At 45.0% G+C, this 121896-nt stretch overlaps 3 protein-coding genes across 4 annotated transcripts; 2 read left to right on the forward strand and 1 right to left on the reverse strand.

Moving 5' to 3' along the window:
• Positions 1-24543: 24543 nt before the first annotated feature.
• On the forward strand, positions 24544-34289 carry Tmem254 (transmembrane protein 254). Of its 2 annotated transcripts, none has more exons than XM_046419915.2 (4): positions 24544-24702; positions 26792-26895; positions 27102-27161; positions 32700-34289. In XM_046419915.2, exons 1-4 carry the CDS (start codon positions 24613-24615, stop codon positions 32818-32820), a joined length of 375 nt encoding a protein of 124 aa, XP_046275871.1. In that variant the 5' UTR covers positions 24544-24612; the 3' UTR covers positions 32821-34289. The 2 variants fall into 2 exon arrangements, with proteins under 2 accessions (XP_046275871.1, XP_046275870.1); XM_046419914.2 differs by lacking the exon at positions 24544-24702 and adding an exon at positions 24728-25080.
• A 24712-nt stretch (positions 34290-59001) lies between these two features.
• Plac9 (placenta associated 9) lies at positions 59002-70319 on the forward strand. Its single transcript, XM_046419941.2, has 4 exons — positions 59002-59212; positions 68259-68356; positions 69554-69677; positions 70186-70319. The coding sequence occupies exons 1-4, from the start codon at positions 59149-59151 to the stop codon at positions 70194-70196; spliced, it is 297 nt and encodes a 98-aa protein (XP_046275897.1). The 5' UTR covers positions 59002-59148; the 3' UTR covers positions 70197-70319.
• A 6343-nt stretch (positions 70320-76662) lies between these two features.
• Positions 76663-120974, reverse strand: Anxa11 (annexin A11). The gene is made up of 15 exons (XM_046419723.2): positions 120818-120974; positions 93907-93969; positions 92320-92432; positions 90463-90849; positions 88850-88937; positions 88499-88593; positions 87676-87789; positions 85728-85818; positions 85280-85359; positions 85122-85178; positions 83366-83459; positions 80140-80235; positions 78854-78912; positions 78527-78649; positions 76663-77464 (listed from the first exon to the last, which is right to left on the reverse strand). Exons 2-15 carry the CDS (start codon positions 93959-93961, stop codon positions 77405-77407), a joined length of 1512 nt encoding a protein of 503 aa, XP_046275679.1. The 5' UTR covers positions 93962-93969; positions 120818-120974; the 3' UTR covers positions 76663-77404.
• Between the last annotated feature and the right edge of the window lie 922 nt (positions 120975-121896).

Consider the following 121896-nt stretch of genomic DNA (forward strand, 5'->3'; position numbering starts at 1 on the left):
AAAAGTGTCTGCTAAGAAGGATGGGAGAGGTGGGTTTTCTTTTGTGAGAGCTATTTTTTATATGAAATGGAGTCTCACTGTAAAATGGAGTTTGTCTGCTCAAGGCACATAGTTTAACCCATAACATGACGAAATCTTAACTCCATTCCCATCATAGAGAGCTTTCTCAATCATTCATTTTCCCTGCTTCCAACTTCACCTTCATGCAATATACACCATTTTCAATTCCATAATGGAAAACAAATGAAAAAACCTTCACTAACTTGCCTTGGCTGAAGGATCACAACAGATTGATACCCAATGTCCTTCAGGATCAGGACCTTCCCGTTTTCCAGCCTCACCTTCCTCCACTCACTTGCACAAACATTTATGCATGCCAAAATAAAAGTTAAAAAATAAATAAGTAAAAGCAACTGCTCCTGATTCTCTGGATGTACAATGCACGATGTATATTTTTTAAAATTTGATCATATTGCCCTTTCTCCATTATGGTCTTGAAAAATTGTGGAACATGGGGCTTACTCCATCTTGGCATATGCCCATTCTACTCTGTAGTCATCACACTGGAACACCCCTGTAGGTACTCATTATCTCTGTACTCTGTGATACAGCATTGAGAATTTCTGTTGAGGGATGGGAGCAAAGTTTAAAATTATTTTCTCCCAGAAGATTACTAGGTCAGCCATGGAGGGTGAATGCCTGTAATACCTGCAACTCAGGAAGCTGAGACAGAAGGATCACAAGTTCTAGGTCATCATAGGTAACTTAGTGACAACCAGTGTCAAGATATAAAGTATGGGTTAGAAATAGGTCAGCAACAGAGAGCTTGCCTACCAAGTACAATACCCTAAGTTTAATACTCAGAATCATTAGAAGAAGAAGAAGAACAAGAAGAAGAAGAAGAAGAAAAGAAAAAAATAATGCATTTAAAAAATGATAGGACTAAGATATAACTATGGGAGAGAGTATTTATCTAATGCTCACAAGGTCCTGGGTTGGATCATCAATAACACACACACACACACACACACGCACACACACACACACCTTAGGTAGAACCTAAGGTCCACACCACATCCAGGATCATGGAAAGGCATTTGCTCCGGTGCTTACATCATGTGCAGAAACTGATTTAGGTTTGTGAAATAAAACATGTGGGAAGCCATTTGTTTTTCCTAGGCTCCAAAATAGAATAAACAGACCAAATCAACATGGAGTTCCATCCCAGTAGCTGAGTGCTATGCATCACAAGTGGTTCTAAAGGCCATGTGCTGCAGGTTGGGTTGCCAGGCTGTGGTACCACTGGGAGGTGGTAGAAACTTTAGGAGGCAACTTCAGGTAGAAACACATTGGAAGGCATCAGGTTTTTGGGATCATGTACTTGAAGGGAATGTGGGGATACTGACCTTTCTTGTCTGGTCTCTTTTTGCTTCCTGACTACCATGATGTGAGAAGTTTTGTTCAACCACATGCTTCCCACCATGATGTTCAGCTTTACCACAGGGCCAAAGGGATGAGACCCAGGGATCATGGACTGAAACCTCTGAAACTCCTTTGAAGTTGCTTAACTCAGGTATTTTGTCACAGCAATGAGAAGCTAACATTGAGTTTTAGTACATGTGGAAACTTTTAAATCACTTCAGCTGTAACAACTAAATTGTCTCTATACATCACTTCTGTTTTCTATCAATGATGCATAATTATGTTATTGCCCACAGTTCTTCAAATCTGTTCTGATTCTGAAGGCTACCTGATTTACAAGTCATTTTTGTTAGTTTCTTAAATAAACTCATTTTGAATTAATCTCATCAAAGACATTCTTCCAGCTTATTCAGGCATCCATTTAGGGAAATGGCAAAGACACTTGGAATTTTACTTCATGAAGAAGAGGAGGCCAGGGACTCACAATCCACAAGTCAAAAATAATGAACTAGAGTGCTCCTGCACACACACCAAATCATTTTTCTGTCAAGTACCTTTTATTGAGAGCAGATGTGGTGACAGTCCATTTATTATGAATAAAACAACATTCCAAGAATGTCAGGTGTGGTCCTTTGGGAGCCCTAACTACCATGCATGTGGTCTTTGACAGATGAATAGATCAAGAAAATAGATGACAGATAGATTGATCTTGCATGTGCCTGAAGAAATGAATCAACTTTTGCTCAAACCACATTTGTTTGTACCCTCTGTTCTCTCATTCCATGAATCTGTCAAGATTTGTAAAACCCAGTTTGACTTTTTCACAACTTCATAATGAACCAGTAAATGAACAGACTCTCTCATGAGACACCTTGTTATGATATGCATTTGAAATGTGGAGCTGGCTTTTCCAATGACTGCATTTCAACCACTGTGTGGTAACCTACCTACCATGAACTGAAGGAACATTTAAAATTTGTATGAAGCTGGGCAAAATGGTGCACGAATGTAATACCAGCAACTCTGGAGAACTGCAGGTTCAAAGTCTGCTTCATCATATTAACAAGGCTCCCAGAAATATTGCAAGAATCTGTCTCAAAAAAATCAAACAACAACAAAAATAATTTTCTGGAATTGTGGCTCAGTCATTAGATAATTGAAAGATCTCTCAGATTCTAAGACAGGAAAAATTCATATCATCAAAATGGCCTTAATATTAAATAGAGGATGCCATCAGAAGCCTACCAACCAAGAAAAGACCAGGACCAAACTGATACAAAGCTGAGTTCTGTAGGACCTTTAAAGAAGGACTAACACTAATAATTTTCAAACTATTTCATGAAATAGACACAGGGAACACTCTGAACACATTCTATAAGGTCAATATCACCCTGATGTCAAAACCAGACAAAGACACATCAAAGAAAGAAAACTTCAGATGAATATCTCTAATAAACACAGATGCAAAAATTCTCAATAAAATTCTGGCAAATCAAATTCAAAAACATATCCAAAAGATAGTACATGATCAAGGAGGGTTCATCCCAGGGATGCAAGGTTGATTCAACATATGGAAAACAATAAATGTAATTCATCACATCAATAGACTCAGAGAGAAAAATCATATGATCATCTCAATAGATGTAGAGAAGGCATTTGACAAAATACAGCATTCTTTCATGTTCAAAACATTAGAAAAATAGGGATATCAGCAACATACCTCAAACTTGTAAACGCTATCTATGCTAAGCCCCAGGCCAACATCATTCTAAATGCTGAAAAATTGCAAGCATTCCCTCTAAAAACTGGAACAAGACAGGGATGCCCTGTTTCACCTCTTCAATTTAACATAGTTTTTCAAACTCTAGCCTCAGCAATCAGACAGACAAAAGAAATTAAAGGGATATGGATAAGAAAAGAAGAACCAAATTATCACTATTTGCAGAAAATATGACTCTATACCTAAAAGGCCCAAAACATTCCACCAGAAATCTTCTAGACCTAACAAACGAATTCAGTAAAGTAGCTGCATATAAAATGAACACCTATATCAAAGGCATTTCTCTACATGAGTGACAAATCCTCAGATAGAGAAACTAGGAAAACCACCCCATTTACAATAGCCTCCAAAAACAATAAAATACTTTGGAATAAACTTAATGAAAGAAGTGAAAGACCTATAATACAAACTAGAGCACACTAAAATAAATATATCAAAATAAAAAATTAAAGAAGACCTTAGAAGATGGTAAGATATACCTTGTTCTTGGATAGGCAGATTTAATATTGTCGAAATGACCATACTACAAAAAGCACTGTACAGATTCAATGCAATCCCAATCAAAATCCCAATGATATTTTTCATAGAAATAGAAAAAGCAATTGTGAAATTTATCTGGAAAAAAAAAGAGACCCAGGATGTCAAAGCAATTCTTAGCAAGAAGAGTGAAGCTTGTAGCTTTACTATTCAAGACATTAACACAGAGCAATAGTAACAAAAGAAGCATGTTATTGGCACCAAAACAGACCTGCAGACCTTGGTACAGAATACAGGAAGGAGAGACTAACCCAGGTAACTGCATTTATCTAGTATTAGACAAAGGTGCCAAAAACGTACATTAGAGAAAAGATAGCCTCTTCAACAAATGAGCTGGGAAAAGTGGAATTCCTCATATAATAAAATGAAATTAAAAGTCTATCTCTCACCATGCACAAAAATCAACTCAAAGTGGATCAATGACCTATGAATTAAGCCTGAGACCTTGTACCCAAATCTCCATCATGTCAGATTAGGCCCCTACTTCATTAATAAGACTCCTATAGTGCAAGAAATAAACTGAAGAATCGATAAATGGGATGGATTCAAACTAAAATATTCTCCCTGATAAGTGGAAGCTGATCCATAATGGGGGGGGGGATGAGAAGAATGGAAGAACTTTGATTAGGCAAAAGGGAGGGAGGGGAGGGAAAGGGTGTTGGGGGCAGGAAAGATGATGAAATGAGAAGCACAGCATTACCCTAGGTACATGTATGACTTCACATATGGTGCAAAGCTACATAGAGAATGACCAATAAATGAAAAATTGTGTTCCATTTCTATACAGTAAATCAAAATGCATTCTGCTGGCATATGTACCTAATGGGGATAAATAAATAAATAATTTTAAAAAATTTTACAAGAACCACACTGACCAAAAATAAATAAATAAAATAAACCAAAATGTTCATGGAGCAACTGCAAATTGATGGGAATACCTGTGAAATTTTATATGGGAATATGTTTTGAACACACCTTATAGGACCCAAACAATGACATACTTCAAAGACTGAAGCCTTTATTCACCTGAAAATTCTACATACACCCACCTGGGTTCCTCTTACACAGGGGAGATCTTAGAATGGTTGCTGCCACCTGGAGCACACAAAGACCTTTAAGGAGAGGTCTGGGGTGACCAGGAAATAGCAGAGTGCCCTTGTCAGGATCCTGATGTATCAGGTCTGCCTGGTCTTATGGCTTCCTTATCCCTGTGAACATTTGTCCCCTGGTAGAGCTGGATGGAGCCCCTCAGAGACACCAGGCAGTGTAAGCATCTTTAGTTTGTGACAAGACACAAACTCCTGACTCCTGTCCTGTGCAGAGTGTCAACTGCCCTGCTAGGGATTCAGTCCCCAGCTCCAGCCAGAAACCCTGCTTGGTCTTTGCTTGGCAGTGGGGGAATCCCACCTGAGAGCTGTCAAGAGATACCTCATTGCGCCTCGCTGGGCTGAAGCCTGATTTCTCCTCCAGAAGCAGAACAGTGCCAGCTTCTTCCAATTATGGCTTCCGTCCTGCTTTAGAGAAGATGACCAGGCAGTGCCTAGCATCCAAAAAAAAAAACGGGACTTGACAGGCAAGAAATGTGACCTAGCATTGGGCACTTCAGCATCTCAGTTTTTAGGCTCAAGAAGTGGCAGGGGGTCACCAAGCTAATCCCGATTGTAGGCGGATGACTTTGCAGAGGCCCTGAAACCCAACTTTCCACCACGGCCTCTCACCCAGTAACCTCTTCCAGCTTGGACACCAAAGGCTGAGTCCAGAGTGGGCGTCCTGAGAGCTTGCAGATGCCTTTTGATGAAACCCCACCTGGACCCACAGAGATCTGCTGATGGAAACCAGCCCTTAGCTTAGCACCGCCCCCAACACATGGACCCCCACCCTAGAGCCTGTCACAGACGCTGGCCTGCGAAAACAACCTGTGCAATAGAACATAGACGTTATAAACATATACAATGAATGTAACACACCGCTACACTTGCTCTAGCCTTGAAAGTTACCAGGCTACTTTGAACAACTCTATGTCAGTACATTTGATACCTTTCAAAAATATATTCTTGGAAAAATTCAACTTTCCAAAAATGACTCAAGGAGAACCACTGGGAATCATTGAAAAATACAGAATCAGTCATAAAAAATCTTCCTGTAAAGGAAAGGTCAGACTCAGTCATTAAAAAAAATCCAAACATTTCATAAAGTTATACAGGTAAATTAGCACAAGATTTTAGAGAATAACAAGAGAGATGACATATCTAATTCATACTAAAGCTACAAATCCTTCAAGATAGTGCTGGCAAAAACCTGAGTATCAGGAAATTCCTGAAAATAGGTGCAAAAATGTTAATTGAAGTACTAGGTACCTTAATGTAGAAACACATAAATAGGATACATGTATGATGATCTACTAGGCTTTCTCAAAGAAAAACATTTTTCTTTAAGAAAAATCTATGCAGATCACTATGACTGGGTTATAATCTTGCAATCAATGAAAACAGCATTTGAAAATTCAAAATCTACAGAAAGGGAAGACATAAATAAATTCAGGTAATGACTGGGGTTGAGGTTCAGTGGGATAGTGCTTGCCTAGCATGGAAGAGGCACTGTGTTTGATTCTCAGCACTGCATATAAATCACCAAAATAAAAGTCCATTGACAACCAAAAAACATTTAAAAATAAATAAATGAATTAGTTAGCTAGTTAGTTAAAAACAAATCCAGTTGAGTTTTCTTATAATATTGGTGAAAAAAATGTTTTTGCCCAAGTCCAAATGCAACTTTCAAAAGTTTAGGGCAGGGGCTGGTGTTGTGGCTCAGATAGAGCACCCATGTACCACATGGGAGGCACTGGTTTCTATCTTCAGCACCACATATAAATAAAAGAAAAATATTGCATCCAAGTATAACTAAAAAAATAAATATTTAAAAATTTAGGGCATATAAATCTAGTCCATGTGTTTTTACTGGGTGAATGCCTATGTCGAAATTCAAGAATAATCATTACACTTTCAGCTCTTCTTTCATTTTCAGAATTATCATATTATAAAGCTAATTTTGAAACTTGATATTTCACTGGTCATTATATCCTAGAATATTCTCAAAATAACTGCATTAGTCTGTTATTTTTAACTGTGCTGTGCTAATCTTAGATTTTAAACATCCCTTAAAGCTACAAGTGGTAAAGTTTAGTGATTCTACTGGGACATATTGGGACCTTTAAGAGGTGGGGCTTATGGGGAGAATTTTAGGTCATTGGAGGCAGATCTTCAAGGGGATTATGTGGCTCTGGTCCCTCCCTCTTTCTCCCTAAGTCTTCCTGGTGTTAGACAGTTTTACTCTACCCTGAAGCACTATCTCCCTTCAGGCCCAACTGACCATGAACTGAAACCTCCAAAACCATGAACCAAGCCTGGCCTGGTCAACCACACCCATAATCCCAGCAACTCAGGAGGCAGAGGCTCACAAGTTCAAGACCAGCCTGAGCAACTTAGTGAGAATAGGTCTCAAAGAATAAAAACATCCGGGAAAGTAGCTCAGTGTCAAAAAGCCCTGGATTTAATCCCCAGACAACTTAAAAAAAAAATGTCAAATAATCCTAGTCACAGATATGAATTATAGTGGTGGAGAGCTAACACAGCTAGCTGGATTACTTTATATGAAACTTCTTATCTGGGGATTCTGTGTTCTGTAAGAAAGGACCATCATTTTCCTATGGAAACATCTAGTAGCAGACTTGATAGACATCTGCAATTTCAATAAACATTCCAAGTGACTACCTAAAGGGATTGTGTAAATAACAGATTTCCCTGTTGGAGAGTTGCTATTTCCTCATCTTTTTTCAATCTCATTATAGGAAGGAAAATATTTTCAAAATGAAGGTTTTTATGTTACACAACTTGGAAATTCATACAAAATGTGCTTTATTGTGTAATTTAATATTTATAGTATTTTTTACTTGCACAATCTAATAAATATGAGACACATGACAAACATAGCATATCAGATTATTCACATTGGCTATGAGGAGGTGGGCAAAGTACAATAAACACAAGAGGAAAGTTTCTCTAAAAGTCCTAGTGTTACTAAATGATCATAACCAGTATACACCATTTTGTAATTAAATATTGTTAGAGTAAAATGGGAAGTGCTTGTTGAGAGCCACAGCCAAAGGGGCCCCAGCAAACTTCCAGCTGCCAGCAAACTTCCAGCTGCTGGCTGATGATTGGCTCACAGCGGCCCCAGCAACATCTAGCTGATTGGCTCCTCGGCCCCAGCAACATCTAGCTGATTGGCTCCTCTGCGGTGATGCTCATTGGGCTGTTTCCCTGCCCTTTCAGACCACAGAGCTGCTCATTGGGGGACTTTTTTGGCTCCACCCACGTGACCCAGCCAATCGGCCTCAAGAGCAGGAGGATTGTGGGAGGTGGAGAGAAGCTTGTGTGGGAGAGAGAGGCTTGTGGAAAGCCGGTGGTGGCAGTTGAGGCTCTGAGGGTTTTTCCTGAGAGGCTGTTTTGTTTGGCGTGTGTGGTTCTAAAAATAAAGTTAGTTTCTTTTGACAAGTGGCTCCTGATTGTGCCCAGCCAGACTGCGGCAAGTGCTACCAAACAGGGCTCAGGCCTTGGTCTACTTCTACACAAAACACCCCAGGAGTCAACTGGAAATTCAAAAGTTATTGTTCCTCTCTTCCACTGGCATTGTGTGAATGGTGCCCCCTAGTGGTTTGAGGGATGTAGCCTGCAGAGCTGTTTTTGCAGGAGCTGTGGAAGAAACAGGAAACTCTGGAATACTTCAAAGTGTTCTGAGTCCTAAAGACCAAAATTATGAAAATGGTTCCAAGTGGGAGGTTCCCAGGTACCCCCCCCCCCACTTTTAAGATTGTCTCAAAAACTCATATTGACAATATCTGAATGCTCACCTGGGCACCTCAGACCAGCATGCCAGGTGACTGTCAAAATACAATGGAATCCCATCAGGGACTCTTATCCCAGGGAAAGAGGCTCCAGGGGTTCTTGAGATTTCAGTAGTTGGAGCTTCTACTTCAATGGAAGCCATGTCTTTGGTGGGGAAAACTAAGGTAGTGCTGTGCCTTTTAGGTGGATGGAGGTGTCTATTTAAATAACAGAGAAAGATGCTTCCAAGAATGTAAATTGGAAATGGAATGACACTGTAATAGGCATATGCCTGCCACAGTATAGTAGGCATATACCTGCCACATATGCTTGAGTATATTCACTATGAGCACAGTGGGAGAGCTTAGGGCTGGGGAAGATTTTTAAAGTGAAATTAAAAAGAAGTACAAAAGAAATTTCAAAAAAACCAACAATTCTAGGGTACAATGTTAATCACAAGGATTATGTGAGTTCAAAGATAAATAGACAGTTGATGGACAGACCTCCTTGCAGAAGTCTGTTCCTAGAAGGCTGCATTCTGGAAGAATGTTGTGAACTTTTCTTGGGCAATCCTGGGTGAGATGCCTTCCTTCATAATGTCCTATCTTGTCTATTTGTAGGTCTTTGTTGTTGTGTTGTTGTTAGATTTGACACTGAAGGAAATCTATTTTTATATCAATGACGCTGACAGCTTTTTGAGAGTCCAGGCTGTCCTAGAAAGCTCTTCTGTGTCCTGAAGATACTGGGCTGGTCCACAGAGGACAGCAGCAGCCTGCAGAACCCTTCATACACTGGCACCTTAGAGGATGTTACCTCGAAGTGGAAGAAAATGTCTGAGGCAGGGCTGGGCAAGAAGTGTCTTGCACATGTTTGTTTAAATTTGGCAAGTGCTCTCTTTGTGTCTGTTGCTGTGGAGGGCCTGCATAAGTCCAACCTTCTCCAGGGCACTCTCTAATGCTTGGGAATACCCATTCACATGAGCTATCCTGTTCACTAGGACCTCCCTGTGTCTTCGTAGCAGAGTTGCCAGGTCTTTCCAGTGGAGCCTGCTGGGGGCGAGAGGGCTGTGCAGTGGTGCCCTTGTCAGATTGTCTCTGGGCATCTTGCTGGTGGAAAACCTGATAACCTTGGACAGGGGAATCCTGTTGTTTCCTGGCAGCAAATATTCTCTGTTTCTCTCTAGCTGGTAGTCTGGATCTTTTGTTTTGATACCAATTCTAAAAAGAAAGACAAATTATTTTCAATCAAATATTGTATAGGTAACCTTAGTTTCAGCATTACCACTGACTTGCTTCTTGACCTGGAGTAGACACAACAAAAGAAAATCCTTTCTGGGTTCTCCATATAATGGAGGTTGTGAATGGTGCCCAATTCCAAATTCCAAACTGTCCCCACAGTCTGTTGCAGCCCTTCTGTCCATGAGAACCCAGGCTTTTCAAAGTCTCCCAGCAACCTCTCTGCAACTTCTGAATTTAGAATGAACAGATCCCGAGCTGCCCTACACACATTCCCACAACTTCTTAAGTTTTCTCAACCTGCCCCATCAAGGTACAGTCATGACTCAGTGTATTGTAAGAATATTCTTAAATTTATTGCATTTAAAATACACATACAGAACAAGCAAGCTTTTGTCACAACTGGGCAGGGCATTGTACACGTGATTTGAATTACTGCACTGAACAACTCTAGTCTTCATGTTTTTCTTCTGCATCAATTGAGGATACCTGCAATGCCAGCCGTAGTCCCCAGAGTTTAGAGGTGAGAGTAAGGAGATGAGAAAATGCTTTTTTGACTATGCAACTCAATGACCTAGGGTTGTAGAGGGGCACAGCAAGAGTGTCTGTAAGCCTTTTGATATTTGATCAATCCTGGAACCCATTCCCAAGTTCAGAATAGCTTTAGGTTAAGAGCTGGAAATGATCTTCCATACATGCTTAAGATTTTTTAAATTGTCACTATACATAAAAACTGGGACATCTAAAAACACGTTCTCATTTTCTCTTTCCAACATAATTATAACAGAAAGATGAGGTGCAAGATTCCACAATTTGTCAGCGGTGACTGAGAAGTTAGCAAGTAGGGTACAAAAATTAAACCAAAAGGTGGATGCTCCTTTTCTCACATCTAGACCACCTGAAATGAAACTTTTTAAAAATTCTATTTTCTGTGTCATCTACAAAAAGATATGTTCATGTAATTTTTGGACTTTTGACTTACATTGATTTCACATATGTGGCAATGCATTTGCTTGGCCAGCTCCGCCCGGATCCTAAAATTTGGGTATGGATTTTGTTCAAATGATCGATTAAGAATCTCCACATCATGCTTTGTAAATTTGTGCCGTGGTTTTCCTTTTCCTCTTTCTTGATTTGTTTCTCCTGCTTCCTCATGACTATCTTCAACTGAAGATGCTGAAAAAGATGGTAACATAAAGAATAGAATTTAGGAATACTAGAGGCATCCAGAGAAAGAAAAGATTATTTGTTGACTAAGATTTTTTAAAGGTGGATCTCTGCCTCACACTTTATTCATAATAAAAAAAAAGGATTAAGGGCCTATCTTTAAAAATATGAGGATACCATGATATTATGATCTGCAGGGTGGGAAAGGATTTTGGTCTAACAAAAATTCAAAAATATAAAGAAAGTGACTAATGCAATGCTCAGCCATATTAGTAACTGAGAAAGTACAAATAAATCAGCTCACATCAATCTCACACACAACAGTTTAAGTGGTTGCAGGAGAGCAGGGAAGGAATAAGATTAAATAAACTAGGGAGTAGGCATTCAGATGATACAAGTATTGATGTTTTATGACCACCTTCATTTTTTTCTCTATAATATGAAGTTCAAAGTGAGCTTACTGTTCAACATAACAAACGAATAAAAGATACTGAAGTTTTTGCATACATGACCCTTTCTTAACCCCTCTGCAATGTGATGGCAGTCTTAAAACACTAGTGTCAAGGGCTCGCCAAGTGTTTTATGGGGGCTTTGTTTGTTTGGTGGTACTGAGAATTGAAGCCAGGGCCTCAGGCATGCTAGGCAAGGACTCTTCCACTGGATCACACTCAAAACAGAAAAAGCTAAAAGGCTGGGCATGTAGCTAAGTAGCAGAGCACCTGTGGTTTCAATCCCCAGCACAACAAACAAATGAAAGAAAGAAAGAAAGAAAGAAAGAAAGAAAGAAAGAAAGAAAGAAAGAAAGAAAGAGGGAAGAAGGAAGGAAGGAAGGAAGGAAGGAAGGAAGGAAGGGAGGGAGGGAGGAAGGAAAGAAGAAGATGAGAGCCTAAAGTGGGGGATTGAACTGTAAATGAATAGAGATTTATGAGACTGCAGTTATTAATAAGATGAAAATAAAATATTGTAACATAATTTTTTTTTTACTGTAAGAAAAATATATATAGAATTGACATGAGAGGAAATGAGGAGAGAGTCAAAACATGCCCCTATCAAAAGGAAAGAAAAAACCAAGTTAAAGCAGTAAGAACAAACTAGGGACACAGACACACACACACACACACACACGTAAGACATACCAAACAAACAAAAATAGCAGTAGTAGCCCTCATTTTTCTACCTTCCACTTCGCTCTCACTCCAGTGGCTTTGTTTTTCCAGCATTTTTCAGAAGGGTAATAGATAAACCCAGTAGCTGTTCCACTGGCTTTACAATAGAGCTTCATAGCAACCATTTCTTATTTTTCATTTTGAGACAGGGTTCAACTAAGTGGCCTCAAACTTGAGATCCTCCTGCTTCAGGCCCCAGGAGTCACTGAAATGACAGGCATAAACCTCATGCCCTGCTACTAGTGATTTGACAATTGTACAGAATAATGGGATTCTGGGTGACACTCTCAACACCCTCATAGACAACTCCCTCTTTCTGTCCTCTCCTTTTCTCTGGGTGACCTAATCCACTTGGAAGGCATCCATTCTTCCATAGAAAACAAATATGGAACATTTATTTATGAGTCCAAAGAAACACTAGGCAGGATTTAACAAATGCTGCTGGAAAAACTGGATATCCACATGCAAAGGATCAAGTTGGGCCTTTTACCCCACAGGGAAAAATTAACTCAATGGAAATAAATAAAGCTAGAAAAATGCATAAAACCTGCTGCAACAAAACTTGAGGATAAAGTTTCATGACACTGAATTTGGCAATGATTTCTTAGCTACATCACCAAAAGCACACACACAAGAACATTAGACTACATCTAAATAAAGAACTAAAGGATACAATGAAGTAAAGAAAAGGACAGTCTACAGATTAGGACAATCCCTTTGCAAATCATATCTGACAAAGTGTTGATATCAAGACAAAGAACCACAACTTACACAGAACTGTAAATTAAAATGGGAAAAGGATTTGAATAGACATTTATCCAAAGAAGAAAAACCCATTGTCATTAAGCATGTGAAAACATGGTCAACATCACAAATCATTAGGGAAGCCAAACTCAAATCTGCAGGGAGATAACACCTCACTCTCATTAGGGTGGCTACAATCCACAAACTAAGTAACCACAGTAAAGAATCTGCAGAACAGGAGCATAGAAACTGGAACCCTTGATGCACTGTTGCTGGGAAGGCAAAATGGTGTAGCTATTGTGGAAAACAATATGGCAGTTTCTCAAAAAAATAATTAAAAATGACTCTATTATCCAGGAAATTCACTTGTATGAGGTACCTAGAGAGTCAAAATCATAGAAACCAAAAGTACTATATGATAGTATCCAGGGGCTAAGGAGCAGGGTAGGGAATGAAGAATTATGGTTTAATGATTACAAAGTATCAGGTTTTCTTTTTTTTTTTTTTACTTGTAAATGGCAGTAGTAGCTCTCCTTTTTCCTCCTCCCACTTTTTAAAATATTTTTTTTACCTGTGAAAGGTCTTTTATTTAATTTATTTATTTATATGAAGTGCTGAGGATCAAACCCAGAGTCTCACACATGCTAGGCAAGTGCTCTACCACTGAGCCACAACCACAATCCACAAAAATATCAGTTTTACAAGATGAAAAGAGCACTGTGGACAGTTGGTGGTAAGGTTTACAGGACAATGTGGTGTTGCCACTGACCTGCACATTAAAAATGGTAGTGAGAGTGAGTTATACATCAACTATACATCCCAAAGGATGGTTCTTGGGATGTTGAGAAGGTCTGAGAACCCAGGACTGGCACAGAGGATCAGCTTAGTAAATATGAAATAAAAAAGTAATTCAAGGAAATCATCCCAAGAGAGAACACCTGAATTTATTCACCTTAGACAAACATAGTTCACTTATAGCAAAGCCACATCAGGATAATTAATGCATTCCAGAGAACAGATTTAACTCACTCTGGGGGTGGAGCCTCCCTGGCCTTAAAGACCACACCTCCCAATGCTGTTCCATCAGGATTAAGTTTTTCACACAGAAACATCAAGGGTTTCAACATTGGCTCCATTCCAGTTGGACTGAGCCCAGAGCTGTTTTACTCTTAGTCATGCACCAAATAAACAATGCTGTGGTCAAGAATGGACTGGATATATGATGGTGATGACACAGAGCATGTCATCAAGTTATCAGAGATATATTAGTTTATGTAAGTGCACCCGATGGTGTCCACACAACAAATGTCTCCTCATATGTTTCTCAGAATTAGTTCAAATCATTAAGCAATGCCGGAATGGAATCATTTCTGGTGCTTTTGGATGTTTCTTAGTACGAGAAATACAGTTCTCCCTAAAATACAGGCATACTAATTTCTCTCTTATGAAACAAAGGATGATAATCTCCTTTATGAACAAATTCAACATACTATGTAGTCATAATAGTGAGCTCTGGAGAGTACATAGGAGGCTTATCCCTGTCTAGGAGGGGCTGGTGAAAAGGGTAAAGAAGGCAGTGCTTTCAACCATGCCACTTAGCAGAAATCTCCCCAACTATTCATATGCAGTACCACTTTTCTACCTCTCATCCTAGAGAACCATCAATGGGCTGCAGCATGACACTCTAGCCATGAGATGCAAGTTCCCCAAATGTTCAGAAACAACACCTAAAATGGGATTAAAAGAATAATAATAAAGCACTCTATTCACAGCAAATGACACATGTGGGGAGGCCAGCTCATCACAGCCAACATTCCAGGGGAGCTTCTGGTCTAGATTCATCCCACTCCCTACTCCATAACTCAATATGAAATGTTCCCAGCATTTCTGAAATGCAAATGTGCACACAAAAAAATGTTTTAAAGACATGAGTTTTTTCCAAATAAAGCTCAGTAGTAACAAGCAGTAACCAAAGAGACAAGTCCTTTAGATTGCTCTAGCCCATGGTTAGAAGCAAGAACTCTGGCACCTGCTTAGCTGAGATTCATGGTGGCTTTGTGAAACACTTCACATCCCAAAGGGACTACAGTTGAGTCATCACTGTTTGAAGGCCCTTTAATGCACATTTTTGCCTCTGAGAACCTCTTGCCAGTTGACTCCTGAGTCACTATGTACAGTTTGGGAGGAGGGTCGTGTATAAGTTGGAAGACAGCTGACTCCTAAACCTTTTCCTCTGACCTAGAGCTCCTCTAGAAAAAGAAATCAGAGAAGAACCAAGACTTTTGCAAGTCCACCTCATCAAAAACTTGCATGTAAAATCTCTTCCACTATCCTAGGCTTGGAAAGTTCACAATTTAATTCTGAATTGCACAGAATAAAAAAAAATCATTTGTGAACTGGAAAAAAACAATTCCTAGGACCACTCATTAAATTTTCCAGTGTACTTTTTCACCCCTCTCCCACTCCTAAGATTCTAGAGAACCTGGGGCATGATAGGCAAGTACCCTGTAATTAAGCTATACCCATGCTCTTTGTGTGTTCTGTGGGGGAGGAAGCCACATGGAAACCAAGGCCTCCTGCTTGCAGGCCTTGTGCATGCAGGCTTCTGGCAAGCTAGGCAAGTACTCTACTATTGAGCCACACCCTAGCCTATCCTGTGGTTCTAAGGAACTAACCCAGTGCCTCACCAATGCCTCACAGTTTTAGAGCAAGTGCTCTAACATTGATCCACAAGCCCTTCCCCCCATAAACTTTCAAAACACCTAGACTGCCCATGAACTCAGGATCCTCCTGCCTCAGCCTCCCTCCCGAGTAGCTGGGATTACAGGCACATACTACCATACCAGCTAACTCTTTAACTCACAGGAAAGAAGAAAGAATACAAGAACCTAAAGAATTTATCCCTCCACCTTAACACAGAGCATACCTAGCCAATTTTAGTTGATCTACCCAATCATTCTCTCATCTCTTTGACATGTCCCTTCATTTTTTTGATAGGAATTCCAGATATATTTCTTGACCTGAAAATACTCCTATACATCTCTAAAATATAAGGAATCATTTTAATATAACCATGAGCTTATTTTTAAATATAAGAGCCTTTGGAAAAGCCCTGTTCCCCAATTCCAGTGTGCACCAGCCATAGACAGTTTCGTTGGTGACAGAAGCTGTCCCTGGAACACAAGGCTACCCTTGAAAGGTGAAGGCTCAAACATCCCCACTCCCCAACACCAGTGCACAAGTCCACAGCCTGCCCCGAAAACACAGATCTCAGTCCTCCACCAAAGAGCCTCACCTTTGGAAGTCATGTTGAATCTCTGCTCCTCAGGCCTTCTCAGTAGTAAAGTGAGGAACTCTGGAGCCGCATTCATTACTATAGCCAACCCTAGACACGCCCACAGGCGGCCCCTCCCCAGACAGAGGCAGTCAACACCCCCCAACCCTGACCTATCCCCAATAAGAGCCCTGGGGCAGGAGACTCTGCCCCACCCTAGTCCACACCACACCCTAAACACCTCAGTTTACCTGAACCCAACCTATCTCTTCAAATCCTATCTTCTGTTTAGCACTCCCTGAAACTAATCTTGGCTGGTACTATTTAATCCCCAATTGAACTTGAGGACAATGGGAACAGACATGTTTAGGTCATAGTGAGCCCCTGACCTCGCACCTTAAACCTTGCACTCCTCTCTATCACACTATCACAACCCACACTATGAGGCAGAACAGTTTCGACTCAAAGATGAGCTGCATCACTTGATATGGTATTGATTAAGGAGTACTGAACTTGGAAGCAGGAGAGACCACAGATTGAAATTGCATAAAGATATTATAAGACATCAGAGTAAAGTTTTAAGAGCCTTGGATAGTGTTAGACCAGGATGCAAAGAAAAGACCACTGACTCCAATTAAAATCAAATTAAAGCAACCTTATTATTTCAACTGGCCAGGCTGCCTCTCCCAACACAAACCACAGGAACAAGGCAGCACCACAGCTTTCTTGCAGCCCAGCTTTATAGCCCAGAAAGTTACCCAAAGGGGGAGTTACAGATGACAAAACTCTGATGAGCATAACACAAATGCTAGTTTATATTTTTGCTGAACCCAACATCAGAATTTATGAAGGTCATGAGAGCCTCAGAGAGGGTCATTATCTGGCCAGGGAAGGCCAAGATTTGTGAGGGGTCACTAAAGTTTCAGACAGAGCTGCTATCTGGTCAGAGACCAAGCATGGGTGAGTTCAAGGCACAGGCAGACATTCCAAGCAGGTTCAGAATTTGCAGTCATTTATAGTAAAGCCGAAATTAGCTTTTCATGGCTTTGTGGTGAAATGGCTCCCAATTTTTAGAGGGAATCAGGCTGGGTTTATCAATAGTTTGTCAATAATTTTTTTTTTTCCTTCTCGGTACTAGGGATTGAACCCAGATGCATTCTACCACTCAGGTACATCTCCAAGACCTTCCTTTTGGGGTGAGGGTAGAGGCTCAGGGTCCTGCTGATTTGCTGATGGGGGCATTCAACTTGGAATTCACTTGCTTCAGCCTCTGGAGTAACTGGAATTACAGGTATGCACCATGGTGCCCCTTTAATTCATCTTGTTCTTCCTACAGTCCTTTGATAGAACAAGAATCTCCATTTCACAAAGAAACTGCATGTCTTTGCATTTTCTTCACAACTCTGGGAACTTATACTTTCCCAAATGTGTGGGAGAAGGTAATAATTCTTGAAAGGTTTTTTGAACTTCTTGTGTAGAAAATCAACCAATGCTTAATAGTTTATCTCCTTCCTGAATCAGAGAATCTACATGTCCCTCTTTATATTGAAGCAATTTAACAACTTTTTTTTTTTTTTTTGGTACTGGGGCCCAAACCTACAAATGTATGAAGGCTAACTCTGCAGCTGGAACATATTTTTTTCTGCTTTATCTCCTAGCAGCCCTATGGGGATATACATGATTATACAGATGAGTCCTGAAGCTCAGCGAGATTAACTAATTAATTTAATTCAAACCCTGAGGAGACTGACTACAACATAAAGCAGATGAAAATAAGGTTCACAGTGTGTAGGTAGGTACATATAATCCCAGAAGCTTTGGAGGCTGAGGCAGGAAGATCACGAGTTGAAAGCTAAACTTAGTAACTCAGTGAGGCTATACACAACTCAGGAAGACTCTGTCTCTAAATTGTTATAAGCCAGTCTATATGGACAATGACCAAACAGACTCTGTTTTACTCTTGACACTTAATATCATGTAAGAAATGCTTCTCCCTTGGGAAAGCCCCACATCTGTACCCATTAATAGTTACCCAGTAATAGTTAACTACATAATATACTTGGCAACATAAAATAGAAATTCTTATACAATGTGAAATTATTCTCTTTACTTTCCCTTTTTTTTGGGGGGGGTGCAATGTACCTTGTCAGAAATTAATTTTCTAGATGTTAGTAACCATTCTCTAACTTGTACTCAACTAGGGTCATTTTGACTGACTTCCCTTCTACTTGCTTGCTGCTATGCCAACCTGGAAAGTCATGCAGAAAATACCAATGTACCCATTGCATTGTCTCACTAACTGCCCAATCCAGCTTCTGAACTTGCTTGCTTACAGCTATGTCAACCCAGATGTAGTTTTTGCCTTTAAATATCCTAAAATGCTCAGGTTTGGGGCTATTTCTTGCAGACACAGTTTGGGTTTTGCAGGGAGCAGTCACCTGCTGGCTGGCTAAATAAAGACTCTTCAATTTGGACAAAACTAGGATTTGGTTTGTTTTCTGAGCGACCTGCCCCACAACAAAATAAAATACACAAAAGGGCTGGGGATGTGGTAGGGTTGTTGAGTGGCCTGAATTTAATCCCCAATACTAAAAAATAAATATAAGGTTTCAACAGGACAACTAAATGGCAGCCAGCAGTGCAAAAGTTATATTAAAAAAAAAAAAAGCTAGCTGGACACGGTGACATACACCTATAATCCCAGCAGCCTGGGATGTTGAGACAGGAGAATAACAAGTTCAAAACCAGCCTTAGCAATAGTGAGGTGCTAAGCAACTCAGTGAGACTCTGTCTCTAAATAAAACACAAATTAGGACTGGGAGTGGGGCTCAGTGGTTGAGTGCCCCTGAGTTCATTCCCTGGTCTAAGGGGAAAAAAAAAAAAAGCTGAAGGAATCCAGTTTTCTAACTTCATTCCAGGTGATATATAATGTCTCCGTAACCAAAAATGAAGAAAAGGCACAAGGAATACATTTATGGGCAGTTAAATTCATGGAGGATCTTTCAGGGGGTGGCAGCAGATGGGTCCTATGCTGTCTGCTTAGGACAACCTGTCATTGGAGGCAGTCATTTGTGTGCTTTGGAGTACATGGGGGAATATTTTGGGAGCCAGAAATGTTGGACTTTGGAACTGAGAAAGTAGAGCAAACCAAAATTGGATTGAGCCAACAGCTGCTCCACAAGCCATTTGAATTGTTCCAGGATCCTACCCTCTCCTAGCCACAACTTTCTTTGCCCCATGACTCTGGCAGGTCTAGCTCCAAAGTCCAGGTCTCACGCTTTCTTTTGGAACCCTCTGCATAGGATCACAATTTATCCAACATGTGATAAGCGACCATGTATTCCACTCTGAGATCCCCACCAAGGACTTCATGAGAAAAGGGAAATTGTGGAGAGCTAGACTGGAAGAGCCCCTGCTAAAGGGAATGCTAAAGAGGATGATGGTTTCAGAAGGCCAAGCAGACAGTGAGGGAGATAAACAAGGGAAGAAGGTGATGGTGAGGAAGGGGATGGAAATGCAAGAAGGCTGCTGGGGTAGCTATGGCAAAGGGCATCGAAAATGATATGACAACATTGATACCAATGAGGATGCCAAGACAGCAAGGAAAGGAAAAATAAGCCAGGCATGGTGGTACAGGCCTGTAATCCCAGAGACATGAGAGGCCGAGGCAGGAGGATCACAATTTGGAGCCTCACATGTTAGCAAGACTCAGCAGTATGGTGAGACTATGTCTCAAAATCAGAAAATGAAAAGGAGCTGGGATGTAGCTCAGTGATAAAGCACCACTGAGTCAGGTCCCCAGCACCAAAACCAGAAAAACAAAAAGAGAAAGAAAGAAAAGTTTTTTAAAAATCTTAAAAGTCGTATGACCTGGTCATCCTTCACTTGCTGTTTTAATCTAAAGGTGGTCACTTCCCTGTAGAGAAGCCCACTCACACAGTTTGGTCAGCAAACCAGCAGATGTAATGTGCTCTGCCACCATTCAACCAAAACCATAATTCGAATTGCAATACAGAAGGGTCCTACCTTTTTTTTCTTTTTCCTTCAAAATACCTTAAAAAGGAAAATTTACATTTTGTATTTACATTTTATATTTTTTACACTTCCATAGGGTCAGGCATTTTTAATGATCACAGATAACCAAACCAGCCTTCAGACAGTTCTGATTTTATTGTGGTGTGACCATGTTCATTATAATCACAAAGGAGGGAAAAAAATGAAAACAGGGGCTGCAATGGCCCAAACCTGTATCCCAGCAATTCAGGTGGCTGAGGCAGAGCATCCAAAGTACTCCTGGGCAATATGGTCAGACCCTGTCTCAGAATAAAAATAAAAATCAAAGTCTTAGGATGTCATGCAGTGTTAGTGACCCCTGGTTCACTCCTCAGGAGCAAAGGGACAGGAAGTATTTTATTCCCAGCATTCCATTAACTATAGTGTCTCTGTACTGAGCTGGACTACAATTAAGACAGTTTGTATGAGGTATTCTTAAAGGTCAAAGATAAGAGGTTTTTTTTTTTTTCTTTTTTATTGTCTATAAAATCATTATCTATTTTTAATTTGTTGGTGCATTGGTGTGGAAACATGTTGTCCAATATTATACCAGAATTTTATTTTGGTGAGTTCTTCTAACAGTCAAATTAAAAGGTTGGCCTTAGATTGATTTCTCCGGCTTTTACTTTTTCCCCAATAATTCAACATTCCCATCAGCTTTATTTCCTTCTTTTCTCAGTAGCCTGAATTCATACCAGGAAGTGACCTTTCGTCCCCTCCTCCATCAAACTACTTCCAAAAACCACCTGGACACACATCCCCACACCCCACCCCACTGCACCCCACCAAACTCCCTTGTTCTCATTCTTTCCTCCCCTCCAGTCACTATCTCCTCAGAGCTTACTCCATGATTTACACCAAGGAATCAGCTCCAAATGGCCCAATCTCATGGGTCATTTTCCTAAGTCATCAAACTTGTCCAATCTCTTGTTTGTTTTCCTAGTTCACACTCTTTATATGAAGCTTGGCTTCAGAGCATGTGATCTGAGTCCTTCATCCTTGCTACAGACACCCATGACTGAAAGAGCCCAGCGCACACCAGGTCCTATGGATGGAGCTATGTGACGATGGGGCTGTGAACAGCCCAGCGCAGGCTAAGAAACATCAACATTCAGGTGAACTTTCAAAAATACATAATCCCTGCATGGCACCGTGGTACACACCTGGAATCACAACTACTCCAGAGGCTTAAGCAGGAGGACTTCAAAGTTCAAGGCCAGTCTGGAACTTAGAGAGACCCTCAGCAACTAAGCAAGACCTTGTCTCAAAATTAAAAAAAAAAAAAATGGGCTGGGGATGTGGTTCCGTGGTAAATTGCCCTTGGGTTCAATATTCAATTTAAAAAAAAAAAACTAACAGTTCTTTTGTCCATGACAAAAAGTGAACATGTTCAATAAGAATATTTAACATTCCTGTTGAAGTCTCAAAACCACATCCCATAAACTGGGTGAATCTGGCAAACTGATGACTCAGCAAATTGGCTTCTAGGACATGAGTTTTATGGAGATGATTTGATATCAATTGCCCATTCATGAGTTTGTATTTTCTCCACCAAAATTTTAGCTGCTTGCCTAATTCTCCCACATCACAGCTTTTATAATTCATTCAACTGTAATAATGCTACGAAAAATTGCTAACATTTATTAGTCTTACTTTGTTCCACCTCTAATTTTCTTTCAAGGATATATGTAAACCAGTATTCTTTAGGCCAAAATCATGCACAAAGTTTAATTTTCAACATCATTAATCATCATTATTTGAAGAGTTTTTTTCTTATGTAGTACTTGGGCTTGAACCCGAGGGCACTCTGCCACTAAGCTACATTCTCAGTCCTTTTTGTTTTTTTTTTTTTATTGTGAGGCAGGGTCTCACTAAGCTGCTGTGACTGGCCTAGAGCTAGCAATCCTGCTGCAGCCTCCCAAGTCCCTGGGATTCTAGGTGAAATTTGAAAATTTTTAGTCAAAAAATAATCCTCTGGTGCCTCCCCTCACTCCACAAACTCTCAACACCTTACTGATTATCCCTGCCTCCTTTCTTCTTTACTTAATCCAATGTCCTGAGGACATTCCTGGTCACAATCCCTGAATACAGGATCAATGCAACATAGACACCTGTCTCTAGTTAATCCCTATTACTGATTTTCCTGTCAGCTGACCTACATTGTACCCAACCTGAGAGCCCCAGGCTGCATTTGTCTTCTTCACTGTTGTATCTCTGGGATGAAGCATTACCTCTGCACTAAATGGGCCCGCAGAAATATGTCTTCCACATTTGAGGGAGTGGTGAAATCTTTCCTCCATTCCCATCATGTAAAGCTTTGTTAATTTTTCTTTTTCCCTGCTTCCAACTTCACCTTCATCCCATGTACAACAGACATTTTCAATTCCCAGATGCAAAACAATCAAACAAAAAACCTTCCCTAACTTGCCTGGGCTGTAGGATCTTAACAGGCTGCTACCCAGTGTCATTCATGATCAGGACCCTTCCTGCTTTTCCATCCTCATCTTCCTTCACTCAATTTCACATTTGTTTCTTCAAGCCAAAAAAAAAAATGAAATAAAAATACTGCTCCTGATTGTCTGGACACATGATGTTTGCTTTTTATTTTTAAAAATTTATTTAAATGCTCCCCCCATTATGATCCTGAATAAGCATAGAAGAAGGGGTTTGCTACATCATGGCACATGGCTATACTACTCTCTAGCCATCTCATCAGAACACCAAGGGTACTATTTTTCTCTGTACCCTGTGATACTGCACTGAGAATTTGCGTTTGGGGATGGGAGCAAAGTTTAAAACATTTTTACCCTCAAAGATAACTAGGTCAGACATGGTGGGTTTGTGCCTATAATCCCTGCAACTCGGAGAGCTGAGGCAGAAGGATCACAAGTTCGAAGTCAGCCCTAGCAAATCAGTGAGACCCAAATAGTTAGCTAATTGTCCCACAATAATTTAGCTAATTGCCCATTTTTCCTCCTCAATTTGAAGTATTACCTTCAGCATAAAATAAGTGCTTGGATATATGAGTTCTATTAGTGGGTATTATTTCCTATTGATCTATTTGTTGGTTTTGCATGTCAAATACCAAAAGTTTTTATTACTACAGTCCTTTTATAGTGTGTCTTCATACCTTGTAGGCCAATCTTATGGGAAAAAGAAACAATTTTTCTTTTCCATGTTTAAGTCATCAAACCATCCTGAAAGGAGAAGTGTCCAGGGGTAAGAAAGTCCTCTGCTAGCCCGGAGGGGACCACAGCCCAGAGGGGACAACAGCGCAGGATGTCTTGAGGTTACACAATTCAAGTTCCCTGTACCGTGTAAAAGTCAAATTGGATAGAAGAGAGGAAGCCTTTCTGAACATGACAAAAACTATTGACATCTAAGTAATAATCTTATATGGTATCTGGATTGCTGATGTGTGCATGATAGGCAATAAGATCCTTCGAATGTTAGATGCACTCACTCTTCCCACCAATTCCTGGTTTTCAGACGTTATGAAACTAAAATTCAGCTCTCTAGTCCATTAACCCAAGCCATTTTGTTGAATTATTTCTAAAGTGAATTATTTCTCCAATGTCTCCCTTGCTTCAGATTTAATATCTGAAGAAAAATGTTTTCAAACAAGAAATAAGCATTAGAAAAGTTCCAGAAAAGCAAAATGAAAACCTTAATCAGAACTACACCTGAAGATGACCCTGTCATTTGTAGATTTGATAAATGGTGTGCATGTGGTTGTTGAAGGAGAAAAAAATCCGAAAGGAATGACCCAGAGAGAGTGGGGATTAAACAAACCATGGTTTGATCCAAAAGAATGAGATGTCATGTTACCCCAACAAGAGGATTCTCTACAGTTAACTAGATATGGGGGGGTACAGCGTAGAAGGAGAGTGCTATTTACATAAATAGGGGAGCTGTAGTCAGAACTGACTGTGAATAGTGAGCGTAGACTCTGTTTTTGATGTGTGCAGGTTATTTGGTGAAACGACTAGCAGGTATCTGGGGAGACGTCAAGATTAGAAAGAGCATTTTAGAGTCATGAAAAAGAAGATGAAAATTGAATCTCAAATGTACAGAAAGCACAGAGAACACAGGCAACCTTGAATCTGGGGGATAAGAAGTAAAAGGAAAGCTGAGAAAATACTTATTCAGAAGATCCAAGAGGTTGAGCGCCCCAGGGTTCAATCCCAGGGGCCAAAGAGAGAGAGGAGGAGGGAATGCACTAGAGAGACTGATTTCTGTCTTCACCCCGCGCGGTGGCGCACGCCTCTCCCTCGCCCATCCCAGGTCCTACCCAGCTCCCACCCCCGCGCGTAACTGGGTGGCCACTCATTCCCCTGGAGATGCTGCAGCGATGGCGACCGTAGCAGGTGGTGCAGCCTACTTCCGGAGGGGCAGTCTGTTCTGGTTCACAGTCATTACCCTCTCCTTTGGCTACTACACGGTAAGGGCAAGGGCCACCCATCCAGGGAGCGGAGCTAGTGCTGCAAGGTCTCAGGACTCGCCTGCAGGGGTTCAACGCAGGCGCAGTCCTGGCTCCAGCGCGTTTGGATGGGGTGGGGAGGGCCGAGACCTGGGGAGGAGATACTGAAGAATTAGTCCTCAGCAGGGCCTTGGGCGGGTGCTCAAGGCTCTGAGAAACCGGCTCGCCAGGCTTTCCCTATGTGGACGCCAGCAAGCCTCCCCACCCGGGAACTCAATGCCTGGGTCTTTCAAGATGGTGGAGGGGAAGTCGGAGACCGGCAGGGATGCTGCCTCCTACTTCCGTGTAGCCAGACCCTTGCCCTCGCTGGTCACAGCCCTGACGCTGGGATACTTCTCGGTGAGTCCTCGGGAGGGCGGTAGATCGGTTTGGGCCGGCCAGGCCCTCGTTGGGCGAGGGTTGCTGTGGGAATGAGGTTCTGCGCACGCGCTCCTGACGGTTGCCTGCGTTACTGGTGTAAGCGGAAGTTCCCTGGGCTCTTGGGAAATCTTCTGCTTTAGAGGGCTTCTGCCCTTGTGTTCTGGCTCCCTGTAAGGTTGGTTATTCAGGCTTAACCGAGTCTGAGCCTCTCACAAAGAGTAAAGAAGTCAAGTTGACAGACTTCCATAGCCCTGTCAGCTCAGGATAGGACTTCCGAAGCAGAATGTTTGAAGCAGTTGGAATGGCTTGGAAAATGGGGATAAAGCTGAACAATGGGCAGGATTAAATTGCTCAAAAGAAATAAAGAGGATATAACTAACTGTTTGGGCATAGATGTGGCAGCAAGAAAGCTCTACAGAGGAAGCACGTCTTTTGTAGGGCTGAGAGTTTGTTTAATGGGAAAAATGCTAGGAAATACACTGGGAGCTAAATTGATGTAAATATGAAGGAAGGAAAAGCTATTTGACTATTGCCCAGGAGGGATTCTGAAGATTGGGGAGTCCTCATGTCCACAGTGTTGTTTGGTGTCAAGTGTGACCACTACTGTCCTGATTTCCCCATATGTAAAATGAAGGCATTGAATTGAAACTTTTCAAAAGTGCATTTCTGTTGTGCTATTTTGACTGTCTGATTAGGTGGAATCCAAAGGGGGGAAAGCTTTGAGGACTTCACATGGGGCTATCATGGAGCTGTATACTTCCTTTTATTTGTTTTTGTTTGCCCTGATAATTCATGCTTTGTTTTAATTTTATATGGAAAAGAGCATCTTGGGAAAAATAGTATTTCTCTTGACAGAGATGAATGGACAATAAACTTTGACACTGTTGACAATTCTCAAAAAACTAAGCAAAACTAAGCTGGTAGAGATTACAACATAGGCTGAAGAAAAGTTGATAATTTTACTATAGAAACCCCATGTGTTTAAGCAGTTGCTATTATAACTTCACAAAGTGAATCTTACCTATTTTTCATCTTTGTGCAGTGGGTCATTTCCAGTTTTAAAAGTACACAAGTGAAGGAAGAGACAGAAGTTTTACATTAAATGGGGCTTTGGCTCAAGCTGTAGTTTCTTCAGTAAAAAGCTAGTCAAGGAACATAAACTAAAAAAATGTTAATGACCTCTGTAAAATAATGTTTTGCTGAAATTCATTAATAAGATTAGGAGTTGGCCACCCTGGGCACTGAGTCTGATAACCACATAGTTTCCTCTGCATAAACATCGCAGTATAGTCACTTTTGTAAATTAAAATTTAAAAATGGAGGACCAGAGCGGGAGTTGTGACTCTGTGGTAGATTGCTTGCCTACAGTGTGTGAGGCCCTGAGTTCCATCCTCAAAACCACGTATAAATAAATAAATGTTTAAAAAAATAAAGGACCAAGGGCTGGGGATATAGCTTGGTTGATAGAGTGCTTGCCTTGCATGCACAAGCCTCTGGGTTCAATCCCCACCACCACCACAAAAAAAAAAAAAAAAAAAAAAAATGGAGGTCCAAATGATGCTGTTCAGAGTTTTTACAGTCTGAGTTGTTTTGTAGAATCAGTATTATTTCATAGCTGCTCTCAAAAATAAATAATTGCTGATCTTTTAAATGATCTAAAAGATACTTTGTACTTCTGCTTCTCTTTCAGTGTGTTGTCCTCTGGCCTCAGAGTGTCCCTTATCAGAGCCTTGGACCTCTGGGCTACTTTACTCAGTATTTGGTGAACCACCATCACACCCTCCTGCATAATGGGTAAGGAGAACTGCAGAAGCCCGTTGTGGACATTACAGCCCTGGTCTCACTGGAGACCTGAAAAGCCTGCAATTGCCGTTAGATATCTAACAGTGTTGCTAGTTCACATTAAGACACCTTTCTTTTTAAGATTTCTGTGTTAGATTCCATCAGTTGGTAGCTATCACCTTAAACTAGTCAAAATGTTTTTGTTTTCCCTGTTTCAGGTATTGGCTTGCCTGGCTGATTCATGTGGGAGAGTCCTTATATGCCATGGTATTGTGCAAGTAAGTCTTTGCAATAGGTCTTTGTCATCTTTCTCATGGTATCTAATGGAAGATGAGAGTAGCCACATTTCAATAATTTATATACTTTAGGATAAGAACACTCTCAGGTTAGATCTGAATCCCCATACCTAGTACTGAACCTGACATGGAGTACTCAGTAAATGTTTGATGAATAAATTCAGTTTGTTTGTTAATGAATCATTTATTTAGTTATCTAATTGAGATGACTTTTGTTATGTTTTCAAAACTGTGTGGCCCCAACTAGAACAAAAGGTTAGGCTTCCTTCTAATTTGAAAGAAGAGCTAAGTTATTGATGTAGGCCAATGGTTCACAGTCCTAGTGTCACAACTGAGCCACCTGAGGAGCTTTTATGAAATATACAAGTGTGGTTTCCAGACCCAGAGATTCTGATCTGGTAGGTCTTGCTTCAGACATAGGAATATGATCTTTCTTAAAGTTCCATAGATAATTCTGGAGCACAATACAAGTTAAAAGCCCCTAAACAATGCCCGATTCATCAGATTCCAGTGTAGGTTAATACGGTGTGAAAGTACTAGAAAAAAAATTCTCTTTACGTTTGTGCTTTGCATAAGCAAATACAGAAATTATGATACAGAGAATAAGATGATTATCCTAATGCTTAATTTCTTTGAAATTAATATTTTTGTATGACCCAGATTAATTATTACTTCTATTATTGTTGTATTACTTCTGAAAGTGCAAAGTCGGACACTGTATTACCACTATATTTTAATAATAAAAGTAATTAACATTGATTGGGTGCATACCATGCAAGAAACTGCTAAGTATAGATTATGGTATTCTATCTTCTTGTTATTAAACACACTGGGATTTCTACCAAAAGAGCAGAAAGCAACTATGTTCTTTTCACCCTTCTCCAAGTAAATTTACCCCATGAATTTTTCTGTCTCCCCCACACCCCCACTATAGCCCTGGATGAAACTCAAACAGATCTGTGGGTTTTTTAGTCACTATCTGTAATTGTCCACTCTCATCTAGTCTGTTTGTTAAAACTGTAAGCTTCTTCTAATTCAAAATGTCAGCTCCTATCCAGCTATGGCTCAGGAGCCTGCTTGTGGCTTCCTTGGAATGGTAGGAATGGTTAGGGAAACAGGCCCAGTCTCTTGATTAGTTATTTGGGTGCTATCTATGTTGCAAATTCAGTGTAGACTCTTTTTCTCTAGAGGGCCTTTGGTGAATTGGGGGGAAATTGCTTATCATTGTGGATCTCCCTTTGCATTTCCCTTGATGGTTTTTCCTGGTGCCTCCTCCAGCATGCCACTTTGCAGTTTTACCTCTGGACCTGTTTTGAGAAAGACTTTTACCCTTTTATTGAGATCACATCTGTGCTTCATTTGGGCCTTTCAGGCAGGGTTCCTTCAAAACCCACCAGGTCCAGTACCCTTCTAAAAAAATCTGTCTGGCTGATTTCCTTATCTTTCCAGTGTGATCATCTGCAAGTGTGTACAGTTCCCAGTACAGCTGGTTTCTTTGCTCTTTCACCCAGCAGACTAAAACAGTATTAATACTTTTGAGTCAGATACTAATCCTTTCTTCAAATCTCAAGGGCTTATGTCAATCTCTCCAACTGGTTCTCTTGAAGCCAGTCTCTGGACTTGACACAGAAAATGTCAGAGCATACAGGTACCTCTTTCCAATGGCCTCTTCTGCTTCTCAGTGAAATCTTACCTTGGAGTTGTTTGGCCCAGTCCTTGAACTTAGACTGCCAGAGTATAAATGGCATTATTATAACCATCTTATCCTTTGAATCAGAATTTCTGTATATGCTTATGCAAAGTACAAATATGCAGAGAATCTTTTTCCTAATACAGGTTAAAGAGAATTTTTAAAGAGATCTTTCTCATGTGGTATTAACCTATACTGGTATCTGCTGAATAGGGTCTAGTCTGGGGGCTTTAAACTTGCATTGTGGCCCAGAATTATCTGTATAACTTTAAGAAAGAACATTCCTATGTGTGAAGCAACACACACCAGATCAGAATCTCTGGGTATGGAAACTAGATATATATATTTTGAAAAAACTCTTATTTTGTAATGGCATTTGGAACCTCTAATGAAAACTTAAAGACTCAATTTAACATTCTTTTATCAGTCTTTTGAAGAGCAGAAGGAGATTAGACATGGAGAAGTTGGTTCTTGAAATCGTGGCATAATCTGTTGGAATGTAAATCAGAATAAATACTCCTTTTGAATTATAAGATAAATGACAGAATAAATAAATAAGTGAAAACCTGTAGTACAATTGCAGCCTCCCAAATTCTACTACCCAGAAATAGCTACATGTAGCATTTTGGTGAATTCCTTTTTTCATGCATGTGAATTTTTTAATTGAATAAGTAGTATGCACAAAACAGTGTGGGTACTGAACCCAGGGCACTTTAGGGTCCAACTAAGTTGCTGAGGCTGACTTTGAACTTGAGATCCTCTTGCCTCAGCCTCTGGAGTTGCTGAGATTACAGGCCTGTGGCACTGCACCCAGCTGACAATATCCTTGATTCTAGATAATTATGAGAGGCAGAAAATTAAAATTTACTGAACATCTGGCACCTTGGTATACATTTTTTGTAATTTTGTAATACATTTTTTGTAAATTCCTCTTAACCAGAGATAAGATTGGACGATGTTTGTCTTTATGTCAACCATAATCATAATATTAAGCACCTTTTCCATTTTTTTAACAATTTCATGGTAAAGCTAGGGATGTGGCTCAGGGGTATAGTTTTTATCTAGCATGTGCATGGCCCTGGATTCAATCTTCAGCAATCAAAATAAATAAATCAATTTCTTGGTAATGTCAGGTACAGTAGTACACTCCTGTAATCCCAGGGACTGGGAAGGTTAGGCAGAAAGATCTAAGTTCGAAGCCAGCCTCAGCAACTTAACAAGACCCTGTCTCAAAATTAAAAATTAAAAGGGCTGGTACAGCCCTAGGTTCAATCACTAGTACTGCAAAAAAAGATTAAATGAAATGAAAATTTAAAGGTCTCCTAAAATCCTCCAAAATAGTCATTATTAAAAGTTTAATATTTATCATTACGATTTATGCATTTATAAATAATTTTACATATACATAGAACTTCTTCTATTAACAGTTTTCCATTGTTACATATCCCTGTTTTTCTGTGTCTATTCATGTGAATTTTACTCCCATCCGTTAATATTAGTGCATAGTGTTCTATTATGTGAATGTGCCTTAATGTATTGAAGAAAGTCCCCTTCTGATCAACTTTTTAAGTCTCTAAATTGTTTTGCCATTATGAACTATATTGCAATAAATATGTCTTTGGTACATTTGGCCTACACCACCCACACTAACACTTTTGTAATTGGGTATTTGCCCTTTTCTTATCCATCTATAGGCACTTTTTTCTTTTCCCCCTTTATTTAAATACTTTGCCACTTAGATGTTTTGCAAATATTCTTTCTCTGGGTCTTTTTCTTCTGGTAGATCTTTTGAAAAATAGAAGTTGATCAGTGTAGTCAAATTTATTATTTTTTTTCTTTGTATTGAAATGATGGAAGTATTCTTTAACAGTGTCTTCTAAAAGAGTTTTACAATTTTGCCTCTCACATTTATGCCTTTAATGTACCTGGAACTGATTTGGGAGTGGGAAAGATGTTTCTGACGTCACCTTTTTCCATATGGATGCTCAGTCCTCCCAGAGCCATTTGTGATTGTCTTCAATGTCCATTGATGTACCTGTCTTATATCATATGTATATTTGTGTATGGCTATTTCTAGGCTTCCTGTTTTGTTCCATTGGTCTGAGTGTTCATTCTTGGGACAACATGGCTCTGTAGTAGTGGCTTTATGATCATTGACAGCTGATAAAGCATGTCCTCTTGCCTTCTTGTTCAATAAGGAGGCTGCTCCTGGACTTTTACACATTCTTATGCCTTGTCATATGCTGCAAAAGCAAAAATCTAAACCTGTTGAGATCTTTATTGTATTCACCATGTGAATTAATTTGAAGAGAACTGACATTTTCATTCCTGCATCTTCTAAACATGAAATGATCCGTATCCATCTATTAAAATCTCCTATAATATATCAATAAAGTTCTGTAATTTTAGGAGGTATTTCACATCTTTGTTTATTCATTTATTGACTATGGCCAGCTGTTTCTACTTTCAGATGATATTATAAATGACTTTTCTTCCTTTTCTAATTGTTTGATGGTAGTCTGTGTGGATATCATCAATTTTTATAAATCACCCTGATATCTAACAACCTTGCTAAGTCCATTTATTTATTTAGTCCATTTATTAATTCTAATAGTCTCTACATATACAATTGTGTCTAGATAGTTGCACTTCTTCTTTTCAATTTTATGTACCTTTGGTTGGTTCTTCCCTTTGTGTGCTGGCTGTATTTACAGTGTCAGCTGAAAGTGGTGGTAGTAGACATTATGCATGGTTCCTGATCTTAAAAGAAAGCCTTCTGCCAGGCGCAGTAGCACAAGCCTGAAATCACAGTGGCTTGGGAGGCTGAGACAGGAGGATCACGAGTTCAAAGCCAGTCTCAGCAATGGCAAGGCGCTAAGCAGCTCAGTGAGACCCTGTCTCTAAATAAAATATAAAATAGGGCTGGGAATGTGGCTCAGTGGCCCTCAGTTCAATCCCCAGTACAAAAAAAAAAAAAAAAAAAAAAACTTCTGTGTGTATCATGTTACAGGAATTGTTTCTTCTAGAGTTCTGTAGACCTCTAGTAAATTTAGGAAGCTCCATTGTATTTCTAAGTTTGCTGAGAACTTTTATTAAGAATAGATGATAAAATTTATCAAATGCTTCTTCTGAATTTACTAAGATTCTTTATGGTCCTTTTAAATCTGTTAGTGTAGAAAACTATATGCTTTTATATGTGATGTTTGTTTTAAATAAAAAGTCATCCAAGTGAGATTTATATTACAGATGAGACTAAAATTTCCTTCAATTAGACCATTTTTCTTATTTATTAATTGTAGTTTTGTTTTAGGCAGTTTAATTTGAAAGACTCTGTGAGCAGGTGTTTATTATTACTGTGCACCAAGCTCTTTCCTAAGCCCTTTGGGTATATTATCTTACCAATCACCTCAAAATTTGGTGAGTTAGAAATTACTATTTCTATTTTTCAAATGAGAAAACTGAGTGAGTTTCCAGGTCACAGCTAGTGGGTGGCAAGCTGGGATTCTCTTCTGGTCTGTCTTCAAGACACTTGCTATGAAGCCCTGCTAGTGCTGATTACCTATCCACTGATCAGAATCACATGAGAAACAGTTGTACAATACTGTACCCAGAGAGCAGCCAGACTGGTTCCCAGGGAGGTGTACCACCTAAGATGCATTTATCAGAAAACAAGAGAGATGAAAAGTAAATGAACCCATCTTTCACCTTCAGAGAGAAACAGCAAAATAAACCTGAAAGTAGATGGAAGTGCTAAATGAAAAAAATAGAGAAGTCAGTAACCCCCATAAAATGACAATTCTGGTGTCTGAATTTTGTTCTTTCTTTTTCAGGTATAAAGGAATCACAGACAGCCGGGCTCAACTACTCTGGTTCTTGCAGACTTTCCTCTTTGGGATAGCATCTCTCTCCATCTTGATTGCTTACAGGCCAAAGCTCCAAAAACACAGTTAAAGGAGAAAGCCAAAACTTCCTCTCCACTTTCATATTCAGACTCTCTTTTGGGGGGTGCTATGTTTACTTGATGATCTTTCTACATTCTAAAAGTTCTGTCCTACAAAGGTATTTAAGACCCTCTCAATTGTTCATTTTTCTTCCATATGCTCGGGTTGAGCTTGAGTAGACTAGTCGTTATCTAAGAAAGAAATAAGAAAAAACTCTGGTTTTCTAAGTTCTGCAGAAAACTTGAATGGCAGCAGACTTGCAGCCTCTGCCTCTAAGGCCCTTGGCTGTGCTGGTCCCTCTCTGTTTTCAGGGCTGAAAGGAGTACTAGATTTGCTTGCTGGTGGGCCTGTGCTCCCTGTTTCTGAGTAAAGCATCTCTTCGAAATTTGTTCTCATCTTTCTGAACCAAAATGAAATGACACTTCCATAATACATTTGTTAGACACCTGTGAGGCAGGATCTTATCTCCTCAACTAAGCAATTGTGTAAAGGCCCAAAGGACCTGCCAAGAACCCAGAGCAGAGGACCAGGGCAGGGTCTCCCTGATGCTGCCAGCCAGCAGTGATCGTTCCCTGCACATGGCCCCAGGGACACAGTGCTCTGTGGTAGGCAGAGTGTGATGGCCACTGCTAGATTGCCCCTTCAATTCAGGGTCACAACTCAGGCAGCTGTCCTTTTCCCTGGGGCGCCTGTTCCCACCTGTGCATCAGGTGGTTCTCCTCCAGTGTCATTGACAAAGGAGGGAAGCACTTCGCTTCCACTTGTTCTGTATCATTCATTCCGTGTGCCCTCATCTCCTAGAACAGCACAGGACACCTTCAGTAGTGGTGCCACATTTCTGTGGGTCCTCTGGGGAAACGTGGATTGTTCTCCACTCTCCTGCTGTCTGTTGCTTTCTTCATCCAGCCCTAGCTTACTCAGTCACACCCACTTTCCTCTCTAGAGATGCTAACCTCTGGGTTTTCCAGCTGATTACTACCTCCCTGATTAACCTGAATGTGCTTTATTTCTACTGGCCTTTGGGGAGAGAGGTCCCCTATCTCTGTCCCTTTACCTTGGAAAAATGGCACCATCACACTTAGGAGACATTAGGGCTCTTTCTGTGGAGAGCATCTGCTTGTTCTCTGGAAGCTATTTCTCATTTCCCTTTGGGATTCCTTGGGCAGGTTGTTGAATCAGCATACATTTATAAGAAAAAACTCTCCCCAAAAAGAAAGCCCCCATGAGAGATCATGAGCTATGAATTGTTTTTAGTGGACATAATTTTTTTGCAAATATATCTCAGTCTTTCCTGATCTTCCTCTTGGAGTAGGGGTTACTTTTGAGTAAAGAAAAAAATTTGACCAGGAGTTAAGCATCATGGAGATCCAACCCAGATTTTTTTTTAAAGCATAGCTGTCTCCAAATGACACTAATAATGACAATAATTGTGCCCAGAACAATGTGGCAGATGATTAAATGAAACAGACTAACTCAAAATGCTGTGACTTTCTCTACAATGAAATGGATTTTTTTTGTTTTGATCAGTGTTGATATTATCACACATTTTATTCTTTTTCTCGGTAGCTCTAAATGGAACTGTTGGCACAGTTCAAATATCAGTTTGGCGTTCACTGATTAAGAAATGCAGAATGCCCTGGTTGTGGGGTGTGTAGTTCTCCATTCCTGTGTGCTCACTGAGTCTCTGGGTTGGACACCAGTGTCTCTTTTTCCTTGTATGGTTGTTTCCTCTTTGTTTCTGTTTTCATTCAACATCTGATAAAATCTGTGCAGCAGGTGAAGTGTTCTGGCATTTTTAAAATGCCAAACCTAAAGAAATCCTATGATCTTATTTGTGGCATTATTATGGCTTAGAACCAAAGGGGATCTTAACAGATGCTGCAGGTCATTCATTTTATAGAACCATAAACTGCATCCCAGCAAGAGTGACCTACCCAACATCTTCCAGAGAGAGGCAGAACCCTGAGCCTTGTAGTTCCCCTTCCCGCACAGCCCAGGGGTTTAGAAGTAAGTCTGTGAAGCAAAAAGTAAACAGAAAAATGGAGCCATCTTGGCTCTGCATTAGTCATGGTGGTGATATGGGAAAAACAGATCTATGTTGAGATGAAGGAGAAAAGGCCAGAGGCATTTCATGGAAGCAAACATGGAAGATGAAGAGACTGACCTGTTTTCTCATAAACCCAAAAGATTTCCAGAGCATGTATAGTTTGGAAAAACAAAAAAGAAAAAAAAAATGACCTCACATCTTAATAGAAGTATCAACATATAAACTAACATGGCCTCCATTCACATGTTTATGAATCCAAGTCTGAACATGTTTTATAAGTCATGGTGTTAACAAGCCTTAGGTTTAAGAGGCTAAATTTCAGATGTGTTGAGGCTTTTTAGGAAAACAACTTGCTCTCTCAGAAGGCCCTTATGTCTTTACACTGAATATACACAAAAGAAAAGAAGTTAGAGGATAGAGTGCAACTTCAATTTTATCTTGCTAAGGCCCTTCCTGGAGTTTCCTTAATTCAAGCTCTAAGTTTGATGACTTGGTTAATAAATACCATTGCCCTGCAAAGGAACTAAACAGACACTTCTCAAATGAAAAAAATATGAGTGGTCAAAAAATATATGAAAAAAGTGTTTAACATTGCTAGTAATTAGGAAACTGCAAACTAAAACTACACTGAGATTTCATCTCCTGTCAGAATGGCAATTATGAAGAATACAATTAACAAATATTGGTGAGGAGGTGGGGATACATTGCTGGTAGGACTGAAAATTGGTGCAACCACTCGGAAAAAAAGTGTGGAGAGTCCTCAGAAAACTAGGAATGGAACCACCTTTTGATCGAATTATTGCATTCCTCCATATATATCCAAAAGATTTAAAGTCAGCACACTGTAGTGACCAGCCACATCAGTGTTTATAGCAGCACAATTCACAATAGCTATGCTATGGAGTCAATCTGGGTGCCACTCAACAGATGAATGGATAAAGAAAATGTGGTGTATATACACAAGCCATAGACAATGACTTTATGGCATTTGCCAGTCAGTGGATGGAATTGGAGACTACCAGACTAAGTGAAATAAGCCAGCTCCAAAAAGTTAAAGGTCTAATGTTTTCTGATATGAAGAAGCTAATCCAAAATAAAAGTAGGATAAAAAAAAGAAGAAGAAGAAAGATCAGAGGATTAGATAAAGGAGAATGAAGGGAAGGGAGGAGGGATGAGAATAGGGAAAGACAGTGAAATGAATCTGACATAACTTTCCTATGTACATAAATGGATATGCCTTAGTGAATCTGACCATCATGTACATCCAAAAGATACTAATTTTAAAAAAAAAATCAATAGCGTAGAGGGAAGGGAACAGTGGGAGGGAAGAAGGGAAGATAAGAGGAAATATCAGGGACTGAATTAGAACAATTGTATTTCATGTTTTTATAATTGTGTCATGGTATATTCCATCGTCATGTATAACTAAAAGGACTAATAAGAAAAGATGAAATGGAAACTTACTCTTCATTATGTACAATTTTATGTAGTTCTTTACCCTATCTAAATATTTTTTAACTCACTATATATAATGAAAGTATAGTCTCCATTTTTTTTTCTTTTTATGAGGAGATTTGTATACTGATTCCACAGTGAACATTTGAAAATGCTAATCAATTGCCACTAAATATGCTTTTTTTTATTTTTTATTTTTTTGGTACCAGGAATTAAACCCAGGGATGCGGAACTCTTGAGCCACATCCCAGCCCATTTTATATTTTATTTAGAGACATGGTCTTGCTAAGTTGCTAGGGCCATGCTAAGTTGCTGAGGCTGGCTTTGGCTTTGAACTCGCAATCCTCTTGCCTCAGCCTCCCAAGCCACTGGGATTACAGGCATGCACCACCAAGCCCTGTAGTGTATCTGCAATTTCTAAGAAACATATTAAGATGGCTTCTACCATACTAAAATATTCAGTACTTAGGAAAACAAAACATTTCAGTACTTAGGAACACAAAAAAGTGGGAGGTCTCTACACTGAAAACAAAAACAAAGATGAAAGACAGAAGTTGAAGAAGATACAAATTCTCCATGGCATTAATCTGAGCAATGATATTTTGGACATGACCCCAAAAAGAACAGGCAACAGAGGTAAAAATAGACAAACAGGATTTCATCAAAGTAAAAAGCTTCTGCACAGCAAATGAAGTTCTCAACAGAGGGAAGAGACAACCTTCAGAGTGGAAGAAAATATGTGCAAAGCCACACACCTGATAATATCCAAAACATACCAGGAACTCAAACTGAAGCAACAAACAAAGCACTCAATAAATGGAAAGTCCCTGAGTAGATAATTTCAAAAGAAGAAAAAAGTCAGGTGCAGTGGCATAATGCCTGTAATCCCAGTGACTTGGGAGGCTGAGGCAGGAGGAGGGCAAGTTCAAAGCCAGCTTCAGCAATTTAGGGAGGCCCTAGGTAACTTAGCAAGACCCTGTCTCAAAATAAATAAAACTGCTGAGGATGTGGCTCAGTGTTTAAGTACCCCAGGTTCAATCTCCAGAACAAGAAAAAAACAAAAGGAAGAAGAAAAAATCTGCCCCTGGTGGCACAAGACTGTAATTGCAGTAACTCAGAAGTTGGAGTCAGGAGAGTCAGAAGTTCAAGGGCAGCGCTAGTAACATAATGAGACTGTCTCAAAATTAAAACTTAAAAATGGCTGGGGATGTAGCTCATGGGTAGAGTACCTCTAGTGTCAATCCCCAGAACCACACAAAACAAAAAGAGACAAACAAATGGCCAACAGATGTACAAAAAAATGCTCAAGGTCACTAATAATCAGAGAAATGCAAACTGAACCACAATAAGATACTATCCTGGAGGTGGGGTTGTGGCTCAGTGGTAGAGTGTTTGCCTCGCATGTGTGAGGCCCTGGGTTCGATCCTCAGCACCACATAAAAATAAATTGATAAACAAGAGGTATTGGGTCCAATTACAACAAAAAATAAAATATTTTTAAAATGTTGTCTTCTCACACCAGTTAGAATGGCTATTACCAAAAGGAGTAAAGATAAGTGTTGGCCAAATGCAGAGAAAAGGGAACCCTAGTTCACTGCTGATGGGAATGTAAATCAGTAACCCATTTATGATAAACAGTGTGGTGGTTCCTCAAAAAGTTAAAAATAGAACTAACATCACCCAGCAATCTCATTACTGGATATATATCCAAAGGAAATGAGATCAACATGTCAAAGAGACATCTGCACTCCCATGTTCATTGCAGTATTGTTTTCAGTAACCAAGGTATGAAATCAATTTATGTGTCCATCAACAGATGAATGCATAAGGAAAATGTGGTGTATCTACATAGTGGAATACTATTCAACCTTTGAAAGAGGAAATTCTGACATTTACAACAGCATGGAAAGACTGAAGGACATTGTGTTCAGTGAATTAAACAAGATACAGAAAGACATATGTCACATGACCTCACTTATATGTAGAATCTTAAAAAAAAAAAAAAAACTCAGAGAACCTTGAAGGCTATCAAGGGCTGAGAATGTTTGTCAAAAGAAGCATATTTTCAGTTAGAAAGGAGGAATAAGTTCAAGAGGTCTGATGTTCAACATGGTGAATATAGTTATTAACAATATATTAGGTGCATGAAAATTGCTAAAAGAATAGATTTTTAAGTGTTTCACAACAACAAAAATTTCTATATAAAGTGATTTTATTGAGCCTGATATAGTTATTTCACAATGTACACATATGTCAATACATTATGCTACACATCATACGTGTGCCCAATTTTTTATCATTTAAAAAGAACAAGAATAATTCCACATCCTTAGGATGAAAATAGAATGGCAAATTTAAAGTTATTTAGATAAACTGATTATAATGCTGGCAAGGGGCTGGGAACATAGCTCAGAGTTAGAGGGCTTGCCTAGCATGTGCAGTGCCCTGGATTCAATCCCCAGTACTGGGGGAAAAAAAAATACAACGCAGGCAACAGGAGTAGAGTTGCTCTGGAAGGTCTACAATTCCCCATGATGCATTCAGTGCTTCTCAAACTTGATTCTTCAGATGGATCAAGTAGGATCTTGTAAAAATGCAGGTTGTAATTTAAGCTTGATTAAGTAGAAGTGATTGAATCCAGCAATCAAGCTCCATTAGGCCAGGCATGATTAGGTTATGTCATCAAAGTAAAAAGCTTCTGCACAGCAAATGAAATTCTTAATGGAGAGAAGAGACGTTCGTGATGATGTTAAGACTGATGGCATCAAGTGTAGAGTATAGAGAAGATTCTACAGGTCTAGCAGGCTCTCTGTGATGTACAACAGTTTGAGTAGCCAGGAAGAAAAAAAAATCTAGAACTAGAAGTCAGATGATTCTATCATGGTTCCCTGAAGATGAGGTTAATTTCTGTATGTGCCAGCATGGATTGGTGTGTGAGTGTGTGTGTGTGTGTGTGTGTGTGTGTGATGCTGGGGATTGAACTCCAGGCCCTTGTGCATATTAGGCAAGTATTCTGCCAACTGAGCTATATCCCCAGCCCAGCCAACATGTTTTTGTCAATAATAAAAACTTCATTGTGAGCTCAGCACTCACTATATACAGTATTTGGAGGCAAATGAAAAGAACATTGTTCAAGGCCTTAAAATGCCTGATTGGATTAGTCGATTGAAATTTGGGGATTGAGGTCTTTTGAAAATAGAAAGAATCCAGTACCTTTCAATCATTTACTTTATTCCAGACGTTGATGTAAAATATTCAAATCCACAACTCCTTCTGGTCATGTCATCCCCATCTTGTAGTTGAAGATGCAGAGAATTCTTGCCAAGATGACTGACTGGCCAGGAGATTGACTCCCTCTCCAACAGTCAGCCCTGAAGGAGACAACAGAAGCACACAGAAGCCAGGATTCCTAAAACTAAGGAGTGGAGGAACTGAGAACTCTCCCCACTGTTCTAGACCAAAGTCGACTGCAGGCTGTGGGGATGGAGAGCTAGCTAATTAATAGCTATAGTCTGACAGCTTGTGAAACAAGGTTGGAGAACTTGGCACACTCTGCTCTCATACCTTCAAGTTGCCTTAAGACAGTCACCAGTGGGGACCCTTTCAGCACAATAGCACCAGGGCCCATCAATGTCAGCAATGGGGGGAGGGTGGGCAGTGTGGGAAATAGTTCATAACAGGTCATTTGTTCCACCACACTCCCAACCAAATCACCAGGATTGTGGATTAGATTGTTATTTCTTCCTAAATTTAGAAGTGAAACCCTAGCCAAAGGAAGGGCTAGTGGATTGGCCTTAAACAGGGATTAAGAATTGTGTAGTCCTTGGATTCTCACTCTATAAATCACTAGGACTAGAAATGTCACCAGATAGGTTCATGGAGGTCCCCCAAAAGGAAAAAGGGGACTTTAACTCAGTCCCAGTAGATTCTCGAAATTTCAGAGAAGAATGTCAGGACACATCTAAAGTGGCTCAAGCTGAGATTCAGCCAGGATAGCAAGCACTAGAGCAGGATACACATTCAAAGGGAGTGGAGTGTAGACCTCAAGAGTGAGCCAACTATTGGGGTCTCAGCCTTCTTTTTTTTTTTTTGGGGGGGGGGGTAGCAGGAATTGAACCCAGGGGCACTTAACCACTTAGCCACATCCCAGCCCTCTTTTATTTAGTGACAGGATCTTGCTAAGTTTCTTAGGAACTTGCTAAATTGCTGAGGCTGGCTATGAACTCCCAACCCTTCTGCCTTAGCCTCCAGAGCTCCTGGGATTCAGGTTTCTTCTTTTAAAGGCCACATTGTAAATGGTGAATGTGAGAAGTACGTGGGCTGGTGGGAACTTGATAAGCTTATTCTTTTGATTACGGAGCACATCGCTTCTCGGCCTTTTGGCTAAGATCAAGTGTTGATTACGGAGCACAGTGATCCACAGTGGTCTAGTTCTAAATAATTTTCATGGTGACATTATCTAGTTTCTAGATAGCACTTGGACTGTGCTCATATTGTGGCTCTGTAGCAATCTCTCAATTGTTCTTCCTTAAATCAGTTTAAAAATATAACAAGGTATATAAGCTATATGTTAGCTTACATATACAAGGTATATGTAAGCTAACAAGGTATATAAGCACAAATTAACTGGACTTACAGTGTTCTAAAGTATATTGAACCTCTTAAAAATTTAGGCCTAGAGGAAATATTGGCCAGGGCGTGATGGAGAGGGCACTCCAGGAGTTGTTAAGCTTAAAGTCACAGTCATACTTTCCTTCTCTGTCTCCTTCCCACCTGTTTTTATTCTCTCCTACCTCAAAACCGTTCTAGGCTGGCTTTGCTGCCCTCACCCCCTACCCCCATTGAGTCACTGCATCAGGAAGCAGTGTGATAGCAAGCCATGTGTTGGAAAACGGCAACTGTCACTTTTTAAATGACCATCTTATCCTTTGCCCTAAGGGAGAATCTTTATATGATTTTTCGAGGGAAGATATATGGGTCCCAGATGGGTGGGTACCTCCGTTGTCCTGAGCTTTAGAAGGTGGCCTCTCCTGGAGCACAGGCTGTATATGCATCTCACTTCCTACACATGGGTCTGTGAGAGCTATCCAGAATCGATTTCCAAAGAGGACATCGATGATCAAAGTTTCTGGTTTTTGTTGTGGTCAAGGTTCCTGGCAAGCACCCTTCCAGGTGTGACCTTCTTTGGTAACAGGGTGCTCTTGAAGATGGCTTTGTGCATTCCCAGCTCACTTCAGCCTTCAGTTAATTCATAAGAAAAAAAGCTTCAGGTTGGAGGTGTGGCTCAGCATTAGAGCGCTTGCCTAGCTCGAATGAGGCTCAGGGTTCGATCCTCAGCACCACATCAAAATAAATTTATGTCTCCATCTACAAGAAAAAAAAAATGCTTCACTGGGCAGTTTATCCTGAGGAGAGAGCAGATGGTAGCAAAGAGAAACTTGTAAAAATCAGATCTCCCTCATCAGGGGACTAACTACACTTGTAAGAAGAGCAGAGATGAGGTCCTGGCTGTGGCCGTCTTCCACTGTGTACTATGGGATGACCTAGTTTGATATCCCAAGGGAAGGTGAGCTCTCAACCCAATTCATTGCACAGTGAGGAAAAGAAGTCTACACGGAGGAACAGATATCCTCCAAAACAGATGTGTTGAAACAGAAGGACCCAGAATCTAAAAGGGTTCTTTAGGTAGGCAATAAGAGAAAATTATGTAAAAGAACAAAAAATTGTTTAAAAAAAACGTGAAAATATCTGGCACATAAAACAGTTGAAATAATATAATAAATGGAAACAAAACAAATGAAATATGATGGATATTGTTGAAAAAATAAATTGTGAATATAAGATTGTAGAAGTCCCACAGTAGGACTAAAACATATCAAGTACAAAAAAGAAATAGTTGGGCTGGGCACGGTGGTGCACACATGTGATCCCAGAAGCTCAGGAGGCTGAGGAAGGAGAATCATGAGTTCAAAGCCAGCCTCAGTGATTTAGTGAGGCCCTAAGCAACTTAACATAACCCTGTCTCAAAAAAATAAAATAAAATAAAATGGGCTGGGTATGTGACTCAGTGGTTAAGCGCCCCTGGGTTCATTCCCTGTTTTTTTTTTTAAAGAAAAAAGAAAAGAAAAATAAACACTTCATAACATGAAGAACAAGCATAAATCCTAATAGCAGATAGAAAGAAAGAAAAAAATAAGAGTAGAGGAAATATTTGAATAAATATTTCTAAAAACTGACCTTATTTGAAAGGGCTTATAAAGAGCCAGACAAGACCCACATTGAAAACATGTTTGGAAGAAGACCTCAAATAATAAGAGAAAAAAAATCCAAGCAATGATGTGAGAGATAGGACCAGCAAGAGGGTGGGGAGGGGAGAGTTCATATTATCTTATATGAAGTTCAGTTTCAAATTTTCTTCATGGTGCAGATGTCTTTACAGCCTCTCGGTATTTGAGGATGAGGGTTAAGGGGATCCAGGACCCAACCCAGGATCACACTACCATTTTTGTTTTTGGTTTTGCCTGTAATGATTGTGTGTGTGTGTGTGTGTGTTGTACACACGCGCACGTTTTTCAGGTGATTAAACCCAGGGATGCTTTACAACTGAGTCACATCCCCCAACACATTCCTTTTTTAAATTTTTGACATAAGATCCTGATAAATTGCTGAGGCTGGCCTCAAATTAAGAATCCTTCTGCCTCAGTCTCCTGGGTTGCTGGGATTACAAGCTTTCTATGACTGGTGTTTTTAAAAAGTTTGTTCCAGTTATGTTGCAAAACGTACCTCAATATTCTCCTTCAGACCGAAGTTAAGCGCTCTAGTAGGAACCATCCCTGGTGAGCCTGTGTCCTCTTCACTGTATCCCATCAGTAGGCACAAAATGACTAATGACCCTACATTTCTTTTCTGGGTTACATTGGTATCCTCTCATTTTCTCCATTCTAAGGGTCTCTTCTCCCACCCAACCTGTGAGTTCATAAGGGATCTGTGGATCCTCACCAGAGGCTGAAAATGCCATTGATGATCCTGTCTCAACCAGTTTTCACCATGCTGTTTGGGCCCTGGGGGAGTTCCTGTCATTTCACCTGCCTTCCTTGGATGACTTTCCTCAGAGAGCTTTCCCTTCTCTGCCCCTCCTCCTTCTTTCATTTCTTTCATATTTTAAGTGTCACTGTGAATTCCTGGATTCTTTTTATTTTTTCATTGTTTATTTTTTAAATATTTTTTATACACAATACCTTTATTTTGTTTATTTTTTAATGTGGTGCTGAGAATCGAACCCAGTGCCTCACATGTGTTAAGCAAGCGCTCTACCACTGAGCCACCACCCGGCCCTTGTCATTGGTTATTTTGATGCTCATATTTGGCCAGTGGAAGTCCCTTCAAGCTGGTTCCTATTTTGTCCCCTTTAAATACCCTTCTAAGTATTTTTCAATGAGATGTAATTTTCCTTCCATAGCCTTGGGTTGGCTTTTCTCTGAGCAGTCTGACTTCCTTTTATTAGTAAAAGGTATTTAGTAACCCAGATCTGGTATGGCCCTACAGCTCAAGGTATCATTGCTTAGCTAAACTGTTCAGGGGACAGAGCTAAGAAAAATGTTTTTCTCTTTTCTGTTTTTCTTTTTTCTTTTTTTTAAATCATGGACTGATACTGATGCCTTCTGACTCCAGTTTGATACCCCAGGGCTCTTCTTCCTCCTCTACTTCCTGCTCCCACTGTGAGTATCCCAGCTCCAATGGCCTCCCTCCCTCAGTCCTCTGGCACATACACCCCCACTGCAGAATCACACCTTCTCAACCAGTGTCACCACCAACAAGGAATCACCTTTGCAAGTCTTTTTATCCTTGTAGCAGAGAAGTTACCTTTTATCTCCTTGTGAATATGCTGTTGGTGTTCAGGTTTATTTGCTAATTGGCATTCAGTTTGAGGGGTTTTTCCCCCATGCTTTTTAATTTTATCTTATATCCTTAACATATAAGACATTGACAAGGTCCAAAAAGAAAAACTGTGTAAAAAGGTAAAATGGAGAATTCTTCTTCTTCTCCTTCTATTTTTTATAAAAAAAATTTTTAAAGACCTTATTTTTATTAACCCTCACATAAAAAACAATTGCCATCAGGTTTATCCCTGTGTAATTTTCAAATGAAAGCAAATACACATGAACATTCCTAATTTGCCTTTATCTTGTGTGTGAGTTCCTGGAATAGATGCCCACCATGAAGTAGATTCCCCAGAAAAAAATGAACAGAGGCTCTTTCACAAAACATCCAACATGGCGTTTCAGTTGCTCATCCTCAGAGAGTAACTAATCCCACCAAGAGCCCCATGTTCAAGAACTTTCTACTTTCAAGAGCCCTCTACAGTCTCCATGAACCGAGACCTCAGAACACCAGAGCTGAATTTATTTACCTTCCCTTTCCTGCTATTGAGAAATGAAATTACCCAATCAAGATAAGAAGAGGTCTGATCTAAGCGAAAGTCCTAAAGAAGGAAGACTAGATTTGCATGAATCTTAAAGGTACTTTATTCACAAGGAAAAAATAACAATATTACACCCCTCAGAGTTGATAAGGAACAAATCCCTTTGTAATCCTTTGTTGTTATTGTTTGCCTTTATGAGCACAAGAGGCAGAGGGAGGGACAGCCCTGGGTCATTCAGTGACAGCTCTGTTCAATCACCCAACACTTATTAGCTATCTCTCCTTGGGTAAATTACATTCTCTCTTTGAGTCTCAGTGTCTATTCCCTCTTGTTTTGTTTGATTTCCATTATCCCCATTACCCAGCTGTCCCCAATCCTGGACAGTAATTCCAATGTGTTTGCTATGCCTGTATTCTGGCAAAAATATACATCGTTGTTTTCTGACTGTATTTTTAATATAAATGAATAGTATTGTAATATATTTGTAACTGCAAGACCCATTCATGTTGCAATAGGTCAATTGCAACTAAACTTTGGCATCTGGAAAGGACTCTGTGGATTCTGAGTTTGGTAACTGACTTATCTGATTTTCATTTAATTCTTGACAATTTGCCAACAAGAGCTGAGTCACTTACATTTCATGTTGCTCTCTTAAAGGGGAAAATCTGTCTTTAAGACAGTATGAGAACCAACTGAAATCTATATAATTTTTGAACAAGACAAACAGAAAAGAAAAAAGCCTTGTCCAACCAATTATTGTAGCTCATCTTGGATGTCTTCAAAAAGTATCTTTATTTTGGTTAACTTAGCTAGAGTTGCATTCAACCACACTGAATATGAGATGAAATCGTGTTTGCCATCCACTTCTAATCAGAATGCTGGCAAGAACTGCAAAACACTCCCCTCACCACACACACACCTTGTTTTACACTGGGAGAAACTAAGGAAAATAAACATCAACATCCCACAGCCAATTGGGTGGCAGACCTGGGACCCTCATGTCTTGCTGTTCTGCCAAAGTGCCTGTCAGCAGTGTTGGATGAAGCATCCAAAGTAACATTCAGCAGCATGCCTCACCTCCCAAATATTTTGTAAATCTCTTCCAAGAATGATGCATTAAGGGAGAATAGTCTCTGTCACTGTTAGCTGCCTTAACCCGCTGAGGCCCATTTACATTACTTGTGATTGACTTTGATACTGTATCCATGGCAATGCTCAAATATTGCAGACACCCTGCAGACCTAGAGTTCTACTTGCTCTCCATTAAAGATGCAGCAATAATATTGGCACATGTACACAGGATGGGGGTATTTATAACATTTGTGAAGTTTTGCCATCTGCACAACCAGAGTTTATGGGTTTATGTTCTGGGTATTAGAGTATTTCCTAGGAAACTGAAAATAAATATGTTATGAAATTCCAAAGCTCAATGTGTCACTAATGTTATCCTGGATTCTTTCATGCCTGTAGCAAACATAGTTTGACCAGAGGAGGGATTTTTTTTTTCTTTTGAAGAGGAAGGATTCTTTACATCATCCCATGGTGTCCTTTGCATCTGCAGGAATCCCACAGAACAGTTTTAATGTTAATAATAATAGGAGAAACATCAACTGAATGCTCACTGTGGCCAGACATTGTGCTAAGAGCCTAGCTTGCATTCTTTCATTTGATCCTCACTTTGACCCCTAGGAGACAGATTCTGCTAGCCATTATTCCCAGTGGGTCTGAGGAATTAGTAGCTTGTTTGCAATCCGAACAGTGAATGGTAGAACCAGGAATCAAACCTAAATCCCTGTAGCTCCAAAGCCTATGTTGGTAACCGGTTCAGAGACAACCAGTTGTAAATTACTGAGGCAGCCAGTAATTTGGTTCCAACTGGTAGCAATATATTCACAGTGAAATATGGATGTATATTGATTTCACTGTCTAATTTGTTATACAAAAATTACCCCATTTTGGTTTTAAGCAGGGGTCCAATTGAAATGTTAAATTGCATCCAGGAGGAGAAGACTCAACAAGAGTCTGAGCAAGAACTGATCAGAGGAGCACCCTCTGAGGCAACAGAAAAGCTGCACGGCAGCAGCTGGGCTTTGTAAAAGACCCCAGTGCTAATTCTGATTTGTCACCATAAGTTATTAATTCAAGAGAAGGAATAGGAGAGGCCTGCTCAGGAGCACAAGACTACGTGGCAGGGTTCACATGGGGCATCCATCCAAGTTCTGGGCAGTGGCACTGAGGGCTTTGGGTAGGTGTAGCCAGGTCCCTTCCCTGAGCAGGTGCACAAGGTGTTCTCCCATGGTAGCTGTGGGAGTGATGCCCCTATACAGCTCCTCTGAACTGGCCACCAGGTTCCACTTCCAGTGTGAAGACACACCCAGACTAGATGGAGCAGATCAGTAAATGGACATTAACCTCCAGGGGTTGTGAACCAGAGATGGAGCTTCTTCATGCAAGACCAAGGTGGAAGTTAAGAGGCTTTTGGGATCAGAGGGGGTGGGACAATCAAAGGAATGTGGCCAAGGACTTGGCAAAGCTCAATCATCTTGTGACATTGCAGGATTGAGGGCAGGATTGCCTTGCAGAACCTAGCCTTCATTAGTGAAATTGGCCTTCACCACTTATAAGTCTTAAAACAGAGGATTTAATCCTGGAGTCCATAAAGGGTCAGCAAACATTTATATTGGTTTGTTTGTTGAAATGCTTTACACTCTTCAAACATATTGAAGATATAAAGGAGATTTTATATATTATTGATAGTTATGTTTACTATATTAGAAATAAAAACAAATTTTTTTGAATGATTTTTCTGATGATTCACTTCAAAATAGCAACAATGAGTGAATTGCAATGAATACACTCCACAGAAATTAGTTTCAACCTCAGGAGCCCTTGAAATTAGTCCTAGGGCTGGGCGTGGTGGGGCTCACCTATAATCCCTGTGGCTCTGGAGGCTGAGGCTGGAGGATCACAAATTCAAAGCCAGCTTCAGCAACCTAGAAGAGGCCCTGTCACTAAATGAAATATATATATAAAAAAACAAACAAACAAAAAAACTGCTGGGAATGTAGTAAGCACCCCTGGGTTCAATTCCAGTACCAAAAAGAGAAATTGTAAAAAAAAAAAAAAGAAATTTGTCCTAAGGAAAGAATCATTTTGTTATAGAATATGAAAAAGCGTAATGAAAAATTTAAAATAAGTTGTGGGGCCAGAAATGTGGCTCAGTAGGAGAGCACTTACCCAGCATGAGCAAGGCCCAGGTTTCAATCACCAGCAGGAAAAAAATTAATTAAATAAAACAATTTATTTGCTTTGTTTATAATACCAGAGTCTGAAATGTGTTAAATATGATGACAAATGTTAAAAATCTTATGGAAGGTTGTTTTATCACACTATGAATTTTATCAAGCAAAATTAACACAGTATATAATAATATTTACAACACATAACATGCAATGCTTATAAAATGCATCATAGGCAAAACCACTCCAGGTGGTACATGCCTATAATCCTTGCTACTGGAGAGGCTGAGGCAAGAAGTTCACAAGTTGGAGGCCAGCCTCAGCAATTTAGTGAGGCCTTGTCTCAAAATAAAAAATTTTAAAAAGAATGGGTTTAGCTCAGTGGTAAAGTGCCCCTGAGCTCAATACCTAGTAACAAATAAATGAATAAAATGTATCATCCACTTTTTTACATTACAAAATACTTTAGAAATCTTATAATACTTTGTGTAATTTTGATGGCCTCATTTCCTTGATTTGCTGTTTCCATCTTCAGCTATGATACAAAGGGTTTTTCTTTTTTCTCTGTAACTTATCTATGTTGAAAGATTCTGAATTTGTTTCACCAGAATAACCTTCTAACTTTTACATTGATTTTATTATGCCCTTGATTATTTAATAAAATAAAATTTCTCACTGAGGAGAGAGCTAAACTTCTTTACAGTTCCTATCAGTTTCTAGGTTTATTCTTCAGTGTCCCCTTCAAAGAGGAAAACAAGTGTTATTTCTCAAGCACCCATGGCTCTAAATTAAGGGTTCACATTGAACAGTTTTGGATTTTCACCTTCCTCAAATCAGTCCTAAAGGTGGAATAAAAGGCTTCATGTGGTGGTGCATGCCTGTAATCCCAGCAGCTCCAGAAACCAAGCCAATAGGATAGCAAATTCAAAGCCAATCTCAGCAATTTAGAGAGGCTGTAAGCAATTTAGTGAGACCCTGTCTCTAAGTAAACTATAAAAAAGGGCTGAGGATGTAGATTAGTTGGTTAAGTGTCCCTGGGTTCAATCCCCAGTACCAACAAAGAAACAAAGGGTGTGGAATAAAACTAATGATAGCTGGGCTCAACATGAAAGCCTATTGAAAATCACAAAAACTTTGGCAATGCAAAATAACCCTCATTTCTACACAGGTATATTCTACTGTAGCAGATGGGTTCAGCGAACTTCCCTTTCTGTCTCTTGAAGAAGCTTATTTGAGCATTATCTGTGCTTCTTTAACTTTCCTTTGCTTTATATAAGTCTGTGGTTTTTGACTTCTTTGAGTCAGTTATAATCTGCCTAGTTTCCTCATGGATTCAGTGAAAATCCCTAGAAAGTGTTCATTTTATATCTGTTTGAAGGTCATGATTTGACCTTTAAAAATATGTTTTCAAACAATGCATAGGGTAAATGTTAATTACAAACAAGGCAAGCCTTAGGCTTTAGAGTTTAATTCTCTCCCTTAACCTTGGTGGGAAATCTGTAGAAGGCATTAAGTAGGTGGAGAATTCTAGAAGAAAAGATGGCTAGCTGGATTATCCCCCAACAGCTCTGCAGTCCTACTCTCTCTCTGCAGGGGGTAACCCTTGGGCAGGTCACTTCCCTTCCTTACACTGGTCCTAGGTAGGTGGGGTGACAATAATCCCTTCACCACCTGGATTAGAGATGGTGACAGTCATGAAAGGATTATCAGCATGCTTATTCAACGTGGTCTGGAAGAAGAAGCAGGGTGGGCTTGTTCAGAATTGTTCTATTGTTTTCAATGAGGCTTTTGTATCATGAGTTGAAATGAAGGTAACATGAGATTTAGACCAGGAGATGAAGATTTTGCAAAAACTTTATATTGAATTAACCAAGACATTTTCAGAATTGAGCACACTTGCTAGAATTTAATCCCACAGCTAAGGAGGCTGAGGCAAGAGAATTTGGTTTCAAAGCCAGCCTCAGCAACTGCGAGGAGCTAAGCAACTCAGTGAGACCCTGTCTCTTAAAAAATACAAAATAGGACTGGGGATGTGGCTCAGTGGCCAGGTGCCCCTGAGTTCAATCTTAGATACCAAAAATAAAAGAACTGAACACACTTGTGTAACCAGCATCCAGTTCAAAGGACAGAACAATATCAGGGACTCCCTTGTTTTTCTCACAATCACTACCCTCCCCCAGCCCACAAAAGAACTTGACACTGAGTTCTCAAAGCTTGGATTAATCTTGCCTATTTTCGAATTTTATACAGAGTGAATCACAGCTTTTTGTGAAAGTTCCTCTAACTGATTATATTTTCATCCACAAATTTGCATACAGTGATTCATTACCACATCTGATGTCAATTGACATTTGGATAGTTCCATTTAGGACTATTATGTAGAGCATTTATCAACATTCCTATTGGTATATTTTCACAATTATGCACATAGAAGTGGAATTGCTGAGGCACATTTATTTCTCCATCTGTCTAAAACATGAATTCACCTTGAAATACACAAAAGGTTCATTTTTCCCTCTCCCTTTCTTTATTTGTAGTTCATTTTATCCACAGTGAGAAAACTAGCTCACACTAAATATAGCATTCTTATTATGTGCTGAATCCTAGAAACCTATAAAATAATTTCAGAATTGATAACCTGTATTCCCTAGCTGTGTCTGCTGAGAGGGCCTGGGATCAATGGCACTCCAGTAGCAATGAGCACAAACAGAACCCCAAGAAAGGGAAGCAGAGGCCAGATGCAGTGGTGCACACCTGTAGTCCTAGCAGCTCAGGAGGCAGAGGCAGGAGGATCACAAGTCTGATGCCAACCTGGGCAACACAGTGAGACCCTGCTCAAAGTAAAATCTAAAAATCTGAGGGGTATAGCTCAATGGTAGAGACTTGCCTGGCATGTGCAAAGCCATGGGTTCCATCCCAAGCACTACAAAACTAAATGAATAAATATATAAGGAATTGTTGAATGTGTTACTGGCGAGGGCTGCTGTGTTCATTGTCTCTGTTCAGCAAATTGAAGAACAGGACACAGAGATAGCAAGCAAGAAGTAGGCTTATTGTAAAAGCAACAGAGTTACAGAGATAGGCTTCTCTGAAGAGAAGGGGCCCCAGAGCTGGGAATTTGATGGGGGAGTTTTGGCTTGTTCTTTTTGTGATCTGTGGAATTTCCTCCTTTCCTTATCTCCTCTCCTGTCCACATGCTCTTCACTATTATTGATTGGTGTCCCCCTCTGTCCACTTGTCTGTTTTAGTTTTTCTATTGGATCCTCCACTTAGGAGCATGAATGCAGAAGTGCTTGTCTGATTGGGTCCCTCGCTTGTGTCCTCCATGAGCACTTTCATCAAGGAGGAAGTTGACCTCATCAGAAGACCCTCTCCCTGCTCCTTAGTTCTGGCCCCACTCCTGACCTCCTCACTCGCCATCTTGCCCTGACTGCCTAAGCCCTTCTACGTCTAGAAAACCACCCTTTGGAAACACAGTGTTCATGAATAGTGAGCCGGGAATCAGCAATGAATGAAAGGGTTAGTAGGTAAAAATATAATCATAAGATATTTACATAGTATTAAAGTATCTCCCATGAGATATTTATTACAAAAGGAAAATTTTACAGTAGAGAGATTGTCGCGACCCCTTGCCCGCAAGGAAGACGCAACTCGAGAATCTTCTTTCAACAGTTTATTCAGGCCCTTGATATTTCTTCTTCACTCTCTTGGATGCCCCTCCCAGCCTTAATAAAGCATCCCAAGCCCCAATGCAAAGCTGCCGCGTGGAGCTTTCTCACAGGGTGGTGAAAAATCATGTGCCAACTTTCCCAGATAAGGAGTTGTTTGTCACAGACCACAGCGGAGCCAGCGTCATCTTGTAATGGCGACCATAATCTGCAGAAACGGCAGAAGCGGCTCACCACAAGAGATCATGAAGCCATCACTTTTATCACACCCTCTTCCTTCCCCCCATTAATGGGCATTGAGCCCAGGGCAGATGGACATACCATTGAGCTACATCCCAGCCCTTGATGGGACGGACTGAGAAACACTCTACGCCACTTCACAGGAGCTTAACACAAAGTCAGAATGGATGAATCGTGGCATTTGAGCTGTTGTTACTGTTACGATAATTATTAGCACTAAACCTTGACCCTCATCCTGCATTCCACTTCTCCCTGTACCAAGCAGACCCTCTTCTCCTCTTATATCTTTTCCCACCTGGCAGGAGGTTGAGAATGCATTCTAAAAAGATGGTAGCTTAAAAACAAAATATAAACAACCAAAAAGCTTCCTAAATCTCAACTTTCCAAGTTCTCTCCCTCCTTTCCCCACCCTGCCCCAGATGTCCTGGTTCTCTTCTCTGGTTATAGCTTGCTGTGTTCTTGGGCTAGCAGCCTCCTAGGCAAAGCCCAAGCTGCCTCATGGGGCATCGCTGAGTTCTCTCCTGGCTGGGTCTCGCTGGTGGACCTGGAAATCCTTCCTGGTGCCAAATTTCAAAGACAAGGACGCATTGTGTGGTTCAGGCACTCCCAGCCAGGAGGCTTTCCATTTGGGCTCTCACCCCATGCCTGTGCTCAGAGAGAGGGCCACCCCCAGCTTCCTGTTTCCCTTGGACCTTTGCTTTGGGCATGAGTAAGGAGAGCAAGCCCCAGAGCAGGCTGCAAACCTGAGTACACACCTTGGGCATTGGTACAGCCTGGCACCAATCCCCACACCTCTAAATAGTCTCTCTGTACCTTGGACCACCTCCTCGATCCTCCCAGACTCATCTTACCTTCAGCGTGGGTTTCAAAGCAACCTGCAGGGTAAGGAAGCATTAAAGAAAAGAGAGACTAGAGGCTCCTGCACCAAGGGTGCCTCATTAGCTCAGGCCAAGAGTGTTCTTTCCTGGCAGCAGGAGGCTCATGGCAGAGACCCCCAAATATCCCAGTAGCTTTGTTCTCACCTTATTCATCCTCCACATTCCCTCATTATCTATGATTTTCCTGGGACCTGAGAGTTAAGAGGCTCCCTAATGCTGAAGATGTGGATTTTGCAGGCAGACCTACCTGCCTTCCAACCTGGAAACTGCTACTCTCTGACCTTAGAGTAAATATATTTCATAAATTTTACTTGAAAAATGGGGATGAAGATACCTACCTGGTGCAAAGATTAAATGAGATAAGGCATGTACAGTCCAAAACACCACCGAGATTAGAGAAGGCATCCGGCAAATGACAGAATAATAATAAATGATGGTACTTCCTGCTTCCTGGCCACCAGTGTGCTTTGTGGCCTGGCATCTGGTTGGTATATTCTGTTAGTTCCTTCCCCTGATGCCAGTCTTCCCAATTTTGAATTTGAGGGCTTATTTATAGAGAATGTTGGACTTTAGTAAACTGGGCCCTTACTGTCTTCTTGCCCAGAAATTTCCCGTATACATTGGGCTGGTTTCTATTAGTGTGAGGAAATAAACACACAATTGTCATAAATTCAGGCAGTTTATGGAATCATTCAAGTAGTTCTGGTCCTACCAGATTTTCTAGGTAAGCAATCAAATCTTCTACTAATAGCAATAATTTATCTCCTTCACAATACCTCCTCTTTTGATTTGTGCTTTATTGCATTGAACTGCCCTTGGATTATTAACTGCTTCGATGGATACAGCATCTCTACCTCATTCCTGGTGTAAGAAAGAACACACAGCCATGCAAGGAGGCATATGTTTGCAATGCCATGGCTGGCGAGGCTGAGGCAAGAGGACTGAGAGTTCAAAGCCACCTTCAGCAGTTTAGAGACGTCCTAAACAACTTAGCAAGACCCTATCTCTGAATATAAAAAAAAGGCTAGGGATGTGGCTCAGTGGTTAAGTGCCCTGGGTTCAATCTTCCAAACTAAAAAGAAAAAAAAAAAAAAAAACAGGAACACAGCTCTCCTTTATCCTCTATGCATGTGTGAACTGTTTGATTAAGATAGAAGTAATTATCATGTTTGAGATATGTCCCTTTATTTATACCTCAGAGTTTATCATTATTGTAGATCAGCAATGACTATTTAATTTTAATAGTTAAGTATTTATTGAAGTGATACTGCTATTTTGATTTTTGTTTCTTTAACCATTGGACAGACATGATGGCCAGAAATTATTCCAGAATACCATTTGGGAACAAATAGTCAGCCAATAATTTAATTTATTTTCAAATTATCAGCTAAATGACTTGGCTAGCTTGGGAGGCTGAGACAAAAGGATCACAAGTTCAAGGTCAGCCTGGAAACTTAGCAAGATTCTAAGCAACTTAGTAAGACCTTAAAAATAAAAAATAAAAAAGTCCGGGATGTGGGGATGTGGCTTTGTGGAAAATTACCCCGTGTTAAATCCCTAATACATCAAGAAAGAAGGAAAGAAAGAAAGAAAATTAGCAGCTAAAGGATAGACTATACAATAGAGCAGGAGGATATTTAGATGTCCATTTGGGGAAAAAATGTTAAGTTAGAAATATTTTTCTTTCTTCACAACCACAGAAAAATTTTAAATGGAATAGAGATTACACCTTTCAAAACATTTAAAACTACTTGGAGAAAATAATGGAAAACATTTTTATAATTTTGAAGTGTGGAATCATAAGCAAATTGTAAACTCTAGAAGTCATAAAGGAAAATCTTGATGGGGCTGGAGTTGTGGCTCAGCGATAGAGTGCTCGCCTAGCACATGGGAGGCTCTGGGTTCAATCCTCAGAACCACATAAAAATAAATAAATAAATAAATAAATAAATAAATAAATAATATTGTGTCCAACTAAAAATAAATAAATAAATATTAAAATGAAAATCTTGAGAAATTTGGTACCTAATATCTAAACTTCCTGAGCAAAGACACCACAAAGATAGTTTAAAGGAGGTCTGGGGAAAACATTGCCATCATAGATAAAAGGCATTTATTTACATAAATAATCAGAATATATAAAGAAAAGAGGGGAAATAGTGGAGGAAAGTATTTAAGTAGGCAAACACAACCCAATCTCACTTCTAAATAACAGCAACTAAATAAAACCAACAAGAAGATACCATTTTGCAGCATAGGATGATTTTATTTAAAAAATAAAAAAAAAATCAGGTGTTGGGGAACAGCCCTGGACACGTGGGTCTGTGACCTCAGGTCCTGCCACTCCAGAAGTGTTTTATATAAAGACACCTCCTCCAGCACTATTCCAACGCAGACAGTGATGTCAGAGTTGGGAACACACTGCCCTCCCCCCACCCCACCCCCCACCCCCGTGGTTTAGTGAGAGTTGGGGGCAGTGTTTGCCTTATAGACAAAAAATAAAGGCTCTCTCATTCTGTGATTGCCCTGCCAGGAATCTAGCCTTTCCAGAATACATGAAAGTGGGGACTGGGAATGTGATTCAGTGGTTGAGCACTTGCCTAGCACATGCAGGCTCTGGGTTCAATCCCCAGCACAGGGGGAAAGGAAGGAAGGAAGGAAGGAAGGAAGGAAGGAAGGGAGGGAGGGAGGGAGGGAGGGAGGAAGGAAGGAAGGAAGGAAGGAAGGAAGGAAGGAAGGGAAAGAAGAGAGGGAGAAAGGGAGGGAGAAATAAAGAAAAGAAACATGGTATTTACAGCTGCCCTCCCTCTCTAACGCCTGCACTGCCTCTAGTGCGCTGAACTCCAGTAGAAGGGAGCAAGAAAGTCTCAAAATGAGTCCTCCAACAAAGCCCACTACCTCCCAAACCACAAGTGGTAAAACCCCCAAGAAGCACTTGGCTACAAAAATCGCTTGAAACAAGCGCCCTCTAGTGTAGAGACGAAGAAAACTCAGAGTTACAGGCCCAGTGTTGTGGTGCTCTGACATCTAGTTTGTCCACTAAATTTCAGATTCATTAACTCCTCTTCCAGCATCTGGTGTGAGAAACTGCTCCAATTTAAAAACAGAATTGGGCTTCCAGAGGGCAGCTATCCCGATTTGTGGGAAGCAAATGAAGACTCTCTGGTTGTCTTTTTAGAAGACACAAATAAGATCTGTGCTATCCATGCCAAAAGTGCAGTAGTTATGTCAAATGACCTCCAAATAGCACTCTGACACATTGAGAACTTATGTAAGAACCTACTCTGTGGCTGGGTGTGTGTGTGTAGCTGTGTGAAAGCCTCCCATGCATGAGACCCTGGGTTTGAGCTACAGCATCTCAAAAACAACAAACCAAACCACTGTTGGTAGGTCTGATGTTAAACATCCCCTCTGTCCCCAAGGTGTCAAAGGTGCCTCAGTGGATGATTATAAGTAGAAAACTAGGGTAGAGGAATCAGATATTGGCAACTTTTCCATTTTTATTTGTGTGTGAATTTTTTATATAAATGTTAAGTATGCAAAGCAGGAATGCAGATCAAAATGTTTCAGAGAACAATTTCTGGCAATTCAACTGTATAATGATTATAAACAAATGCTTTTTTTTTTTTACCATGACCATGCCAACATTTAGATTTTTTAAAAACTAAGTTAACTTCTTATTGACAGCCACTAAATGTCATTTGTAGAATTTTGATCAATCAGTGGATTCCACTCACTATGCCTTTCTGAGTTATCCTTCATGCTATTGTTTTTAATATTATCCATCTTCTGTGCTGTTCCTATAAATTTGCTATTAAAATACAGGAGCCCAGCCATGGTGGCACATGCTGGTAATCCCAGTTATTTCAGAGGTTGGGGCAAGGGGATTGGAAGTTCAGGGACTCTGCAACTTAGACCCTGTCTCAAAATAAAATCTTTAAAAGGTCTGGGGATATAGTTTAATGGTGGAATGTCTCTGGGTTTAATCCTCAGTACCTAAATAAATAAATACATGAAACTGTAATATGCACAAGTATATTCATGAAGCATGTTTTATATTGGGGGAAAAAAAGAAACACCACATGTGTCCATCAACAGGGTATTGTTTGCATAAATAATGGTATATTCATCCATGGGATCTTTTGTAGCTCCTATGTGGAATGAAGTAGATTTATTTGTACTCATTTTTATAAATTTTTTCCCAAGATTGATGCTAGGACTGATGTAAACATGAATGTAAAAGCAAAATATTTGTTATTTGATAACATGTTTATATTTTTTTCTCCATATATAATAGAAAGGAAATATGTAGAGAAAAATAGGAGAGTCCACGACGCTACGGAAACTGAACTGGAATTATTGGGCAGAAGAAATTAGTGACAGGGAGGAGTTTGAAGTTTTGCATTGTATACTTCATTACTTTATGCTCTAACATATCAAGAAATCAGAGTGTGTGTGTGTGTGTGTGTGTGTCTAATCTTAATTTCAAAATATTAGGCAACCAACCCCTGGCTCTGAGCTAAAGAATCTTTGTGGATTTAAGTATTCTTTGATAATTTCCCACACAGCTAAGCTACTGTGGAATATCCAACCAAGTGTGAGAAATTCTTGGCATTCTTAAAATAAACCCACCCTTCTAGGCTAGCTCATCTGGGCATCATAATCCCCATGTAGGCTTTTAAAAAATTAGATCCTAGTCTCAATGACAGATCTGAGGACTCAGAATGTCTGTGCCTGAAGCTGTTGTCTTACTGTTCAGGAGGAAATGGGATGTGAGGATTAATTGTTAGGTAATTATGTGGGACAATTGCACTACCACTGCAAGGAACAGAGAAGGCGGAGAGACAGACCTGGCCTGCAGAGGCTCCTACAAATAAACTGGATGGGGACTCCTGATGGATAAAGTCATTCTCCCAGCCTTGGCAATGAAGGGGTTCCACGTGCAGCAAGCAGGGTCCTCCGGTACTCAGGGCCCTCAGAAATGTCAGGGCTGTACCTTTAATTTGTATTTTCATTAAAACTATTATTTTTTTGCGCTTGTCTCAGTTTCTGTGTTCTAAACTGGAGGAAGGTAGGGGATGATTAGAAGATCACCGAAAAACTCACCCAGCTCTTGAAATGAAGAAACCCACCCAGTTTGCTTAGCATAAAGACAACAGGATGTAGTGTGTTATTATCCAAGAACCAGGCTGTGCAGAAGCAGACAAACAAAATTCTAGTCCTGACCCCTCTTTGTGCCAGTTGTGTGACTTATCTGCAAGTTATCTGCAAGGTTCTTGACCTCTTTGAACCTCGATTTCTTGATCTGCATAATGGATAATGAGGTGCTCCATGTGAGACTGCAGTAAGGATCAGAGATGGCGAACAGTAGAAGTCAACCAACCAAAGCTCAGCAGCTGTTTATTAGTTCCACAACAATTACTAGAGCATGAACTCCTTAAAGGTTAGACACAATGTGTGACTATGTGATTTCCCTTTCCTCTTTCCCTACAGTCTACCTAACACTAGTAGAGGGCCACTACCAGGGATTGAACCCAGGTTCTTGCTCATGCTGGGCAAGCATACCACCACTGAGCTGTGCCTTCAGCCCCCCAAAATTCTTGTCTACAGATCTGTAATTCTGTCTGCTACAGGTTGTCGTGGTTCCCATCCCTCCTGGAGTGTAAGAGTTCAATTCTTTTTGGACGTGCAAGCCGCTTTTCCTAATCTAAGTCCATTCTTAGGACTGCTTGTAACATCTACTTGTTCCCTCTTTAACAAGGAGCTAAATAAAATCTTTGGCACATGCTCATTTTCTATCTGTATGACAGCCATGAATTTATTTTCTTTCGAAAGGCGTCTTTTAATATTGCTGCTACTTCTTTACCAAAGCAGTGGGCTTCTGTGGAGGGCAGACACCTTGCCTGAATCTCCCTCTCAGGGTCAGATGGAGTCGGACAGCATTAGCGTTAATATCTTGTCCTTGGGTAGACAGAAAAGCTCCCTAGGAGTCCGGCTTCAGGTCCTGTGCCAACAACTTGCGGTGACACAGAGGAAAGCACTTCTCTCAGAGAGTCAGTCTGCCTATTTGTGAAATGGGCTCCTAACGAACCTCTAGACTCCCGGGGCAGCCTCCTAGGGCTACATGTCCTCCCCAAATCCCCTCCTCCTGAATACCCTTCCTGGGGTGGCGCCCTGGCTGGAACGCAAGAAATTTGGCCTTTGGGGTCTCTGAGATCCGCGGGGTGCCGCGGGGCCTCTGGAGTGGAAGAGTGTTTTGGAGCCAGAAAGCCGGAGCCGCCCAGGAATTTTGGCTCAGACTTGGAGCATTTCCTCCTGGGCCGGCCGGCGCTATCCTGGGGAGGGCGTCCGCCGGCAGACACCGCGCTGAGATTTGCCAGGCCAGCACCATGGGGCTCCTGCTCTGCGCACAGGCTGGGCTCGCCCTGCTCTGCGCCGCGGGCGCCTTGGCGGGTGAGTGGGACCCGGGGCGCGGACGGGGAACCCAGGGAGACCGCAGATGGCAAGATAGGAATGAAAGACAGAGGCAAAGAAAGAGGCGGGTAGAGGGAAGGAGGGATAGAGATGGAGAGAGAGAGAGAGATGATAGAGATAGAAAAGAGATAGATATAAGGATGGAGATAGAGAGAGACAGAGAGAGGAGATAGAGATAGAGAGATAGAGATAGATGCTGAAAGGGAGAGACAGCGGTGAGAAAATAGAAAGAAGCGGAGAAGGGCGGAGAAATGAAGATAAGAACAAGTGCTAAAGGAGAGGGGGAGCCTAAAAAGAGAAGGAAAGGCTGAGACAGAAAGAGGCTTTGGAGATAAATGGATATGAAGGAGGATAGAAAGAAAAAGGAGTCTGAAAAACAAACAAACAAAAGAACAAGAAGAAAAGAAAAAGAGGAACTGGATGGGCAAGAAGAAAGGAGAAAGAGGCAAAGAGAAAGTTTTAGCGACCAAAGGGGACAAGAGCTCAGAAAGCCCATGCCAGGGGCCCAGCGGGAGAGAGAGGAAGGGTGGAGATGGAGGTCAAGGCTTCTTGGTGGGGCAGCCCTGGAAGCCAGCTCCACCCCCAAGGCGTGCGGGGGCGGCCAGGTCTGGCTTCAGGGGGCACTGCTTTGGCAGCTGAGCTCCACAGCATGAATGACCAGGCAAGGCCCAGATTCAAATGCCAGGTGGCCTGAGGGGGTTCTGCAGGCAAGTGGAGGCAAGCCTCCAGGGTTCCAGTTTCCTTGAGGGTCCAAGCTACCGTGGATGGGGAGTGGAAGTGGAGGGGGAGGGGGGCTTACAGGAGGGAGAGGCCATCTGGGTTTCTTGCCTTGCACTGTTCCCTTTACACACTCTCTCCTGCAGTCTGATGCTGCCCCTTCCCAGGCGAAACTGTGAAGAGACAGGGTGACTCGTGTCAAGGAACATATTGTCCTACAACCCAGGACTATATATACACAGAGGCACGTCCCTCCACACCAAGACTCTGCTTATTGTACAGCACTTTACATTTCGCAGCCAGATTCCCATTTACTCAGGGAACAGTTGCTGCTCATCCCAGTTGTCCCTATGAGGAGAAAGCTCATTTCTCATGGATGCAAGAAAGAGCCCTGTCCAGGCATCCAGCACTGCAGCCCCCTCAGACAGGCTGTTGGACCCACCCATGCAGAAGTGCCCTGTTGACATAGAAATGTAGGAGTGGCTTTCGGGGACCAGTGTACTGACTGAGTACTCAGGGAAAGGACTCAGGCAGTCCTGATCCTTGGGAACTTCCACCTTGGGTAAGTCACTTTACACATCTGAGGCTGTTTCCTCCTCTGTAAATTGAGGAGAAGCAAGTCATCCCCCAAGCTGGCTTCAGGGATAGGATGAGAGGAGGTGCCCACCAGGAAGCACACATCCAATCTAGCTCTCAGACAACCAGATCACTCCCAGCCTCAGTTTCCTCACCTGGTAAAGATAATCAACTGCTTCTGCTTAAGGCTGGTTGAAGAAGGGTGGAAATTCTGCCCAGCATAGAGCTCTATCCACACTGCATGACCTCCCCATCACCTCCCTGGGCAGGGGCCCTCCTCCCACTCAGCCCAGGCTCCCACAGCTAAAGGCACAAAGCCTTTCTGTGCTTCTCTGAGGGAGGAGCCAGCTCCTCCCCAAAGTGATTTTTTGTGGCTCTTTTAACCACAATTGATAGATACATTTTAAATTCGTTTTTAAGCATTATTTTTCCTTCTGATTATGCACGCTCATTGCTACAGATGGAAAAGAAGAAAATATAAATATGTTAATGTACTTTCTCACATTTTAATTTATAACCTTTCAGATTTCAGACAATATCCCACTGTTTTCCTTAACATTTTAAAAAATATAATTTTTTTTTATTTTTATTTGATGCATAGGAATTATACATATTTCTGGGGTACAGAGTTTTCCTTAATTTTTTGATGATGTGAACATTAGGCCACAAACTATACAGAATAATAGTCATAAACATAGAATATTGTGTAACATATCTAGAAACCTGCCTTAAGTACTAATTCATGGCCAATCTTGTTTTATCTATTAGTCTACATCCTCTCTCCTGCCTGGATTATTTAAAAGTAATTCCAGGCATCCTGTATTTTCATCTGTAAATATAAAGATCTATAAATATTTCCTTGTGTATATCTAAAAGATAAATAATTTGGGTCCTGGGCATTAAACCCAGGAGTGATTAACTACTAGCCACATCCCGAGCCCTTCTTTATATTTTATTTAGAGACATGGTCTCACTAAGTTACTGAGGCTGGCTTTGAACTCACAATCCTCCTGCCTCAGTCTCCTGCTTCAGCCTCCCAAGCTGCTGGGATTATAGGTGTGTACCACCACACCTGTCGAAGAAAAATAATTCTTAAGTAAACATAACTGCAATTATCACACTCCCCAGAATGAACAATCCCTTTCTAGCGAATATTCACTCTGTTCAAATGTCCTTAATTGTGTATATGTGTTTATATATCATTCATTCATTCCAGGTAAGGTGATATACATTTCATTTGGTTGATATGCTTGCTAAATCTCTTCAAATATGTAGGGTCTCTCTCTCCCTTTTTTTTTTCTTAAAATTTCTTTATTGAAAAGCTAAGTTTGTCCTGTGAAGTTTTTCATATTTATTTTGCTATTTCTATCACGTTGGTATCATTTATTTGTTCCTCTACCTCTCCTATTTTCTTTTTTTTTTTTTAATTTTTTTTATAAAAGATTCCTAAATCTAGAATCTTTATCTAATTCCAGGTAGAATTTTCTTTGCAATAATACTTTATAGGTGGTCTTTATGATTTTAATTTGAATTTATTTGATTACTGGTGAGATTGGACTTTTTCTTCAAAGGTGTATTGGTCATTGGTACAGATTCTTATAAACTACTTTACACTTTCTCAATTGTGGCATTGAGGTTTTTCACATTGACCTATTAAAGCTTTTTTATATATTGAGTGAAGTGAACTGCTTTGTGTTACCTGTAGAGAACTTCTCTTAAGGTAAAGCTTCAGCTGAGCTCCTTTTTGCTGTCAGAGGAATCCCAAATTAATTCTAGTCTTCTTCATTAATATTACCATTCTCACTCACCCCTTGGGGCTTGAACTGTCACTGTCTACCACCTTCCCTGTGTCTATGGATATCTGTCTGCCATTGAGATTCTGCTTTTGCTTTGGATCAAAACGGAAGATGCTGGAGGTTTGTGGTGAGGATCCTATAATACCTGTCCAGCCCCTCATTTTACAAAGGAGGCAGCAGAAGCCCAAAGATGGGAGACCCTTAACCTACACAAAGTCACACTACTGCTAGGGGACAGTATAGACAATATCAGGCAGTGAGACTCAATTCTCTTGCCACCACCTAACAGCTATGCAATCTTCAGCATGTCATTCAACCTTTTTTATCCTTGGTTGTTTGGTCTGTAAAAAATTAAAATAATTAAAAAGACCTCAAAATATATGTAAATGAGATGATGCAAATAAGCACATAACAAAAAAGCTTGGCACATAACAAGCCATCCCAAATCAATAGTCACTTGAAATGTAGAGTATGGTTATGCCATTTAAAAAACAAAGAAAGCTAAGGTCCAGCAAGTGGGACTGGCTTGGAGCAGAGCATCCCAGCGCCTCTTGGACCCTTGCACCCTCTGACCCCTGCATGGGTTTAGCTTCTCCATCTTGAGTACTGGTCAGAGTGATCTGGAAAGAACGCTTGCCTCCACACAGAGAGCTGTGTCCCGGTTGACTTCCTGACCTCCCTGCTCCATGCCTTCCTCTCCCTGAGCCACAGATTCCTCACCTAGAAAGGCCTTAGAGGGCAATTGAAGAAGCTGGGTGACAGGCAGAGAGCACATCGTGAGAAGGCAGTGTCTTCAACAGCCAGCCCTGCGTTCTTTCCCACAGCACAAAGAGAGAGGTTTGGTCCTGGATGGGTTTTGAGACCTTCTCAGAATCCTGGGGTTTGGGGGTATGTTTAACATGATAAATCAGTGGTTTAAAAAACAGTGTATCGAGATAGAAGTAATCTAGCTTCCTATCCAACTTGGAGAGCAGAGCTGCCAGCCAGCCAGCAGCCAGTCCAGCTCTGAATCAAAACACAGGAGAAATAAACATGGGTGTAATGGAAAGGGGCTCTTGTTACAGCAGCTTAACTTGCTTTCTAAAAGTAAAGTACTAACTTAACCCAAAGAATGCATCAAAATGACACTGGCACACTCACAGTGATCCACAGGGCTCCCATCCAGATCCAGAAAATGTCCAGAGGACAAGGAAACTAGGACACATCCCTTCTTAAACAAAACAAACCAAACAAAACAAAAATCTGCACTCTCAGGATCTTCACTCTCTCTTTCAGGGCTGGAGGGTCCCTCTCCTGTTTCAGCCAGAGCAGCTCCACAGACTGGAAGTCCTCACACACTCACTTCAAAGTAGTGTTCTTCTGCTTTATGTATTTATTTTTCTGCTTCTTAAAAAAAAAAAGCCACTGATGGTTTTGAATGAATCACAAATATTTATACAAGTATTAGATGTGGAAAAAGTTATCATTCTATTATGTTAAGTGTGATCAAATTTAATTAACCCCCCAGTGACCAATGCTGATGGTAAAAATAGGATGTGACATTGATGATCGGGAAGGCGACTGTTAGACTCACTACTGAGAAAATGGTCATCACCCAGCACAAGAAATCACTTTAGTTGTTGGTGCTTCCTTACTCTCTGAATGCCAGATCCCAAAGGTCTCCCTGTGAGGTCTGTAAGTGGGAAGGGATCATATTTTCTATCCCAAAGGACAGGTCCTGGTGGTCAGGTCTCTAACTGGGCCAACCCAGAGCTTCCCCTGGGCTTCTGGACTCCCTCTGGCAGTGCAGGATGCTTCTCCACCCATGGCCACTGGCCAGGGTGCACATCAGGCCTTGAGCAGGAGCTGAGCCAGAGAAAACAAGCCAACATCCAAGGAGGTCCATTTCCCAACTGGTGGGGTCAGGAGAGCAGGAGGAAGGAAGGAAGGGACACTGGCGAGCCACAGTTTTGGGCTCTGAAAGTTATGCCATGATAATCCTTCAGCCTTTCCCACTCCTGACAGCCGGATATGGGGGGTAAGGCAGAGAAAGAGAGAGAAATGGAAGGCACACAATTTTTGCCTTGTTGGAGTTTCTGCTCCAAGAAGTAACTTTTCCTTTGGAGATCACTTTTAAGGCCTCTTAGCAGGCCCCGAAAGGCAGAGAAGCATCTTGGTTGAGCTACATCTGGAGGCATCGGGTTAACCCCAGCCCAATTTACACAAGAGGCTGCAGAGGCTCAGGAGGACAAAAGAAGTTTCGCCATAGTCCGGGATAACTAGTGGCTGAGCCAGGCTGAGGATGGGCCTACAAGGTGTTCTTGGCCAAAATGCATTCAGACCAAAGCAACGAGCAGCCCCCATTGTGGGGCTGGCTGGGCAGGGAGGTTGTCAAGGCCCACTCCAAGTTTTCTCTCTCACAGGGAGTCCCCCAGAGGCCCGGATGAGCTCATGGACAGTTATGCAGTGGTGCACAGATCCCAGCTCTGTCCAGATGTGAGGGATTAGTGCTGAGCTGTGTGGAGAATGACCTCAGCCCAGTCTCTTCCCCAGGGAGATGCTGGAGCCAAGTCAGACCTCATCACAGGCACGTAGGGAACACGGAGCTTGAGGCCAATGGAGGGGAGCAGTTGCATGTTGTTTGAGCATCCACAGCTGGCTCATCCGCTGTCTGCTGCCAGGGTTGCATTGCTTCCTGTCTGCATGAGCTCTGAGAAGGGTGGGAGGAGAGGAGGCAGGTGATACCCAGGGAAATGACTTCATCAAAGGTCCTCAGGTATGTATGCTCACAGGCTCACACCAGGACAGTCCCCTCTTCCTGGGACAGCCTACACTGTGGGCAAAAGCTTCTCACTCTGCAAAGTCTTTCCTCTCCAGGCTGAGACCCTAGTTTAAGCTAAGACAAATGAGACCAGGATCACCTCCTGACCTTCCCCTACCTCTTAAAGGCTTTCTTACAATGCCAGCCCTTCCAATGGGGGTCTCCCATACAATCCTCCCTCTGCATTCTATCCATGACAGCTTCTACTTTTTGCTAACAACCCCATCAGACAACTGGCTTATTTTATGAAAAATGTCAAACCATATACCTAAATGTAGAGGGAATAGTGGAATGCACCCCCATGTGACCGTCACCCATCTCTAGCAATGGTCAACCCTGGGCTGATTTTGTTTGCTCTAAAGGCCTGTTCATGCCTCTCCTTCATCCCCATGCCAAGCCTGGGGTATTTTGAAGTAAATCCAATATATCATAGCATTTCAGCTGTACATATTTTAGTCTGGGTTTCTAAAAGACTCGTTTTTATATAAGTAGCCAACATGCCAGGATACCAGCCTCCTCCCTCCCCAAATTCAACAATACCACCATTGTCTTTTGTGGAGGGCTTTCTAAGTCCAATAGAAGAAAATAACAAAAAGGAGAATTAAAAAGCAAATCGTTCTCTGCAAGAGGTGCTGTATTAGTCAATTGGCCGTCACTATAATGAAACACCTCAGGTGATTGACTCACAAAGAGAAAAGCTTTGTTTTGGCTCAGAGTTTTGGAGGTCCCAGTCTATGCTTGCTTGGCCCCATTGCTCTGGGCCTAGGGGGGAGGCAACGCATCATGCTGGAGGCCTATGACAAAGCAGACCACTCACCTTATCAGTCAGAAAGGAAAGGAGTAAGAGACAGAAGTCCCACAAAGTCCTTTGAGGGCACACCCCCAATGACCTCAGGCGCTCCCAGGAGGCCCCACTGCCTGAAGGGCCACAGAGCTTCCCAATAGCAGCATCCTGGGGACCAATCATTTACACATGGGCTTTGGGGACACTTGGGACCCAAACTACAGCAACGGGTGCTTCTGGAGCTGCCAATTGGTGCTGACTCCCACACAGCCTCCCTCTCTACTTCCCCTCCAAGCTGCTTTTTATTCAAGTTCCCTGTTCAAAGCTGCACGAATGAGCTGATTCTCAATGTTTAAAAAAGCATTTTCTGATTTCTTCGGTGTAACTGTTCTCGCCATGGCTACCATTTTAATGGCTGCTTTTAACAACCCAGAACAGAATTCCCAAAAAGTCAACAAGTCAGTTGGCCATGATGTTCAGCAGACAGTCCCATCTTATTTCGCAGTTAGAGGTCTTCAGGTGAGTATTCCCCCGCCATTTAAACAGTTTAAAAATTTAAACAATTTTTTTGGCCATTTAAACAGTTCCCTGGACCCATTCCTGCTGCGATCCTTTTGTCTTCTCTGATGGTGGTCTGTCTCCCTTCTGGATCCCATGGCCTCCCATTTGCACGAAATACACTCCTTTAGTTCTGTTTCATGGCTGTGTTTCTCCAGTGCTTAAGCAAACAGAAACGACAACAGGAAACACTTTTCTAGGCTTGGTGATCTGATCTGCCTTCCCTCTTGCCCAAGCCTCATGAAAAGGGTTCCCGGACCTGGCCCATCCTCTCATCCCTCTGCCTCGCCTGCACCACTTTGGCAGAAGTGTGGGTTGAAACTGGGCAGGGCCTTCTGTTGCTGCCCTTCTGTGCTCTTCAGGTTAGCCCTCCCTGCTGCCTTACGCCATGCTGTCCTTGTCACCTTCTGTAGAATCTGTAAAGCTCTTCACTTCTCCTGACCTCTGGGACAGCACCCTGAGTGGCAGCATTCTTCCAGGTGCCCCGCAGGCAGCTCAGAGTCACCACCTCCAAACCTTGAGTGCAGAATCAAGGCTCTGAAACTTCTGGTGTGAGGGTTGGTGGTGCCAGGAGAACAAGGTTGGGGAGGAAACTGGTGAATCGAAGTTGAGAAGGTTGAATCTCAGGTCTTCTCTTCCCAGCAGTGGCATTTCAGCCTTCTTTGCATCAATTTCCCTATTTGTAAGTTGGGGGTCTTAGCAGGCTGTTGGAGGGGCAGTTAACATATTGAGTTAACATATTGCTTGGCACACTGCTTGGTAACACTCGTCAAATGCCAGCTATGATCAACTGGTGCCCAGTGTCAATGCTATTATTAAAACACCTCCTTCCTCCCTCCTTCCTTCCCTCCCTCCCTTCCTTGTTACTGGGGATTGAACTCAGGGGTGCTTCACTACTGAGCCACATCATCCCCAAAACTTTTTATTTATTTATTTATTTTTGATACAGGGTCTCACTAAGTTGCAGAGGGTCTTACTAAATTGCTGAGGCTGGCCTCAAACCGGCAATCCTCCTGCCTCAGTCTCCCAAGTTCCTGGGATTACAGGCATGCAACCACCACATCCAGCTTTCCCCATGCATTTTCTTTCCCTCTATTCCTTTTGCTACTGTGTTCATCACTCCTTACTCTGATTACCTCCTGCTACCCTTCCAATCTATTATCTGTATTTAAAATACTCGACTGTTAAAATAAAGCTCCGAACATTGTAATTGGTTTTCTTTTTAATATTTTTTGTCAATGGACCTTTTTTTTTTCTTTTTTTTTAGTGCCGTGCTGAGAATCTAACCCAGTGCCTCACACATGCTAGGCAAGCTTTCTACCACTGAGCCACAACCCCAGCCCTGTAATTGTTTGTTTATTTATTTATTTACTTACTTACTTACATATTTATTTATTTTTAAAGCCTTAGGATAAAGATCTACCCTTTGGCTTTGTTTCCAGGATCCCTCTGCCCCATCTCCTCTCCCACCCTCTGGTCCCTGGTCACTCCAAATCCCTGGAGGTTGTGTCCTGTGGAGCCTCTTATTTCATGGCTCTCTCTGGGTAAAATCTGTTCTTTCCTGACTTTTCCCAGGCCAGGCACTGCATCCTCATGAAGCCCACTTGGGTCTGTAGGTGAAGGCGGCTGCAGAGACAAGTGGTGATAGGGTGGTGGCAACCTGCACACTAGCTCGCACCTGAGCATTTCTCTGCTCATCCTTGGGAGCTTTCAAGACCCACCTCACTCCAAGTCTGGAGTCTCTGTGCTGCAGGGAAACCAAGGGTTCCACTGACAAGACTCGTTTTTCCACAGCCGCTGAGCCCCTCAGCCCCTCCCAAGGAGACCCCGCTTGGAGCACAGGCTGTGACAGATACATGGCGGTCCAAGACCGTTTAGACGTGATGGAAGAGGTAATAAAGGTGTTGAGGTGGGGGACATGAAGCATAAAGACCACTTCCCTGACAGGCTGGTGGCACAGACACATCCTGGAATGGCAGGAAATCAGTTCAATCCTGTCCCTTAATCACCTCGTTGACTGTCCCCCTGCCCTAACTGGGGCAGCTGGTTCAGGTGACCAGCTGAATGCAGAATTAAGGAAAGTAGAAATCTGGTCCCTGTGTTTTGTGATAACACCATGGCTCATGACCTGGGGTTCATAAGCTTCTGTGGGGGAAATTTTACATCTTTATTGTCGCAGACCTTTAATTGAGACTTTGTGTTCCTATTCACAGTAGAACTGTATGGTAACTTTGTCCTCAACAGAAATCACAAATAACTTCATGCCATTATAGTCATTGGGAATATCTCAACATGTGCCAGGTGCAGAGGCACACATCTGTAATCCTAGCGACTTGTGAGGGTAAGGCAGGAAGATTACCAAATTTGAGATCAGCCTTTAGCAAGACTCTGTTGCAAAATAAAAAGTAAAAACAGCTGGGGATATAGTTCATCTCAGTTGTAAAGTACCCCTGGGTTCAATCCCTAGTATAGGAAAAAAAAAAGGAATATCTCAAGTCATTTACACTCCTTATTGTGTTAGGATAGCATTGATTGTTATGCTCGATTTTAGATCATTTTATTTAGTGAGTTAAATAAGTACATATATTTTATATCAAAATTTTTAACATTTGAATACTATTTAATAAAGTTTATTTACTTGTTAACACTACAGCATTTTCTTTTTTACATTTAAAACATTTTTCTGAAAAGTTCTGTAGGTTTCATCAGACTGCCAACATAGCCCATGACAAAAAAAGTTTAGAATCCTGAATAAAGAAAAATTAAAAATCCCGAACCTGTTATTTGGCAGCTGTGCCACCAGGGGGCGCGACAATAAAAGGAATATGAACTCTGGCTGCCAAGTTCTAAAGCAGAAAGGGGGTGCTTCTGCCAAGCCTGGGACCGAGACAGCTGAGTGCAGACGGGGAGGGGCCTTGGAGGGCAAGCCGCCTGGGACATTGTCATGTGGGGAAACAGGGAGGTGGGAGCAGAGCCCGAATGAGCACCCAGTTCTCTCCCCGCTGGACCCAGTGGTCCTTTGAGCGTGGCAGACTATGCAGAAGTTGCCCTCCTCTTGTCCCTAACTTCGCCCCCCTCTCCCGCTCTAGACGGCGGAGAAGGTGGTGGAGCACCTGGAGGCAGAAGTGAAAGGCCTCCTGGGCCTGCTGGAGGAGCTGGCCTGGAACCTGCCGCCGGGGCCCTTCAGCCCCGCCCCAGACCTCCTCGGAGACGGTGAGCGGCGGGGAAGGCTGGGGAGGCTGGGGAGGCTACAGCCCCTGAGCCTCGGTGCGCGGAGTCTGGGAAAGCGCGCGAGAGAGGTGGCTGCTCCACCGCAGGAGTGCAGCCTGGACCAGCAGGGAGACCCTCTGCCTGCCGCTCCGAAGGGACAGCTCGCGCCACCGCGGGCACCGCTGCAGCCGAGCGTTGATTCGAGGTGTACTCACAACCCCGACCTGGAAAGCGTCTCCCTCCGACGCGGGCCTTGGGCACGCCTCAGAGATCCCCCGTCCTCTTTCATCTCCTTCCCAGCATCCACTCTTGTTCCATCCCAAATCCCCGCCAGGGAAGACCCGCACGTCACTGATGGGGCCATGGTGGGATTGTCACCTGCTTCCTTCTTGAGCCCTGTGTGTCCAGGGGACTGAGGAGGGAATGGGGGAGTAAACTGCTGACATTGTGAGGATGAGGGGACCATTCAGTACCCCCTGCAGCTCACTCTGGGGTCCCCCCTTTCTTTCAGATCACTTCTGAGCAGCAGCGGTAGAGGAGCTGAGCAGCTGGAGGTGGGACCTCGTGGAGGGCAACTCAGACCAGAGCCGTGTCTTCTCGCCCTCCTTTCCCTACCTTTGTGTGAAATAAAAGCAACTCCTTTGATGTCCTCTGTGTATGTGGACAGAGACCCCTACAGCCACAATCCCTTCTCCCTTTTTCTTCCATGCTCTGAGGCTCTGGTTCCCCCTCTAGACTCAGATCTGGGAGCAGCACCCTGCCACCTGTGCTTCGGCCCTCCTTATTTATAGGGACAGACTGTGAGCAGGAATGGTACCCAGAGGTTAGACTCCTGAGGCCCAGAATCATAACAGGGACACAGCAGAAGGGCCCTGTAAGTAGCCTTACTACTCAAACTTAGGCCCCAGAAAAACAGCAACAGCACCACCCCAGAGCTCCTCAGAAATGCAGGATTTTAGCAGAGTTCAGTGGCACACACCTGCGCTCCCAGATGCGCAGGAAGCTGTGGCAAGAAGATCACAAGTTTGAGGCCGTCCTAAGCAACTTAGTGGGACCCTGACTCAATATAAAATTTTTTAGAAAGGGCTGAGGGTGGTACAGTGCTTGCCTAGTGTGTGGCCAGGCCGGGTTCCCATCTCCAGTACACACACACACACACACACACACACACACACACGAAATGCAGGCTCTTGGACCCACCCAGATCTCCTGAATTAGAATCTGCATCTTAATGAGATTCCCCAGGGGATTTCTGTGTTCACTGAAGACACCCCACTCCCACCACCTTGGTGCTGGGGATGAAACTCACCACCACCACCAAGGCGCTACCACTGAGCCTTACCTCCAGCCCTTTTAAAATGTTTTTTCCTATTAAAATAAAATTTACATAAAATTCACCATTTTAACCAGTTTAAACTACAAATTCAGCGGCTTTCAGTATATACACAATGTTATACAATCAATTCCATCTAATTCCAGAACACTTTCATCATATCCTGCAATTACTAGGCAGTTACTTCCCATTCCCTCTCCCACCAGTCCCCTAAAGATCTCTAACCTTTCTCTCTATGGACTTGTCTCTCTGAATATTTTATATAAATGAATCATACAATAAGTGGCCCTTTGTATCTGGCTTCTTTCACTGAGCATGTTTTTAGGTTGTACACCTATCAGAACATTCCTTTTCATGGTTGAATGATGTTCCATTGAATGGATGTACCTCATTTTATTCATCCAAGCATTAATAAATGGACATTTGGGGTTGTTTGCACTTACGGGCAAATATGAATAATGCTATAATTTATTCACTTATTTATTTACGAGTTTTTGTATAGATATGTTCTCATTTTCTTGAGTATGTGCCTAGAAATGAAACTGCTGAACCATGTGGTAACTGTTCAACTTTTTGAAGAACTGCCAGTTTTGCACAACAGCTGTGCTATTTTCCAATCCCACCAGCAACATTAGCTGTGGACATTTCGTGGACGCCTTCTATCAGATTGAGACATTTCCCTTCTGTTTCTTGAGTGCTTTTTTTTTTTTTAAATCACAAAGGGGGTGTTGTTTTTTTTTTCAAATGCTTTTTCTGCATCAAATGAGAGGATCAAGTGGGGTGTTCTCCTTTCGTTTTATTAATAACACATTACATTGATTAATCTTTGTATACTGAGTGAGCCTTGCATTCCATTTTAAATCCCACTTTGGCAAGGTGTACAGTCCTTAAATATGCTAGTGGATTTTCTTGAAGACTTTTGTACCTGTAAGAGAGATTAGTCTGGTTTTCTTGTGATGTCTTTGTGTGGCTTTGGTACTAAGGTCATACTAGTCTCATAGGATGGATTAAGAAGGGTTTCCTTTTTTTTTTTTTTTTTTTTTTTGAAAAAGAGTTGATTTTTCTTTAAACCTTTGATGGAATTCACCAATGAAGTCATCTGACCATGGGCTTTTTTTTTTTTTCCCACTGTAATTCTTTAATCACTGATTTAATCCCTTTGGTATAGGTCTATCTACATTTTCTATTTCTTCTTGAATCGGTTTGATAATCTGTGTTTCTATGAATTTATCCATCTCCTCTAGAATGTTCAACTTGTGGTCATAGAGTTGGTCACAGTGTCTTCTTATCCTTTTATTTCTGTAAGGTTGAGTAGTGTTACTCTCATTCCTCATGAGCATTCCCTCCTTCTCTAAAGATTTATCAATTTTGCCCATATCTTCATAGAACTTTACAAAATTTAGATTGCTTTGTGGTCTCTTATCAGCTGAGTGGAGTATTTTACATAGCTCTAGTTGGTTTACAAGATTGTTCAAGTTTTGTTTCCTTGTTTACCTAATTGCTCTATCCAATAGAGAAAGTGGAATGTTGAAATCTCCATATGTTTATTTATTTTCTGCAGTGCTGGGGAACAACACCGGGGTGTTGCACATGCTAGGCAAGAGTTCTACCACTGGCTACATTCCAGCCCTTCCAACTATTAAACTGCCTATTTCTCCCATCAATTTCAGTCAATTTTTATTCAAACTTTCTAGGGCTTTACTGTTTGGTACATGAGTATTTATAATTGTCATATTCTTATAGGTTGACTCTTATCAGGATAAAATGTCCTGTGTCTCTTGTAATAGTATTAAAATCTGTACTACAATTCCCTCCTTTTAAATGCAGAATTTATTCCATTTACATTTAAAGTGATTAGTAATAATTCTTATTACTAAAGAAATGAGTCAATTCATCCATTATGCTATATTTTATGTTACAGATCAAAAGCATATCATTTTTATTCCTTTTTCACTTTTACTGTTTTAGTTATTTTCTTAGTGGTTTCACTGGAATTACAATTAACATCTGCTTCATACCAATTTGGTTTGAATGAACATCATTTTTTAATAGTATACAAGAATTTGTTTCTACACAACTTCATCATCCATCCATATGTTGTTACTGTCACAAATTATCTTTATACATTTTGTGTCCATCAATATTAGTTATTGTTTGGTATGGTTGTCTTTGAAATCATGCAGGGAATAGGTAGGTATGGTGACACACACCTGTAATCCAAGTGACGTGGGAGAGTGAGGCAGGAGGATCACAAGTTTGAGGCCAGCCTCTGCTACTTGGCAAGGCTATAAGCAACTTAGCCAGACCCTATCTCAAAAGGGAGGGGGGAAGATGGGGATGTAGTGACTCAGTGGTTAAGTACCTCTGGCTTTAATGCCTGGTACCAAAAGCAATCAATCAATCATGTGAGGAAAATGAAAAAGCAGTTATACATCCAAAAAATACATTAATATTTTTATATTTACCTTTGCAATTATCGTTATTGGTGTTCTTTAATTCTTCATGTGGATTTTAGTTACTGTCCAGTAGTCTTTATTTTGGCTGGAAAGGCTTGGCAATCCATGTGTGATATCTACTAGCAACAATTTTGTTTTTGTTTATCCCAAATGTTTTATTCTCTTTTTGAGTTTATTTTGCCAGATACAGGATCTTTTTTTTTTTTTTTTTTTTTTTTTTGGTACTAGGGATTAAACCCAGGGGCACATAACCACTGAGCTACATCCCCAACCTTTTTTTTTACATCTTATTTAGAGACAGGGCCTCGCTAAGTTGCTGAGGCTGGCTTTGAACTCGTGATCCTCCTGTCTCAGCCTCCTGAGCCACTGGGATCACAGGCCTGCGCCACTGCGCCCAGCCAGATAAAGGATTCCTGGCTGACATTTCTTGGAGCATATTAAACATATCACCCCACTGGCTTCCGATCCCCATGACTTCTGATGAGCCACTGGCTGCTGGTCTTATTGATGATAACCTCGACATGACAAATTGCTTCTCTTGCTGTTTTCAGGATCCCTGTCTCTCTCTTTGGGTTTGGTCTCAATGCGTCTCTTTTATCCTGCTTAAAATGCACTGAGCTCCTTGGATGCACAATGCCTTCCACCAAATGTGTAAGTTCTCACTCTTTTTTCAAGTATTTTTGCTATTTCTCTCCTCTCCTGTGATTTCCCATGTGTACCCTGGTACACCTGCTAAGGTCCAGCAATTTTCTTAGGCTGTTAGTACTGCATTCTTTTTTTCTTTCTGCTCCTCAGACTGGATACCCCCAAGTGGCCTATCTTTAAGTTTGGTGACTCTTCTGGCTTCTCAAATCTTCTCTTGAACCCTTCTAGTGAATTTCTCATTTATTTTTATGCTTTTTAATTCTAGAACTTCAATTTCATTCTTTTTATCATTTCCTTTTATTGAAATTTTCTATCTGGTTCTATTGGATTCTTTCAGTTCTTTGTTCATGGTTTCCTTAGCTCTTTGAGCTTTGGGGGTTTTGTTTTGTTTTTCTCCAGTGGACTTAAAGTCTTTGGTAAGTACATCTGAGCTTTCTTGTTTCTATTAGTAAGTCTTTCATGTGTGAGCCATACATTTTTGTGTGCCTAATATTTTTGCTGAAAACTGAACATTTTGAACAGTATAATATGGTCACTTAGAAAATCAAATCTCCTTTTTACCAGCTTGTTATTACTATATATTGTAGTTTATTCAGGAACTTTCTTGAGCTAATGCTTTAAAGTTGTACTCTTTGTCCAAGGGTGATCTCAGTCTTTGGCTAGCTTAGTAGCCCGTCAGTCACCAGATTTCCCTAAACATCTGGAACAAAAAAAGTCCCCCCAGTCTTTGTGGGTGTTTTCTATGCGTGAGCCATACCTGTCACTCAGGCAGCTTCTAACTCTGCCTTAGCTTTCTCTTCCTGCTTGTGAGCCACAGGTGGGAGCTCAGGACTTTCTCAAGTCTGTCTCATGCACCCAGGACTGGACATGTGTGTGATCCTCTAAATTCCCAGGACATGTGCAAGCTCTTCAAACATGTCATTTCCTAAAGCACCTCACTCCCTAGCCTTTCCTCTCTAAAGTTTCTAATCTGTCTCCTGTTTGCCCAACTATTATCCCTCTCCCTAGGCATCAGTGGCTAAAAGATTGCCTTTGAAATGACCCTCCCGTCCCCAGTTGCCACCGTCACCCTGGGAAAGTTCCAAATTAGGCCAAACAAAAGTAAGTTATTTGAGTTAGTCTTTTAGGGGATAACCTGACATAATTATTCCTGAGGATATCTATTCTCTTCCCTCCAGTGTTACAAAGATTTACAGGGAATGAGGAATATTGCTTTTGATGCTACTGTCAAGCTGGGGAGTGGGGAATGGCACATTGGTAAGTTAATACACAACAGAATTCATACTGAATTCACCTTTTTCTTCCTTAAGCATTCACTTGGTCGCTGTGAACTCTGTTTCCAGATTTCCAATAAAGTTGACTCTGAGAGTTTCTGCCAGCTTATTTGTTTTGTGAATAGACTTTGGGATTTCCCTATCTCACCATTGTTGCTGACAATTAAATTTTAGAAAGCTCTACGTTAGTTTACTGCTCATTTACAAAGGCCCCAAGATGGATGTGACTTCTCCAGGGTCACAAGGCAAATCAGTGTCTGAGCCAACATCAGAATAGGGATGTTCGACTTGCAGCCCAGAGTGTTTTCTGATTCAGGATATAGGCTCTAACTACAAAAGGAAACGGGCTCAGTGTGAATACCAGTGTTGGACCAAGGAGCAGCTTTCCAAGGGGCAGGAGCTGTGGATTATGGTCTCCATTAGAGCTGGGAGACTTGAATGACTGACTCCTTTACTGAGAAGAGGTTTGCATGGGGTCTGATGGGGGACGAAGTAATGATGTACCTGTCTCTTATTGGGAACACAGGCACAGAGAGCTTTCAGGTTTGATAGGTAAAAATAAGAAAAGTGCCCCACTTGCCCTACAGATACTGAAAACTCACTAAGAGCTGAATTCACCTTGTGTTTCATCTTTCTGTTGTTGTTTGGTGATGCTGAGGGCTGAACCAAGGGCCAGGCACATTCAAGGCAAGCCCTGAGCTACATCCTCAACCCCTTTAGTTTTACTGTGAAACAGGGTCTTCCGAAGTTGCCCAGGTTGGCTCAAAATTTGCAATACTCCTGCCTCAGTCTCTCAAGTAGCTGGGATTACAGGCATGTGTCACCATGCCCAGCTCGTGCTTCATATTCTAGTTGCCCTTTCAGAAGTGAGATTACACGTGTAGCCTGGACTGGCCTTGACTACTGTCTCTAGAAAGCAGCCATAGCCCAGGGCACCCTGTCTTCAGAAAGATACCTGTAAGGCTGCATTTCTTCCCATCTCTTTTGTCCTGAGAATAACTGATAGTGTTGACCCACATCTCCCAGTAACTCTGCAAGGAAGTAAGTATCTTTGCCCCTGGAGAGATATCAATGAGATCACACAGTCCTTTAGCCCACAGGTACCTTGAGTTGGGGTCCATTTCTTCCTCGTCACAGTCTTACAACCCAGTCCCTATAAATTAGCTTATGCCCCCAAATTTCTACTTCAAGTTGTGCCAATTTTCACTGGCTAATAAGATGGGAACCCCTGAGCCACGAAGCAGGAAAAAAAACCAAACAAACAGGCTGGCCCCAGGAAGTCATTTCCAGAACATTCCAGAGCTTGCTGACTTTAATTTTAAAACAGTTTTTGGCTACAGACATTCAGGTTTAAGGCACATTCCAAACTACAAGGAGCCCTGTCACTGGCAGGGAACCAGCCTTGTTCTCGTGGTTATACATGGATGATGGAACAAATAACTTTCTGGCCTTTTTATTTTTCTAAAAAGGAGTGAGTTTGGCAAAAACAAAGCCTATGACACATTCTCACCAGATGCAAACATTACTCTTGATAGGTCCTCCCTTTTGTCCTTGGTGAGGGCAGGGTGCTCTCTACCCACCCTATCGCTCTCACCAGAAATGTGTGTGTAGTAAACAGACTCATATGCATCTGTCTGGCAATGACAGTTAAAAAAAAGAAAGAAAATATGCCTTCAAATAGACATACAAAATCACTTGACTAAAATGAAGCTAAGAGTCTTCGTCACAAGCAATGAGGAATGACTGCATGAATCAGGAAATACAATGTCTACCTTAAGAGCAAGAGGCGAAGGGACGGAGGCACCTTGAGAGAGCTCTAGCCCCACCCAGGCCCTTCAGCACGACATAATATGTGGAGTGGGAAGGGCAGGAAGGTCAGGGCCAAGGCTCTAGGGACAGACAGTGCACCTTTGGGCTATTCTGTGGATTTGTGAGAAAAGGGTGCTCCTTTGGCCTTTTCCGGGCATCACCATTGCCTGCAGGGGGCAGAAGTGAGCCACGTCACTGCTCCATGGTCACTCCTCAGTCGTTGCCACCACAGATCTTTAGCAGAATCTTCCGGTAGTCCCCTGAAGTGTCTCCCTGGTCACAGAAACAAAGGCATCCGTTAAGGGAGGCAAGGCACTTCCAGCCTCCTGGTTCCAAGCCCCCTTGAGGAGAAGCAGGGCCCTCCTGGGAAACATCCCACCCTGCTGGTCCTACAACAGGCAGCGAGCACAGTCCTTAGACAGTGCAGTTCAGTCTTCCCAGGTCCCCATTAAAAAAAAAAAAAAGAGCTACACTCACCCCAGTTATCAAAGTCAACTACAACAAAATTAAAATCAGCCTAAAACCAATATGCAGGGCTAACCAAGATTGTTCTTTTCCCAGTGCGCTGACCTAGTACCAAACTGAGGTTCTGCTATAATGCACCATGTCCTGCCCAGGGAGTGTGATTTCCATGACCACACAATGTCAGATGCTGCTACTACACAGGCCTCCCAGCTCCCAGGCTCTCTCCTCTGTCTGACTCCTCTGTACCACCTGCTCCAGGAGTGCTGGCCAGGCCCTGCTAATTTCTAATCATTTCCTGCCACTGTCTGTTCTTCGAGAGTAAGGCCCATGGCTTCTTCCAGATGCCAGTCTGCTGGCGCACAGGAGATGCTGTCAGGAATTGCTAGTTCCCTGCTTTCACAGCCTTATCTTTACAGCATGGAAATGGAGATGAGTTTCTCTCAAGGAACAACATCAAATGCTAGGGAGTCTAACTCAGGACCTGGTCCTGGCGATTTCAATTTTAAAGTTCACATGAGTTTGGAATTTCACTGTCAGGTCACCCAGACAAGAATAAATGTCGTCAGCCTGGCTCTGGGGCACAGTGACACAACAGTTGCCATTGGGTGATCACTTCCACGCACTGACTGACTGAGCAGGTGCACTGGAGCTGTGGATGCAGGGTCCAGACACGCCTGGACCTCAGAAGCTTACAAGTTGTTCAGGGGCAACTGGATGAACCAGTGGAAGTTGAAGTCTGAGGTCCAGCCACAAGATTATGTGTGGCCCAGAGCCCAAGCACCTGGCTGTTCCAGAGAGGGCAAGGTGAAAACAGGGGCACAGGTGAGTGGGATGCCAAGAGCCAGCCCAGTCAGCCCCGGGGCCTCGTACCGTGATGTCGTGGTAGAGCGACTTGCCATACAGCCGCTTATATTCTGCTCTGATGTCCAGAAGGTCAATCTCGCTGCGAGACACCATGATGCGAATCAGGGTCCTGTCCTTCGTTCCTGCTCCCTAAAGAGAGTCCACCCAAAGCATGAGCAACGGGCATTCTACCCTCTCACTCCCCAACCCTCTGCCCCTCCCCCGCCCCAGGGTGCTCAGACCTCCGGGCTAAGGTCTCTCTCTCCATGACTTCTATGCTTAGCCCCTGGTCCCAGGCACAGGCAGGGCTAATGCAGGGATGACCTGGGCCTTTTGCACATGGGAGTTACATACCCTCATGGCCCTGTTGAGCCTTTCAGCAAAGAAAGCTGGAGTATTCTTGAGACATTTCACTAGAATAAAAAACACAGCATAACCAGATCAGCAGAAAACTCAGCCTGAGAAAGGCACAGACTACCCAGGTGTCCTCCTTGGAGGCCCCAAAGATCAAACCCGTCACTGCCTCCATCTTCCTCTCCTCTAGGCCCAATTACACCTCATGACCCTGACTCCAGCTCTTTGGAATAGGAACACAGAGTCTGGCACCAACCCAGCCTCTCTCCTGGTAACTCCCCAGATAAAAGGGGTGAGAACATGAAGTACGGTGGTGCACGCGGGTAATCCCAGCCACTCAGGAGGCTGAGGCAGAAGGATCCCAAGTCCAAGGCCAGCCACAGCAATTTAGTGAGACTCTTGTCTCAACATAAAAAATAAAAAGGGCTGGGGATAGCTCAGTGGAGCCCCCTGGGTTCAACCTAAGTACTGTATAAAAAAAAAAAAAAAAAAGAGTAATGAGAACCAGTGGCCCCTGAGCAATGCAGGAAGATGTGTAGGGAGGGGAGGGAGAGGCGCATCAGAGCCCTATGAACCTCACAAAGAAAGATGGCTGAGCAGAATTAGTTTCCTTCTAGAATTTTCAAGCAAGAGACACACATGGGGACATGTAAGGAAATGAGGACTTGTTGTCTGTTCCACTCAGAAAGCTCCAAGGAAAGCACAGTGGGCTGGCGGGGAGGGATGGGGAGGGCAAACTGCTTTTCCCAGCGAGTATAAAGAGCGGTTGTGAGAGCTGCAGGGGGAGGACCCAACTATGCATGATAGGCGGGGCCTGCTTCAGAGGCCACAAGCCCTACAAGAAGCAGCCACCATCCTGGGAGCCCCGCCAGCTTCCTCTGGCATAGGTCTGTTTTGCTGTTGCAAGTAAAATCTTTCCACGTGTTTCCATCACAAACATCTGACAACTGCCTGCAGGGATGTATTTTTAGAGGAAACTTGGCAGGATATGAGTCACCTTCCTCCGGGACAGCAGCTGGATGCTCTCCCACTAATGCCCACACTGCAGCTCCCTATCCAGAGTGGCTCTGGAAATATAAACAAGACACCCCTGACTGGGCTAGCGGGGCTCACTCTGCCATGATCCGGGAAGCGGGACTTCCCACCACGTGGATCTGGATTTAGCAACCCTGGACACTGTGGTTCTTGCACTCCACCACCCTTCAGCAGGAGGACGGCGAGCACCCTGACCACTGCTGTGCGTGCCAGCCCCTGCCTGGGGAGAGGGGCAGGTCTGAGACACCTACCCACGGCCAGCATGCCCTGCTCCAGGTCCCCAGACATCTCCCGGCAGATGCTCTTCTCAATGTCTCGACCTGTCATCCTCTGGTACTCGTTGAAAACTAGCGGGAAGCAGAAAGGACATGTCATGGACTGAACTGTTTCCCCCCAGATTCAGATGGTGAAATCTTAACCCCAGCACCTCAGAACAGAACTGTATTTGAAGATGGGATCTTTAAAGAGGTACGTCTATTAAAACAAGGCTGTTCGGTGGCCCTAAGCCAACCTGACTAGTGTCTCTATAAGAAGAGGAGTTCATGACAAAGGAAGATGAGAGAAGTGCATGCACAGAGAGTCCTCAACTTATGATGATTTAACTTAAAATATTTTTGTGCTTACAAAGGTCCCCATACAACACTTAGTACAGACATTCGGGCTCTGTGTCAGATGACTTTGCCCCACTGTAGGCTAATATGAGCATCCTGAGCATACTTAAGACAGGCTAGGCTAAGTGTGACTCTCAGTAAGTTAAGTGGTAAATAATGCTTCTTTGTTTTTTTTTTTTTTTTTTTTGAGACATGGACTTTCAATATTGTCCAGGCTGGTCTCAAATTTCTGTGCTCAAGTGATCTTCCTGTCTCAGCCTCCTGAGTCCCGGGGACTGCAGGTGCATACCGCTGCACGGGGATTTAAATGCGTTTTGACTACAACATTTTCGACTTACAATGAGCTTACTAGGACATAAGCCCATCGTAAGTAAGTCAAGGAGCACCTGAACAGAAGAGAGGCCACGTGAGGCCACAGTGACAAGGAGGCTATCTACAGCCAAGAAGAGAAGCCCCAGAAGGGGCCCTGCGACAGCTTCGTCTTTGGACTTCTAGCCTCCGGAACTACAAGAAAATAAATTCCTGTCATTTGAGTCACCCAGTCTGTAGTCTTTGTCAGAGCAAACTAAGGACGCGCAAGAGGAGGCCTCTGGCCCTCAGGAGCTGCCTCTCCTGCTCGGCTCCAGGTGCCCTGGGCAGCCCTACTGACTGTGCCTGCCAGCTCTGAAGGCAGCCACAGCATCCCACGTCATGGGCACTGCCCAGTATAGCTCATGGAGTCCTCCTACCAGGACAGTCCTCGCCAATCTGCTTACCCAATCGCAACCAACCCACCCTGGCACACCCAGGGTCCCCTCCCACCAACTCTTCTGCACCCCCAGCCCACGCATTCCTCCTCAGTCATTCTCCGTCAGTTCTGCTCAGCCTAACAGTGAGCTGAGGCCCAGCCGGCAGGGCCAGCATCGCCCCATGCTCTCCCCACAGCCCTGCTTCCCCAGGACCAGCAGAGCCGGGGCGGGATGGAGGCCTGGAGCCAGGCTCTGCACTGCATGCTGCTCTCTCTCGCCCTGCCTGCTCCCCAGTATCAGCTCCAAACTGGTGCCATCTACAGAGCAAAGCTGTGACTTTGGCTGCACTCGTGCCCACCGCAATTCAGATTTTCTTCAAGGTGCTATTGCCCCCCAAGCCACGTTTGTGGAATCCTGGGTTTGCTATAGCTACTCTGGTATGATATCTCGCTATTAAAATGATACCGAAGGGGAAAGTACCTTAACTCCCACTCCACGCAGCACAGTGAGGAAGCTTAGAAGTGTGTCCTGAGGCCAGAGGCCTGGGTTTAAATCCAAGTGTGGCCAGACTCACTTGCCCAACAGCCTGTTCCCTCCTCTTGAAGCCAGGAGGACACATGCTCCTGGCGCCTGTGTTCTAAACTCAGTGTGTGCTGGGCCTTCACCTCCAGCCAGCCCTGCATCTCTGGCCAGTGCCCTTCCATGCTGCCCATGCTTAGGGTTCCCAGTCCCTTCTCAGTCCTTCCAACACAACTGGCCTCCAAGACTGCCCTTTTCCATGAGTCCTCCCCCAGGGCCCTGACCTCAAACCACCATTCTCTCTCTGTCCCCTCCCAAAGGGACATCTTACAGTCCAGAGGCCAAAGCACTGTTGACCCTTTGCAGCTAGCTACCAAACTCCCACCTCTGGCCCACAGTTCTCCTGAGCACCAGGCTCATAAGCTGGCTTCCTGGCTTCTCTGTCCCAAGGCTCCTAGTGTCCTTCCCTCCTGATGAGGCCTGTTCTGTCCAGAGCTTCCCAATCTCTGGGGAGGGTCACGCCATTCTTCCACTTGCTTAGCCAAAACCAAACTCTATCATCCTCGGCTCCTCTCCTTCTCCGACTCTGCGTGACCCCCAGTCATCAGCAAGGAGGGCCGGAACCTGACCTCCTTTCACCCCATCCCTCCTCCAGGCCACCCTCATTTGTCCCTGGGGCCACTGCAGCAGCTTCCCAACAGGTTCCGCTGCTCTGCCACAAACCCTGCACTCTCAACACAAGCTAGGTCTAGGTCCCCCAGGAAAGCTGGGCAAGTCTGGCCCGGCATGCCCCGAGGGTAAGGAGTACACTCAATCCTCCAATGAACTTGCAAGTTGCCTCCTCAGGACTCTTCAGGGCCTCCAGGCCACTCAGGATAAATACCTAACCCCAAGCACCATCAGCCAGGCCTCCTCTGACCTCATTCATTCCAACTGCTCTGGTCACACAGCCCGTTTCCCTGAGTCTTAGCCACTGCACGGGACCTTTCCCTCTATGTCTTCTTCAGGGTTTCAGTAAAATGGCACTCTGTCCGAGCAGACTGGCCCCACAGCCTCACCCTGGGTTCTGCTCCATTACTCCCTAACCCCATGTCCGGCTTTATTATGTTCTCTACAGGATTTATTGCCTGACACAGGTTCTATTCAGTACTTACTTACAGTCTGTATCCTGAACAAGGCGAAGCCCATGAGAACAGAGACTCTGCTGGCCTCTGTTCCTTCCAGGCCCCGCATCCACTCCACCACCCAAGAGGAACACAGCCAGAGTTCCAACCGGATGTGTTGACCAAGTAAACAAAGTTGCCCAGAGTCATTGCTATAACTGTGTCTTATGCCACCCTGGAAAACCCCGATGAGGAGCCCCAGAGGGCACTCCCAACTCCAATCCATACTCCAGCACAGCCAACCAGAGCCCATTTCCTCATGTCTCCCTTTGCTTCCTGCAGAACCAGTGCTTTGACTCAGCAAACACTCAAGAGCATCTTTTAATTCACCACCAGGGGGCGCTTTTAAGAAAGCAAAGGCCCCAGGCAGAGATGAGCCGCCCAGTGGTCCTGCAAGCTTGGTTTCCCACAATGCCCTCATCTAACTGGTCCCAGGGAGGCCCAGCACTGCCTTACCTGCCACCAGGTGGGCCCGGCTCCGGGAACACAGAATTGCATTGAACTTGGACTCGTCTGTTCCCAGGCGGTTCTCCCCAGCCGCATACAGCTCCTGGAGAGGAAGGCACATGTTCAACACAGGGCTCACTCCAGACCCCTGGCTCAGGTCACCTAGAAAACAGGGCAGTGTCTGCCCTGTGACCCCAGAGGAGAAGAAAATGGGGCAGTTGGAGCAAAGGTTTGCTGATCCCCTGCTGTGCTCCACCCCTGGGGTGGCACAGAGAATGCTGGTGCTGGGAGACACTCAGATCAGGATAACCAAGGCCAACTGGAAGCCAACGTTGGGCAAAGAGCATCCTTAACTGGCCCAAGGGAGCAGCAATGCAGAGAAGAAATGGAAGGAATGGAAGAAGAGGGCTGGGCTCGAGGCAGGCCTCTCCAAGTCCGTTTCTCATCTCTAAAATGCCAAGGGTGAGTTTGATTTGAGGTTGCAAAGTCAAGAGCCCCAGAGGGCCAGCTGGGTAACAACTGACGAAAGTAGGTCAGCTTTAAAGCCCAGAGTGGGGCCCCATGGCTAGCCATCCTGAGGGACAGTGCTTCTCAGCAGCAGCTGAGTCCTGTGACAGAAAGACATGGTCTGAGGCTGCCAGATCCATTCCTCAGAAGCCTGAAATCCAGATTTCTACAGGTAATTTCCCAGCCTTGAAAAGCAATTTCCGTATCTATAAGAAGGAATGCGTGTGAGCTGGGGTTGTGGCTCAGGGATAGAGCCTTTGCCTAACACATGTGAGGCCCTGGGGTCAATCCTCAGCACCACATAAAAATAAATAAAATAAAGGTATTAAAAAAAAAAAGAAGAAGGAACATGTGAGACAATCAATATTACAACAGCAGATAGATGGCAATCATGAGTAAGGGATTTCATAATTTGTTCTTCCTCTGTTTATTATGTATACCATTATGTTTGCAAAGAGGCAGAATTTGCATTCACCTGTTAATGAGCTTTTGAAGGGTTGAGTCCTAAATACTTGACAATTTGCAACCCTGCCCCAGATGGCCTCTAAGGTGCCTGCAAGTCCCAAGCAGCAGCTCTTAGACCTGTGGGCACTGACACCCAAGGGAATCAGCAGGTCAAGGTGAGGCTGAAGGAGGTCAGGCATGGAGGAGGGAGAGCATGATACCTCTGCCTTCAACAGAGGTCTGCTGGGAGGTATGGCCGCTCCCTCCCACCAGACAGGGCTCCCTGAAGCCAGCACACCAGGGTCTGAATGCAATAGTGGGACACACAGACTTTTCCAGAGAAGCATGGACACCTGAGCTTCCTTCCCCTTTTGCTTTGCAAATCACAAGAGGAACAAGGATGGAATTCTAAGGAAGCACAACTGGGGTGACAGCTGGTTTCTAGGCTCAAAGCCTCAAAAGCTTAACAGGCAAGCGCTAATTCTTTCCCTTTGCAAACATAATGGTGCACACACCTCAACACCGGAAAGGTCCCAATCCAAGTGAAATCCCACATCCATAACTCATTGATCAATCATTGCATCATTTATTTTTTTGCATGTTCCCCCCTTAAACGTGGGGAAACTAAGGCCCAGAAGACTAGGTGGTTTCTCAAGGTCACACAGTTGATAAAGGGCAGAGCACAGCTGAAACCTGAAGCATCTACAGCCCTCTCTGTATCCACTGCTCTTTTCTTCCCAGAGCATCTCTTTGTGAAGGAAGGAAGTGGGGGACACCCGTGGTTTAGGAAGCCTCGCCTGGTCATCACACTCACCTGCACATCTCTCTGGACGAGGGACATGTCCACATTGGTGCTTTCATCCCGGTTTCCCTGAAAGGAAGCAGTGGTATGATGAAGCCCACCCCGTCGAGGCACGGAGCTCCTCACTGCTCCAACCCCTCTGCTCTGATTGCCTGTCGTGGGGAAGGTACCTGAGAGAGGGAGATGAGGAGCCGCTGGAAGTGCCCCGACGTGTCACTTCGGATGGCCTCCTCCAGGGTCTTTTTGAACTCTGAAAGGGAGACACAAGGAAATCAATTCCCAGCTGCAGCTGCCCACTGCAGAGTCGGTCAACAGTGGACAATGGGACAGGACAGAGGCCCAGATGGCCCTTCAAGAAATGCAACCCTGTTATCCCCAGGCTGCCCTGGCCTCTGACAGGCATGGCTCTAACCACAGCCCTCCCTTAGTCACCTGCTCTGTGTGTGTGTGTGAGGTGCAGGCAGGGTTGGGCCTGGGTCAAAGCCCAGTGTGCTAGGAGTGGCAGGCAATGGGGTGATAAGGAGGCCAGGAAGGAATAAGAGGCCCTGGGAGAGGGTGTGGCCCATACCTGGCATGCAGAGCTGCCTGCAGAGGGCAGAGGCCCTGGGCCAGGCTCACCTGTTTTGTAGGCTCTGCTCAGTTCCCGGATGTGCTCATTGCTGCGGGAAGCGAGGATCTCAATCAGGCAGGCTTCGTCAGTGCCAGCCCCCTACAGTGGCACAGAACACAGCAGACCACACAGTTACCCTCACCAGCACCCTCGAAAGACAGCAGGTGCCACACTGTTAACAGCAGCCCCAGAGGCACACCTGTGGCACTGCTCCTGGGCCTGGGAGCCAGTCCCCTCACCCCACTTCCCCAGGCCCAGGTAAGCACTAAATAACAATGTCAATGGAAATGAATACAGATCACATAAAGGGTCACCACCACTGACAAGAAATAATCAAGAGAGGCACAGTGACTGTCCAGGGCCACACAGTACTTAGTAAGGGTGAGATGTGGACCGAGGTCTATTTTATTCCAAGGTCAGCCCATGAGTGAGATGACAAATAACTGAGAAAATGGGATAAAAATAAAAGAGATCAGAGTGGGTGTGTGGGAGTCCCAAGTAGAATGTGGAGTGTCTGGGGACATCTTAGAATAGGCTGCAATGAGGATTAAAAAAAAAAAAATGACTATACCAGGGACAGTAGGAAAGCAGAGGACAGAGTCAGCAGCCTTGCTTTTATGTCACTTTGAATCTTGGCCATGTGGTTCACCAGCTATGCAACCTTGATGAGTTACTCAGGTGGCTGGGTTAATGTAGGTAGAGCATTTAGACAGTGCTGCTCAGGCAGGATGGCCTCCTCCAGGGTCTTTGTGACCCTTAATTGTAAAAAAAAGTAGCTTATGTGAGCTCCTTTTACCATTTCTGATACCCCCTTGCAATTATCAGATTACTTGGGGTTTACGATGGGCTTCTGTGTTAGGCACTGACCCAGTGCCACTGCACCTCCTGACAGCACCTACTGTCCCCACTTCCTTTATGCTCAAGGACACACAGCTGGGCAGCAACAGCTGCAGCCACGCCTGTGTTGCTCCCAGCACCCCATCACCACCACCTTATCAAGCTGCTGAAGGCGGGTGCGGGGCAGAAGCCTGGGGACCACTGCCCTCCCCAGTCACCTCCTGCGTCCTCCCTGGACCAACACAGGCAGTGTGTGTTCCAACAGAGTCCTCTCCCCCTTCCAGGCACCACACTGAATCTCTACTTCTCCTGGGGGAGGCATTGGACCCCAGTGAGCAGTTCCTTCCGGGATGCATGCTCCACCCACAAGGAACCCCCTTCCGAGGGGTTGTCCCTTCTCAGCCCCAGGACACACACAGGTGCAGGACTGTATGTATGGATGGGACCTGCCCCTCAGCCGGAACCATCTAGACCTGCGGGGGACAGTGACACCAAGCCAAGTCCATCAGAATCTGCCCCATTAGGAATTTGGACAAGGGACAGCTGGTCTCTTCTATAGCTGGATCTGATAGGTGGCGGAGACGGTGGTGGGGTACAGGGTGTCATCATTTGGAAGCAGATACCCCAGAAGAAGTGGACCCAGAAATCACATCTGGGTCCTGCCCTTTACATGCCCTGGCCCTGGCCCTCGTTCTCTATGCCAAGCTGTCTTCATCCCCACGACCAGTTCTCTGCCTCTATTTTGGTTCAGCTCAAGCAGGTGGCTGCCATTTGCTAGTGGCAGAGACCCACAGGATGAGAGCTCCCCAACCACGGCCTCGACCCCCTCTCTCACTCCATTACCACCTTCCTCTATTCCCCCAGCTCCTGACACTTAAGATGGAAAGAGGCTTAGACACTCCCTCTAACAAATGGCATGTCATGTGTCTCTTGGGGAAATTACCGGAAGATGTGCTTTCTACAGCATGTTGACTCCAACCCAGGAGGGCCCAGGAGCTGCACTGAGCAACAGCTAGGAAGGGGACAGCCACATTTCACACCATCCAGCTCTTTTCTGGGCTGTGTGTCCACACCCACACTCCACTCCACACCTCTCCCCACAGCCCTACGTGTACATACCTTGATGGCTTCTTTCATCTCATACACATCAAACAGGACTGGAGTCTTCATCAGAGCCAAGATAGTCTTCTCAAAGTTTCCTGACAGCTCAGACTTCAAGTCTTTGATCAAATCCTGATTGCATTTTCAAACAAACAAGACAAGGACATTTTGAGAATCCACAGAAGGTGACTCACAGGAATAGAATCCCAAATGGGACAGCCACATCATGGACATCACAGGGAAGAAAAGCCTGCTTTCAGGGACAGGCCTGAGCTGCAGAGCCTACAATTATACAGGATGCCCACCACCAGGGGCATACCAAGGGGAGCGCTGGGCCGGGCACTCACCCATCCAATATATACATGATTATTTTTGTAAGATTCAAAGTTCTAGAATTTGAAAATATACCCCTTTTGCATTTGTTCAGTTCACAAATCTTTTCTTCCAAAACTCCTTTGTCAGCTAAACCTCCCAGGGTGTCATGAAGAGGGAGGGGAAGGGACCCTGAGGCTGGGTAGGGCTGGGGGAGAAATGAACTATGCCTGGTGTCAGTGAGTGGTGGCAGAGCCAAGGCTGCAACCCAGATGTCCACATGCCTCTCACCAAGCCTCACTACACTATGGACTCTGGGGGTGCTTCCTCCAGGCATCCTTCACCTCTAAAAGATGTCACCATCTGGGGACGACCGGCTGGGGAAGATCAGGAAATGTCCTAATGCAGTTCACTGTCCATTAGATGTCCACGTCCACTTGGCCCCAAGGAAAAGTGGGTCTGCAGGCCATGCTTGCTTCTATAGGGACCAGGCCCCACTGTCCTCGCCCACCCCCACCCCATAACTCACCTTGCCATAAGCTGTCTTGAAGGACAGGAGGATCTGTTGCCGCTGCTTGTTGGAGCGGCTCCCCAAGCAGTCGATGATGGCCTGCTCATCAGTCCCTGGGGATGAGGAGGTGGGAGGGGGTCACCGGATGCTTTGCAGGTGATAGGGACGCTCTGTGATTACTGACTCCTGGCCTGGGGCCGCTATTTCTCCTGGACATCCCTACACTCGCAAGCCCACCTTTCCTTCCAACACCACTGGGGTCAGGTTCGCCTCCCGCCAGCCACCTCAGCCCACGGAACCATCGTGAAACTGTTCAGGGATTTGGGGCACGGGGTGGGGTGTGGACTGGAGCCTCCCCAGGTCTCTCACCAAAGCCCTTCATGGCCTTCCGTAAGACCTCGGCATCTCGCAAGGGGTCAAAGCCGGAAGCATCTGTGATGGTGCCTCGGTTTCCAAACTACTTGGACAAAGAGTTGCAGGTAAGATGACTCTCTCTGGCTGTCCAGGGCCAAGGCTGTCCCACCCCAGACTCTGGCACCACCTCTCTCTAAACCTGGGGGAGCTCAAGGAGCCCGAAATAAACAGTGCAGAGGGCTCCACATTGAGTCTCCCTCAAGTGGCTGTTACCTGTCCTTGTGTTCTGGGTTTCTTCCCGGCTTCTGTGGCTAGGAGCCCTTACAGCTGGGTCCTGCCTCTGAAAACCTGCCCTCCACCCAGGTCCTCCAGGGCTGGGCCCAGGTCCTGAAAAAGGGCCCCTGGCCTCTCCTCCATGCCTAATCACATCACGCATGGAGCACACATCAGGACAGTCCTGATGGGCAGCCACTCCATGTGACCCTGGAGATGCCGGCACCCAGCCCTCACAATGGTGGGTGACCTCCTAACTGCTTCTTGGGACTAGCGTTCATTCCCTGTCCCTGTCCCTAGAGGCCATGCTGCCTGACTACTGCACTGCCTGCACAGCCAGCAGCTGTACAACCCCAGTGAAATTGAACTTCCCAGTTGCTATTTGACTTTTAAATGCCTCCCAGAGACTCTTGTGTCAAAAGGACTTTGCAGAAAGCCTGCGGCACTAGTGGGAAGTGGCAGCACAGTAAGGAGCCGGGGCCTGGTGGGAGGAAGTTAGGTCAGTGAAGGTGTGCCCCGCCCCTTCCTCTCTGCTCCCAGGCTACTACGAGGTGACAGCTCCACTCCAAGCACTCTGCCTTGATACAGGCCCAAACAACAGGCCAAGTGACCATGGACTAAAACCGGGGGTCCAAATACATCTGGCCTCCTTTAAGCTGTTCGTCACAGGTATTTGCCAAAATGACAGAGAGCTACTGCACAGGCTCAACTGTCTCCTGGTGGGCCATCCTCCCAGGCGGGCTAGACAGACGGCTATGACACAGTGAGGAGATGTGCTCAGAGAAGAGATGGGAAGGAGGCAGGGAGGCAGGCTTGAGGGTGGCATGGAGGCAGACAGGGAGCAGAGGGGACCCTCTGTCTAAAAATAGTCACCCAGCACATAACACCAGCCCTGTGCTTGGCTGCTTTGCCACGTAACCATGACAATGAATTCTAGGCTCTGCAAACATGAACCGTTCTCCAAAATGAGCCAAGATCAACCCTGGAGGAACTGCCAACAATTTTCCCAGCCCAAAGGGGATTTTAAGAATCCTCCAAAACCTGTCTGGGAGGGCCCATCGAGGGGACTATGGGGCATGAGCCTGGAGACCAGTGGCCTGGGTAGTTCTGAAAAATTCACACAGCCCAGGCAGTAAATCACAGGAGGAATGAACAGCACCCAACTTGCACTTGAAGCCAACTGGGAGAAGCTCCCACAGGCCGAAGGCATGGCCCCAGGGGAGCCTGTGACAAAGTGATACTCTATCCAAATAAGCAGCAGCAAAGGCCCAAGCCCTCCAGCACCTCCTGGCCTTGCTGCCAGAGGCCACAGGGAGGTCTCCAGTTTTGGGGTTCAGGTCCCAATCAGCACTCACCTGAGCTGGGGGGACAGCAGGAGTGACAGTCCCAGAGCTTGAGTATCCTGGGTAGCTTGGTTGAGGCTGCTGCCCTGGCGGTGGCATTGGTGACTGCCCAGGGTAGGTCATTGGGGGCTGCCCAGGGTAAGTCCCTGGGGGCTGCTGCCCAGGGGGTGGCATGGGCTGGCCTGGCACAGGGGCCCCTGGGTATGGCGGATATGAGGGCATCCCAGAGGGTGGGTTTCCTCCAGGGGGCGGGTACATTCCATATGGAGGAACAGGCTGCTGGGCTGGAGGGGGCTGCCCGAAGCCCCCAGGAGGGACTGGAGGGTAACCACCCCCAGGGGCCCCAGGGTACATGTTTGGCACGTTGGCTCCTCCGAATGTCCCAGACATGTTGGCTGCCTGCAAGTGCACAAAGCAGAGCCTGAGACCCCCAGCCCACAAAGTCTGGTGGCGGTCCGATGGTCTACCCTTCCCTGGCCTGAGCCCTGCCAGCTCCCAGGAGCCTCATTCCAGGACCTGCCCACCAAGCCCTGCTACCTAAGCTCTTCTCATACCTGAGCCGACTTAATACAGCACCTCCACCACAGCTACATGACGGATAATCACACCCACAAAGTGGGCTCAGAGACAGGCACATTTGTTCAAAGCTACAGAGTCAGCAAGTGGTGCAACTGGGGCTCTGACCTGAAGGTCTACATCTAAACCAGAGACCTGCCACCCCCAGTGCAAAGGAGACACCTTCCTTCTCCCACGGCTGCTGTTTCCAGCCAGACCCACTGGCTGAAGGTAAGGGCTCACAGCCCCAGAAAGCAAGAGGGCCCTTTCCTGCAGGCTGGCCACCGGCTCTGCAAATGAGGCCCAGGAGGATGTGTACTCACAGGATAAAAGCCCGGATCCCTGACAGGGTCCTGTGTCCTGAGACCTGGGCCCGCCTCCATCTCTAGCCCCACATTCACCTCTCCTCTCCAGCTCACTGTCCCTGAGCACATCAGGCCACAGCAGCTCAGAATTTACAGTCCCTAACATCCACACGGCACATCCCTCCTCTGCTTAGATCTTTGCTCAACACCCGCTCCCACTCTGACCCACCTTAAAAGATGGAACCTCTACCTTATAAGCCATATCCCACGTCACCCTACCCACTCCCGACCCTTCTTCCTGGCTTTTCTTGCTTCCAAAACCCTTTAATACAATATCATCACGTGGTTACGTCATTGTCTGTGTCTTCCCAACAGATGCTGAGCGCATCAGGGCTGCGATTTTTGTTGTTTTATTTGCACACCCCTAGTACCTAGAGCTGGGCCTCAGCAGATATAGGTGTGCACTGGTTGCCGTTTCTACATCTGCTGTCAAATTTTTAAATATATTTTAGAAGCAAAACAACAAATAAAAGTAAGTGTCTGCCCACTCTCCTGCCATACACCCACCCAGGACCAACCAGACAGATCTCCACATGTACACACACGCATGCACACGCAGACACCTGTACACAACACTCTCATGTACACACACATGCACAAACGTGTGCACACACACACCCTTCCCTCTGGGCCCTGTGCTGAGCTCGTAAGAAGGTGCTCCACGAACTTCCATGAAGGCACGGCCCTTACCCAACCCCCAGGGCTGAAAGGACCCTGAGAGACCATCAGTTCAATTATGCTGCCCTTCCACTCATCTGACAGAGGGGGACACTGAGGCCCAGAGAGGTGGTGAGGAGGTGGCAGAACGCTGAAGAAAACCCGCGTGTTCTAACATACAGCTCAACACACTCCAGCTCAGGACCACCTCTGAAGCCACAAGGGGCCAGTGCCCTGACCCCTCTGGCCAAGCAGCTACAGCCCCAGGAGCGGCCTCAGGTGCTGGACTCACCATTCCTGAGAGGTAGTCCGGGTTGAACTGCCCGGCATAGTTGGCCACGTTATCCAGCCCGATGGGGGGCATGCTGGGTGGGGGGTAGCCAGCTCCGCCCCAGGCACCACCACCTGAAAACAACACCAAAAGTCTACAGTGATGCGCAGGCTCGGGGGTGAGGGGTCCTGCGGGTTTGGCTTTTTGCTCTAAGTCTATAAATGGCAGAGACAGGAAGGACGACAAGATGGAGGAGATAGGGTTGCATCGTGGGACACTAACAGACACTAACCGGTATCCACAAGGGGACAGTAAAGCCAGCGGTGTGTCTTAGGGCAAGGTTCTCAACCACTCTGGGCCCATCTCCTCTGCCGAAAAATGGGCACGATGCCCAGTGTATGTGTCCAGCTGCTGCAATGGGGAATAAGCTAATGCCTGGGCAGTGGCTACATGTGGCCACTGGACCTGGTGGAGGCTGCTGCCTGGCAGGTGCACTCCTGCCCACAGCGGCCTCGCGTCCGGCTCTTCAGTTCCAGGGCTGTGGGATACCCAGGGACCATCCTGCCCTAAGACATCCGCCTACTCTCCCTCCTGCTGCTCGGGCTGAGCAGCCATGCTGATAGAGGTGGGGATGGCAGGATTTCGGCGGAGGAGATGGGGCCAGTGTGGTTAAGCTGGGGGTGAGCAGCTGCTTCAGCAGAAGTGGCCCAGCTCAACCCTGAGGTGAAAGTGGCAAGTGACTGAGTCTCCTCCCCCTTGGGCTTGGTCTTCACCTGTTGAATGGGAGGGAGGAGGGAGGAAGGGCACAAATGGCCTACAGGTTCCACTGATGCTTAGACCTCAACTCCAAAAGTGTGTGATGCGGGCTGTGTCCCCTGGGGCAAGGGGCAGTACAGCTCGGACTCCCTCTGAGGGAATGTCCCTGAAATGGCCCTTGCCTCCCCTTCATTCCAGAAGCTCCCACATCTCCTTTTCTAGTGTAGGACCAAATTTCACTTCAGGAAAATGAGGGCCCAGGGCCAGGACAGAAGAGCGTAAGCTTTGCTTCTGGGGCAGGGTTCAGATCACCCACTGGGTGGGACAGCCTCACCCTATAACACATGGCTTCAGGCAGCTGCAGGGAATGACACGTGATCCCCACCATCTGCCTCCAGGAGACAGCCTCTACTTCCTCCCTGGGGGAGGGCAAAACCATGCTCCCCCAGCCAGGGTGGACGCTCTGGAGGGCACCCAGCCAGAGCCTTTGCCTGCCAGGCTTATGAGCACCTGGGTATATCGTGAGTATGTCATTAGTAGCCCAGAGAAGGAGAGATCTTTGAAGTCACTTGGCAAAGGAGAAAATGGAGTCTCAGAAAAATTAAGGCATTTGTCTTTATCAGCTAATAAGGTTGGAGACAGTCCTGGTCTGGCCCAGGGTCTTCCAGAACCAGTTTCAAACCCAGGCTTCCCCAAGCCTCAGCATGGGTCCTCTCCAGGCCCTGCCTGCCCTGGGGAGGTCCCCTCTGTTGTCCTCGCCTCCTGCAGGTTGTGCTCAGGGGAGGACAGGGAGTGAGGAAACTCCCATTCCTCCTTCCCCACTCCAGGCCCACCCCGCCCCACCCCTCTTACCTGGTGCAACTGGGGGGTAGCCACCAGGAGGTGGGGGATAGCCTGGGTAGCTCATGGGTAGATCTGAAAGAGAAGAGAAAGCACACTCAGGTGGTTCCTGGGCGTCCTCACCAAGCAGGCTTGCTGGTCAGCTACGAGAGGACAGCAGCCATGGCCACAGCTGCAGGAGTTGCATCAGGCTGGTGGCACAACCCAGCTTACTCGCTCCCTGTGGGGCCTCAGAGCTGGGCCTCAAGCTTGGACTGTGGGCCAGGCCCCAAGCCTAGGCCACAGGAAGACTCACCACCTGGAATCTTCTCAAATCCTGGACAGCCCTCTCACCCACATTTCCCTCCAGCTTCAGGGGACAAGGGTGCAGCATGTGTCTGGACCTGCCCTCTGGCCTCTGACCTCAAGTGACAGAGAAGACACCACCTCCTTTTCAGGGCTCCAAGTCCACGTGTCTTCCTCTTCCTGTGCCTTTATCGCCATCCCTCCAGCAACAGGGGAAGTCAGAGGACCCTGTCTCCCTATGGCCAGCCTACAAACCCCCAGCTGTCCACTGCCACTACCATCTTGGGTCTGACTTATACACCTTCCAGTTTCCAACCACTAGTTCATCAGGCAAGGGACCTGGCCAGTACAGAACAGTCCTTCCTAGAAACAGAAGGGCCCTACACAGGGATTTTACCTGTTGTGGGGCCCAAAATCAGGGCAGAGGACAACGCCCTTCTGTTCATGATGAAGAGGCCACTGCAGGTCACTTCGAGTAAGTGACTTACTTGTGGATCAGACAGTAAGGGGAGGAGAGAGTCTGGAACCCACGACAGCTGCAGGACACCTGTTCCCATAGTCCCTTCATACACAGACCCTTGGCAATGCCCATTGCCTAGGAGGGACACAGATCAGCCGCCACACCAGTCACTCAAAAGACTCAGTTCCCCTTCATCCACCCTGAAGAACCAGACATGTTGTTTTTAAGGAAGCTGAAGGGCTCTCAAGGTGCCACAGGTCCCCAGAAGGCGATCCGGGTTCTCAGCCATTGGGTGTGGTCACTTGATTTGCTCAGTGGGTCCAGAAGTGACCAGAGGCAAAGCAATGGGAAGTCAGATGATGCCTTAGAGGTCTTGGAGAGAGCTGGAACTGCTACCTGAACCTTCGACAGACCACCCTTCCCCTTGCAGTTTACCATCTGGCCCAGATGACCCTTCCCCATGCAGTTTACCATCTCTCTGAACTTCTGGTCCATGCACTGCCTGGGGCATGGTATGAGTCATCACCCAGCAGCCAGGTGACCTATCAGCAGGAAGCCCCACTTGTCCTGCCCTCAAGCTGCTCCTTCAACCCAGATTCTGCTGGGACCCTCAGGCCTCCCGGGGAGGAGGGAGCCTGGGTGGGGACAGGTGACCCAGGAACCTTCTGACTGTAAGGAGCTGCCTGCAGCAGGATGAGTTGCAATGGTCACTTGGCATCTGCCCTTCCAGAGACAGCACTGGACAGGACTTCAGGGCACCAAAGCACCACTGTATTCTTCTACTCCTCTTCCTTACACCAAATAAATGTTCACTAGGCTAGAGATTTAAACGTAAGCAGCAACCCCAAATCCCAAAGTCACAAAATAGAGCTTCTGCATTATCAGAAACAACCTAAAGACATAACAAATGATTAACGTATGGGGAAAGTTATACAGTTAAAAAAAGCCAGCTCCTCAGGAGGCTGTGGTTTGAGTTCAAGGCCAGCATGGAAAACACAGGAGACCCCCATCTTAAAACAAAAAAGAAGAGACCAATAACCATTAGAAAAACTGAAATGATGTGGATGAAACGCATTTGCCTTCAAAAGGTGCTAAGAGAAGCACCAGTTAAAAATGCAGAGATACCAAAATTAAAAATGGCACCTGCTTTAACCCAGCAACTCCACTAGACATTTATCTCCCAGAAGCACTTGGCCCTGTAGGAAATGATGTAGGGCCATGGATTTACTGTGGCATTACCTGTAACAACAGAAAACCCCTCACCACCCAACATCTGGTCAAACATAAAACACAACAGAGTCCTACAACACACCCTTCAGAATTAGCCAGCTCTCTCTATGGGGATCATTTCATGTCCCCACTATTCACCAAGGTACAGGGCTACATGTATACAAACTGGTAATAAAGAAACCAGAAACACACAAACTAAGTGGTGCCCGTAAGTACACGAGCCCGGACCACCTCTGGAGTGATGAACAAGACTCTGGGAACCCTGGTTGCCTCTGGAAGGGAAAGCGGGGACTGGAAGTGAGGCTTGCTGTTCCCACACGCGCCCTCTGCATTTCTGCCACACATGTACTACCTACCAAAACACAGCTTTACAAAGGGCTTAATGCAGGCAGGCACTTCTGACACACATCAGGCCACTCCTTCCTGCCACACAGATTCATGGCTGTTCTTCCAAGATTAAAATAATTCACATAGGGACACTCAGACCTAGCATCAGGACGCCAGGCCTGTCAGCCACACAAAGGGGACGGCATTCAACTTCTGGGAGGTCAGCTGTGGAGCCTCCTGGCAAAGTCAAACCTGCCCTCTAGGAAGGGCTCTGCCTTGCAGGCCCACAGGGTGGGCCTAAGGCACCTGCAGAGCCTTAGCCCTGCAGTCCCTCATCGGGGTCCTCTCCTCTCCCCAGGACACACCTCCCACCTTCCCCTCTCCTGAAAGAAGGATCTCCTTATTCCCAGTATTTTTTACCCAGAATAGTTTCAAGCCTGCTGCTCACTCACTTATCTGTCTCTGAGCTTTTCCCGGTGCAGTCTGCAGAGGCAGGGCAGGACATCCCGCTGCCTCCCCGTGGACAGAGCTGCCCACCTCTCTGGATGGCCGCACGTGGGTTTTTCTGGGTGGTGGAGCCCGTACGTGGATTCCTGTTAAATTTCCCTTGTAGATCCTGCCGTGGCTCCAGCCCACTGAGAAACCCTGCATCCTGACCCACATCACACCTCAGCTCTTGCTCCCTTCACTTCCAGCTGCAGATCTGATGGGAGTGGCACCTGTGCTCTTCTTCCCAGGAACAGAGGCCAGCCACTACCTGACCCATCATGCTGACAACTCTCCACCATGGTTTCAGACACGGGGACCCAGTGCCCCCCTAAAAGTGTCACAACCCAGCCCACATCCCCACCATGTTCAGATGAGGGCTCTAGCAGCTTATCTCTCTGACAGCTGCAGGAGAAGCAGGGGAAACATAAAGTGGCCGGATGGCCTGGGGTGGCCTTTAGGCCTCACCTTGGACCTCACCTTCTCCTCCTCCTACCCATCTGGCCCCAGTCTCTGTTACAGAAGACAGCCACGGAAAACAGCACTGTGAGCTCCAAGCAGCAGACCTGCCTGCTCTTCCACATTCATAAGGATCACCCTGCCTCCTGGACCTAGGCCTCTCTCCTGTCCTTGAGCAAAGAAAAAAGGTGCCTGAGGACTGGGGTGTGGCTCAGTGGTAGTGTGCTTGCCTAGCATGAGTGAGCCCTGGAGTTCAATTCCCCAATGTAAGGAAAAGAAAGAGGAGGAGGAGGAAGAAGAGGAGGAGGAGTAGGGAAGAAAGGAAGGGGAGGAAGGTGCATGAACCTGGGGATATGCTTCACATTACTGAGTGAGTCTGCCAGCTAGGGCATGTCCCCCCTTCTATATGCCCACATATGATCACAGCACCCAGACATGGAGCCTCACTGTTGAGGTTCTCCCACACACTAGGCAGCTGGCCTCTTGAGGCTGACCTCCAGCTTCAATTCTTTTTGGTTTTGGTCCTGGAAATTACTACTGAGCGACAGGCCCAGTCCTCTTTATTTATTTTGAGAGAGTCTAGCTAAATTGCTGAGGCTGGCCTTGAACTTGTACTTCTCCTGCCTCAACCTCCTGAGTTGCTGAGATTACAGGTGTGGGCCAACATGCCTGGCAGAACTGCTCCAATTCTTAGAACCTGCCTCTGGGGAATCTCCAGCCTCTGGTCCAGACTCTCTGGAGGACCTTGCAGCACAAACGCTCCCTTCCTTCCTGTAACTGTGCACTGATTTTATTAAGCTGTGGCCACTGTAGGTAAGAGTTTGCCTCAATAAAACAGTCACCGGTGGGGCCTGTTACCCCCCGACTGCTGGGTCCCACTGCCATAATCCAGCATCGGCAAGTCTGGGGCAGGGCCCAAGAAGCTGCATGTGTGACATATTTCCATGTGATGCTGCTGGGCCATGGGCCACACTTGGAGTGACACTGCTTCCCCATGTGTGAGCATCACCAGGAGAACTCAGGAAACACTGATGCCTCAGCGCCAGGCATCTGGGGCCCTTGAACCTGAGGTGGGCCCAAGAATATGAAATGTAAACATGCACACACCAACCCGAGGCCCCAGGATTCTGATGAATTGGTTCTGTGGACCACATGCTGGAAAATGCTCCTTCCTTCAAGGTACCTGGCCTTTCTGGCCTGTACCATCTGCTTTCCCTTCCAGCAGCAGAATGAGAAGACGCATCCCAGCAGAACCAAACTCCAGGGCACTCGTGAATGTCGAAGGAAAGAGCTGGGGGCTTCACAGGGACTAGCAAAGGACCTGTTCTCTGCAGCTGTGAATAGGTGCTCAAGTACAACAGTAAATTTCAAGGGCCCCACACAGACACTCACCAGTCCTCACTCACAGGAAGCCAGAAATTCATGTTGGTTGGGCGGGAGGCTGAACCACCCAGAGGGAGTTTGCTTCCCACTCCTGGCCGTCCCCCACCCAATGGGGAGATGGACGCCAGGCCTCCAGCCAGCAGCAGGGCTGGCCTGTGCATATCATGTGGTGGCAGTACCTTGCCTGGCATGAGTATAGAGATGGCCTGCCTGGAGGAGCAGCAAAGGCTCACACAGGACAGAGCCTGCACTGGGTTAATGCTGAGAAGCCCGGACAGACGGGAACAGATACCTTCCTGGGATGACCCTCCACTGACCTTCCTGGGCCTGTGGGAATATTCATTTATCCATTTGTTTTTTAAATATTAAATCTTTAACCTGCTTTTACACAGAACTTAAATATGGATAGTTCAAACCATAATGTTCTGATAATCCTCGATGTTCTGTTCTGTAAAAGAAAAGGAACAGCACACACCCCCTAATCCCAGCTACTCAGGAGGCTTAGGCAGGTGGATCTCTGGAACGCAGGGGTATGAGGCCAGCCTGGACAAACAGAGAGACCCTGTCTCAAAAAAGAAAAGAAAAAGAAGCCATAGAACAACAGAAAATATTTGCAAAAGACATCTCTGACAGATTGTTAGCCAAAATATACAAAGAACTATTAAAACTCAACAAGAAAAGCAACCACATAATTTTTTAAAAAGTGGGCAAAAGACCTGGACAGACACGTCACCAATGAAAGATCTACACATGACAAAGAAGGATATGAAAAGACAACATGCCATTAAGGAATTGCCAATTAAAACAATGCAATACCACCACAGGCCTGTTACATGGCCACGGTCCAAAACACTGACAGCACCACGTTTTGGAGAGGATATGGAGTTAACAGGAACGCTTGTTCATTGCTGGGAGGAATACAATATGGTACATCCACTTTGGAAGAGATTTTGGAAGAGACAAAACCAAGCATAATTTTACAAACAATTCAGCTACCATGATGCTCTTGATATTTATCCAAATGAGCTGAAGACTTAGCCACACACAAAAACCTGCACACAAATGCTTTTGTTAGCTTTCCACACTGTGACAAAATACCTGAGATAAACAACTTATAAGAAGGAAAGGTTTGTTTTGGCTCATGATGTCAGAGGATCCAGTCCATGGTTGGTTGGCCCATTGCTTTCCAGTCCATGTGAGGCAGGACATGATGGTGGGGAGCACAGGATGGAGCCAAGCTGCTCACCCATGGTGACTGGGAGGCAGAAAGTGAGAGAGGAGGGTCCAGGTTCCAATGCCTCCTTCACAGGAACATCTCTGATGACCTAACTTCCTCAAAGCAGGCCTCATCTCTTAAAGCAGTGCCACAGGCTGGGGACAAAGGGGCCTTTGGGGATAATTTCAGACCCAACTTAGCAAAGTTTATGGTATTTTAGTCAAAACTGGTAGACTCAGAAGGAACCAAGATGTCCCTCAGTAGGTGAATGGATAAGCCCATACTGGTGCCACTAGGCAGTGCAGTGGTGCTCTACATTAAAAAGAAATGAGCTATCGAGCCATAAAACACGTGGACAAAGGCACACCAAATGCATATTATTAAGTGAAAGAAGCCATTCTGGAAAAGCTACGTATCCTATGATTCAAAATATAAGAGATTCCGGAAAAGGCAAGACCAAGGTATAAAATGATGAGAGGCTGGCAGGCGTCAGTGGAGGGAGTAGCGCAGAGGCCTTGAGTGACCCTGCATGGCGAATACGCCGTTATACACCAGTCAGGACCCCCGAGCACACACCACCACAGCAAACCCTAATGTGCCTGAGGGCTGTGGTAATGGCGTGCTCCTGCTAATCCTGGACTATAATCAATGTGCCACTGCGGGGTGAGAGTGGGAAAGCTGTGCATGCATGGGGGCAGATAGCACGTGAGAACTGTGCAGTTTCTGCTCACTTCTGCTGTGAAATCTAAAACTGCCCTAAAAAACACATTGTTTTTTTAAAAAATTAAAAATAATAAATAAAAGGAATACATGCATACTGTACGGAAGTTCAGAATGCAGAGCACGTCTATCTCAATCACACACACACAAATGCACAGTCCAAGACACACATACATGCCAGGAGCAGTGGCGCACACCTGTAATCCCAGCAACTCTGGAGGCCGAGGCAGGAGGATTGCAAGTTTAAGGCCAGCCTCAGCAACTGAGCAAGGCCCTAAGACCTTGTCTCAAAATAAAAAATAAAAAGGGCTGGGGGGCTGTGGCTGTGGCTCAGTGGTGGAGCGCCTGCCTCGCACGTGTGAGGCACTGGATTCGATCCTCAGCACCACATAGAAATAGATGAATAAAGATATTGTGTCCATCTGCAACTAAAAACATACTTAAAAAAGGGGGGGGGAGGGCTGGGGATGTGGCTCTGTGGTAAAGCTCCACTGGGTCAAAAGACACACACACGTATATTTATATAAAAATGTACAAGCATAAATAATTCACGTGTGCTCCTATGTACGTATGATCTGGAAACAGGAAAGATGTGTTTGCACATCTGCAAACTCTCTTCACTCCAGAACAAAGTAAGGCTCTGGTCCATGTGATACTGTCACATACAACCAGACACACATTTCCAGCAGCTTGTGGCACTGAACCTGTGGGGTTGAAGTGGGCACCTCCTTTCTCCACAGAAAAGCCCTCTTCACCATGGCTGATTTTAGGACTGTCAGCAAGAGTCTCTGTGAAAGAGTCCAATGTAGATAAACTTCCTATTTTCGTGTCGCCCTGTTTACTTGGCCACTGGCCGAGAAGATACCAGCACTCCAGGTGCTGGACACCCCCTTACTAGTTTTTCACAAACATGTATCCAGTATAGTACTTTGAAGAAATGTGCAAACAAGGCCCCTGGCCTTGAGCTGGGCTTCACAGAGATGTCTATATTTTTAAGATAAGTTACAACTGGGCTCCATGGTAACAGCTGGCAGGGGAAGGAAAGAAAGGGGAGAAGAAGCTCTCCCCTTCTCAGGTGTTGTCCTTGAAGAGTTAACCTGCCCAGAACAGTGAAAGAAAAAACTGCTTTTATGTGAACTTCTGCAGACTGTGAACTTCTGAGCCCCTCCCCTTACACGCTGGGTATAAAACTCTGAAACTCTCTGAACTCGGGGTTCAGGGGATTGATTGATTACAGCAAAGGCTGTACCCTTTGAACCTGGCTACAGCCAAATAAAACTGTTTCCTGCTGTCTTCAGTGCCTTGCCTCGTCTGTCCCTACAACAGGGTCTGCCAAACTCCAGTTTGGGTCAGAGCTGAGCTGAACGGTAGAACAGGTGGCTGGGGATGGAGAAAAGGTCACGTACAAAAAGCCCAGAACCTGGTCATGGAGAAGAGAGCGGTGCGAGCCCAGAGGGAAACAGTCTGCTTTTATTTCTCTTCAGGCCACATTTCCACCTGGTGGCCTTCTGGTGGGGTTTGAGGAGATGGAGATTTGGCCTTGAGCCGTCTGAGAAGTTCCTGGCCTCCATGTGCCACCTGGCAGTAGTCGGTGCTTACTGGCCCCCAGTGGGTGGGCAGGGGAGTGGAGGCAGCAACCCAGAGCCTGGGCAGGTGGGGCTGGAGCCTAAGAAGCAAGACAGAAACCCAAGGCTAGGAGAAATGTCTATTGAGCCCAGCCCAAGAATCCCAGCAGCAAGGACCTCACCCAGTGACCGGGAGCCAAGTCCCTCTCACTTGTCCTAGGGGTGGTGAGGGGGGGTCGCCTCTTGTGGCTCTTCCTTCTTCTTGGATCTTAGGACTTCTGAAGAGCTTCCACCCTGAAGCCTCACAAAGTGATTTCCACCCTGGAGGCGATCTTGGAGACTATGTGGGTCCCACCTCCCTGGGTGCAGCTTGCTAAAATCCCAGGCGCTCTGCAGGCAGTCTGTGGCACAACGTGGCCTGCTGGCGGCAGAACCTGCCTCCTCCCTGCAGTGCTGCTCCTTCCTGCCGCATCCCAAGCTGGCCGGCCTGTTCAGTGGCTGCAGCTGCTCCTGCCATGAGCAGTCTGAAGACCCCTCCTCCACAGGCAAGAGACAGCACGGATGTGTTTAGAAAGGGCTCTGCAAGGCCATTCCTCCTGCTGGGGGTCCAGAAGCCCCAGGGCCTCAGCTCACCCCACCCCACACCGTCAACACCTACACCCATGGCCCTGGCTCCAGGCAGGAGGGGGCCAGACTCCGCCCACACCTGCCACACACTCAAGTAACTGCACCTCACCCTCTGAGCAAGAGCACTCCCAGGAGTGAACTGGAGTAGGGAAAACAGAGATGAACAATGACTGGCATCCTTTACAGCTTTGTCTTGTGGAGAATATGCATACAGCAGAACAGTGCAGTAGACACTCACCACTGGGCTTCCGTGAAGCACCATCCCGAGGCCAATCCTGACTCATCTGGACCCTGCCTGCTCCCCTGTATTATTTAGAAGAAAAGCCCAGACACTGTATATTACTTCACCTGTAATTTTTCACCTCTCTAAATGCCATGAACTTGAAGTAGACACACACATGCACGCATCTGCGGAACTCTCAGGTAATAACCAGGCTTCTGTGCCAGCAATGCTCAGGCACCAACTCATCCTAGGAGAGGTGGAGCTTGGAATGCTTGAGGACACCTGTCAATATAAGAAACCCAAAAAAACAGCCTCCCCAGGACTTTCCCAGTCCCTGGACTAGAGAGCTCTTACCTGGTGGCAATGCTGCCAACCACAGGTTGGCACCGGTAGACACACAGCAGCAGTCTCGTTCACCCCCATCATCCTGCATCTGGCTTAACGTGTACCCCATAAGTGCAGCATGGGTGGAAGGCTGAATGAGGTCTGGGGCCCGGCATGTGCTCTGCTGATTGGTGGCTGAGTGAGCCTGGCCCCGCCACCAATACCCCTCCACCTAGACTCTCCTTTATAACCTTTTCCCTCACTTGCTCCTAAGACCATGTGAGCATCAAATAAGAGGCATGTGGCCCGCACAGGCAGGGCAAGGAACAGCACAACAATTAATCCAAGGCTCTTGGCAAAAACGATAAACTGACTCCAATTCTGCATCCCGGTGCTCTGTAGGGCTCTGTAGGATCACCGCTGACTGATGGCAGCCACACAGCTACAGGGACCTAGAGCCACCTGATCCTGATCTTCCCTCCAGGCATCGAGTCTGTCTGTTTTCACTGTAAACCTGCTCACCTCTGAGCGTCCACCGTCTTTCTCAGGTCCAACCCGGGCCACCATCCCCAGCCAGGGATGCCAAGCAGACAGCGTGACCCGCAGCTCAGCGCTGCCCCAACTGTGTTCTCACCAACATAGCATCCTGCGAACTGTGAAGTCAGCCAGATCGCAGCTTCAGGACACAGATTCACTGTCCAAACACTTCAGGAAATGCTGCCTAACACACAGTTACGGGCTGCCACTAAGACCTCCCCCTCCAGGAAACCACCAACTCCCAGGAGCACAGAGTAAAAGCTCCGAGAAGTCCTGTGACAAAGAAGCCTGCCTGTCTCCACCCTCCAACTTCCCAAACACAGCAGGCCATAGTCACAGCCACCGGTTACCTACACTAACCACGAGCCAGGCATGGCAGCAAGAGCTTTATGTGGAATTTAACATCACGACAACCCTAGACAGGAGCTCCCACCAGCTTCCTCCTTGCACAGAGGAGACAGAGGCCCCAGGAGCAAGTGGCTGCGGCAGAATTCACACCCAGGCAGGCTAGCACCAAAGCCCAGCACTCACCAACATGCCATCTCCCTCTCAAGAGCCCAGTGACCCCAGGGACAGTGTCTCCTGGATTGAGCTTTGGAAATACGGGTGTGACGGAACAGCATGGGAACAGGAATCAGCACAAGCAAGCTGGTTTCTATGTCCAGCTGTCACAGGGTGACCCTGGACTTCCTCGAAGGCAGTGAAGGATGGTAGGAAGAACACGGCCTCTGAAATCAGACTACACAGGTTCAAACCCCAGCTCCGCTCCCTGCTAGCTCTCTGATCTTGGGCAGGTTAACTTTTCTGGGCCTCAGTTTCCCAGATCTGAAGAATGGAAATAGTAATGTCAAATTCATTCTCATTATTTCATCTAACCTTTCCTTGATGGAGGAGGATCTGAGGAAGCCCTGTGGATCTCTCGGGAACAGGATTAATCACCTATAATAGAAAGCCCAGAGAGACCACACAGGAGGAGAGGGAGACGGTGTGTCTGTGAACCTGAAAGCAGACCCTCACCAGACACCAAATCCGCTGGCACCTTGACCTTCAGACTTCCAGCTCTCCAACCGGGAGCAGCAGATTTCTGTTGTCCAAACCACCTGGCCCATGGTGTTTTGCTACAGCAGGGCACGCTGGTAAGATGACCTAAGGACACACCCACCCACAAAGGGAGATTGTGCCGCCCGTCCAGGGCAGAGAGGTCTGTTTCTGTGTCATCACCTCTGCACAAGCAGAGCCCAAACAGCTGGAGAAGCTCTATAAACGGGACCACCAAGCAGGGGTGACGGCTGACGGTGATGTGCACAGGTCCCCACATGTCGGGCCCGGTGGCTACCACAGCTCTCCACGCTGCCAAGCCCACCCTGGCTTCTCCAGGTCGCCTGACCACAGGGACGCTCCACACTCCTAACCCACCCCTTCCAGAGGCTCAGAGAGAAGGGACCGAGGGGAACCCCTCCTCTAGACCCTGCCCTCACCTGGGTGGAGACAGGGTGGCAGAGTCTCATTCCAGGCCACGCAACCTGAGCGTCACCAAAATGGCTCCTGACACCCGACCACAGATGCTTGCCAGTCTTTCTACAACCCCCACTTACTCCTCCCACACCCTCAGCCAGTTCCCCCACTTCACACAGCCCATGATCCCCCATCAAGAGCCGCAAAAGTCACAGGACTGTCACGAGAGACTTCTCTATTCTGCTAAATGAAATTTCCCCACAGCCCACACAACTCTGTTATCATCTAACACTGCTACTGGGCCGTGACAGTGACATACAGGGTCTGGAGTCCAAACACAGTGACTCCAATTCTAGCTCAATCCCTCACTGGCTGTGTGATCTTGGGCACACTGCTGGACCTCTCTGAGCGTTTCTCCTCACCTGCAAAATAGGGGAAAACACATCCATCTTACTCTGGCTGTGGGGATTCAGGTACTAATTAATTTCATATATAAAGCTACTCCCCATGATAGCTGATTAGCATTTGGTAGGCACTATATGTTAATAATCTTAACTCATTCCTTAAAAAGCATTAGCTTGGGAACCAAGGTCTAGGTTCTAACTGTGCCCCTAGCTGTATGACCCTCCCTGGGCAACTTAACCTCTCTGAAACTCCATGCTTTCTGCCTAGAAATGACTTAGTCCACTTACCTTGGATTACTATGATGATTAAATGTAGTAATAAGAATGAACTTTGTAAAGTACTGGAATAGCTATCTTCCCTGTGACCAGCTTGCCAAGTGCCATTCTCTCCCAAGTGGCCAAAGAGGACAGGCTGTGACATTTGGAGAGGAAAAAAAGGATCAGAGATCCCAAGTGTCTGCCCTCCAGTTGACCAATCCATGCAGTGAGGGCCATACCGAACCAACTGCTAAGGTCACAGGGCCTCAGGACCACGTTGGTCAGGAAGGGTAGAGGGGAGGGCTTCCCAAAGCCTGAGATGAAGCCACCATCGGGTTCCACATTTGGAAAAAACACAGATGGTCCACACCCTGGTCCCCAGAACCCAAGAACATGTGACCCTACTACTGGCAAAAGGGACCATCCAGATGGGATGAAGGCCACCAGCCATGTGCGGGAAGGATCCTAGACTACCCAGGTGAACCAGCCAGTTCCAGGAGTCCTTCAGGTGGGGTGCATCAAACAGGCATGAGGAGGCTCCTGGGAGGAAGAGGCCCTGGCCAAGGGGGCGCCCCTGAGGAGGAAGGGGCCCTGACCAAGGGGGCACCCCTGAGGAGGAAGGGGCCCTGGCCAAGGTGGCGCCCCTGGGGAGGAAGGGGCCCCGGCAAAGGAATGCAGACACCACTGAGGCAGAGAAGGAGAGGACACAGAGCCCCGGAGCCTCAGCCCTGACCGACGGCAGCATTGTCACCAGACTATGGGAAGAACTGTAAGATGAGAAAGTCACAGGGTTAAATGGTCAGCTGGCGTGGGAAACCCTGGGGGCTCCTCAAGCAGCTGACTGCACCACTACAGATGCCCTGTAATCCCACTGTCATTCCCAAAGGCAACGGGAGCCTCAAATGGATACCTGAGCGCCCACAGTCATAGCAGCATTATTCACAGTAACCAAGGTGGCAGCAACGTGAATGTCCCTGGATGGAACAAAATGTTCCAGAGACCCACGATGTGGAATACTACTCAGCCCTCGAAAGAGAGGAAGTTCTGACACCTGCTAGCACCTAGATGAACCTTAAGCACATCATGCCAAGTGAAATAAGCAGTCACAGAGGCGAATTATCACAGGGTTCCCTTTATACGAGGCATCTAGAGTGGTGGAAGTCATAGACAGGAAGGCGCATCTTGAGGCCAGAGGCCAGAGAGAGGAGTGAGCATAGTCAGTTTGGGAAGAAGAAAAAGTCCTGGAGGCGGATGACTGTGACAGCCGTATGACCCTGTGAATGTATTTAATGCCACTGAACCTCACACCTAAAAATGGTTTAGAGCGTCAATTTGAGGTTGTGTATAATTTTTCATAAAAAGTCACATGGCTGTAAGCCACAAGTTTGTAATAATCGGTTACCGTAGGAAAAGAAAACTCATTTATTCAGTGACCATTCCTCCTCTCTGTCCCCCAGAGCCTTCCATGGGGTTCTTGAAGCGGCCTCTGCCCTGTGTGAGAGACGGCCATAAACCAGCCTGCCTCGCTCAGCGGCCTTCCGTGATGAGGAAGCATCAAACCACCAGACCACAAAACAGCACTCCCCAATGAAGAGGGACCAGGTGCTCGCTCTCCCATGCATCTGGGGAAAGGCTCAACAAAGGTTTGCTCACTTGTATTATAGGTCAAACCGGTCGCCATGGTCACCCTGGTCACCATGAGTCACCATGGAGAGATGGCCCTAGGATAGTTTCTGTGTGGCTAAGCAAGACACACCCGGGCAGCAATGCAAATGCTCTGAAGGAGGGCGAGGGTGAGAGCTCCACCGGGCACAGGCAGGGCAGTCATGCCCGATGGGCCAATCATGCCCAGGAGAGGTGGGCAAGTCCAGTCCCACCCACCCACCTCCTCCTGATTCAGCAGGGAAACTGGCGGCCAGGGAGGGGGACTGGCAGGCCAAGGTGATACAGCAAGATCCTAGGGGGGCTGCCCCAGAGCCTCCTGCCTCCCATGTCAAGAGCTCGGCATCCCAAAGGCAGGGCACGGCACAGCAAAGGGTGTCCAGGGGACGGAAGCCCCCTGCTCCAGGATGCTTCTTTTGGATCCTTCTGCAGAGGGGCTCTGCAGCCAGGGAGCTCTGGCCTGGCCCGCTGCCTGAGGCAATGTTGGGACAGAAGTTCAGGGCTGAGCAGATGAGTTCTGCAGTACCAGGAATGACAGCCTTCAGGAGAAACCAGAGGACGGGGAGGTGTCGTAAAATCCCGCCTCTTCCTGCCACCCCAACTATGGACCCTGAGCCTCTCACCAGCCTCCCCCCTCCCTCTCCGTATTAACATACCAAGGATGCCAGAACATGGGGAAGGTCTCCAGCAAGAAAGGGCTAGGTGAACACACAGGAAAAGGACCAGGGAACAGAAAAGGTGACAGGCAGGAGAGGAAAACTACAATCAATATCCTCAGAGGCCTGAGGAAACACCGCCTCTACAAAACAAAAAGACGCTCAAACGTGGAACAATTAGCCAGCAGTACAGTGCCTTCAGAAACTGAAGACAGAGGACTGAAATAAAATAGGCAACCGAAAGATTAAAGACCAAGTCAGGGAAAATTCAGAAAAACACCAGAAATACAAACAAAAAATCATACAGATCAAAAAAAGAATTAGAAAATGGCCAGGTGTGGTGGTACATGCCCGTAATCCCAGCTACTCAGGTGACTGAGGCAGGAGGATTGCAAAGATAGAGGCCAACCTGGGCAACTAACTGAGACCCTGCCTGAAAATAAACCTTTAAAAAGGGCCGTGATGCAGCTCAGTGGCACAGGGCTTGCTAGCACGCGTGAGGCCCTGCATTCAATCACCCAGCACTGGAAAAAAAAAAAAGATCAAAAATGAAAGGATGGAGTGAAAACAGAGGCGGGAAAATTATCAGTTAAAATACCAGTATGTTGATAAACACTGAAATAAACTTCCATATTGATTATTATATTTATTGCTACATTATAAAACATTTTATAATTAAATACTGTGAAACCTAGTGGCAGTCCAATGGCTGGAGAAAGACCATCAGCAAAGCTTATCACTGTGAAATTTGAGAGAGGCAAAGAAAAGGCACTGAAATTTCTCAGGAAAAAAAATGGAAGGAGACCCTCAGGGTTATACAGTGGAGGGGGTAGAGAGAGGAGAGGGGAGGGGAGGGGAGAGGTGGGGAGGGGGGATGGTGGAGGATGGGAAAGGCAGCGGAGCACAACAGACACTAGTATGGCAATATGTAAATCAATGGATGTGTAACTGATGTGATTCTGCAATCTGTGTATGGGGTGAAGGTGGGAGTTCATAACCCACTTGAATCAAAGTGTGGAATATGATATGTCAAGAAATTTGTAATGTTTTGAACAACCAACAATAAAAAATTAAAAAAAAAAGGAACAAAGGTCTTTTGGGGGGAAGCAGAATGACACTGAACCTCTTAACAGCCACATTGGAAAGTAGAAGACAATGGAACAATGCCTTCACCATCCTGAATGAAGAGCTACTTTCAGCTTCTAATTCTATACCTGGCTAAATTATAGGCTGATGGAGAAAATGGAATGGACTTTTCCACAAGACTCAAAAACAAACCAAAATCCCCGACCTTTCATGCACTCTTTAGGAACTTCTAAAGCACTCCAGCAAAAGGAAAAGTTTTTTAAAAAGAAGAAAGAAATGAAATATATGGACCCCAGAAACATGGGGAATCTAGCATAGAAAACCAGCAGAAATTGTAAAAGGAAGTTCTCGAATGAGAGCTCATCAATAGACCTGGGGACAACTTGTCTAATATGGAGCAATAGATACGCAGAACACTGAGTCAAAAAAAAAAAAAATGAGGAAAACTATTCACTTCAGGAATAAGGAAAAACGAGGGTTTGAACTCCTGAATGTCTAACCACAGTGGATTAGTTGGCACAACACTGACCAATATAATTTATGGTCAATAATATGTATTGATTCTTATGAATCCAAACAGGAAGTCAACACACAATGTCTAAGAAATTAAGAAACAGTAATAGGAACCTATTATTTAAAGATAAAGAGCTTCTTAAAGACGGGAAAACTGTGGAGAGTTAGAAAAAGGGAAGGACAACTGGTTTTATTATAGCCTTTCAGATCATTATATTTCATTTTTCTCATTTTTTTAATATTTATTTTTTAGTTGAAGACAATACCTTTACTTCACTTATTTATTTTTATGTGGTGCTGAGGATCGAACCCAGGGTCTCACACGTGCAAGGCGAGCGCTCTACCACTGAGCCACATCCCCAGCCCATCATTTTTCTCATTTTTTAATTACAAAATATTTTATAGTATTTTGTGATTTTATAATATTTATGATATTTTACATACAACATGTGTATGAGTTAAAAGGCACAATAATAAAATCAGCACCCTTTATCATCTAGCCAATGAACAAATTACATCAGGCACATGGCGCACACCTGTAATCCCAGGACAGGAAGATAGTGAGTTCAAAGCCAGCCTCTGCAATGGCAAGGCACCAAGCAACTCAGTGAGACTCTGTCTCTAAATAAAATACAAAATAGGGCTGGGGATGTGGCTCAGTGGTTGAGTGCCCCTAAATTCAATCCCTGATACCAAAAACAAACAAACAAAAAATAGATTATTGTTATTATTGGTCATAGTAAAATCAACTACTTTGTGGAAAAAAAAATTAACTTTGAGGTTTTTTCTAAAAGTTGAAATACCTTTTGCTTCCAGTGTTGCTTTCTTCCAACAAGTCTCTGGGTGTTTTTGTTTTTAATCATCATCCACAGGGGTAGCTCTAAGGTTTATGGGTCATGAGATTTTGTATTCATTTAATTCATTCATTGAGAAAAGAAAATGAATGCAAAACACTTTGCTTTCTGCAAACTTTATAAAGCCAGATGACTTATGGACTCACTGACAGGGCCCTTCCCATAGTCTGGTTGGGGCCTGAGCATTCACAGTGCTGTGCCTAGTCACAGAGGCCCTGGGGGGGGGGGGATAGACTCCCCAGGACAGAGGAGAACACAGTAGGGCCTCAGCCTGCAGCAGGTTTTCCCTCGGTTGGGAGGTAAGGAAGGCCTGTGCACTTCCAGAAAACACACAACAATACTCCAGAGCGGTTCCCAGGAGGTGCAGAACTAAGAAGTGAGAAAGGTGGTCTTGGGAGCAGAGCCAGGGGCGATGGGGAAACTGGCTTCTCTCTAAGCCTCTCCCAGGTTTCTCCGCCTCACCTATCTTGGTACCTGGGGTCCCACGAAGGTTTTGTGGTCACAACAGGAGGATTCTGTAACTCACACACAGTAATTTCCTTGGAGGGGGCTGGAGGACAGGGGTTACGAAAGACTGTGACTAAGATCTTTTGAAAAATGGAACAGCAGGGACAGGGGCATTCCAGGTAAGAGGTGGCGAGCCACCTCACCTTCACAGGAAAGTATCACAGAAGTCTCAAAGCAGCTGAGGGCAGAGGGGTGAGGGTGAGAATAGAGTCTGCAGGCAGCAGGGAGGCCCTGAACTGCAGCCGCCCAGTCCTCAGGCCTGCTGGACCCAAGGGCCACAGGGCCAATGCCTTCCTGCCCTGCCTAGAAGCCTGGGAACCTCTCTTTCAAATGCCCCTGATCCAGGGCCCCTCTTCCAACTGTGGAAGAGCCCCCAGCCACTCATGCATGCTGGAAGCCCAAAGGAAACCCCTGGAGAACCCACAGGCCACAATGGAAAGAAAGATTCTCTCTTAGGGCCCGGGCATGGGCTGATGCCCTTCAGTTGGCATCCTGGGCTACGGCAAAGCAACCTGTACCAAGAGTTACACTGGGGCACTGAGCGATGGCAAGACAGGAGGCCCCCCAAGGAATGTGTATGACAGAAAGAAGAGCAAGAAATACATGCCCTTCACTCAGCCAAGCCCAGCAACTTCCATCTTTAAAGTTCTGTCTGGAAGACCCTGTGGCTTTCCCTCCTCTGGTCTCCTGGCCTTGCCTAAGGCTAGACAGAGTCCCACCTCCTCTAGTAAACCCACCTTGGTCTCCCCACCCACAATGAAGGCCCTTCCAGGAATCCCCCCAACACTTGGCCTAAAATGTCCTCCATTGTTCCAATCATGCTCCCCCTTTTCTCATTCCCAGGATGGGCATGACACATCCTGCATCACCTCATTAACCTACACAGCGATTCTGCTGGAGATGCATCATCACTTCATTTTACAAGCAAGAGACCTAGGGCTCAGCAAGGAACCTAGCTAGCGCTCAAAGGTCACACCTCAGTGAGGTCGGAGCCAGGACTCCTTTTTCTAAGCCTTCCAGTGAGACAGGCAATGCTGTAGGCCGCGGGACAGGCCTCTCCTCTCCGTTTCCCCACCACCAGGCACGAGGCTGGCACCATGAGGTCCTCCATACACAGAATCCCACCAGGAACACCTGTACCCTGACCACTGTATCCTGACTCATCTCTTCCACGCCCAGGTGGCACCTGTTCGGGCTGCCTGTGTCTGGTGTGTAGGCTTCAGGAATTCTGGGGGCAGGGAAGACACATTAGGACATTTCCCTGTCCCTCCTACCCGCAAGCAGGATGTGAGGTGAGAGGGCGTATGAGTGTCCCTAACTGTAGGGCAGGGGCTACAGAGCCCCAGGCCTTGCTCTGGTGGGTCACAGGTAATATTAAGTCACCAAGGCAAGCCAGAGAGCCCCAGGGCAGCATTTCACCAACAAGGACCCTATTTTCCCAGGCACTACAAAAAAAGCCTACAGAAGGTGCTGTCAAGCATTCAGCTCCCACCTACACATCAGGAATTAAAAACAATAGTGTCTCTGTCAATCATTAGCCAGGCTGTGCTTCAGACTCTGCCCTCCCAAGGCTGGCACCTGGGGCAGCCCAGCCTGGAGAAATTCAAGGCAAAGCAGGCCAGGAATGGCCTCGGGTAGTCACCACGGTGACCAACAGCCCAAACCTGAGCCAGCAGGTTCTGAAAGACACTTTTTAGAAATAAAAACTCAATGCCCAGTGCTCGGGCATTTGGAGTATAGAGGAATCCTTAGGGACAGAGCTGCCTCGCACACACTGCCTGCCAGCTTGCCACTGCCACCAAACACGGGTCCCACTTCCTAACCTGAGGAATACGGGCTCTGCCAATGGCAAGGCTGATAAACACAGGAACAGCTTCAAATGAAGGAGAGCAGTGGGTGATGTTCTGGAAACTTCTGATTGCCTCCCCTCAACCATCTGCCCCTGCTTGCTTTAGTAACAGAATACTTGCTGTAGCCTGGCACACAGAAGCCCGAGTAAGGACCACGTCCCCAGCCTCCCTACCAGCTCGGCAGGGCCCTATCTGTAGCTGTCTTGGGCCACAAGGGGGGCACCTAGATAGTGCTACCCTAAGCGTGACCCCCACACTGGCAGCATCGGCACATCCCGGGCCTACTAGAAGCTAATTCTCAGGCCCCATCAGAGATTCCCAGATCAGAACCCTTAGGTCTTGGGAAACTGGGGTTTTTGTTTGTTTCTTGGGTTATTTTTGTTTGTTTGTTTTGTAGAACTGGAGATGGAACCAAGGCTTTGAGCATGCGAGGCTCGTCAAGCAAGCCACCTCTGAGCTACACTCAGCACTTTTTATTTTGAGCCTGGGTCTCACTAAAAGGAAACTGCTAAGTTTCTCACTAAAAGGAAACATGTTGCTCAAGTCTGAGAAGCACAGACTGGAGGATGCCAGGAGCAACATGACACAAGGGGCCTGGTGCCTGGAAACCTCAGGGAACAGATTCTTGGAGCCTGGCTCTGGTTTCTAAAGGCGGGGGAGGGGCTCCCTCACATCACAGCCAAACCCAAATCCTAATCCAGCTGGGCTGGGGAGGAGGGATGCAAAGAAACTCAGCCACCAAGCAAAGATCAGAGGAGAGAACAGCCTCCCAGGGTACTAAGTAACGAAGACACAAGGAATAAAGTCAAGCATAACCCCCATGTGAGCAGTCCAAGTCCTCCGTCAAAGATGGAAAGCACCAAGTCAGGTTTGCTGCTGCCATCGGCCATCCTCTCTCCTGCCATGTGCTGATTATAAGAAAAACAAATTTTTAAGTGAGAAGGATTCAAAATCAAAGGCTGATCAAAGGAAAATGGAAAGAAAAAATTGAGGTGGAAGTATTAATATTAAAAGTAAGTTGAGGCCAGGTGCAAGTGATGCTCACCTGTATTCCCAGCAGCTCAGGAGGCTGAGGCAGGAGGATTGCGAATTCAAAGCCAGCCTCTGAAACTCAGGGAGGTGCTAAGCAACTCAGCAAGACCTTGCCTCTAAATAAAACACCAAAAAAAGTGGGATGTGGCTTATGGTTGAGTATCCCTGGGTTCAATCCTTGATACCAAAAAACTAAAAAATAAATAAGTTGAGGACTTTTTGATAACCCTAACTCAGCAGGCCAAGGACTTCTTTTCAGTCGTTTGCCTTTATTTGGAAACAGAGGACTTGGAAAACCACTAAGCTCTGAAGGTCCAACAAAGCTGAGACGACTCCGGTCGGTTGAGACTGTTTAAGAAACCTGAAGCACACTAAAGTCTGAATGTCTATATGGGACGTCTGTCCCTCACAAATTCTTGCATATTCACTGCTTCAAAACAGCTGGACACAGGAGCACACACCTGTAATCCCAGAGGCTCAGGAGGCTGAGGCAGGAGGATCACCAAAAGCAAGGCACTAAGCAACTCAGTGAGACCCTGTCTCTAAATAAAAATACAAAATAGGGCTGAGATTTGGCTCAGTGGCCAAGTGCCCCTGTGTGCAATCTCCAGTACTCCCCTGGCCCAAGTAAAAGAACAAAGACAACCCATCTCGCTGCCTCAAAGGAGGACGGAAATATCAAGTACAAGTGAGAGCTGCCCAAATCCTTGAACCTAAGGAAGGGGCCTGAGCAGCAAAGGGAGAGAAGAGGTTCTGCCATGGTTTGAAGATGGTTTGTCCCTAACAGGTTCACATGTGGTGCTAAGGTTAACAGTATTGAGAGGTGACGGGACCTTTTAAGAAGTGGGGCCTAGAGGGAAGTGACTAGATCAGGTGACTGGATTAGTTACTGCGAGAATTGGTTGTTATAAAACAGATCAGCCTCTTTTATCCACTCTCTCCCCCATGCATACCTCCTCTTTGCACATGCTTGCTTTTTCTCTGCCATATTGTGACACAGCCTGAGGCCCTCAGCAGAAGCCAAGCAGATGCCATGCCATGCTCTTGGAACTATAAAATTGTGAGCTAAATAAACTTCTTTACAAAATTCTAGCCTCAGGTATTTTGTTATAGTAACAGAACAGACTAGGACACATCAATAGAGGTTGCAGGCAATTCTCATCTTAATTCCTCCTAAAAGCCTGGCAGACCACTGGGACAGCCATGAAGGGGAGCCCATGACTATAAGCAAGACCTTATCACCAACTACTCCACATGAAGAGCAGACAGGGTTTGAATGCCTTCCCACTGATATCTGCCTCTCAATTTCTGGCCCTTAATGTCTTATAAAGTGTACTTACTTATTAATTTTAGGACTGTAAAGAAAAGGGATTCTCCCAGATCCTTGCCTGAACATTCTCCCCAAACAGATGATGAAATTTAAGGTCAAAAGACCAAAATCATTAAATAAGCAAAAAAATGAAACAAGGTATGATCCACAAGGTAAGCATGATAAACCTGTAAGCACCAAACATGAAAGCCAAGTTCACAGAGCTGGGATTCCCACCAACACAAATAGAGCTTGGCTTAGAAAAAATTATAGTGAGAATTTTTTATACATTGCTCAGAATTTGACAGATGGACAAGCACAGCCATAAAGAGCAAGATCAAGTTAAAAGACATTTCTAAAGTCTGTGTCCCTCAGAGAATACAGATCTTCTTCTTTCAAGTTCACCACACACTTTAATATGGATGGTATAGTTCGCCACAAAGGAAATTTAATAAAGTCCCATAAGAAGAGAATTTTTGCAGATCACATTCACTAACCCAATAAAACTAGCACTCAACAATCAGACAGCATGATACTCTCCATAACACGATCCACTTGGAAATTCAGGATCCTACCTGCTAAATAATTCTCAGACCAAAAGTGATTTAGAAAGGGACCAGAAACTATTGGAAAAATGAGCACTTTCTTCTAAAGCCCACCAGCTACAACTATACTCAAGGAAGATGTTGAACATTATATGCTTTTTAGATTAAAAGACCAAAAATAAATGAAATCATTTAGATAGTAAAAGTAGAGCAACAAAACAATACAAGTAAGAAGAAATGGACAAAGGCCGAAGTCAATGAATAGGGGGGAAAAAAAGCAGAAAGAATAAAAAATTAACGTAATGATACATTTAAATTCCAGCACATCCTGTTAGAATCCCATTCATAACATATAATAAGAACACACCACAAGGCTTGCAGTCTGGCCTCGATTTGGGAAATAGCGTTAAAAACACCAACTCTTCCTAAGTAAACACACTGGGAACATTCCAAGCAGGGAGGATCCTTCTGGGTTGTTTACTCCAATACTGATTCAAGTCAATAAAAACAGTAAATGAGGGGCTGGGGATGTGGCTCAAGTGGTAGCGCGCTCACCTGGCATGCGCAGGGCGCTGGGTTCGACCCTCAACACCACATAAAAATAAAGATGTTGTGTCTGCCGAGAACTAAAAAATAAATATTGAAAAATTCTCTCTCTCTCTCTCTCTCTCTCTCTTTAAAAAAAAAAAAAAACAGTAAATGATCTCAGTACCCTCAGTGAGGGCAAGGGTGAATAAATTATGGTAATTCCGTACTATAGAACATTCCACAGCTGCTGACCTGGTGTCCCAGGAACCCAGAGCTACTGTCAGCAATAAACAAGTCACACACATAAGATAGAGAATAAGTTGCACAGCACAAATTCAGTTTGTGAACGGAGCAAAACTTTGTGGGTGCCCATGACGCAGGGGCAGGAAGAGAGAAGGGAGCGATCCAGGCTGCTGACAGCCACATGCCAACTCCTCGGTGAGTTGAGGAGGCAGAATCAACTCTCTGTGCTAGCCCACCTTTCACAATCTACCTACACCCACACCCCAGGATGCTCACCTCCTCTTTCCCTCACCCATTCATTCCAATCTGGCCTTTATTCCCATAGTCCCACCAAAACAGCAGCTGCTAAGACTACCGCCACTGACAATGGCAGCAATGCCACCACTGTCCACTTGCTCCTACTGAAGCAGGCTCACCTGGCTCCTGTGTTACAGGTCTACCTGGCTCTCAGGTCCCCTCTCAGGCTGCTCTCTCTTGCCATCTCCAGTACAGGCTCATCTTCCTTTAGTTGGCCGTTAGAGTTCAATATCACTGTGTCCTTGACTTCAAAAACATCTCTCTGGCCCAGACACCTCCTGAGCCCCAGACCCACCAGCCTACTTGGTGTCTCAGAGGCACCCTGAACACAGCACGGCCCAAACTGATTCAAACCTCCCCTGCTGCAAGCTGGGTTCTCACCCAGCACCCAGCTTTGGGGACATCCAGAAGGATGAGTACATAGGTGGGAGGCAGGGGCCTCTCCTTCTGTGGATATAGCACAAGCCCAGGCAAGTGGGGATTCACTAATGACTAGTTCAACAGAAACTTGCCTATCACCTAGTCGTAAAAATAGCCATGACCTTTGTGGTGGACACAACAAGCTCACATGTGCTATCACCAGCTGGCCCCAAGCTCCCCCACCCCAGAGTACCACGCCCCTGGCCTCCCAGTAAGCAGCCTCCAGCTTCTCTGGCCTCACCCAGACTGCTTTCTCCCCACTGTCCTCCAAGCCAGCTGCCCCCTGCCCCAAGGGTGAGGGGGAGGGGACTCTGATTCCCTCCTTAATCACCTGTTTCTTTTCTGCTTAGCAGTGGAATCCTCAGGAGCATAAGCCCCCAGAAAACTAGACACCAAGCGTCAGGCTTCATCAGCACACACTGGTGCCCTAGCTTCTGGCTGTAACACACCCACTATATCAACAAGGTCACTGCCACTCCCTGACTGATCTCAAACCTCTTCTGCAAACCTCTTGTTATCTGATTCTCCACTTGAGGCAGCAGTTTGTCATCCAGAACACTGGGGCCATGTGGCTAAATGGCTTGTCCCAGATTATCCAGCCCAGAAGAGAACTCTGTCCCCTAATTCCTTGGTTCCATTACTTTCTCACATCAGCAGGGGCAGGGCCAGCTGGGGCTCTGGTCACTACCCAGGCTGTAGGATCATCCCTATAACAAACAACATGTATTGCAGGGGTTAGGGCCAGTAAGTCTACTGTGGAATGGTGTCAGTGATTATGAGACAGTTCCATAAGGAATTCAACAACTCCTTTTACAAACATGAACTCCCACCTATTGCTTCATTTACCCTAAGAACTTTCCTATCTAGATATGGTTCAAATTCCTGATGCTCTAGGAACAATGGAATCAGGGGGTGTTGTAAAGAAAAGCCCAGAGAGACCAGAGTCTGCTCCCCTGACTACAAAGCACACTCACACCAAACTCCCCCAGGACTCCCTGTGCGACCAACTGCCAGGAACTGCACCAGGCTTAAGAGGGAAGAAGGCAGTTAGGAAGAGAGGAAGCCAAACTCCTGGGTCCCTGAAGACTCAGAACTCAGCGTGGATTCCTGCCAGCACTGGTTCCTCTTCTCTGTTCTGCACAAAGTTCCTACTATCATCCCAACCTCCAGATTATTTTCCTGAGTCATATGACCAAAGCATCACTGCTCAATCATGTCCTTTTGGATAGAGTAACCAGGATGGACCCTTCCTGTTAACCTTGTCCTGGCTAAACAAAGGAGTCAAATGGTCAAAGTTGGCCTCTCAGCTTCTCTCCCACCTTTCAGTCTGGATTCCCTGCCAGCTCACCCTCCCTGCTTTTCTCTACCTATTCTGTATATCCAGTACTTTAACCACAGAGAAACTACTTCCTTCCTGCTTCTCATTCAACTAATATTTCCTGAGCACCTAATAAGGCAAGGCCTATCCTGGGTGCTACCAGAGACCAAAAGATGAATCAGAAACACAGTCCCCACCCTCCAAAGACAGAACAGGGCAAGGGTAAGACACATGGTCATACCAATATTATCTACCACCAGGGCCAATGGCACATGCCTGTAATCCCAGCAACTCAAGAGGCTGAGGCAGGAGGTTGCAAGTTGAAGGCCAGTCTCAGCAACTTAGTGAAGCCCTGTTTCAAAATGTTTAAAAAAAAGGGGGGGTGGAAGGAAAGTGACTCAGTGTTAAATGCCTCTGGGTTCAATATTCAGGACCAAAGAAATACTATCTACCAGACCAAATGAGAAGAGAACTCAGCGTGGATTCACTCAGTGTCAGAGGAGTAGAGGAGGAAAAGTGCAAGCCAGTCCTCTCCTGTCTGCTGGGGAGCAGCCATCTAATGACTAGTGAATAATGGGCAAAATCAGGGAAGGAGGGCATTCAAGAGAGCAGACATGCATGAGCCAAGACAGGGAGGCAGATCAGAAAGGCAGTTCAACTTAGCTGAACCGTCCACTGCATGATGGCAATAATAGCTATTATTATATTATTCAACAGCACCTAGAACTGATTATTTCAGCTAGGCCCTACTTTGCACACTTTATGCCTGAGTGACACCTACCTGGAACACACAGGTCCAGTGCACCAGTTTCCACCTGTTCTGACCGGTCAGGACCTGAGCACTCTACAGTTGTTAAAAATATTAATTCACTGAATCCCCACAATAAGCCTGTGAGGTAGGAATTAGAATGATCTCCATTTTACAGATGAGAAAACCAAAGCACAGAGTCTAGAGAGATTTGGTAGGGGAGCAGGAGCCCAAGGTGGGCTAGTCATCAGATGCCTGCTCCTTTAAACTAACACAAGGCAAGGGCAATACCTCTTCTGGTCTCTCTTGTCAAGGAACACCTTGCAGCAGACAGTGCCCTGAGGGAAGGGGACCTGTTAATCCTGGAATCCCCAACAACTGAGTGCAGCAAGGAAGGAATGAAGGAACACAGTGAGTGCCAGGTGAGCAAGATAATCCGCCCTGCCCTGAAAGCCCTGCCCAGAAAGCCTGTAGTGTCTATTATGTGGGCAGGGCTGCAGGGACCGCACATGAAGGCCACTGGAAGGCGCAGAGGGGCAGGCTACCGGATAGTCAGGGTCTGCCCACAGACGCTCATCTCCCCAGAGAGGTCACAGATTTGGAGGGCGAGGACACAAATGTCCTGGGGAGAACGTTCTCAGCTTCAGTTAGCTCTGGCTACCCTAGCTTTGCCCTTCAGTCTCCAAATGGGGAACTTCACTCTCTCCTTTAAACTAACAGAACCGCTTCTACCATTTTAAGCCTTCAGAGGGCTGGCTTGAGCCCCAGGGGAGAGGCAAGTCCAAGAATCCCTCCCGAAGTTGGGACAAGGACTGCGGGTTGTGGGGACAGCACCTAGGCTGGATCCCGCATTCTCTCACTTACTTGGGAGAGTGCCTTATAAATAAACTGCAACGGTGGCAGCTCCCAGGAATTGCGTCCTCCCAGTTCCGGAGGAAAGTTCCTGAAGGCAGCCTTCTCTACTGGCTCTCCACCACACAAGCCCTGTCCGGAAGGGCACCCACACTCTGGAGAACTCAGTTGGAATCGCAGGGGCCGGGCCACCGGCCATCCCTCACACCAGCCAGTAGTCTTCTGGTCGCAGGTTCACGACCCTAAGCCCTACCAAGCCGAGGCACAGCTCCTGACCCGACTACGCCGCATAATCACGTGCGCCGACCTGGTTGGCGGGGATGGGGGGTGGCTGGTGTACCCCCAACTCATTAGAAAGGCAACACCCTCCCCCTGCCGCGGCTGAGGGGACCCGGACCCACTCTGCCCCAGGCGGTGCAACCAGTAAGAGTGGGACCGACCCGGGACGCACGCGGGGCAGTTCTGGGCCTCCAGCAGGGGACGCAGCGCACTGCCGCCCCCCACCCCCCGCGCCCCAGACACCCGGCCAGCCCCGGACTCTCACCTGGCAGGGGGACACGGGCTGCAGCGGCTCTCTCTGCGAGCACCTGGGCTCTCCCTGGAGCTCCGTCCCACTCCTGCTCTCCGGCACTCCCGGGGATCCGCGGGCGCCGAGCCGTCTGGGCGGGGCAGGAGGAGGAGCCCACTAGGCGGAAAACTCCGCGGGCGCGGCAGTCCCCACGCGGCCGGGGGAGGAGACTCTCGGACAGTGGCCCCGCCCCCAGGTGAGGCCCAGGACGCGCAGCGGACGGAGAAAATGGCCTCTGCTAGCTGGAGGAGGAAGCCTGGGCCCTCTCGAGGCCAGGACAGGTCCTGGAGCCCGGCAGCTGCGCTCCTGACCCGATCCAGCCCCGCCCCGCACTGGTGTCCAAGAAGGAAAGCATTTCCCAAAGCCCTCTTCAGCCCAGTATATGTCGTTAGTGCCTCTAAGAGGAAGAAAACTTTCTACATCAAAAAGGTCACACTCAAGGGCTGGCGTTGTGGCTCAATGGTAGAGTGCTCTCCTAGCATGCATGAGGCACTGGGTTCGATCCTCAGCACCACATAAAAATTAACTAAAGATATTGTGTCCTCCTAAAACTAAAATAAGTAAATATTTGAAAAATATTCATACTGGTTATTCATACTGGTTACACCCAGTATGGACCGGCGAAGAGGAAGGTTTATAGTGAATAAAACTGACAACCTCAGCCAAGGATCAAGGTTATCATCAACAGTGATAAATCATATTATAGTATACACAACATGCAAAAATATCATAGGAACCCTAACTGAGGAGCGGTCCCCAGAATGCATGGGAGCACCGCTCAAAACTCTCAAGGTCATCTGAAAAACAAGGAAAGTCTGAGAAGCTGTTACAGCCAGAAAAACTTGAGGAAATATGAAAACTAAATGTTTTCTGGATGGGATCTGGAAAAAGAACATTAGGAAAAAGCTAAAGACATCTGAATAAGTGTGGCTTTTAAGTAATAATAATGCATCAATATTGGCTCATCCATTTAGCAAAAGCATCATGCTAATAGATAAAATGTTAATAATGGAAGAAATCCCGGTTTATGAGAACGCTCTATATTCTCAATTTTT

The sequence above is a fragment of the Marmota monax genome, unplaced genomic scaffold (genome assembly GCF_021218885.2).
Source record: "Marmota monax isolate L192 unplaced genomic scaffold, Marmota_monax_Labrador192_F-V1.1 WCK01_AAM20220418_F8-fsc00019, whole genome shotgun sequence".
Classification (NCBI taxonomy): domain Eukaryota; kingdom Metazoa; phylum Chordata; class Mammalia; order Rodentia; family Sciuridae; genus Marmota; species Marmota monax.

What these genes read in the sequence shown, in the direction of transcription:
- Tmem254 (XM_046419914.2), top strand. Translation starts at nt 24,958, where the DNA reads ATGCCTGGGTCTTTCAAGATGGTGGAGGGGAAGTCGGAGACCGGCAGG. An exon ending in TGACGCTGGGATACTTCTCG is followed by an intron (nt 25,081 to 26,791) that starts GTGAGTCCTCGG and finishes CTTCTCTTTCAG; the next exon opens with TGTGTTGTCCTCTGGCCTCA. An exon ending in TATGCCATGGTATTGTGCAA is followed by an intron (nt 27,162 to 32,699) that starts GTAAGTCTTTGC and finishes TTTCTTTTTCAG; the next exon opens with GTATAAAGGAATCACAGACA.
- Plac9 (XM_046419941.2), top strand. Translation starts at nt 59,149, where the DNA reads ATGGGGCTCCTGCTCTGCGCACAGGCTGGGCTCGCCCTGCTCTGCGCC. An exon ending in CGCCGCGGGCGCCTTGGCGG is followed by an intron (nt 59,213 to 68,258) that starts GTGAGTGGGACC and finishes GTTTTTCCACAG; the next exon opens with CCGCTGAGCCCCTCAGCCCC. An exon ending in GTTTAGACGTGATGGAAGAG is followed by an intron (nt 68,357 to 69,553) that starts GTAATAAAGGTG and finishes CTCCCGCTCTAG; the next exon opens with ACGGCGGAGAAGGTGGTGGA.
- Anxa11 (XM_046419723.2), bottom strand. Translation starts at nt 93,961, where the DNA reads ATGAGCTACCCAGGCTATCCCCCACCTCCTGGTGGCTACCCCCCAGTT. An exon ending in CTACCCCCCAGTTGCACCAG is followed by an intron (nt 92,433 to 93,906) that starts GTAAGAGGGGTG and finishes TGTTGTTTTCAG; the next exon opens with GTGGTGGTGCCTGGGGCGGA. An exon ending in TCGTCCAGAGAGATGTGCAG is followed by an intron (nt 83,460 to 85,121) that starts GTGAGTGTGATG and finishes CTTCCTCTCCAG; the next exon opens with GAGCTGTATGCGGCTGGGGA.